The sequence below is a fragment of the Lampetra fluviatilis genome, chromosome 28, assembly GCF_964198595.1.
Source record: "Lampetra fluviatilis chromosome 28, kcLamFluv1.1, whole genome shotgun sequence".
Classification (NCBI taxonomy): domain Eukaryota; kingdom Metazoa; phylum Chordata; class Hyperoartia; order Petromyzontiformes; family Petromyzontidae; genus Lampetra; species Lampetra fluviatilis.
The window spans coordinates 835853-980031 of NC_136302.1; the positions used below are offsets into that span (position 1 = coordinate 835853).

At 50.8% G+C, this 144179-nt stretch overlaps 1 protein-coding gene across 2 annotated transcripts; it reads right to left on the reverse strand.

Moving 5' to 3' along the window:
- Positions 1–32434: 32434 nt before the first annotated feature.
- LOC144942678 (transient receptor potential cation channel subfamily V member 5-like) lies at positions 32435–108242 on the reverse strand. 2 transcript variants are annotated; one of them, XM_078869483.1, is made up of 15 exons: positions 107633–108242; positions 83543–83640; positions 72868–72990; positions 71083–71220; positions 67961–68059; positions 55353–55525; positions 54072–54218; positions 48762–48962; positions 46220–46306; positions 44411–44487; positions 41863–42028; positions 39515–39581; positions 37807–38075; positions 36956–37065; positions 32435–33978 (listed from the first exon to the last, which is right to left on the reverse strand). In XM_078869483.1, the coding sequence occupies exons 1-15, from the start codon at positions 107740–107742 to the stop codon at positions 33774–33776; spliced, it is 2070 nt and encodes a 689-aa protein (XP_078725609.1). In that variant the 5' UTR covers positions 107743–108242; the 3' UTR covers positions 32435–33773. The 2 variants fall into 2 exon arrangements, with proteins under 2 accessions (XP_078725609.1, XP_078725610.1); XM_078869484.1 differs by lacking the exon at positions 48762–48962.
- Positions 108243–144179: the final 35937 nt, after the last annotated feature.

Consider the following 144179-nt stretch of genomic DNA (forward strand, 5'->3'; position numbering starts at 1 on the left):
CTTCTATCTTCTTGGTTCTTTCGGTAAAGTCACGTAGAAGGGAAGTAATAAAATAATAAAAATAAAACATAATAAAACAATTCTCACGACGTTTCGGCCACAACGCAAGCAGCCATCCTCAGGCGAAGAATGAAACACCCCAAGCTTGGAGCGTATATTTAAGCTGGGTTAGAGGGGGGGGAGGTGGGAAGAAGAGCGCCTAAACAAAATAATTTGCATATCAAGAGGAATTCAGCATATGGAAAATGCGTAGGAGGTGGGCGGGGGGGGTTCCAAATCAATACTATGCCCGTGCATTATGCAGGATTAGCAGCATCAAAGGGGGGGGGGGGGAAGGGGGGGAGCATTAACAAAGGAAAGGAATGTTAATAGTATGTAGCTGTAGTTACTAAACAACCACGTAAAAAACTACAGTATAAACTGCATGACAAACTAAAGTATAAACTACATAGCATCATCAGTAAACTTACTATACTCTACAATAAGCTGAGTTACTAACAGTAAGTAATACATGAAAATTCTACGTTGTAAAAAATTATATAATATGCTTCCATCTAAACTTTATTCTCTTACATCACACGCGTCTATACCGTACTATATACTTCCATAGGCAAAACCAACATTAAATTACATACTGTATTGCTATAAACCACCCTATACCTTATACATTTTTAATATAACACTATGTATTATTCTACCCACCCTAATGTGTATCAAAATGGTTTATTACGTCCTTCCAGTGATTGCTAAGCCAGAATCCATCTTCTCGGTTAAAATTGTCTCTGTGTTTGTAAATGTGGATCGCCTCATGTACGAATCTCTCATGATAGCCAGATGGCTTGCAGAGAACCTCTGTCTTGGAGAAGTCAATGTCATGTGAGCCCACTGAGTTGTAACAGTGATCTGCCACGGCTGAGGTGTTTGTCCTACAGTGTTTCAGGTCAGCTTTATGTTCACGGATGCGGTCCGAGACATGTCGTTTGGTTTCCCCAATGTAACTGCTACCACAGAGGCAACTTAGTTTGTAGACACCAGGGTACTGTATGTCTGGAACCACATCTTTTACAGACGGTACCAGATCACGGATTTTATGTACTGTGTTGAATCGGACCTGGATCTTGTGTTTAATCAGGATTTTGGAGATCTTTTTTGTGACCCCAGCAATGTAGGGTAAGGTGATGGTCTTGAAAGGCTCCTCAACAGGATCCTTCTTGGTGGTTGGAGTGATGGCTTTGCGGATTGTGTAGTCGGAGTAACCATTAGCCTTAAGAGCTTGGCGTACGTGTTTGAGTTCACTGGAAATGTGTTCATGGTCGGAGATGCATTGGGCTCTATGATATAGAGTCTTGATGAGGGAATTCTTCTGGGATGGATGGTGGTGGGAATCCGGTTTTAGATAAGCATCCGTGTGGGTGGCTTTCCTGTAGACAGAGTGGCTCATTGAACCATCAGGTCTCCTTTTGATTAGGACATCCAAAAAGGGTAGCATGCCATCATTTTCGACTTCCATGGTGAATCTGATGGCTGGGTGTATGGAATTGATATGGTCGAGAAATTGGTCTAGAGCAGGCCGGCCATGTGGCCAGATGACAAAAGTGTCGTCTACGTACCTCTTCCATAAGGTCGGGCGTAGAGTGGCAGTCTGGATGGCGTCCGTCTCAAATTTCTCCATGAAGATGTTGGCTACAACCGGAGATAAGGGGGAGCCCATTGGGGTGCCCTCAATTTGCTTGTAGAAGGTTCCATTCCAGGTGAAGTATGTATTGGTTAAGCAGTGTCTCACCAGGGGGGGTACCCCAGCATTCAGTCCTTGATGAACCAAGTCTTCAATGATTGCGATGGTGTCAGGCACAGGCACCTTGGTGAACAAGGAAACCACATCAAAACTGACAAGCAGGTCGTCTGGGGACAGGGCAATCCCCTTGATTGTTGATACCAGGTCAGTAGAGTTTAGTACTGCAGAGGTGGTTTTTCCCGTGAAAGGCCGTAGGATTTCGGACAAAAAACGAGCCAGTTTGTAAGTCGGGGAGTTGATAGTAGAGACAATGGGACGAAGAGGTGTATCTTCTTTATGTATCTTTGGCAAGCCGTACAATCTTGGTGGCCTGGCTGCAGAAGGTTTCAACGAGAACTGTTTGGTCTGATCAATTAATGCGGTTGAAGCAGAAATGATGTTGTTGGTTTTGGAGACGAGGCTGTTGGTGGGGTCTCTTTTTATTTTTGTATAGCTGCCATCGGTGAGTAGTTCTTGAATTTTGTTGTTGTATTCTATTTTGTCCATGATGACAGTGGCATTGCCTTTGTCGGCTGAGAGGATGACAATGTCATCCCTCTTTTTTAATTGAGCTAATTCAAAACGCTCATCTTTGCTGATGTTGCTAGCTGGCATCTTAGCGTTTTTGAGGGTTACAGAGATTTCCGATCTTGCTACGTCTGCAGCGATGTGACTCAAGCCCTTGAGAGCTACATCTACTCGAGCAATTATATCATTAACTGGTATGTGTCTAGGTGTGACTGCAAAGTTTAGTCCTTTAGCTAAAACGGATTTCAAACCTTCAGAAATAGGACTGTTACTGCGATTAATTACGACTTTGTTAACATCTAGCTTTTCAATGTGTGGGTCCGGTTTCTTGTTTGAGAGGCGGTTGAATTTGGAAATCAAGTTGTCCTTACATTTAGTCGACATAGCGGCAGCTGAAGAGGCAGTCATTTTTTCCACATGTTCCCAATCCGATGTGGACATTGTTGCACTCAAGGATAAGTGTGATTTGTAGAGTGTCTTGTCTAACTGATCTAGTTCGGTGCGCGTAAGTCTGATTTTCTCTGAGATAAGAGCTAAGCTAGTTCTAGACAGAATTCGTTTCGCATTAGAAGAAGTTACAGCAGCAGATGTTAGTGTAAATGCGTTCGGTATTACCTTAGAGTCGCGGCATCTCTTCAGAAAGGTGAGAGACTCGATTAGCTGAGCCTTCTTGTCCCGGAGCTTGTTGAAGGATCTCAAAGTTATGTGGAAACCCTCCCCGTAGAGGCGGTTAAATTTCGATTTAAAGCTTCCTCTTGATATGCAAATTATTTTGTTTAGGCGCTCTTCTTCCCACCTCCCCCCCCTCTAACCCAGCTTAAATATACGCTCCAAGCTTGGGGTGTTTCATTCTTCGCCTGAGGATGGCTGCTTGCGTTGTGGCCGAAACGTCGTGAGAATTGTTTTATTATGTTTTATTTTTATTATTTTATTACTTCCCTTCTACGTGACTTTACCGAAAGAACCAAGAAGATGAATCCCTGCAGTCACGAAAGCTTTAAATCGAAATCCACTCCTTCTAGTCAAGGTTTAGTGAAGCAAAGCCCCGCAGCCGCCTATGACAACGTGGTATGCACGATGGGCGCCCATCAAAGCACCACTGTCCAGGCTTAAGGGTCGCAATTGTCCACTGCATACCAAACCCGGAATTTGTTTCTGAGTGAGCACCAGGTTCTATTATCAACGCCGTGCCATTTACTGCTATAAAGTGCGACACAACACCGCTACCAGATCTCAGTACAAATCCATTCCTGCCACACGAATACCCAGATGCCAATTCCCCGATTTTTCAGGATCAAACCCGGCAGTAGCAACGCGCATGTAGGCTCCAACTATCCTAGCGTAGCTTCTAACGTCTGGTGAAATTGGGCACATTGGTCATAGGCCAGGCGACGATGATGATGACGACAACAGGGCAACACCATCATAATCGTTGAATGAGAAATATTCCTGAAATACATTTTCCACATCGTCATCAACCGTGGTCTATCCACTGCTGGATGAAGGCGTCCCCATGTGATCACATGCCCCGTAACGCTATGATGCCAGAATTCCTCTTTCTCGTGCACATAGACTCCACTCCTTCTAGTCAGGGAATCAACCCACACTCATCTCAATGTTGTCTAAAGAAAAACAAATCCCTCGCTTGCTCTGGTTAGGGGCCGTCCATAAATTACGTCACGCGATTTTGGCCGATTTTTGACCCCTCCTCCCCTCGTAACACGGCGTCACAAAAAGTCAGAGCCCCCCTCAAATATGACGTCACAAAGCTCTGTCCCCCCAAACCATATTTCCATTTTGAAAATAAAACATGCTTCAAATCACTTTAAACTATTGTCATTGTAGTGCGTATTTAATGTGGTGCTGCACTCTGATGTTGTAGGAGAAAACACGTGTAATATGAGAATATATCCGGCTAACTGACGTATCACACCTTGTCATGGTGATTGGCTCTGCCGGTCCTGGTTTACAGCCAATGGGGGGAAGCCTGGGGGCATGGGCCTGACGTGATGGAAGGGTGACAGCTATGGAGATTGGTTCTGCTGGCTTTGGCCTCAGCCAATGGGGAGATGAGTCAGGGGCGTGGTCCCGGGAGCTGACGAGGGAGCCTGGAAGATTCGATGCATGCTAACGAGGATTGGCTGAAGCGTACCACGTGACCCGGGGATTAAATAGGGGTAGAGAGGAACGACATGGGGTCAGAACGGGAACCAACGGAGGAAGGATCCACGCGAGAGCAGGGCTCCGAGTTGCCACGTGGCAGTGCGTCTCTCTCGGTCTATCTGTCTCTTCACGTTGTCTATCAGCAGCGTGAAGTAGATGTAACCCAAAGTGAATAAAAGACGGTTTCCAGAAGTCGTCTCAAAGAGTCGTATTACACACGCATTAAAAAGGAGCCGTTGGAAAGCTGAAATTGAGCATAAAATTCACTTGAAAATATTCAATGTCTAACTAAAACTGCAGATGTTCAGACTCAAAGCGACATGAACATCTGGCCATCTCATCAGATATCCCACCCGTTGAACACCCGGAACATCACATGGAAAGAGGTGGAAAACACAGTTCGACGGGCAAGAACAGCATCAGACCCGGGGCCAAATGGAGTCCCGTACAAAGTGTATAAGAACGCACCAGACGTCCTGAGGTTCCTCTGGAGGCTTATGAGAACAGCTTGGCAAAAGAAGATAATACCCAAAGTGTGGCGTAGGGCAGGCTGGGTCCTGATCCCTAAGGAGAAGGATGCAGTGAACATCAGCCAATTCCGCCCAATCTCCTAACTGAATGTCGAGGGTAATATCTTATTTAGGGTCATTGCCCAGAGGATGGCCGAGTACCTGCAAAGGAATGCGTACGTCGATACATCTGTACAGAAGGCAGAAATATCAGGGTTCTCTGGCTGCTTGGAACATTCCAGCATGATCTGGCACCAGATCCAAATGGCCAAGGTGGAGAAAAGGGACCTCCATTTAGTCTTCCTCGACCTAGCCAATGCATTTGGCTCTGTGCCCCATGAACTCCTGTGGTCTGCCTTCAGATTTTTCCACATACCGGACACCATCACAACCCTGGTGAAGTCGTACTTTCAGGATCTGCAGTTCTGCTTCACTACCTCAGAGTTCACCAACTCATGGCAGTGCCTGAATGTAGGTATAATGGCGGGATGTACCATTTCTCTGTTGGCATTCATAATGGCAATGGAGGTTATCATCAGATCCTCAAAATGGATTGCTGGTGGACAGCGAATCGACTCTGGTTTCCGCCTCCCTCCACTCAAAGCCTACATGGACGACATTACAACATTGACCACCACTGTCCCATGCACCAGGAGACTGTTCAGAAAACTCGAGGAGAACATCAGCTGGGCCCGTATGAAGATTAAACCATCCAAGTCACGCAGCATCTCGATTGTGAAGGGAGTACTCTCTGACCTGAAATTCTTCATCGGAGATGACCAAATCCCAACAGTGTCTGAGCAGCCGGTAAAAAGCCTTGGAAGGTGGTATGATGCAAGCCTGAAGGACAAAGACCAGGTGCAACAGCTGCGCAAAGACATCAGTAGTAGCCTACAGTCCATCGACAATACCCAGCTACATGTAAAGTTAAAGGCCTGGTGTCTGCAGTTTGGTCTCCTACCCCGGGTGTTGTGGCCCCTAGCAGTGTATGAGGTTCCAATCTCAACAGTGGAGAAGATGGAAAGAGGAGTCACAGGCTACTTAAAGAAGTGGCTCGGAGTTCCAAGATGCCTTACCACCATAGGCCTCTATGGAGATGGTGTCCTCAAGCTGCCCCTCACCAGTCTAACAGAGGAATTCAAGTGTGCAAAAACCAGGCTCCAGATGACACTGAATGAATCTCGAGACCCAGTGGTGAGCAACAACGCGCCGACCTTGGCAACTGGGCACAAATGGAGGCCAGGAAAAGCAGTCCAGGAGGCAACAGTAGCCCTCAGACATGCTGACATTGTGGGTGATGTTCAGCAAGGGAGAGGAGGCCTTGGGCTAACTACCCGTGCTGCTTGTAGTAAGGCCACTACACCAGAGCGGCGGAAGATGGTAGTGCAGGAAGTACGCCATCAGGAGGAGGCTGCAAGGTGGGCCAAGGCAGTCTCTCTTGCCAAATAGGGACAGTGGACTCGATGGGACAGTGTGGAGAAGAGGAAGATCAGCTGGAAGGATCTGTGGGCCATGGAAGCGAGGCGGTTGAGCTTTTCCATCAGAGCAACATATGACGTCCTTCCAACACCAGTTAATCTTCACCAATGGTATGGGGAAGATCCGGACTGTGCCCTCTGTTCCATGCCAGCCAACCTCAGGCACATTCTCACAGGATGTAAAACAAGCCTCATCCAAGGACGCTACACTTGGCGTCACAACCAAGTCCTTAAAAACCTTGCGTCCGCCATGGAGGACAAGCGAGCTGCCACCAATTCCCTACCACCCCCAGCAGCATCACACCCCTTACGGACGACCTTTGTCCGCGAAGGGGCTAAACCACCAAAGAGCGGCTCTACACCATTAGAACGAGACCAGCTGCGCTTGGCCCGCGACTGGAAAATGCTAGCTGACATTGGCCGGCAACTTGTGTTTTCTCCGGAGATCGCAACCACCCCCCTAAGACCTGACATGGTGCTCTGGTCCCGTTCGCTCAAAAAGGTCTTCATCATTGAGCTCACAGTACCCTGGGAGGACTCAGTAGATGAGGCTTATGAGCGAAAACATCTGCGCTATGCCGATCTAGCTGCCGAAGCACGGCATCATGGCTGGAACACAGAAGTCAGACCAGTGAAGTTGGGCTGCAGAGGTTTTGTGGCAACATCTACAACCAGACTGCTTAGAGACCTGGGAATTAAGGGCCAGAGCCAGCGTTCGGCAATCAGAGCTGTATCGGAGGCGGCAGAAGACAGCAGTCAGTGGCTCTGGATGAAGAGGAAAGACCCCAGCTGGGCCCCAAAGTGAGAGGGCCAGGAGGTATGCGGTCAACAATGCTTGACTCAGGGAGGAGGACGCCCCTGCCATGCATAGTCCCATGGGATGTTGGCTATCAACAACAAGGCAACTCCTATGACTAATTGGGAATGGGACGCAAGCGTAGGATTGATCACCCTGTCACTGGCCGCCTTTGGGGAGGGTGTATAGTGCGAAAGGCCGAAACACCCTAGGAACCAAAGGTACACTACTGACAATGCGCTCCCCAAATTTCACCAGGCTCACTGTTCATGAATTCTTGGAAGTGTTTGCACAAAGGATAGTAACATCTCATCCTGTGTTCTTGGAATCTATTGAAATTCTCTTATAATTATAAAATATTAAAAGCAATAATAACTATACATTAAAATTAAAATGTTTAATAACAATCATTCAAAAAATTTACAACATTTATGCTTCTCCATTCTCCCATGGAGAAGGAAAATGCTCCTTCATGGAATACATGAAAGGTGACCTTAGTAAATATAAATAATCAAATAGTTATAAATGAAAGTTATTCAAAATTTGTGTTGTTTTCACAATTCTATTGTTTATATTTATTTAAGGTTGCGCATTTTGATGTAACGTCACATTTTTCAAACCCCCCTCCCCCTCTCGTCACACATCGTCAAAAATGTCTGACCCCCTCCCCCCCTGGGTATGTGATGTAATTTATGGACGGCCCCTTAATGGTGACACAAGCACATCCGCAAGACTGGGAAACTGCATAGAGCCCATGCACACTTCTAAACATAAAATAAATAAAAGTCTAGTAATTAATTTGTATAGTATCGTTCATGTAAATTGCATCTCACAATAGCTGGGGTACACAAGTTGAAAGGCTGCCAGGCGATGAGCCGGAGCTAACAATTGCTCTGCAGTTCTCTATTTATTAAGATGTTTTCAGCGAATTAGCGAGTGGCTATACATGTGGGAGGAAACCGGAGCACCTGGAAAAAAACCCACGCATGCAAGGGGGCAACACTCTATCCCCGTACAGAAGTGACAAATGATATCAGTCCACACTTTGCTGTACTGCATTCTGCTGGCAATCCAGGGTATGGCACCTCAATGCCCGTGGGAAGGAAATACATTTTGTGATTTGTGAGGCGGCCACGGTGGCGGGATGTTAACTACCTCGCCTGGTATAGAGGAAGTCGTGGGTTCGATTCGGACCCTGACGCCTGTATATTTGGAGTTTGTATCTTCTCCCCTTAGTTCCCTCCACATTTAAAATCAACATGCGCTTAGAGTATTTGGCTCCTATAAATTTCCACACGATGATAAGCCACTTCGTTGAGCTATCATCTGTGTCCAGGTCGCTTTTGAAAAATAGCTGTATAGCTCAGTGGGCCTTACCTGTTAAAATTTAAATTATTCAATAATTAAATAGTTTTGAATTTGTCCGATCCACCAACCGTCGCCTCCACGGTGCTGGATTATAGGCCACGTGCAGAGCCACCACCGCAGGTGTGCTCGACCGTGAGAGAACTTGGGTTGCCAGATCCAAAACGTAAGAGACAACATGTGCTGACGTGCATGTTGGGGTTCTGCTGCATCTCCTGTGGTGGTTAAGTGTTCCCACATTGAGGGGGTGAGTTGCCTCCGCCGGTAAGGGGCAACACTGAGCCTGGCACTGGCAGTCCCAGCAGGCTCTGCAGTGTGGGGTTGCAGAGATGCGATCCGTGTTTTTATTAGCAACATTTAATTAACCCAGCCACACGATTTAATGTTGGCCGATTGAAATGTAACACGAAACAAGCTCATTACTATCCACACAATGGAACACGCGGCTGTGCTACTACACATCTTTCAGAATGCCGGCTCCACAGTCGTTTAGAAGCTGCGCACCCAAACACATCACACCAAAACTAACTGCCCTGAGACCCATTTACACCGTCTCATTCGGGAACTTTCGTCGTGCCCACCTTGCGAATAGCAGTGGCTGAATCCGACATCTGTAAATAAGCTTTACTTGTCCCTATACGCAATGGGTGGCACAGCGGTGACGTGCCTCGTAGCGAGAAGGACCTGGGTTCGTATTCCCAACTCGGGCTCCTACCAGTGCGTATTGTGTCTTCCCCCTGTTCTACGTGGATTCTTTTGAGTTCCACGGCTAATGCCCAGGCATGCAAATGTAGCTGGCATAAGCCAAACATCCCAATTCTTGATGATTACCTGCAGATTAATCACACAGCAAACATCGCCCTCGACCGCGAAAACTTGGCTGGACCCTTCTGAAACAGTCTCAAGACTCGGCGAGTTTTTCTGCGGTAAATAAGCATACCGTATTCGTAAAAATGTTTTTTATCGCATTCCCCAGAATTCGGAACGATTGAAATGCCAATGTAAGAGCTCATTAGCCGCATATATGTTATCTGATTTTTTGGGTTTCATTGGTTCCCCCAACTTCCTATCTTCTTTCCCTTTCTCCCCCCCCCTTCCTCTCTTCCCTTTGTCTTCCCATGTTGGTTATACCCCCACCACCCCTCCCCATTTTTTAGGTCCTCACTTGGGTTGGGGTAGCGGGGCCCCATCACTCCCCTCCTTGCCTCTCCCTTTCGTGTGTTTCCCGCAGCGCCGGGACAGCAGGTTGTGGATTTTCTATACCCTGCCGTTGAAACTTCTCGGCGTGTTGCATTGAGGCTCGTGTTTTGGTTGTCATAAAAAAAAAACATTTAATAAAAAAAAATCGCATTCCCCTACCCGAAAACGTATGGGGTGTATAATATACGTGTTGCTTTAGCATACCTCTGCATACGATTTCCACACTCGTCTTTTGATTCTGTCTCTGGGCTTGGGCAGGAAGGATGCTTTGTGCCAAATCACGATTCCGTTCTTTCTCGCTTCTGGCCCCCTTTAAACTGGAATAAGTTGCCCCTACACGTCAAACAATAATCCTCACGGTCTATTGATCGTTCTTCCCTTAAAACACACTCACTGATTTCCCTGGCTTACTCAAACTCCCTCACGCCCCTTCCCCATCGCTAACTCCATCCCTCTTGCCAATCTCCCCACCCATTCATCATCCTCACTCATCATTAACTGCTCATTGTCACTTTCATCTTAGTTCGTTTCACTCATGCACTACTGTCCTCATCAACTCATCTCATCACACTTCTGCTGTACAAATAGTTAATTCTTTTCTCAGCGCCTTAGTCAAGGGCGCATTGTGAATTAAGATGATGTCAGATGGACGACGGCGATGATGGACTTGAAGCCAAAAGAGGGCGTACGTCCAAAGAAGTAGGCTCACCGAGCTACATAGCTATTTTTCAGAAGCGACCTGACCACAGTTGCGAGCTCAGTGAAGTGGCTTATTGCATAGATATGTACCGCAGCCAAATACTCTATACGCATGTTGACTCTAAATGCATGATTCTAAATGTGGAGGGAAAAACCGGAGGACCCGGAGAAAAATCCACGCGACCACGGGTAGAACATGCAAACTCTAAATATACAGCAGGCATCAGGGTCGGGATCGAACACACGACCTCCTGCATACCAGGCGAGGTAGTTAACATCTAGCCACCGTGGCGCCCCACGTGCATGAGTGAGGTGGATTACAAGGATGAGGGCCTGGAGAGGGCTTCATTCGACACGGTGACGATAATGGTGATGTAATTAATAATCAAGTAGCTAATAGAATTGTGATGTCGCTTGTATTAATGAAGCAGAACAATGTCAGTCCAGCCAATTCCCTGGGTAAGCTGAAAGTCATTTTAGGAAAGTAATTTTAGTATGTTTTACTCTCGTCCCATGATAGGTAGAACTAAATTTGAGAGAGAGACAAAACACAGACACGGAGATACACAGACAGACACACAAGCAGAAAGAGAGACAACAGAGAGACACACAACATAGACACACAGAGCTGAACACTGTCTAAAGAACACCTACTTCTTGTGGCAAGGTGACTTCTATGAACAAAAGGAGAAGAAATGGGCTCTCCTTTGTCTCCTGTGATAGCGCATTTGTACATGAAAGATTTTGAAACAAAAGCAATATCTTCAAGCACGCTAAAACCATCTGCTTGGTTTCGATATGTGGATGACACATTGGTGGTCTGGCTACTCAGCAAAGATACATTGAACGCATTTCTAAATCATCTCAACTTGCAAAACCCATCCATCCAGTTCACCATGGAAGTGGAAGCTGACAAAACTCTGCCATTTCTGGATATTCTGCTCAGACGGGGTAGAAATGGTAAAATACCGAAAGAAAACGCATACGGACGCCTATCTGAATGGAGAATCACACCATCACCCCGCACAGAAATCTGCTCTTATCAAGACGCTCATTCATCGAGCTAAGAAAGTGTTAGATGGTGACAGTCTGAGAAGGGAAATTCAACATGTTAAAGAAGCGCTGCAAATGAATGGTTACAATGATGCACAAATCAACAGGGCATTGAATACCAAAACCAAATCAAATAACAAAGGCATTGAAACTGCCCAGGTAATAAAAATGATCAAAATACCGTACATTGTGGGAGTAACTGATAAACTAGCCAGATGTTTGGAAAAACAAAACATCCTAGTCAGATTTGGCACGGTACTAAAAATACAGAATTTAATATCTGGTACAAAAGATGTATGACCGAAGCCATCAACAGAAGGTGTCCACAGGATTAAATGTTATGTTGGGCAAACAGGACGAATGATCAGCACGAGACTAAAAGAACATCAGAGAAATATTAAATTCTCCCAAATGCAACTGTCAGCAGTAGCAAAACACGCGTGCCAACATGGACACTCAATTGATTTTGATAATGTTGAAGTTTTGTGCAAATCTAGCTACGACTGATCAAGACTAATTAGAGAATCTATCAAAATTTAAAGTAATCAAAATAACTTTAACCGTTCGGATAGCTACCGTCTTAGTGCTGCATGGAAGCGAATCATCAAATGATACATTATTTAAATGCATGCCTACAAAGGGCAGCGTCGTTCAATAGGGATTACCTTTGGTGGGGCTATTTTAATACACAATTGACAGGAAGGACAAGTTCAAAGGGCTTGCATAATGCACATACATAGTGTAATATACGTTGCCTCAAAAATCCAACCCCCATTGCGCAAAAGCGCAGAAGGGTGGTCAACACATCTACGCCTCTATATAAGGAACGAAACAGTTAGACTCCTCCATAAATCTGGCTGTCGCCTGATGAAGCTAGTTGTAATTACTGGCGAAACGTCGTACTCAGTTTGTAAATGGTGTGGCGTGGCTCTCCAACGCACCGGGGTGTTTTACCAGTGACCAATTGGCATGTTCTGTTTACGTGACAACCCTTACTAGTTGGCTGTGTCGGGTGGTGGCGGTTTTTAACGACACATTTATATATTTACGCGATCTAACCTAAAAACCTCTATTATGGATGATATTGGTCGCGAAGGCCTACGTGTTAAACTGACCTTTAAAACAGTCTGCCTGAGCAGCTTTACTCTTTTCTCCTCCTGATGACGATCGCTTGTGTTGTGATCGAAACGTGGTAGTTTTTTGTTATTTTCTTTCAACCTATCTACGTGACATCACAGAAAGACCCAAAGAATATTAATTCCTGCGGTCGCGCTAGCTTTAATTCAACATTTAAACACCTTTGTGTGTTGTTAAATCAGTTTTTTGCCCTCCACGCGTGTTTCTGTTGTGACGGGCCTTTCTCGTCATTTGAATGATTGCATCACACTGCCCTCCGCTCCCTCCTGCGAGTGTGGGGGCTCAGTTGTCACAGGGGATGTGGTGTGCGTACCGTGGTTGGGCCCGGGTACTCTTGGTGTCATTTCAGAAATCTAAAATCACGACCAAAATCATCTGCAATGCCACACGACTCTTTGTGCTGTTCATTGTTTAAATCGCCTTCGAATGAGAGTCGCCAGGTCAAAAGACAACCCTGACCATGCAGCATCTCTCGGCGTGTCAGCTCCTGCAGGAGCCGTACACGCAGACGACCTCGCCAGGGCTAGAGACTGGGCCACGGCATCATCATGAGCCGTGGCCTATCCACGGGGCGCCACGGTGGCGAGATGTTAACTACCTCGCCTGGTATACAGGAGGGCGTGTGTTCGCTCCTGACCCTGACGCCTGTTGTATATGTAATGCAAGCAAGGATTGAGGGGGGCGGAGTCTGGGTCACGTGAGGAGAGGGAGGAGTTAGGGTCACGTGGGGGAGAGGATTTAGGGAGAGAACCGGAAGGGATCGGGGAGTTAAGACGGAGTGAAACGGGAGGAGGCCACGTTGGGCAGTACTGGGAGGGTGGCGCGATCGCCATGTGTTAGGAGACCTCGGCACCGTCGGCCATCGGTGTCCGGGCGCAGGGGGGCTAGCGGGCTGTGGAAGGCTGGCCGTGAGCGAGGAGGAGCGGAGCAGCAGTGTGGCTGCAGAGCGGAGCAGCAGGGTGGCTGCAGAGCGGAGCAGCAGTGTGGCTGCAGAGCGGAGCAGCAGTGTGGCTGCAGAGCGGAGCAGCAGGGTGGCTGCAGGGCGGAGCAGCAGTGTGTCTGCCAGGTGCTCAACGGAGGAGACGCGGGCCTGAACAAGGACGCCGTGGGAGCGAGATTTACACGAACCCAAATAAAGGACAACGGAGATCGACACTGTGGAAGAGTCCTTTATTACACTGGTGTCAGAAGTGACACGGCATGTCAAAACAGCTCAGAAGAAAGAACGTCCTTGCACCATCTTCTGAAGACGACCTCCTTCCAGCGGTGGCGCTACCGACGATGGAGGGGGGAAGCGACGCAGGGACGAGCGACGGTCCGGGGGTGCAGGACGTTGCCGCTTCGGTGGGTCCATCCGCGCAAGTGGACGCCGACGAAGGATGGCGACAGGTGGCGCCCAACTGGAGGCACTGAAGGCGGTGTTGACGCAGTTGTGAGACCTGGTGACGCCGGCGACGACTTCGGGGAGGCCCAGCGGGGAACAGCGGGCCGGGGCCTTGCCGACGCCGTCAGCCCTCTCCACCATGCGGCACGAAGCCGCCATCTTGGGCGTGATCTTCTTGGTTCTTTCGGTAAAGTCACGTAGAAGGGAAGTAATAAAATAATAAAAATAAAACATTATAAAATAATTCTCACGACGTTTCGGCCACAACACAAGCAGTCGTCCTCAGGTGAAGAACAGGTCTGTCGAGAAGACAGTCTGAATGACAACCCCAGGCTTGGAGCGTCTTTTTAAGCTGGGTTGGAGGGGGGGAAGAGCGCCTTGACAAAATAATTTGCATATCAAGAGGCATTTAGCATATATATAAGCTGGGTTGGAGGTGGAAAAAGAGCGCCTTGACAAAATAATCTGCATATCAAGAGGAATTTAGCATATTTATGGGAAATGCGTAGGAGGTGGGCTGGGGGGTTACAAAGTCATATTATGCCCATGCATTATGCAGGATTAGCAGCATCAAAGGGAGGGGGTAGGGGGTAGCATTAACAAAGGGAGGGAATGTTAATAGTATGTAGAAGCAGGAGACCCGCAGCGGAGCAAATAATGCATTTCCTGTGGAGAACACAAGATACACAGTCAATGCCAGTGAGTGGACTGCGGTCTGAAAGTCATCGTAAACGTGAACAACAATCAGTTAAGATCCGAAATGGTTTATTACGTCCTTCCAATGATTGCTGAGCCAGAATCCATCTTCTCGGTTGAAATTGTCTCTGTGTTTGTATATGTGGATCGCCTCATGAACGAATCTCTCATGGTAGCCAGATGGCTTGCAGAGAACCTCTGTCTTGGAGAAGTCAATGTCATGTGAGCCCACTGAATTGTAACAGTGATCTGCCACTGCTGAGGTGTTTGTCGTACCGTGTTTCAGGTCTGCTTTTTGTTCACGGATGCGGTCCGAGACATGCCGTCTGGTTTCTCCAATGTAACTGCTACCACAGAGGCAACTTAGTTTGTAGACGCCAGGGTACTGTATGTCTGGAACCACGTCTTTTACAGACGGGACCAGATCACGGATTTTATGTACTGTGTTGAATCGGACCTGGATCTTGTGTTTAATCAGGATTTTGGAGATCTTTTTTGTGACCCCAGCAATGTAGGGTAAGGAGATGGTTTTGATAGGCTCCTCAACAGGATCCTTCTTGATGGTTGGAGTGATGGCCTTGCGGATTGTGTAGTCGGAGTAACCATTAGCCTTAAGAGCTTGGCGTACATCTTTGAGTTCACTGGCAATGTGTTCCTGGTCGGAGATGCATTGGGCTCTATGGTATAGAGTCTTGATGAGGGAGTTCTGCTGGGATGGATGGTGGTGGGAATCCGGTTTTAGGTAAGCATCCGGGTGGGTGGCTTTCTTGTAGACAGAATGGCTCATTGAACCATCAGGTCTCCTTTTAATTAGGACATCCAAAAAGGGTAGCTTGCCATCTTTTTCGACTTCCATGGTGAATCTGATGGCTGGGTGTATGGAATTGATGTGGTCGAGGAATTGGTCTAGAGCAGGCCGGCCATGTGGCCAGATGACAAAAGTGTCATCTACGTACCTCTTCTATAAGGTCGGGCATAGAGTGGCAGTCTGGATGGCGTAAGTCTCAAATTTCTCCATGAAAACATTGGCTACAATCCGAGATAGGGGGGAGCCCATTGGGGTACCCTCAGTTTGTTTGTAGAAAGTTCCATTCCAGGTGAAGTATGTATTGGTTAAGCAGTGTCTCACCAGGGGGGGGTACCCCAGCATTCAGTCCTTGATGAACCAAGTCTTCAATGATTGCGATGGTGTCAGGTACATACTTCACCTGGAATAGACTTTCTACAAACAAACTGAGGGTACCCCAATGGGCTCCCCCCTATCTTCGGTTGTAGCCAATGTTTTCATGGAGAAATTTGAGACTGACGCCATCCAGACTGCCACTCTACGCCCGACCTTATGGAATAGGTACGTAGATGACACTTTTGTCATCTGGCCACATGGCCGGCCTGCTCTAGACCAATTCCTCGACCACATCAATTCCATCCACCCAGCCATCAGATTCACCATGGGAGTCGAAAAAGATGGCAAGCTACCCTTTTTGGATGTCCTAATTAAAAGGAGACCTGATGGTTCAATGAGCCATTCTGTCTACAGGAAAGCCACCCAGACGGAAGCTTACCTAAAACCGGATTCCCACCACCATCCATCCCAGAAGAACTCCCTCACCAAGACTCTATACCATAGAGCCCAATGCATCTCCGACCAGGAAAACATTGCCAGTGAACTCAAACACGTACGCCAAGCTCTTAAGGCTAATGGTTACCCCGACTACACAATCCGCAAGGCCATCACTCCAACCATCAAGAAGGATCCTGTTGAGGAGCCTATCAAAACCATCTCCTTACCCTACATTGCTGGGGTCACAAAAAAGATCTCCAAAATCCTGATTAAACACAAGATCCAGGTCCGATTCAACACAGTACATAAAATCCATGATCTGGTCCCGTCTGTAAAAGACGTGGTTCCAGACATACAGTACCCTGGCGTCTACAAACTAAGTTGCCTCTGTGGTAGCAGTTACATTGTAGAAACCAAACGACATGTCTCGGACCGCATCCGTGAACATAAAGCAGACCTGAAACACGGTAGGACAAACACCTCAGCCGTGGCAGATCACTGTTACAATTCAGTGGGCTCACATGACATTGACTTCTCCAAGACGGAGGTTCTCTGCAAGCCATCTGGCTACCATGAGAGATTCGTTCATGAGGCGATCCACATATACAAACACAGAGACAATTTCAACCGAGAAGATGGATTCTGGCTCAGCAATCATTGGAAGGACGTAATAAACCATTTCGGATCTTAACTGATTGTTGTTCACGTTTACGGTGACTTTCAGACCACAGTCCACTCACTGGCATTGACTGTGTATCTTGTGTTCTCCACAGGAAATGCATTATTTGCTCCGCTGCGGGTCTCCTGCTTCTACATACTATTAACATTCCCTCCCTTTGTTAATGCTACCCCCTACCCCCTACCCCCTCCCTTTGATGCTGCTAATCCTGCATAATGCATGGGCATAATATGACTTTGAAACCCCCCAGCCCACCTCCTACGCATTTCCCATAAATATGCTAAATTCCTCGTAATATGCAAATTATTTTGTCAAGGCGCTCTTCTTCCACCTCCAACCCAGCTTATATATATGCTAAATGCCTCTTGATATGCAAATTATTTTGTCAAGGCGCTCTTCTCCCCCTCCAACCCAGCTTAAAAAGACGCTCCAAGCCTGGGATTGTCATTCAGACTGTCTTCTCGACAGACCTGTTCTTCACCTGAGGACGGCTGCTTGTGTTGTGGCCGAAACGTCGTGAGAATTATTTTATAATGTTTTATTTTTATTATTTGATTACTTCCCTTCTACGTGACTTTACCGAACGAACCAAGAAGATGAATCCCTGCAGTCACGAAAGCTTTAAATCGAAATCTTGGGCCTGGCTGAGGAGGAACGGCGGGAAGCCGCCATTTTACGCCCTCCACCGCGGGCAGCCGCCATCTTGAACACGTTGCGGAGTGACGCCATCTTGTCGCTGCCACACGAGTCACCATCGACGGAGGACGGCCGAGCAAGGACCCGCAGCTGTCATCTAACAACTGTTAAAGAGTTCTCCATCGGCGGAGATTGGAGCGCGTTCGCCTGCCGTTTTCAAGCGGCTGTACGATCCGCCAAATGGACGGATGCGGAGGCCCTGGAAGTCCTGCCTGACGGACTCGACGACGAGTCCGTCAGGTTCTTCCGCTCCATCAAGGCCGAAAAGAAGAGGACGTTACAGGGGGTCTTTGAGGAAATGGCGGACGGGTATGAGCCTCCGGACGATGCTCATCGCAGATTCGTACAGCGGCAACGGGCGCCGGAAGAATCGCCGGTGGCATTCCGAGGCGCCGTTCTGGAACTAGCTATGGCTGCGTATCCTGAAACGGAGCCTGATTTGTTGGAACCCTACATATTGGGCAAGATGCTGGAGTTATCTAGGGACTTGGGGATTCCCATGCCGGTGTGCGGCCATGAGAAGTTGACGTCCCATGTTGCGGCTAGGTGCTTGGATGCCCAATTTAACCTTCGACGGTGGAAACAGGTGTCGGCTTGGACGGGGGGCCCCATCGTCGAAGGCGGTGCTACAGTGTGGGACCCCAAGAAGGCTGTCTACGTTCCTGACGACAGGGGTCCGCAGGAGTTGACGGCCGCATCCGCCCAGTGGCCTGCTCGAGGGGGAGCGGGGGTGCGCTCCGGGCCGCCGACGCGGGAGCGTCGCGACAGAGGGGGTTGCTGCGCGCCGAAACGACTTGGAGTGTTTCCGCTGCGGCCATAAGGGCCACTCCGCCAGGGATTGTTGGGCTCGCATCCCGGGGCCGCCTCAGCAGGAGGCCTCTGCCACGGACGTGACGCGAAAGGACCATCCAGGACAAGCAAGTCGGTGCGCATCAGACACCCGGCAAGGCCTGTCACCTCATGCATCACCATCGCCGCGGGGTCCGTGTGTCATTAACAACGGGGGGCCGCTGATTGACCCGTGTCGCTCGCTGACGCAGTGGTGGAAATTGGCACGGAGGGTGGTTGCAGCCGCTACTGGGGCGTCCACTGTGCCTGGTTCTATTCAGGGGGTCGAGGTGCGCATTTTGGTGGACTCAGGTGTGTCCGCGTCCATTATCTCAGACGTCATTTTTCATCTCATAGGCATTCCGCCGGGAAGGGTGCGACCGGTTTATGACTCTTGCATAGCGGCGAACGGGGGAAGTATGGGCATTGTGGGCCAGGTGGACGCCAACATTTCGATCGGGGGGGTGTCGGCTTCAGGGACCGTGTTGATTTGCAGGTCCCTCGCGGTGGCCTGTTTGTTGGGGACCGATTTCCTGGCAAAAATGCCCATTCAAATAAGGGTGAATCAAAATTGCATTGAATTGCCGGGGGGTCAGAAAATGTCGTTCTTGCCGTCGCCCTGGGCCCAGTCTGCCCCTGTCTGCCAGGTGCAGGCGCTGTCCAAGGTATTTGTTGATATTCCACCTGGTTCGCAGATGCTTATTCTGTTGAGGTATCGGAAACCAGTGCCTGGCGTTGAGGGAGCGGCGGGTGTTTTGTTATCGCCGTCCACGGCTATAACGGCCGGCTCGGCGCTAGTCGGGGCACAGATGATTGTCTGGCCGGGTCAGCCTCCGTTTTTACAAGTGCTGAATGGGAGTGCAGATAATGTTAGCGTACCGGCCGGAACGGTTTTGGCTCACGCCACAACTGTTTTCACGGCCCATGACGACCGGGGCCGCCGGGACCTGGTAGGGGGGGTTTCGGGCCCCACGGGGCAGGATGATCGCTGGGTTGCCGAGTTATGCGGGGAAAATTCATCCCTGACTGGGGAACAACGGTCCGCGCTTCGCGCGCTGTTGCTAAGCTATTCCGACGTTTTCAGCTCGGATGATTTTGACTTGGGACGCACCTCCTTGCTTTCCCACCACATTGATACGGGGGATGCCGCTCCGATTCGGATGAACCCGCATCGGTTGAGCCCGATGGAGCGGAATCATGTTCGTGGCGCAGTGGAGGACATGCTGGCTGCTAACATAATTTCCCTGTCTAACAGTCCGTGGGGTGCACCGATGGTCCTTGTGAAGAAAAAGGATGGGAAATTGCGGTTTTGTGTCGATTTTCGCAAATTAAATAAAGTGTCCGTGGCAGATGCGTACCCCCTGCCACGTATGGATGATTCCCTCGATGCCTTGTCCGGGGCGAAATTTTTTTTCTACGCTTGATCTCTCCTCGGGATTCTGGCAGCTTCCCCTGGATGAGTCCTCAAGGGAAAAGACGGCTTTCCGTATGCCGCAGGGCTTATTTCAGTTTAATTGTCTTCCTATGGGCTTGAATGCTGCCCCCGCCACTTTTCAGCGGTTGATGGAGCTGGTGTTAACTGGTCTGCAGTGGGAGACATGTTTGATATATTTAGACGATGTTATCGTCTTTAGCCGCACGTTTGATGAACATCTACTGAGATTGGAAGCGGTGTTTGCTAGGATGCGCTCCGCCAATTTGAAATTTAAACCCAAAAAGTGTCACCTACTGCAACGATCCGTGCGCTATTTTGGACACATAGTCAGTGCGGACGGGGTGGCCACGGACCCAGAGAAGACGGCGTGCGTTCGCAACTGGCCAACCCCGGCCTCAGTAGGGGACGTACGTTGCTTCTTTGGGTTCGCTTCATATTATCGCAGGTTCGTTCCGAACTTTGCTACGATCGCTAGGCCCCTGAACCTCCTTACGGGGAAGGGCCGGAGGTTCAGTTGGGGCCCGCCGGAGGAAGCGGCATTTGAAGGCCTATGCGATCGTTTGGCGACGGCGCCGACATTGGCTATCCGGATTTTAATTGCCCATTTATTCTGGATACGGACGCTAATGATACTGGGATCGGGGCCGTTCTGTCACAGTCCAAGGGCGGCGTGGAACGCGTGGTAGCCTCAGGTAGCCGTGTGCTGTCTCCGGCAGAGACCCGCTACTGCGTTACTCGCCGCGAACTACTGGCTATTGTCTACGGACCATGCGGCTTTGCAATATGCCCTGAGAGTTGACCAACCATCTGGCCAACTGGCACGATGGTTGGAAACCCTGCAAGAATTTTCCTTCGAAATTCAGTATCGGAAGGGGTCACGTCACGTGAACGCCGACGCGCTCTCCAGATTGCCGCGGGGGTCCCCTTGCGCTTGCGCTTCGGGTACGAATAGGTATACGCCGGTTCTGCAACCCCCTCGGCCTGTCGTGTCAGCTGTCGAGGGGCCCGAGGCTCCCGTGTGCCCAGGACCGGCCGATGGGGTTCTGAACCTGCCGCGCTCGGTATGGATTCGCGAGCAATTGCTTGATGACTCGCTGGGGGCTTTGCGGAGTCGGGCTGTGAAGGGTACGGGGGGACTGCTGTCTGGTGGGACGCCGGGAGCTGCTCTCCAGGATGGGTTGCTGATGTGGAGGGAGGGGTTGCACGATCGCTGGCGTCTGGTTGTACCATCGTCGTTACGGTACGAATTGGTTCGGACTCTGCACTCCGACACTCTATTACATCTCGGGGTGCAGAAGACCTTGTTGACGTTGCAGCAAGACTACTTCTGGCACGGCATGACGACGGATGTCGTCGGACACATTCGGGCGTGTCCCGAGTGTGCCCAGCGGAAGCCGCCTAAACACCCATATGTGATTGCAACACAAGCAATCATCATCAGGTATAAAAGAAATAGAAACACAAATCTAGTATACTTAGAAATGTAATGTAATACAACAGAGAGTCGGATAACATAACAGTCAACACCCTACCTGGTTGATTACGTTCTTCCTGAGAATGCTAAATTTGAGAGAGAGATAAAACACAGAACCAGAGACATATAGACAGACATATAAGCAGACAGATATCACAGAGATACATAGAGAGATAACAAACATAGGCACACAGAGAAACCACGCCTCTGTGTCGAGGCCTTAAATAGAGAGGGGGCGGGGGCGTGACCAGTAAGTCACGATGTTAGATTTACAGTGAACCACGCGGGCTTCGGCCATCTTAATCATAATTCAAGATGGCGGCGCGCGTCGCATCTCAGTGAGACCACAGCCGCACTTGTCCATTGTGGGAGCTTAAGAAGCATTGTCTGTAAGTTGTTTATATTCATATAATATTGGCAATGTTGTTGTAATGTTGGAATGACCGTTATAGTGATGTAAATGCCTTTATGGTGCCGTTAAGTTGTTGTAGTAAATACGAGGCCTAGTTAGTAACGAAGCCTGCGACTTTCCTCATTGTGGATGTTACTTGTGATTTAGTAGGTCGAGTCAGACTTGTGCCTATGTTGCAATCCTGAGAGTAAAGATGACGAAGTATCTCATCCACAATTTAGTGTTATGTGTAATGCTGTACATTTGAGGTGCAGTGGGATGAATATACGATGTGCCTGTATGCAACGCACCGGCTTGTGCTTTTGTCTAGTTGTTCAGTGGTAATGTAGGGGCCTGGTCGGTCCAGGATCTATTGTTATCTAAGACAATGTTCTGATGCTGTGGTGTTCATTGTGTTGGTGTTTCCGGATTATATCTGTGTTTTCTCACCAGTGTTACCTTGTTACAATCAATAAATGACGATTGGAGTTGGACGTTCATCCTGGCTCCGAGGGTTTATTGAACGCAAGTTTATTTACTGGACTAGCGGTGCAACGCAGCGCACAGCGAGGCCGAGATAGTAAAAAGACAGTCTTCTTGAAGCTCCCAACCGGTGCTGCAGCAAGCAAGGAGCTCTCAAGCAGTCAGCCTGCAGCAAACAACCAGCTCTCAAGCAGTCAGCCTGCAGCAAGCAACCAGCTCTCACACAGTCAGCCTGCAGCAAGCAAAGGAGCTATCAAGCAGTCAGCCTGCAGCAAGCAACCAGCTCTCAAGCAGTCAGCCTGCAGCAAGCAAAGGTGCTCTCAAGCAGTCAGCCTGCAGCAAGCAAAGGCGCTCTCAAGCAGTCAGCCTGCAGCAAGCAAAGGCACTCTCAAGCAGTCAGCCTGCAGCAAGCAACCAGCTCGGCAAAGAGTCTACATTAAAATCGTGCTGCAACCACGCAGCATGGAAAGCCACAGTTCAGCAGGGAGAGATGCTGAAAGTGAACCAAGCAATCCAGGACCTCCCATCCTGCCTCAAGAGGACCAAGGAAGTTCAAGGCCCCAGAGGGAGGTCAGGTTGACACAAAGGGCCTTGGAAAGCTATGATGCTGAGAAACAGGACCTTGATGCCAGGATACAACGGGCATGGGACCGGGTTGAAGCAGATTTATCTGAAGCTTCAAACGCCTCAGACACAGTGGCCTCAATTCAGCGGGCCATCCAGCGAGTGAAGGTGAGCAGCTCAAGCTACAAGCTCCTGGCAAATAAATACATTTCCCTCCCGATGAAGGTGAAAACAGATGAGGGCATTGAGGGAGTGCGCAGACAAGAGCACTTCCTCGAACTGCTCGATGATAATGTGCAGGCAGTGATACAAGATGCAATGGACTGTGTGGAGGGCTTAAGAGAGACACGATCTCAGCACTCTGTCTCATCCAGGTCCACCACAAGATCTAAAGCCTCAGCACACTCACATATATCATCTACTAGTATTACAGCAGCTCAGGCACGCGCCGCAGCAGAAGCAGCAAACGCCCGTATCGCCTACATGGCTGAAGAGGAAGCCATGCTAATTGAAAAGGCTCGCATACAAAAAGAAGCAACCATAGCAACTGCTGCCGCACGGAGGAAAGCAGAGCTTGAAGAGCAAGCGAGTACATTAGCGGCTACTGCCGCACGGAGGAAAGCAGAGCTTGACGAGCAAGCGAGTACATTAGCGGCTACTGCCGCACGGAGGAAAGCAGAGCTTGAAGAGCAAGAGAGTATATTAGTGGCTACCGCCACGCGGAAGAAAATTGAGCTGAATGCTAAGTTAAGCACCCTACAACTCAAAAGGGAAGCAGCTGCTGCAATGGCCCAGGCAGAGGTGCTCGAGGCAGCAGCCAACCTGGATAAGGAAGAGAATTGGAGTGAGTTTGGCACTCAGATACCTGTCAAGGACCGTGATCAACTCACCAGAAAAAATATTTTGGACTGGTCTGAACAATGCCTCAATGCTCCTCCACCAAACGATACTGAACAAAGGGTGGACGTTCAGGCATCGTCATCTCCACACCGAATGAACATGAATGCTGTCTACAGGAATGGTGGAAATGCATATCCTGCCCTGGCAGTTAGTCGCCAACTCAGCGTCGCGCACGTGGGGTCAGACGTGGATGCACCAAGTCAGACCCACATTCCAGACAGTCACATAAGGGGATCCAGCCAACGTGATCGAAACCCTTTGGGCCCACAGTCCAACGCCATCGCAAATGACGGCATGCTAGGCAATACAGCCAATAATGCCACCTCACAAGCGCCAGTATGGACACACCCTGGATCAGCAGGACTAGGGAACTTTGCTAGGTACCTGGCTCACCGCGAACTAATCAACACAGGACTCGTTAAGTTTGATGACCACTCTGAGAACTATCGAGCCTGGAGATCTACCTTCAGGAATGCAATCCGAAATGCAGACATCTCTGCAAGTGAAGAACTCGCCCTTTTGGTGAAATGGTTAGGAAATGAATCTGCAGAGTACGCAAAGAGGATCCGGTCAGCAAACATTGACGACCCCACCTCAAGCCTGCATGTGGTGTGGGAGAGGCTCGAGGAGTGCTATGGTAGCCCAGAAACTATTGAGAAGGCTCTCTTCAAGAAGTTGCAGAACCTTCCAAAAATCTCTGGTAGGGACAATAAAAGGTTACGAGAGCTTGGAGATCTTTTGATGGAGCTTGAATCAGCCCAGGCTGATCCCTACTTACCAGGTCTCATTTTCTTGAATACCTACCATGGCGTGAACCCCATCGTAGAGAAATTGCCATTTGACGTGCAGGAAAAATGGAGAACAGCGGGTTCAAGATACAAGTCAGAGCATCAGGTTGCATTCCCCCCATTCTCTTTTTTCTCAAAGTTTATTCGCAACCTGGCTAAGACTAGAAATGACCCGAGTTTCATGTTTGGCACCACGGGGATTTCCAGTCCAGATCTCCCAAAAATGGAAAGAGCAATGGCGAAACGAGGAACAGCGAGAGTGCCAATTTCCGTACACAAGACTGAGGTCTCTCCTGCGACATTCGCAAACTCCGTCCAGGCAACCACAAGAAAGAAAAAGATAAAGGATCCAGAGAAGCAATGCCCATTGCATGATAAACCTCACTCCCTCCAGAAATGCCGTGAGTTCAGGAGGAAGCCATTGGAAGAGCGGAAGAACATGCTGAAAGAATTTGGAGTGTGCTTCAAATGCTGTGCTTCTACAAACCACCTTGCAAGGAATTGCAAGGCAGATATCAAGTGCGAGGAATGTGGCAGCGACAAACACGCAACTGCTCTGCACACATTTTACTCGAAACCCAGTGGCACTAAGGCTTCCGATCCCGAAGCAGAGCACGGCGGGGAGCAAGGCGAGACCGCCGCACTCACTTTGTCAATCACAACCAAATGCACAGAAGTCTGTGGAGAAGGCTTCAAAGGAAGATCTTGCTCAAAGATATGCCTCGTCCGAGTCTATCCCAAAGGACATCCTGAAAGGGCAGTAAGGATGTACGCCATAATGGACCACCAGAGCAACAGGTCTTTGGCAAGGTCAGAGTTCTTTGATCAGCTAAGTGTAGGTGGGAATTCCTTTCCATACACGCTCAGAACATGCTCAGGACTGATGGAGACAGCGGGAAGAAGAGCGAGCGGCCTCATGGTGGAAACCATAGATAGCACCATGAAGCTAGCCCTTCCTACGGTGACAGAGTGCAACGAGATACCGGACGACAGGAGTGAGATTCCCACGCCCGAAGTTGCATGTCACCACCCATACCTGAAACCCATAGCAGAGTTCATCCCGCCATTGGATCACGCGGCACAGATTTTACTTCTGCTCGGCAGGGACATGCTGAGAGTCCACAAGGTTCGCGACCAACGCAACGGACCTCACGACGCTCCCTACGCCCAGAGACTCGATCTAGGATGGGTCATCCTGGGTGACGTGTGTCTCGATGGAACACACAAACCAGACCACATTAGCACATTCAGAACGAGTGTGCTCCTAAATGGACGCACGTCGCTCTTCAAACCGTGCCCCAACCACTTCACGCTGAAAGAGAAACTCGGCAAGAAAAGTCAAGGCTGTACCGTGCAGACTTACGAAGACACCACCACGACTTCGCTTGTACATCCACCGTCTTCGCTGGAGTTTGTTCCTCCACGTTTCTCCAAGCCAGTCCTGACTGACGGGAAGAAGACTAAGACGAAGCCGCTGCTCGTCGCTCTGCTGGTGGTCGTGGCAGTGGTCGCTGTGACCGTGGCCTCTCCGTTCCTTGACTCGGAGCTGTCGTCCGAGTGGGAATCCTGGAAGGAGTTCCAAGGCAAGGCCCCACAACCGGAACATAGCATCTCAAGGCTCGAGCTGTGTGGAGCCGTTCTTGCTACAGAGGTGGCGGAACTGATCTTAGACGAATTGGACGTCAAACTGGACGTGGTCAAGTTCTACACGGACAGTAAGGTCGTACTAGGCTACATAAACAACTAAACCAAAAGGTTCTACACCTACATCAGCAACCGGGTGGAACGCATCAGGAGATCGACGCAGCCGGAGCAATGGAATTACGTTCCAACTGACCAGAATCCAGCATATCTCGCAACTAGGTCCGTCCCTGCATCTCTGCTGAATCAAACCATCTGGCTGACGGGTCCAGCGTTCCTGTTATGACGTGACGGTGGCCCATGTACTCATAGAGCCCGAGTCCGACAAGGAGATTCGTCCTCAAGTGACAACTTTCGTGACAAATGTGCGACCAAGAAGTCCACTGAGTCCACACCATTTTGAACATTTCTCGAAATGGACGACGCTCGTGCAAGCGATAGCACATTTAACGCATATCGCAGACTGCTTCCATCGCCCGATGAGAGGCACCACTGGTAGCTGCAATGGACGGCATCACTGCACAGTGCCACGCACTGAAGACGAGCTTTCCAGAGCAAGGAAATCAATCTTCCGCTGTGTGCAACAGGCAGCTTATGCAAGTGAGATCAAGGTCATCAACAAGGGAGAAGACCTTCCTAGGGTCAGCACCCTCAGGAAGCTAAACCCCAGGATGGACAAAGACGACTTGCTCAGGATCGGTGGTCGGCTAGGGAATGCAAAATTAGATGAGAATGAACGAAACCCCCTCATAATCCCAAGCCAGAGCCACATCGCAATCTTACTTGTGCGCCACTACCATGAGAAGGTCAAGCACCAAGGTCGGCACTTCACAGAAGGAGCAATCCGATCTGCAGGGCTGTGGATCGTTGGAGCAAAGAGGTGCATCGCCAGCACAATCCACAAGTGTATCCGGTGTCACAAGCTACGTGGAAAACAGGAAGAACAGAAAATGGCAGACCTCCCAGCGGATCGACTCAGTGTGGAACCTCCCTTCACCTCTGTAGGGATCGACGTGTTCGGACCATGGACAGTCATCTCCCGCCGCACCAGAGGAGGGCTCGCGAACAGCAAACATTGGGCAGTGCTGTTCACCTGTATGAGTACACGAGCAGTGCACATCGAAGTCATCGAGTCCATGGACTCTTCGAGCTTTATAAATGCACTCCGAAGATTCTTCGCCATCAGAGGGCCAGCCAAGCAACTCCGTTCTGATTGTGGAACCAATTTCATAGGAGCATGTGAAGAGCTTAAGATCAATACGGAGAATGTCGAAGATGATTCTGTCAGGAAATACCTTAGTGACCAAGGCTGCACATGGTTCTTCAATCCTCCCCACTCTTCGCATATGGGTGGAGCTTGGGAACGCATGATCGGGATTGCTCGACGCATTCTCGACTCCATGCTATGTGATGTCGGGTCCACACGGCTCTCTCACGAGGTCTTAACCACTCTCATGGCCGAGGTCTCAGCCATAATTAACTCAAGACCCCTGATCCCCGTCTCAACCGACCCGGAGTCACCATTCATCTTGACTCCTGCTACAATTCTTACCCAGAAGACAGATGTGCTCACAGCACCTACCGAGGAGGCTAGCACTGCAGACCTCTACAGACGTCAATGGAGACAAGTGCAGAGCTTCGCGAACACGTTCTGGCGTCGCTGAAAAAACGAGTACCTTACGACACTCCAAGTGCGCAATAAGTGGCATTCTAACAGACCAGACATCCAAGAAGGTGATCTTGTCCTACTGAAGGACAACCAAGCCAAACGAAATGAGTGGCCAATGGGCCGCATCCTCAAGTCGATTCCAAGTGCCGATGGAAAAGTTTGAAAGGTCGAGGTTATGATTGCGAAACAAGGTGTCACAAGAACTTTCATCAGGCCCATAGTCGAGATAGTACTACTTCTCTCTCGCAAAGATATGGACAAATAAGTTGACCCGTTGAAGTTGTTATACACTTGTTTATGAGATAGGAAATAAATGGTGGTATCTCCTAGATACCAGACGGGGAGTGTCTTGCCTCACGGCAGATGTGGAGCGTACGCTCACAGGAAGTTCCTGTTTTTTTATGCTAATTTTGGTCACGTGACCAGGAAGTCACGATGTTAGATTTACAGTGAACCACGCGGGCTTCGGCCATCTTACTCATAATTCAAGATGGCGGCACGCATCGCATCTCAGTGAGACCACAGCCGCATTTGTCCATTGTGGGAGTCTGTAAGTTGTTTATATTCCTATAATATTGCCAATGTTGTTGTAATGTTGGAATGACCGTTATAGTGATGTAAATGTCTTTATGGTGCCGTTAAGTTGTTGTAGTAAATACGAGGCCTAGTTAGTAACGAAGCCTGCGACTTTCCTTATTGTGGATATTACTTGTGATTTAGTAGGTCGAGTCAGACTTGTGCCTATGTTGCAATCCTGAGAGTAAAGATGACGAAGTATCTCATCCACAGTTTAGTGTTATTTGTAATGCTGTACATTTGGGGTGCAGTGGGATGAATACACTATGTGCCTGTATGCAACGCACCGGCTTGTGCTTTTGTCTAGTTGTTCAGTGGTAATGTAGGGGCCTGGTCCGTCCAGGATCTATTGTTATCTAAGACAATGTTCTGATGCTGTGGTGTTCATTGTGTTGGTGTTTCCGGATTATAACAGATGCTGTATCTGTGTTTTCTCACCGGTGTTACATTGTTACAATCAATAAATGACGATTGGAGTTGGACATTCATCCTGGCTCCGAGGGTTTATTGAACGTAAGGTTATCTACTCGACTAGCGGTGCAACGCAGCGCACAGCGAGGCCGAGATAATGTCCATGAGTGGCACGGTGAGTGGTAAGGTGCAAAAGCTTGAGAAAGGGGGCGGGGACGGAGAGAGAGGGAGGGGTTAGAGAAATTAGCATGTCAATGAGTAGCACAGTGAGTGGTATGGTGCGAAAGCTTGAAAAAATTAGGAGACAGGGAGAGAGACACACTAAATTTCATTTATACCTGATGATGACTGCTTGTGTTGCAATCGAAACGTCGTATGCTAGTATTTAATTTATTATTTTATCTTTATACGTCACTTTACCGAAAGAACCAAATAATAATTCCTGCAGTCACGATAGCTCCAAATTAAGTTTATGCGTTTAGAGTATTTGGCTGTAATACATTTCGATGTGATAAGCTACTTCGTTGAGCTATCATTTGTGGCCAGGTCGCTTCTGAAAAAGAGCTACATAGTGCCTTACCTGCTAAAGTAAAAATGTTTACATAGTTTTTAGTTTTTACCCACTGCTGGCCACATCACCATGTGCCAGATGCCGTATAAACATACGACTGTGGTGACAGCAGCAGTGCATGCGACGATGGAGGTTTGTGCTCTGCGGTGAACAAATATTATCTGCGACTAATCACAATCGCCTCTGCGGGCTCGGTTAAGTGACTCGACATGAGTGAAATGTGGTCTGCTATGGGAGCTGGGGATGGCGTTTAGGGCTGAGATTTGACCGCGGAAATTTGTAGAGCAGCCGTAAACATCAACCGAGCCTGGTGACCCCAGGCTGATGGTAAATGCCATCGCAGCAGCAGCAGAAGCAGCAGCACGGTAGTCCTCGCGTGCTGCTCGGTGAGAGCTGCAAGCAATGAAGTCGCAAAGACTCCTTCAGGTTGCACGCGGCCTGCAAGGGGAAGCGTTTCGGGGAACGCTGCCGACGGGGATTGCAGCCATAAGCCGGTGGCGACGGCCCACCTGCCGTGCGGCAAGAAGACGGCCACGCGAGTTTATCTGTGCGCCATGCTACTGCTGTAGCTGGACAGCAAGTGCTGGTCGCGAGTAGCACCTATCAAGGCCGGTACGGCACACGAGGGGGTGGGTGGCCAACGCCACGCCCGGCCACCTTTGTCTACCTAGTGGAAATGTTTTACACACCTCATTTGTGACCGAGTCGACCTAGGGGAAGCCTGTTCAGATAATCGTCACTCTTTTTGGCCGTGATCGGGAATCGAACTGGGTTCGCTCGGTTCGTAGTGCAGCGCACTCCCTGCTACGCGACCGCTATCACGCACATACACAACCGCAAAGGTAAAAAGCCTCGTTTGGGTAAACGTTTCTTCCCAGCATGTCCATTGTTTATTGCGTAAAAACCACGTGTAACATTCATTTTCATGCATGTGTAGTGGTGGTATTGACGTGCGCCGACTGTGACAGTGATGGATCACGGGGCGGCGCGGGGTGCGGGGTTGGGCACGCGTTGTGGGCGTGGTGTGGACGCGCGCGCCGGGAGTGACAGATGACGAGGCGGCGCGGCGTGGGTGGTGAGGCACGATGAGATGTGGGAAAAGAGGATCGTAGCCAGCGCCCAGCGATTGGTCGAATAAGTGGGTGCTCGCAGCGACGTCCGCAGGTGGGGTATAAAGGGGGACGCGCGAGAGCACTCGGGGAGAGTTACCCAGTTGAAGACCCGAAGACGGAGCTGAAGACCTAGTGCCCCGAGACCCCTAGTCCCGCCGTCCTTGTGGGGACCGGGGCCCTGTGTGGCTCGGAGGCGAGGCTGTGGGACCCGGGGTCCGACGCCCCCGTGGGTCGGGCTGGGGACCCACAGTCGAGACGGATACCCCGGGCAGGGAGTGTCCCGAGTAGCTCAGTGGCGTTAGTCGCCGAGTAGCTAAGTGGATGTTGGTCATCCGAGTAGCTCAGTGGCGTTAGTCGCCGAGTAGCTAAGTGGGTGTTTGTCACCCGAGATACTAAGTGGATGTTGGTCATCCGAGTAGCTCAGTGGGCGTTAGTCGCCAAGTAGCTAAGTGGGTGTTTGTCACCCGAGATACTAAGTGGGTGTTTGTCACCCGAGATACTAAGTGGGTGTTTGTCACCCGAGATACAAAGTAGGTGTTAGTCACCTGTGAACGAGTTTGATAAAATAAAGAGTGTGTTACCCGTGAAGTCGTCTCCCGCCGAGTTACTACATTACACATGCAAAGAGTTAACAAAAGTGGCAAACGTAGCATTTCCGGTCGTCACGACAGCACGTGATCCAGAGCTATTGCTTATTTAATTGAGTATTTTTCTGAGTACAGTGGGGATACTCGGTTAACGATATTGGTTCCACGAAAATCATCCTTAAGTGAAATTATCGTGAATCGAGAGCATTTTCGTGATTTTCAATAATTTCCTGATTAATTTGCACACTAATTGTTTTCTTCACTTTCTTGTCATTTCAGTAAAACAACACTCAGTATTTAAGAGAGCTGTTTCCATAAGCAACGCACGTAAAATATTGAAAAGCTAGCAGCCAGTTGCTATCAAAACGCACATAAAAGGGCAGGTCGCTGATTGGCTGAGGTCTGCTGCCTATTCCACTTAGGAGCGTTCCGATTGGCCGAAACTGGAAGGAACCGCGTGATATCGTAAACATATCGTTAATGGAAAATGTATCGTTAATAGAAACAATGGGGGCACCCTATGGGAGGCGGATCAATAATCAAAACATCGTTAATCAATGGCATCGTAACCTGAGGGACCACCCCGCTTGTTTTCCCAGGAAACTCTTGCCGAGTCTCAAGGCTCTTGCATCTGTCGGGGTCCTGCCAAGGTTCCGCAGCAGGCCAGCGACGTTGCTGTTACTCCAATCGAGCCATTTGCCGGTAATATTTCAGCCTTAGAATGTTTGGCCAATACCGGTGACAAATTGTGTGTACTTTTTTATATTTTTTTGCTATGGGAGGAAACTGGAAAACTCGGCGGAGGAAACCCACGCAGAGCAGGGGGAGAGACAGAAACGCCACGCAGAGAGGCGATGAGTGTTCACCACTGCGACACCCTGCCTGCCTGCCGCCCTGGTTACTCGTTGGGAACCCAGCGCAGCGGAATACGCAACAACGAGACGATTCCCTTGAGGACCGTGCGTTGTGTTTTTGAATTGTATTAGCCTTGCTGGGGTGCAGCAGTCGTGGTGGTTTAGGGCGCCGTGCGATGAACCCAGAAACTCGAGTCTGAATTCTGCCTCGTGCTAACATCAGTGGCGAGTTCATCTGCTGCCTGTGTGAGTTCCATGATGGACAGTAAACGTTTTGCTCAGTAAGTACCTTAAGCGCAAGAGCAGTGAGGTTGGACGTCTGAAAAAAGTGCTTCACAGCTCATCGAATTCCTCGAGTATGAATACATATTCTAATTCTGTTGTCTTGATGTTGCTATCCGATTTCCTATGTGAAAAATTATGACTTCATAATTTGTGATTTTACTTCTAATATATTGCATTTAAATATTGCATTATTTCATTAAAACCTTAAATTACAAAAAAAGTTAGAAATAGTAAGCTTATCACAACCACATATTTAAAGTGTCTGTCAACAACAAAACATTGCAAGCATTTTTCATATAAAGGTATTACAAGTGTAACTTGGGATCTGGTTTAAATAATATCAGAACCATGCAGCGGGGAGCAGTTCACTGCACTACGAACCCAGGAAATCCAAGTTCTACTCCAGGTCACGACTGACCTCCACGGCGAGTTATAACTGATCTGGTCTTTTAACGCCCCCACCCCCACCAGTTTACCAACCCGCACTGACCGGCATGGTGAAGTATGGTCAAAAACCCCCATGACTGACACTGCATGGGAAGTTCGGCCTTCCAGCAGTGGATTGACAAAGGGCTGTAAATTGGAATTCCTTTGGAGGCACCACGATAAGTTTTGTGACAAAGTCAAAAGTAGTTTCACTCTTCAAGGAGCATTGGGGTGGCATTCGTCTCCATTTGTAGCTCTGAACCACTGGTGGGAATTCCACATTCCCGTGGTTGAAGACTGGTCTATCCAGAGAACAACCACTGTAGACTTCCAACAGAGTCATAATAAATCGTCTACGGTGTGATGATGGACTAAACATTTATAGAATATGCAACTTAATGCAAAATGGTAAAAAAAATGTTACTTAACACAAAACAGGATTGCAAACGGGTGGAAAGTGAAGCGCAGCCGAGAGGTAACGAGCGATACGTTAGCACCCGAGACGCAGTTTTGAAGCGAAATGCTGCCGCCTGTCCCCCTGCCAAGCCAGACGTGTAACCCAGGGAAACTGCAGTAAGTCCTCGCGTTATGCGTGGCGGTGTTCATACTATCATGCGTTTTCGCGATGACGCGGTTCCTTTCATCGGGAACACTTCGCGGAATGGAAAACGCACACCGTCGTTATAACAGGGAAGGCTCCTGTCATTATAATGGGGACCGGTCCTGTTGTAATGGGGAACGCTCCCATCGTTATAACGGAGGACGCGCCTGTCATTATAACGGGGAATGTGCCTGTCGTTATAATGTGGAACATATCCGTCGTTATAATGGGGAACACACCATTGTAATAACGGAGAACATACACCATTGTAATAACGGGGAACGCACACCGTCGTTATAGCGGGGAACGCACACCGTCGTTATAACTCGGTTTCTGAGCGGTTGATGATGAACTACTTTCTTGAGCTGCGCCACTGAGCGGTGGCAATACAGTACGCGGAGTGATACCCAACAGGGGGCAGGGGGGGTGCGGCTGCTGGGGACCTGCATCCCGGCCGATCTAGTCCATGCTCCCACTGTACTTGGCCTCAGCCGGCTGGTTTTGCATTTTGTGAAGCTGGCTGAACTTGTTGGCGAAGTTCTTGTGCACGATGTTCCAGTTCTTGGTCGTCGACGACATCCTGCGCTTGGCCGGAGACTCGTCTCTCCTGTCGTCGTTCCGCGCGAAATGCCTCTTGGGCGACATTTCGTTCCTCTCCTCAATTCTGCAACGGAGAGATCACCCGGCCGTCAGTCCGCACGTCGCGACATCAAGCGATCGTTCCCATTGCACCACATCGCAGTGGGTGATATGATGTTCAGGCCCTTAACCCATATATTTAATTCGCCTGTCAAGAAGCCACCATACCAGTTCAATGGAAAACTGCTTTGGTTCGCCCCCTCGGCCGATATCACCACCGATTAAACTATTTGAAAAATCATTAAATACCCAAATAAGTACATACATTTCAGAAAAAAAGCTGTTGCATCCCAAACAATCAGACTTCTGTAAAAAAAACCCAGCACAATTACTGCTGTCAGACTCCTTAGACTTTGTTTTCAATAATCTAGAGAGCAAACAATACCGTGCCTGTCTACTCCTGGATTGATCTAAAGCATCTGACAACATAGACCACAGCATCTTACTAAATAGACTTAGAAGCGTGTGCGATTCACCAAGCACCTCACTTCAAAAAATCAGATAGCATCCACTGGTAACCTGGTGTCAAACACAATGGGAATCACTCAGGGTCTACCTCAAGGTTCCATTCTTAGATCTATCTTGTTCTCCATTTATCTGAACGACTTGGGTACACAATTGGAACATTCTACTATTAACACCTTTGCGGATGACACCATTTGATGGTTGTTGCCCACTCCCCTGAAGATGTGTACAGGAAATTTCAAAGCGAGTTTAATAAAATTAATCATCAACAAATCGCACTAAAGCTGGTTCTGAATGTCAATAAATCAAAAGTTATATATTTCTCTCTAGGAAAAATAAAACCAGCATTTTTCCCCAAAACTATGCACACTGGACAACAAACAAATTGATAGACACTAAACTCACTTTCCAGGAACACATTGAACACACTGGGAGGAATTAAAATTTTAAAACTAGCTTTCTTTACAGACATAAACGTTGCTTACCAGCTAAGATTCGGTTGAGTTGGTAAGGCCTACCTTACTACCATTATTTGGTTACTGTGATGTGTACCAATCTGCCTTCAATACCACAATGAATACGCTCATTCCCACTTATCATTCTGCTCTAAGATTTGCTCTGGATGCCGCTTACAATATCCATCATTGCGACTTGTGCGAAAAAACTAAATTAACATCACTCCACGATCGCAGACCGATTCACCAGGCTTTGTTTATCAATAATATCCTTAGCGGTAATTCGGCAGAATATTTGTTGGATCAATTGGCACGACTCGAGGGCAGACCTCTTAACCTTCGGAGTTCAACATTACAACATTACTTCTGTTGAACGTTCCCTGATATAAATCAAGTTTTGGTGAACGAGCGTTTTCGGTGGCTGCCCCCTGGACTGCGGAACATTGCCACAAAACTTGGTCTGCAGTGACTGCCGCCCATCGCTCACTTCAAATCACTAATTTCAAGTGAATTTCGTCCTCGCCGCAAATATACAAAGAGTTAGACAACATACAAATATTAATTGCTTGTAAGCTACCACTGTATGTGCGTTGCTTGCACTACGTTTGTTAGATGGATGCTGTGCTTTTATTCCTACATTAGGCCGTATCAGCATTACAATTAATATGGCCGATTTAAATTAGTATTTTTTTTTTTATAGATAAGTGTGCTATTTGATAACAACCAATATTTAATATATATTTTTAAAGACGATAATTTTTATATTGCGTTGATGATTTGCTATCTATTTTTTATTTCCCTTATCTGCTATTGTTTATTATCGATGTATTTTTACTGTGACCTTGTTGCATTTGTCGGAAAAGTGGCAGTGTTGTTCTTTGCTGATGAAACCGGTTTACGGGCTTCTTGGCTCGCAGGGTAATTCAAAATAAGCTACTACGACTGTCTGTGCCACGTCGGCTCAAAGGGCGTGGGGGTCATTTGTGTTTTCGTTTGTTTGTCCATCCCCCCCGCACCTCCGATTAAGCACGGTTGGCTACGTACGGTGCGGAAGAAGTTAAATAACATACAACATACATACAGCCAAAATTGTGAAACTTCTGTGGAGGGAGGCAGAACTATTTAGCTCTTCTTCTTGGTTTTTTCGGTAAAGTCACGTAGAAGGGAAGTAATAAAATAATAAAAATAAAACATAATAAAATAATTCTCACGACGTTTCGGCCACAATGCAAGCAGCCGTCCTCAGGTGAAGAAACAGGTCTGTCGAGAAGACGCTGTCTTCTCGACAGACCTGACTTTACCGAAAGAACCAAGAAGATGAATCCCTGCAGTCACGAAAGCTTTAAATCGAAACTATTTAACTATTAAACTATTCTCTTTTTCAGAAGCGACTTGGCAATCACAAATGATTGCTCAACGATGTGGGTTATCACGTGGATATTTATAGCAGCCAAATATTCCCAACGCATGTTGATTCTAAATGTGGAGGGAAAAACCGGAAGACCCAGAGACAACTTCACGAGACCACGGGGAGAGAAAGAGAGAGACATGCAACCTTAAAATACACAGCAGCAGGCGTCAGGGTCGGGATCGAACCCACGGCCTCCTGTATACCAGGCTAGGTAGTTAACATCTCCTAGACGCCGAAATAAACTTCCCTGCGCCATGAACCCGCTGACACAAGTTCGATTCCTGGCCATGGCTAACGTCGGTGGTGAGTGATATCTGAACCGGTCTTGGCCCCTTAACTGGGGCTTCACCGATCTGCAATGACGAGGGCGGTGATGTGTGGGCCAAAGCACACCCCACAGCCCACACAGCATGGTGAAGCCTTCGTTAGCAATTAGTTATTTTATGTTTTAAACAACGATAAGACTAAAAAGGGCAAGACAAAATTATCGGGAGGCAGCCCACCTAGATCACAGCAACACCGACATCGCAGGTCAGGAGTGCCGATAGCTAACAATGGTTGCTGTATCTTAGGGTAATGATTCACAATTGTAGTCATACTTAACAATTAATTTATCTGCCTTCCTGTGTGTTTTTAATTTCTTCACACTCCCTTAAGGAGAGGGATCTCACCGGATGTACCACCGATCCCCGTCCAGACCCAGCTCCCGGCCCGGTATCCCCGATCGCATCCACAGCCACCGTGGCACCCGAGACTCCAGCAGCACGGTCGTAGCAGCGATCTAAGTCACAACAGAGGATCCGTTCGTTTCGCATCGATCAACGCCGACTCAGATTGATGAACGACTGTGGGCACAGGCCCGCGTGCGCTCGGTAGTGGTGCCTTTAATCGGGTAAGTTATGATTCCCTCCGACGAGATTGCACGTGTGTTACGAGCTGGCAACACTTGACGATTCTGGAAACCTTCACTCGGCAAACCACCAGCAGCGTAGTAGATCAGAGGAGGGCAACCTACAGCCCGTGGGCCCGTGGCCTACACCACGTTTAAGTGGTCCTTAATAACGACATTTATCTCTCACTGCGAGCATTCTATCGTATACCAGATGTCAACGTCTGCGACCTGGCGGCACTGCGTTCCTCACGCTCGCTCATTCGCTCACTTGAGCCACTGCCAGGGCCCTCTTCCCCCCCCCGCTCCTCCACTACAGCCGGCGACATTGGACGACTCTTAAGGGCTGCGCAGTTGAGTAGTTAAACTCTCGCGTGCTTTGGCCAGCACACCACGACTGCTGCTGCTGTAGGCACCTTCATGAGTTTCGTGGTGGCTTAACGCTCCTCTGTGATTGTGTGACTATGTTGCTGTGTGACCCAGGACGCGCTCTTGTTTGGCCCTCTGTTGGTTGGGGGAAAGACAAAATGTGCTACATCCTCCCACCCCCCCCCCGTGCCGCGAGACATGGCCCCCTCATAACAGTCCCCCCCCACCTCACAGGAGCCCCCCGCGGATGAACGTGCGAGTGACCTGTGCCTTCCACAGCTCCACGCGCTCATTGGCGACGCGGAAGTGCGTGTCGCCCATCATGGCGATGAGCAGGTTGAGCAGCAGCAGGTACGCGAACACCATGTAGGCCAGGTAGAGCACGATGATGATGGCGGGGAGGTTCATGTTGTTGGGGATTGGCAGGTCCTTGAGGCCCATCATGAGCTGGCTGAGCGTGAAGAGCGTCGTCGGGTAGTTGCGAAAGTAGATGAAGATGTTTGAGTCGAGGGAGTCAAAGGCCACATGGAACGCTGCCGAGGGGCGACAAGCGGGAGGGAAGAGAGGCGCGCCAGCCACGAACGCCGCCATCCAAAGGGGGGGCTTTCGACTCGGCCGGGCATCGGAGCCGGCGCTTATCCCCTTGAGCCAGCGGTGGAAGATCCGTTTAACACATAGTAGGAGTAGGCTTTCGCGACCAATATTATCCATAATAGAGGTTTTTTGTGTTGCATCTTGTAAATATAAATGTGTCGTTAAACCCACCACCACTCGACACAGCCAATTAGTAAGGTTTGTCACGTAAACAAAACATGCTAATTAGTTACTAGTTCAGCACATTGGAGAGTTGGAGAGTAAACCCACAACAATTTCAATATTTACGCAATCTAACCCCCCCCCCCACCCTCCGCACGGAGGGTGGGAGGGGTGAGTTTATCCATAGAACACCTGCTGCCAACTTCGCCACAAAGTGGTCCTTATTTTATCGACCCCCAGAAGGGGGATAGGTTGAGCTTACCCCTAACCAGGATTTGAAATCGCAACCTTTCGATTGCGAGCCTCTCGCTCTGCCGCTGAGCCGCATGGCCGCGTGTTACGTGGAGCTCTATTATGACCGGTGCAAACTCCTCTAGGTGTTACGGACATAATGCACAATACTCGCAATAGGGCTTGCATGCAGTCACGCTTGATATCTTATACAGGACACATTCCTGTGTGCCGAGAAAAACAAGCCCTCGGTAAGGGCTTTGTTTATATTTTTGAAACAACGTTTGAAATGGCCCAGCATTACCCCGGAGCTAAGCATGGTTGAGTCTCGACAGTGCTTGGATGAGCGACCACCACATACAACACGCGTCACGGGCTGTGGTCCTACACTACGGGCAGAAAACAAATACATCGCACTGTCCCTATGCTACAATGCCTACACTCCCCGCCAACCCACACTGGCTTATGGCTGGCCATCGAACAAAGACAGTCGCCGCATCGCGTGCATTCTATTGCGCTTCTGTGGCCGTCTGGAACGCTCTTCCTTCCAATATTGGGAAGCCACTGGAGCTATGCACTTTTTAATCTAGATTGAAAAGTAATTTCTTTAGAACTGTTTTTTGTATTTAGTTTTTTGTCCTTGCCCCGTACCTGCAATTAGCGCAGTTTGCAACGTACGGTGCGAAATAAATTCAACATACGGTACATACATACAACCCGTGGTGAAGTACGCTCAAATAACCCCTCAGAGCCGCACGGCATGGGGAGGCCGCTCATCCAGCACTGGAGTGATGAACACCTGCACGTGTGTCCACGTGCGAGCCACATTCCCATATCCGCGTGCAACCTTTGGTTTTGGTGTTCAAGCGGCCGGTGGAACACGACTCACAAGAGCCTTGTGCACGGGAAGGAAACCGATGCCGTCTGGCAGAGGTACTGGGTGCTCGAACAAACGCCGCCTCGCAACAGAAATCACGCCACCTACCGGCGGAGAATCCAAGCAGGACGATGATGAGGAACATGATGAAGCGAAGGAGATCGCCGAAGAGCATCTGTCGTGGTGAAGCACAGCAAGGTTTGGGGTTCAACAAACATGCATCACGGTGAAGCACGGTGGGGATTTATGTAGTGCCTACGTGAGGTCGCAACCTCAAGGTACTGCGTCTGAATGTATGTAGAACTTATTTCACACCGTACGTAGCCAACTATGCTAATCGGAGGAATGGGGGAAGGACAAGATGTAGTTATAGACAGAGAGGCTGTCAATCACAGGCCGAGGAGGAGATGGCGAATGTCTCGAGCCTGGACTTGACAGGGGCAGGCTGCTGACAGCAAGACGGGATTATGGACTGGGCCAGTGGGACCAGTGCATCCGGGGCCTCGGACTGCCAGGGGGCCTCCAAGCCTTAGGCCGCACACGGTGCGCGGCCCAAGACTTCCGAAGGAAGTTGAACGCCAGTGTGCAAGTGAACTATTTGTCTTTTGTCAACGTGACACATTTTTTACTGATTGGCCGTGTCGGGTGGTGGAGGGTTGCGACACGTTTATAAATAACGCGATCTAACCCAAAAAACTGTAATATCAATAATACTGGTCGCGAAAGCCTACGTGTTAAAGTGATGTCATAGTGGAAAAGGTAAATGCACTCTCCGCTGCATATCCATCAGACTGGGACATGAACTTTGCCAACGAACTCATCCAATTCAAGTCTTTTATGTATAACTCTGAGGGTGCCCAACTAAATTGCTTGAGACTTTTCAGGCACTTAATCTGCAGTCAGTGTTCCCCAATGTTTTCGTGGCACTTCGGATTTTTCTAACTTTGCCAGGGTGAGCGGACATTTTCCCTTTTAGGCAGAAAAAAAAATTAACTGCGGTGTAGCATGTTGCCAAACATGTCTCAGCTCATTGTCACTTTTGTCAATAATCAGGCCTTGTCAGACAGCTAGAGTTTGACGATCGAGTGGATGATTTTGCGAGGAGGAAGGCAAGAAAGACACCAATATAGGAAAGTGGGGGGGGGGGGCCTCCAAAAGACATGTGCCCAGGGGCCTCACGGGACCATGATCCGGCCCTGGCCAACAGCACGGGTGGCTGGGGGGAGTTCCAGAACACGGTGGGGGGGAGGGGAGCAGCATAAGACAATGAGTGACCTTCCCATGAGTGAAGATCGCCTCAATACAGGGAGGTGCGAGGAGGGGTAAAGCCTATATGGAGGGAGGTTTTGATGGCCTACTCATGCATACAGAGGTCAACTCTCCTGGTAATAGCTTATCAGAGTTGTGTCTGTGCTAACATGCTAATGTGTAGGGGAGTGAAGCGGTTAGCCCGCTGTGTTACAAACCCGGTGACCCGAGTTCGATTCCCGCTCATGGCCTACACCAGTAACGAATATGTGAACTTGTCCTGGGGCTCCCCTTGGTCGACTCGGTCTCAAATGACGATCTGATACAGAGTGTAAACATTGCCACTAGGGAGACAAAGGCGCCCTGGCGTGGTGTTGACCACCCACCCCTCGTGTGCCGTGCTAGCCTTCATAAGTGCTACTCACTAACAGTACTTGCCCCATCATTCTGTTAAGGCTATACAGGGGATCTTTGTTTTGTTTTAGTTTGAACCAAATTAACATAGCAACTAGACTAGAAGAGTGTGGTCTTTGGGACAAGGCAATGTTCCCCTCTGCCGATCCGAAAGCTACCTAGAATGCACCGTATCATGCCAGACCTCACAAACTAAGCAGGTATCGAGCCTGGCTAGTGCTTGGATGGGCGCCCCACCGCGCGTAGCTAGCGCCATACGTTAAAGACCACAGGGCTGAGTGGTGGACAGTGGGAACTTGTGAAACAAAAGCCATTGTTGCACTGCAATAGGTTTTACCCTTTCAAACAATAAAACAGGAGGTTTTAAGATGTTCAAACAACAATTAAGGAATCAAGTCTGCATTAACCACACGTACTTGTGGTGAACATGCAAACAAACATGCTCCGATAATATATGCATTGTCTTTGAAACTGATTGGCCTACACCTTTTTTTGGCCTTGTCTCACCACCAGTGTTAGACCAGAGAACGCCAAAAGGTGAACAGTACAATGGTAACACTCTGGCAATAGGTTTTGCCACAAGTACGTGTGGTTAATGCAGACTTAATGACTTGCAGAAGGTATCTATTTGGTGTTTCAAAATCTTAACACCTGTTTTTTGCCAGAAAGGGAAAAATCTATTCTTATTTTTCATACTTTGTTACTGCCAAGAAGGTCCCATGATAGAGGACCTCTGACACAACACTCGCCTCCTGTTTGGTGACCGAGCGAATGGGAAGCAACGTTCCACCGACCTTCTGGATCATGATGGTGAAGGGGCCCAGCATGGAGAAGCCGCGGGCAAAGTACATGATGTTGCACCAGCCCAGAATGAGCGCAATCGACATGAAGATCACCTCCACGTCGTTGGTTAGCACCCGCAGCACCACGATCACCAGCACCAGGACGCTGTAGCACATCCTGCTCACAGCGAGGAGTAGAAACTCTCCAGTAGCAGTGTGTGACTGCGGTCATCCAGAACAGACCATACAACGTATAACGACGCAATGCCCCAATCCACAAAATATGAAGGAGATATCACGGCGATAATACACTCCACTGCTCCTGATGCGGTTGTTTGGCTTGACCACCTGAATGTGAAATTGTAGGATCCGGAGAAATATCCACGTGACCATGGGGAGAGACACACAAACTACAAATATACAGGAGGCGTCAGGGTCGGGATCAAACCCACGACCTCCTGCATAACAGGCGAGGCAATTAACATCTCGCTACCGCAGCACCCTAAATTGGCTCGCGTGCAGGAGCCAGGCGCGTTGCTCCATCGTGGGATGGTGCAGCGAACAGCTGGCAGAGGCCTCTATCCTGCAGTGTTTCTTGTCACGATTTACTAAGCACAGGGCTAAAGACTCAAAGTGCCTAGTGGCCAGCAAACAAACAGCACCACCACGGAATGTTTTGTTCACAGCTAACGCTGACGCTGACACATTTGCGCGTGTGTGCCAGCTACAGAGTGATTAACTCTGCCACGGGGGTCCGCGATCTGGTGGATATCTGAGCCAGTCTGGATATAAAGGAGGAGGGTTTGAGCAAAATGGTGCTTATACTTCGGCCGTGAATAAAATAAGATTAACGTAATCAAATGCACATGACGACGTAAGAGATTGGTGCCGGAGAGATGTGGCACTTCTACTTGAGCATATTGGCACTACGAGACAGAGAAGAAAGTGGAAACAAATGACGAAATGTGCAGTGGACACACTACGGGGCTATCTGCCCATGGATGGTGATAATGAAAGAGCGATTAAGTTAGACATCTTTAATTTGCTAGAGACGCTGGGAGAGATATCTACGGGAATTTCCTGGAAATTAAAGTAGTTGTTTTGTGCCACAGACTACTTTACCCAACATCACAGTCCTAAGCCACAAGGATACAGGGCCTCGCCGAACGTGCAACATAAGGGACGAGATCGAGGACGTGGCATATGTTGGACCGAGGCTTGGGGGCGTCTGTCATGGTGGGGGGTTGGCCATACTTCACCACGCTAGTCAGTGCGGGTTGTACGTATGTATGCACGTTGAACTTCTTTCGCACCGTGCGTAGCCAATCACACTTATCAGAGGTGCGGGGGAAGGACAGCAGACTAAACACAAAAACAGCAGCTTTTAAAGAAATGCGTTTTCAATCGATATGATTTAAAAGTGCATAGGTCCCAGTGGCTTCCTGATGTGGGCAAGTAGATTTACTACCACAGGTGGCGGGGGCCCTGTGTGTGTCTGTAAACAGCCGGGGCCAATTCAGAACGTTCTGCAGCAGCTGATCACATTGCTTTCACGGAGAGTGCCGCTGTCGAGAGGGACAAAGTGGATTTTACACCAACAAATCAGATGACAAAGAATCCAAAACTGTCAGTGACGTTAAAAACCCTCATCACAGCACAGAAGCTGGAGTAATTTTTGAGCCGGTCCAAGCCTGAGCAAAGAGAACCAAACAGAAATCCCAGCAAAGACAACCGCATTGCAGATTAAATGAGAAATATTCCATGAGTATGCTGTATAATCTTTTAAATTAATCAGCTGCAACGAAAATGTCGGTTTGGACAAATTCCGTTTTAAAAACTTTATGGTAATTCACATTCTTGGTTCTTTCGGTAAAGTCACGTAGAAGGGAAATAATAAAATAATACACATAAAACAATAAAATTATCCGGACGTTTCCATTGCAACACAAGCAATCATCATCAGGTGTGAAAACGATAGCTTTCTTGCTGTGGTTTGTGAGAATTTATAGTTACATTTTTATTATTTTATTATTTCCCTTCTACGTAACTTTACCGAAAGAACCAAGAATATGAATCCCTGCAGTCACGAAAGCTTTAAATCTAAACTTGATGGTAAGTTTAAGGTTGGGATGGCTACATTTTCTGTTTGAGTTGGTGGACTCAAAGGCAACGTGGCCACGCATTCAGTTTTTTTTAGCAGCTGGTCTGGACAAGGCTGTGAGTCTTTGTACATGCCAATGCTGCACACCTCCGTGTGTTGTTACAATCGATCTGGTGGAAGTGAATTGGGCTCGTTCAAGCGAATCTCGCACAGCTAAAGTACGTATGTCAAGGTTACTATGACAGATTTGAGACCCGAGTAAAAAGTCCACTTTTATGTGTGATCAGTCGACCAGTATGGAATCATATACACGACTGATACAGGACAGAGGCGCTGCTCACACACACTGACGTTACGTGATGCAGAGTAGCTGCTGTGCGTCAAGTCCGCGAGCATGTTTTGTGTGGAGATGGGGCCCTGGTGCGCAGGCCTACACCACGCAAAAACCAAAGCACTCACATGATTGCGTGGAAGGGCCCTCCTGTCACTGTATTCCCAAAGTATTTTTTCGGGCCGTTTTTCATCAGGTAAAGGATCTGGAATATACAAAGCAACAAGCGTACCAAAAACATCACGTTCATGCACATCGATGTGTAGTGTAATAGCGCTAGCTGGTGGACGGCAGTGGCAACTGTGGTGGACAGACAGTGCACACGCCGGTGAGGGTGTGCACGGTGTGTTAGCAGAGTGGAGAAACTAGGGCACGGGTCACAGAGGACCCCATCTGGAGGCCCCTGTAACCGGCCAGTAGGTTCGAGAAGGGAGGTGTGGCCAGGACGGAGCCAGGCCATGCTGGTAGCATAAAAGGAGCCGAGAGAGGGAGCTCGAGGCGGCCGGTTCTGGGAGTGGACTCGTCTCGTCGTTGCTGTCATTGCTGTCGTCTCGTCGCCGTCGCCGCTCACGTCTTTTATTGCGCTACGAAGGATAGTAGTTGGCTATCTCAGTCAGCGCCGTCAGATTTAGACGACCTAGTGTTGTGTACAGGCTAGGCTAAGCTACTGTGCAGAGTTCGTGGACGAGACCATGGAAGTGGCTAATAAAGAAGGTGCCTCCTATAAACTCTGTCTCTGAATCGTTGACACTACAGATGCATATATACACAGGTATTTGATATTTTAGCGGATAGACAACTTATGAGCACAAATAGCATATTTCCACATCTTATGCCAGATTATTAATGAATTAATTCACACTTTTGTCCTGAATGTGCTAATGATTTGTCACGTGACCTCTGACGCGCACAGTAAGGGGCAGCACTCTCTCACCCGCCCACCCTACTACAGTGAGTGATGCTCGTCACCCCACAGCTTAGAGCTGCCATTGATTGGCACACATTACAATCATTTTGGCCATAGGTCATTTACGACCGAGTTGAGAACATCACCTCGCGGCACCTGAGAACCTGGTCTAAGAATCGCAGGCTGCTAAAACTGCCCGGATTTCAACCCCACCGGGATGTCGGCGATGCTGCCTCAGCGCTCTTGACTTTTGAGCCGCTCGGCCACCTCGTTTTGCATGAATATTTATGTTGAGAGTGGACATCGCACTTTCGCCGATTTTCACCGGAGCAGTCTAATTCACCGGAGCAGTCTAATTCTGTTATCGTGTGCTCACTCAATGTTAAAATGGAATTGAAAAAAAATAATGTAATCTACCCGTGTGTTCATCATTTCTCCAGACTGAAGGAACTAATGAAAATAGTTTATCCAAGTTTTTCCTCAGTGTGTGTCTCTCTCTCTTGGAGGTGCAGAGGAAAGACAACAAACTAAACACACAGCAGTTCAAACAAATGAGCTCTTAATCTAGATTTAAACATCTGGAATTGCATGCAAACCTTGGGATGGAAAGTGGAACACGTGGATTTTTTTACGTACGCAGGTAAATACATCATCAAAACTGCTCCGGAACGTATGTGGGCTTGGTCAAGACGTGCCATCACTGCTAGAGAGGGGCAGTGGCTGATGGCCGAGACTAATAATGGAGCGGCAGCCCATGGACGGAACGCGTCTGAAAGAGGACGTCCACCGTGGAGATGGATGGATGTCGTATTTGCAGGATGATGAGAGGAGGTGGCATGTTGGGGAGATTTTCATCCAGCAGTGGATTATTCATGGCTGATGATGATGAAGATAACATGAGGCAGGATGATGCAGTACGTTGCAGAGTGGAGGGGAAGAGGTGGAGCGGCCGTGCTCGTGTAAGCGACGACAGCAACAAGGTGGAAGAAGCAGTGATTGTTAAACCAACCTCCATGATGGAGATACCAACCTCCGTAATGAAGATGGCGATGGCTCCCAGCACCGTGATGATCTCCCCCATGAGACGAACGTAGTCCCATTCGCTCTCGTAGGAATCCTGAGAGGCAGACCAGATGGCAAACACGGTCGAGCGAGTGAGTGCTGTGAACACCTGCGAACAATGTTACGATAGCCCTGCTGATGAGCAAAGGTCACTTGAGGTTTATGGAACTCTCAATAACTCTATATATCTCTATATAACTCTATGGTTCTCTATGCAATTCTATGGATCTCTATGTAAGTCTATTAATTTCTACATAACTCTATGTAACTCTATGGATCTCTATGTAACTCTATGGATCTCTAAGTAACTCTATGGATCTCTAAGTAACTCTATGGATCTCTAAGTAACTCTGTGGATCTCTAAGTAACTCTATTGATCTGTATATAACTTTAGGGATCTCTACGTAACTCTATAGATATCCATGTAACTATGGATATCTACCCAATTCTATGGCTCTGTATGTAACTCTATGGATCTTTATCTAACTCTATGTAAATGTCACCAGTGCCAACGCTCTGGGCTATGGTTCTCCCTATAACAGAGCCGTTTAGTCCACTGGGGGCCTTTCCAGTCTGAGTCTAAGCTGTCTTCATCATTAGCTATGAGCTATCCACTGCCGGATGAAGGCCTCCCTATTCCGTCGACATCCCTCATGGTCATGTGATGCATTCTTAAACGTTAGCTGTATGTATGTTGAACCTCTTTCGCACCGTACATATCCAACTGTGCAATTCCGGGATGTGTGGAAAGGGCAACAAACTAAACACAAAAGCAGTTGTAAAGATATGAGTTTTCAATCTAGATTTAAAAGTGTATAGCGCCAGTAGCTTTCTAATCTCAGAAGGAAGCACATTCCAAACGGCCGCAGAAGTGCATCTGAAAGTGTGCGTTGCAGTGACCATCTTTATTTAATGGCTAGCCAAAAGCCACTGCGAAGATGACTGGATTTTGCGTAATGGTTCATGTTCCTTGACGAGATCACCAATGGTAGTGTTTCATTTGTGGCAAGCACTTTGTGTGTAGAGATCTTAAAATGCATTCGTTCGGCAACCGGAAGCCAATGCAGCTTGGCGAGCACTGTACAGACGCAGTCGGATCTTGCAGTTCCCATCACAGCACGTTCCACAATAGTTATTTGTACAACGCTGCAGCTTGCAGTTTGAGCTGATGTCATCGCTTCAAACTCGACGTCTTGCTGAGCACGTTCCCATCTCGTGCTGCCGCTCCGTCGTTCGTCTCGACCACCGGCTATCGTCCAGGCCTGGATACGACGCGTCCTGCCCAAGGTCCACTCACTGAGGCTGACGTTCAATGCGGCATCCCTGAGCCGCCCGTCTTCCCCATTCCACGTATTGGGAGACTCGGGCGGCACCGGGGGCAGCATCATAACCTGGAGCAAAAGCCCCTGGATGGGGATTAAGTAGGGAACTCAAATACGCTTGGCCAGTTAATCACAATGTGAGACTAAGCCCTGGACAATGAGTGACTGGCAAGCAATGTGGACCGGGGGTATGAGAGCAGAGAGCAAAGAGAGGAGGAGGGAGTTGTGGATGCAGTGCTGAAGCGTGGCATGTTATCTGCCATATGACTGGGGACGTTACCTTGTGAGGTTGTCTAATATAGACACCTCGCTGAACATGGCGTGGGCTCGATTCCTTTCACGTGCATTCCTTTCTGCGTCTCTGAATGCAATTACACGCACGCACATCCCCGTGCTTCTCTGCGCACTTTTGAGCTTTTGTTCGATTTTCTTGGTGAACCATTCATATTTGGGTGCCACGGTGACAAGATGTTAACTACCTATGTCCGGTATACAGGAGGTTGTGGGTTCGATCTAGACCCTGACGCCTGCTGTATATTTGGAGTTTGCAAGTCTCTCTCTTCCCGTGGTCATGCGGATTTTTCTCAGGGTCCTCCGGGTTTTCCCTCCAAGTTTAGAATCAACGTCACGTGTTTAGAGTATTTGACTGCTATAAATTTCCACGTGATAAACCACTTCGTTGAGCTATCATTTGTGGCCAGGTCACTTCGGAAAAAGAGCTACATAGCTCAGTGGGGAACTTACCTGGTAAAATAAAAACCGTAATAAGAAATAGTTCAATATTAGCCGTGCTTGTAATAAACATAAACAACGGCTTCACCGTGCGCCTTATAACCGTATTATTTCTAACATTGACTCTCTGACGTGAATGCCGTCGGCGTGTGATTTAATTAGGGTGAGATTAAAATACACAGGTGAAATTTGACTGAGGCACTCTTGTGACCTTGCGGCTTGTTGGAGCAGTTTGTGGTTAAGACCCCAGTGGGCCGTGCCCTGATTAATCCTGCGCACGTGTTGCTGACGAACACTGAACGCCGTCTGCATGGAAGTGGACTCCAAAGGGTCCCCGTGTCGTTATTCGGAGCACAGCGTGGGCATCATGGTACCAATTCCCAAACGCTACTTTTGAGTTGCCAAAGCATTTGAAAGCACCCTATGGGATGTGAATCCTCACATGCGGCGACGTACCCTTATTTGCTTGGAACCCATTATGGTGGCGTTGTCGAGCCTGTTCACGTGCTGCAGAGGACGCATGATGCAGCAGACGGTGAAGATGAGGATGTAGAAGATGTAGAGAACGGTCCAGATGAGGAAGTACTTGAAACCGTACACTTTCCACTTGTGGTGGAGGAGCTCTTTGATGGGCGTCATCCCGATCAGGTTGCGGGCCTTGTGTGCAGGCAGTGAGACACGGGCAGAGCGAGCAGTGAGACAAGGGGTGAGATACAGTGCGAGCAGTGAGACACGGGCGCGTTTGACCGTGGGGTTCTGCAGAACAGCCTCCATTTACAGAGGCACAATTGTGCTTCGGATTGACGTGAAGTTGCTCTGATTCCATAAAAACAAAAAAAGTACTCAATATTAAATTCCTCTAGGGAAATAGACACATGTTTGCAAAAGGCGAGGCACTCAGCCTTGCAGCAAAATGCTGAAAAAGGTTTTTGAACTGTTACTGCAAATCACTCTTCCTCTTTTTTGACGTCACTCAAACGGATCCGAGTGTGTGGGTAGTCCCCGTGGCTGGGCGATATGTGGGGGGCATCTCTCCGGGGCTCAGCTCGTGACGTCGCGACAGTGGCCGTGGGTGGCACGTGGCGTGGGCCTGATAGACGAAACGAGCCCGGACCGCTTTATCGTCGTCGTCGTTCGTGCAAATTTTACATCTCTCACGCTAGCCGAGGAACCACAGGATGAGCTGGCAGGCAGCAGCAGCCACGTGGTGAGCTGGCGTTACTAGCAATTGTCCGAACTTTGAGTTCCTCTACATGTTAAGTGGTTTTCTGCCAATTAATGAGTGTTTTTTATGCATGTACGTTGAATTTCTTTCACACCACCATACATAGCCAACCGTGGTAATCGGAGGTGTAGGGCGGGGGAGGTGCGTTCATATGTATGGGAGAAAACCCCCGCGCACGAGGGGGCAACGCTCTATCCCCGTACAGAAGGGACAGATGACATCGGTCTGCACTTTGTTGTACTGCCTTCTCCTGGCGAGCCAGGGTATGGCTCCTTCTGGACGCCTATGGGAAAGGGGATTTCACAACATCTGTGCGGTGATCGACCAAACCCCGCTGCTGCTGCCTCCATAGCGCTGGAATGCAGGACATAGTGCTGGACTTCAGGCCACAGTGCTGGCTTTCAGGCCACAGCGCTGGACTACAGACCATAACGCTGGCTTGCAGGCCACAGTGCTAGACCACAGACCACAGCGCTGGACTGCAGGCCACAGCTCTGGACTGCAGGCCACAGTGCTGGCCTGCAGGCCACGCTCAGTGCAGCTGCGGCATGGCCACGAGAGCTTGCAGGTTCAAACTCACTCCCAGTGAATCAATTCACGCACGCGTCTGTAGTAATGTGCATTTTCAAACCTGAGCAATTATCTAATTTATATAGTAATGAAATAACTATGAGCGCAGTTATTATGTCACAAGCCTCACGAGACTGTTGCGGCAAGTGCTGTTAGTGATCACCTATGAAGGCCGGCATGGTACACGAGGGGGTGGGTGACCAACACCATGCTCCGCCGCCTTTGTTTCCCAAGTGGCGATGTTTAAACACACCACACCAGGTACTCAATTGAGCCTGAGTCGACCTAGGGGAGGCCCAGTTCAGATAAATTATCACTGGTGTTGGCCATGAGCTGGAATAGAACTGGGCTGTCGAGTTTGCAGTGCAGTGTGTTAACCGCTACTCTTCCGTTTCCCCTCTACCCGACCGCTCGTGCTTACACACACGCATACACTCACGTGTTTGATGTTGGGCATGCCGCATGGCCCAGCGGAGTGACCGTCATGTGCCATGGATCCACCGCATACGTCGGTAGTTTGTTCATTTGGATGAAATGGGATCGCCAGGAAATCAAAACGAGGAGTGAAATACTTGTATGCAAGTCTAGTAGAGCGCCACATGGATCTCGAGGAGCCCATGCCTCCAGCTTGGCCGGTGGCGGATTAGCTTCCTTGATTAGCTTCACCTATCAGTGTATCGAAGCATGGAGGCTCATGCTGTTGTATATATAGTCCTTTTTCCAAAAATATATATTAATCATAATTCTGCCAATATTTTTAAAAATAATAATCGATCGAGGGTTGGAGGACTGGAAGGACGCACTTGGGGGCAATTTGGAGCATCTGCTTCCATTGATGGCGGGTGGCTTGAGGAAGGGGACAAGAACCAGGCCTTGATGAGACTTTTATTACTAAAATAAAATTAGAACACATACACCGGACAAACAGCTGTTCCCACAGGCTGAGAGCAAAATCAAAGGAATTTCGGTCCTTTGTGAGAAGGCGAGCCGAGGGGAAAGAATTTCAGATATAAGCAGGGACACAACACACACAATTTAGTCTTGCAAGGGGCAGGCTCCGGGGCATGGCCTCGAGATCAACCATGGGTGTCGTGTCTCGCAGAGAGAATGGACGGTGTATTGTGAAGAGCTGAGTTCGCCATGGACCGACAGAGTATCACTGAAAGTTTTATTCTACATTCAACCTTATGTTTTGAGTCGCTTGCAGAATCGAGGATTGCGATAAGTTGTATTGTACTAAGCTATCAGAGTTGTGTAAGAGGTGTGCTAATACAATTTACAAGTTTTGAGAGTGAGTGATCCAGCCAGCGACGAGCAGCTCACAGCAAGAACCCTCTTGGAAGAAGGGCGGAGAGCACGAAAGTTGAGCAACGACAAGGCGAAGCCCTGAAGGAAGGGTGGGAGAGGCAACACTGAATGCCAGCGTGAAACTGGCAGCTGCCCGCCAAAGGAGAGAGAACGGAGCAGTGGAAAGAGCCTGAGCCAGTGCAGCCCTGAAGTAAGAGAGGGAGAGGCACCAGCGGGTGCCCGAGTGAAGCTGGCAGCTGCACGCCAAGGGCGAAAGCAAGGAAAGAGCAAGGGGAGAGAACGGTGCAGTGGAAAGAGCCTGAGCCAGCGCAGCCCTGAAGTAAGGGTGGGAGAGGCACCACCGGGTGCCCGTGTGAAGCTGGCAGCTGCACGATAAAGGAGAGAGCACGGAGCAGGGGAAAGAGCCTGACCAGCCGCCCGTGAGGAAGAGTGTCAGCGCCGGCAAGAGCGCCGTGGGTTCGACCCACACATACACCGACAAGCACCAGCTGGGTACCAAGACAAGAGTGAGGAACGGCGACCAGTGGACGAGCTGCGAGCGCTATCTGACGACGGAATCATCGCGCCAACTCAACCAACCAGCAGTGGAGAGAGCTGGCAACGCCAAGAGGAAGAGTGTTGGCGCATGCAAGAGTGCCGTCTGTTCAATACACACACAAACACACCGTCCCAGCGGCCCTGCTGGGAACCCGAGGTATTTTCAGCACAAGGAACGCCGTATCGCGTAAGCCGCCAAGTCAACAAGTGGCAAAGAAGACACACACACACACAACACGCATATCGGGGCTAATAGATTGTTCCAAAAAGTTATCTTTGTGTTTCAAGAAGGGTTGCCATTCCAAGGTGGTGCGTTAAATATCAGCTGATCGTGAAAAGCATTGCTGCCCGTCGAGTTACATGAATACGATTGTTTAGAAGTATTTTAGTCATTCGTTTTCGTGAATTGCATAATCTAACCAATGAATTAATTGAGGTCTACTTTTGCTTTCGGGACATGTTTCTTTATTACTGTTCGTATGAATATTGTCACATTAATTTTTAAGGACTTTTTCCCATCGCCGTGTATGCTCGCTTTACTCTGAGGAATTAACCAATTGTTATGTTACCCAGTTAACAAACGTAACCATTGAGGGTTATCAATGACATTCCTAGCATAAGAGTTCGCATATTAGAGTGTTATGTTTTTGTTTAGAGATTAAAGTTGCTTAACACAGAAGAGTCTGAGTGGTGCCTTCCTAAGTTCATGCATAATAATCTTAATTATAAGAACGGTATCCTGCAGTGAGATCTAAATTTTGAGACCTGACATAAAAACACTAAAACACAATCAGTAAAAGTTAAAGCGATAATCATTGTATTATCCTGATTGATAAGACAACCCTAGACAACGAAGCCGAGTTTAATCAGCATACTTACATCACACTTGCTTAACTTAATGCAATTACACCTTCTTTATTGTATTATCCCGATTGATAATACAACCCTAGACAACGAGGCAGAACCTAATTACCATAATTGCAAACATTAGCATACTAGCATCACTTGCATAACTTCATACAATTACACTTTCCTAAGTAGCATATGATAATTTGCATAATTACATAAGTAGCATAATTTAGGATAATTACACATTTTTTTATTTTCATTTAATTTGTCTTATTTTGATAAATTTTCAAGACCCAATATATACAACAATGCCCTATTGTATAGTACATGTTGCCAATCTGCCCTTGAGGAAAATGTCCGTCATAAACTTATATTAACTACATCATGGGACCTCATTTGCCAGCACCAAAATATGATCATCGGTTTTCCCCTTTTTTCTGGCAACAAAATAGGTGTTAAGATGTTAAAACACCAAACTGAAACCTTTTACAAGGAATCATGTCCGCATTAACCACAATACTTGTGGTCAGAATGCAAACAAAAAACATACTCTGATAATATATGCATTGCAGTCCCTTCATCCTGATCACGACTGCAATGGCTTCATCTGCTATGTGTCGTGGTGCGGTGGTGCCAGTGGACAGCTTCCATCCCGGCTAGCAGGCGGTCAGACTGTGTGTGATGACCGACTGGGGTGTCGTCGTGGTGTCTCCGGCCCAACCTCTACATGGCACTTTCCCAATATTCTGCACAGGCCACCACCACTTGTGTGGCGTTGGCATGGCCAAATCTGGAGGTAGTGCATTGTGGATGCTGCAGGGCATCTCAGGAGATGATCCACGGTTTTTCTTTTTCTGACAATCACACTTGGTCGCTTGTTGTGTAGGAGCCCCCCCCCCCCCCCAGGATTTCATGAGAGAGTTGCAGCATCTGCAGAGACTCACTCTCTTCAGTCTGTATAGGCTCCGCCACGTGGGTTATTTGGAATCGGGAGCCAGATGCGAACTCCTCACTGGGGGGTAATTCCTCGCCTGTGCCCCACCACCCACTGGAGTGGTGGGTAAGCTCTGAAAAAGCTCATCGGATTTCCTGGGTTCGTAGAGCAGTGCCACTGCTCCCCTCCGCATGGTTCCAATATTTTTGAAAACAGATCCCAAGTTTGTAAGGACGTTCTATGAAAAATGCTACGCACAGATGCCTGTGCCCCAGGCGTCTGTGGAGGTAAAATAATAACAGTCTGACGGTGATTTAGCGCCGTGTCTAAACTGGGCACTCACCTCTTTGTTTTTGCTGGAGGTGATAATTTCCAAGATCGAGTTTTTGTCTCCCCACGTGTCGATGTCCGTGAGGTCGTAAATGGCTGATCTGACGGGGCCGCAGTTCCAGTAGATGTTTTTCCTCTTCTGCATGAGGTGGTTGAACATCTGAGGGAAACGCAGAAACCGTCTCCTCTCAGCGCCATTGGGGGAAGGGGTGGGGAGGCATCGTCGAGGCTCAATCCGAGCACAGGAGCTGCAGCGGCCACAGCTGGCACCACGAGACCGCGGGCCGCGGCCTGTGCGCGGACAAATGTGCGACCACCACCCCACCCCGCACGTAACCAGCGGGGGGATATGTAAAAGCATTTTTTTGGAAGACAACAAACGGTGGATGAGCAGCCACCCCCTCGATTCGATCTGACCCGCATGCCCGGCGGCCAACGTCGCGAGCAAGAAAGGCGTTGACGTCGCACCTCGCGCAACATTGACTAGTGCCGCGTGTTGCCGGCCCCTCATGACGATTTGGGCCTTTGGGCTGGTAGCACTCAGGAAAGTTGTAAAAAAAAACAGAAAGTCCCGCTTAAAAAAATCAGAATCAGAATATATATATTTGTTCTGGAGGAATCCGATGAGCTATAAAGCTGTTTTTCCCGTCTTTATAGAACCTGGGTTACCTGGATTCGTAGTGCAGTGCCACTGCTCCCCTCCGCATTGCTCCAATATTTCTTAAAGTAGATGTTAAACTTGTAATGCCTTTATATTAAAAATTCTTGCAAAAAATGTAGTTGACAAACACTTTAAATATGTGGTTCTGATAAGTTTAATATACATAATAGTTTTTTTGGTAATTTAAGGTGTTAATGAAAAGTATGAAGTCATATAAAAGTATGAAGTCATACTTTTGTATGAAGTCATACTTTTCAGTAATTAATTTCAAGTTCTTCCAGCACATAGGCAATCTGAGAGCAATATCAAGACAACATCATCATAATATTTATTCATACTGGAGGAATCCGATTAGCTGGGAAGCTATTTTTTATCACAAACGTCAAACCTCACTGCTCATGCGCTGAAGGTATTTACTTAAGAAAACGTTTACTCTCCATCATGGAACTCAAACAGGCAGCATAATAATTCGCCACTGATGTTAGCAGCAGGCAGAATTTGGACTCACGGGCCTCAGAACGTTACAGCAGCTTCCAATGCAAAACACACAAACAGGAGTGCAAAGCTTTGTAAAGGTAAGAAAATCACGGCAACAAAAAATACACAAAATTTGAAATAAAACGAAAAACTCACAGCCAGATTCCCCTCGGCGGCCGCGAGCTTGAGCGGAGAGAACCCTTGGGCGTTCTGGATGGCCTCGAGCGAGCGCCGCTGGCCCTCGTGCACCAGCGAGATGAGGAAGTCGTACATGTGCACGGCGAGCACCCGGTCGGGGTGCAGCACCAGCACGTGCAGCACCGTGTTGCCTGCATGCGGGAAACAGGGTGCCAGCATCATAGGGGCGGTGGGCGAGGGTGGCGTGTGCGACAACAAGCTTCAAGTCTTGTTTTGTGTGACCAGGTGAGCACATCATTAACCAGCTGAACTATTTGTGTTTTACCTGGTAAGAAGGCCCACTGGGCTACATATTTCGTTTTCAGAAGCGACCTGGCCATCACAAATGATAGCTCAACGAAGTGGCTTATCGCGTGGAAATTTATAGCAGCAGCCAAATACTCGAAACGCGTGATGTTGATTCAATATGTGGAGGGAAAAAAACGAAGGACCCGGAGAAAAATACACGCTACCACGGGGAGAGCAAGAGACGCGCAAACTTCAAATATTCTGGTGTCAGAGTCGAGATTGAACTCATGACCTCCTGCATACGAGGCGATGTAGTTAACATCTCGCCACCGTGGAGCCCTCATGAACCAGGATACTCGTCTTATCTATTAAAACTGACTTGGGTCACCACAATTACAAAAGAAATATTGTTCGAAAAACAAGTGCAGTAATGAAGCAAATAGAAATCAGCGCAAAAATAACCAAATAAGAAATTGCAGCAAGGATCAAACTAACAATCAGAGCAACGACAAAATAGAAATTGGAGCAAAGAAAAGTCGGTAAACTTATACCCCAAAACGTTGCGCATCGTGGGGATTAAGTTCTTAAAAGTTCTTAAAAATTGGCACAATCGGAAAATGTGCAATCCGAAAACTGGAATCGGAAGCGTCGGGTTTGGTTCATGGTTCGTAATACGACACCACTCTACATCAACCCAAAACATGAAACAGGAAGTATGTTTGATGTAAAATATTTCTACGGTGTTAAATATAACTTGTACAGTCAATGCCTCACTGAACGCTGGCAAAACGTGACCTCTTCTTGGTTCTTTCGGTAAAGTCACGTAGAAGGGAAATAATAAAATAATAAAAATAAAACATCATAAAATAATTCTCACGACGTTTCGGCCACAACGCAAGCAGCCGTCCTCAGGTGAAGAACAGGTCTGTCGGAAAGACAGCGTCTGAATGAAACACCACCAGGCTAAGAACCAAAGATGAATCCCTGCAGTCACGAAAGCTTTAAATCGAAATTTAACACGTGACCTGTGATCAACGATAGGCTGTGTGGGAGACAGAATGGATAAATGACGGAGACAGGATGGATCGAGATGGAGACAGGTTAGAGACGAGATGGAGTCGAGATGGAGACAGGATGGAGACAGGACGGCGTGCATGTTCTTCCATAGCAGCATCATTGTGAGCAGTACAGTTAGAGTAAAGTGCTTCTCTACGATGCGTACAGGAATCCCGCGAGTGGTCGAACCACAGGGGACACGATTGGTGAACTATGCCTCAATACATTTGGCACGTACTGCATAGTCAAATCCGTGATGTAAAATCCCGCAATAGGCAATGTTTTTTGGGCTGCCAAGGGGGCCAGATGTTAACTACCTCGCCTGGTATACAGGAGGTCATGGGTTCGATCCCGACCCTGATGCCTGTATTTTTGGAGTTTGCATGTCTCTCTCCCTGTGGCCACATAGATGTTTCTCCGGGTCCTCCGGATTTTCCCTCCACATTTAGAAACACACGTTTCGATTATTTGGCTGCTACTATACATTTCCATATTATATGGTTCTTTCGGTAAAGTCACATACATAGAAACAAAAGTGATAAAAAAAATATCACGACGTTTCGATCGCAACACAAGTGATCGTCATCAGGAACAGGGAGGTTCGCCTCTGAAGGCAAGCTGTTTATAAAGGTTTAGAGATGGGCAGGGCAGCTAATGTTAATGTAGGAGAAAGCCCAGACACCAGCAGTAGGTCTACACCAATAAAAGCATTGCACCTCGCTCCACACACCCACACAGATGACGGTGGAGGTTGACAAGAAAACACAAATCAAGTAATGACCCAAAGTGGTTGATGACATCTTGTATAACCATCATCTCGGTTGAAATTGTGTCTGTAAATAGGGATGGCTTCATGAACGAATCTTTGTTGATAGCCAGTAGGCTTGAAAAGTACCATCGTCTTAGAGAAATCACATTCGTGTGAGCCAGCTGTATTAAAATAATGATCCGCCACGGCAGAAGTATTGGTCCTACCGTGTTTCAAACCTGCCTTATGCTCACGAACACAGACCGAGACATGTTGCTTAGTTTCCCCAATGCAACTACTGCCGCAGATACAGCTTAGTTTGTAGATGCCGGGATATTGCATGTCAGGAATCTTGTCCTTTACAGATGGGATCAGATCACACATTTTATGCACTGTGTTAAATCGGACTTGGATCTTGTGTTTGTTCATGATTTAGGAAATGTTTTTGGTTACCTATGCTATGTATGGCAATGTGATGGTTTTGATTGGATCCTCAGATGTCTCCTTTCTCACGGTTGGGGTGATGGCTTTGTGGATTGTGTAGTCAGAGTATCTGTAATGTAGTAACTCCACGGGAGACGACTTCACGGGTAACACACTCTTTATTTTCTCAAACTTGGTTACAGGTGACTAACACCTACTTTGTATCTCGGGTGACAAACACCCACTTAGCTACTTGGCGACTAACGCCCACTGAGCTACTCGGATGACCAACATCCACTTAGTACTCGGGTGACAAACACCCACTTAGCTACTTGGCGACTAACGCCCACTGAGTTACTCGGATGACCAACATCCACTTAGTACTCGGGTGACAAACACCCACTTAGCTACTTGGCGACTAACGCCCACTGAGCTACTCGGATGACCAACATCCTCTTAGCTACTTGGCGACTAACGCCACTGAGCTACTCGGATGACCAACATCCACTTAGTACTCGGGTGACAAACACCCACTTAGCTACTTGGCGACTAACGCCCACTGAGCTACTCGGATGACCAACATCCACTTAGCTACTCGGCGACTAACGCCACTGAGCTACTCGGATGACCAACATCCACTTAGCTACTCGGCGACTAACGCCACTGAGCTACTCGGCTTCACTAGGTCTTCAGCTCCGTCTTCGGGTCTTCAACTGGGTAACTCTCCCCGAGTGCTCTCGCGCGTCCCCCTTTATACCCCACCTGCGGACGTCGCTGCGAGCACCCACTTATTCGACCAATCGCCGGGTGCTGGCTACGATCCTCTTTTCCCACATCTCATCGTGCCTCACCACTCACTCCGCGCCGCCTCGTCATCTGTCACTCCCGGCGCGCGCGTCCACACCACGCCCACAACGCGTGCCCAACCCCGCACCCCGCGCCGCCCCGTGATCCATCACTGTCACAGTCGGCGCACGTCAATACCACCACTACATCACCCCCTACCACATAGCTCGCAGCCGCCCCGGCTGCTACAAAAATTACAAACCCTCCCTGTGTGCCCCGTAACACAACACAACAACAAGAACAACAACTAAGCTAACAACACAACACGACGCGAACACCACCATCCGCAACCCTCAAGCAATGCCACCGCGACAACAGAACAATATATACAAACCGGCGAGTGACAATAGCAATGTGTATACAAAAAAAAATAAATGGAAATTTTTTTTTTTTCTTTCGACTCGTGCAGTGTCCCCTTTTCTTCCGAGCGTCCCTACAACGGGACATTATCCCGGCAGAGGGGAACACCGGGCGAGCTCGGTGTAGAGCACAAAAAAAAACCCGTCCTCATGAAAATTGTTGAGACCTAGCCCGAGTCCGCCTTGCCGGTCCGTCGTACGGCACCAGACGCGGTTGAACGTCCGGTGGTGCCGGCGGTTCAGGAAGACATCGGCCAGGCATCGAGGACTCGTGCGTGCCCCGGGGTTCAGGCTCTCGACGGTCAGCGGCCGTCAAGCCCGAGGCACCTGGGGGTGGGTCAGGTGGAGACACGTGAGGAGCAGCCTGCGACACCTCCCTCCCCGAGTCGACGGTCACATCACACGCCCGGTCGTCACGGCACAGAACGGGGTCACACGGTGCCGCATAGGGCTTCAGTCGGGAGGGGTGCACATACCAACGGCGTTTCCCCCATTTAATCTGTATACTCTGGGGTCGTGCAACCCGCACAATTTCCACCGGTCCCCTCCAAGGTCTCAACAACTTGGGGGACGTAGCCAACGGTGCATGTGGACAATGCAGCCAGGCCTTATCGCCTGGTTTCCAATCATGCGTATGCACCCTCCGCTCATGCAATTTCTCGTTTGCAATTTGCCGCGACCGCGAATTCAACCTTGCCGCCTCTCGCGCTTCAGTCAATTTGGCGATATTAAATTTGATGTGGTCTGCCAATTTAGATTTTGCACGTGGCTGGGAAATCCCCAGTTGGACGTCCATGGCCGGATCGGCCTCCCGCCCATACATAAGAAAAAATGGGGAAAACCCCGTCGCCGCATGAGGGGCCATTCGATAGGCCGCGAGTACCCCCGGCACCTGTAAGTCCCAATCAACCTGATCGTCGCAGACCTGTTGGCACAACATAGACGTAATCGTCCTGTTCAGACGCTCAACCATCCCGTCAGTCTGCGGGTGGTAGGGGGAAGTACGCACTTTCTTTGTACCCAACAGGTCGCACACCTCGCGCAACAAAACGCTCGAAAAATTCTTCCCTTGATCCGTCAGCAAGCGTTCGGGGGCGCCCTTGTCCAACACATAACCCTGGACAAAGGCGTCCGCCACCGCCGCAGCCGACTGGTTGGCGAGCGGCCATGCCATAGGCCATCGGGTGAAGTATTCCACGCCAACCAGCAGGAACCTATTTCCCCTTGGTGTAACCGGAAAGGGCCCCAAGATGTCCAACGCTACCAATTCGTTTATACGCGAAACCTGAATGGATTGCAGCGGTGGATTAGCTGCCAATGGTGGCGGTTTCCTTTTTGCGCACCCTACGCATCCCTTAAGAATATTCGCCACGTCGTTACCCATCCCCGGCCAATAATAGTCTCGCTGGATTAGGGCGAGCGTTTTGTGAAAACCCAGATGCATGAGCCGTTCATGAGCTGCCAGAACAACCCTACCCCGCATAGCAACAGGCACAACGAGCACGTGACGCCGGGACATGTTGTCCCACCTCATCAAAAGGCCCTGTCTGCACACCCAGGAACCGACCCGCGCCTCCCCTTCTTCGGGAGCGCCAACTTTCCGACGCAGCGTAAGTAGGGAGCTGTCGGACATCTGGAGGCGGCCCCACTCAATGAGGGGCAACGACAACAGCGAATCCCTCCCCGTGGGGGCGTCCTCTCCCGGGGTGTCAGTGGCGGCGAGCGCAACTCCCGGGGTGCCGGCGACCGGGGGTTTGCACCGCGCTGATCCCAACAAACATGTGCAGTCCGTGCACGGCGGCAACCGCGACAAGGCGTCCGCGTTTGAGTGCCGCAACCCCTTGCGGTAAATCGTCGTGAATTGGTAGTCTTGAAGGACCTCCAACCATCGGGACAATTGGCCCGATGGCTGCGCCACGCGCATAGCGTATTGTAGAGCCGCATGGTCCGTCCGGACCGTAAAATGACGGCCGTAAAGATACGGCCTGAATTGCTGTGTAAAAAACACAATGGCTAACAATTCACGACGAGTTACGCAATAGCGTTGTTCAGCGGGGGAAAGAACCCTACTACCGTAGGCGACCACCCGTTCAACCCCCCCGACCAACTGTGAGAGCACCCCCCCGATACCCGTATTGCTGGCATCCGTGTCAAGCAAAAACGGTTGTGTGAAATCGGGGTAACACAAGGGGGGAGCCTGCACCAAAGCGTCACGGAGGGAGCAGAACGCATCCTCCTCCTCTGCCCCCCAGTGAAACCTCACACCCTTAGCCGTCAAAGCGTGCAGGGGCTTGGCTATGGTGGCAAATTGCTTGACAAAACGACGGTAATAGGAGGCAAAACCAATGAAACTACGAACCTCCGTGACCGAGGTTGGCGTTGGCCATGAGCTGACGCAATGCGTCTTAGCAGGGTCCGTCGAGATCCCTGAACGACTCACGATATGGCCCAAATACCTGACCGATTCCCGAAGCAGAAAACATTTAGCCGGTTTAAATTTTAGCTTAGCGGAACGCATCCTGAGGAACACCGCTCTCAGTCGCTGGAGGTGCTCCTCGAAAGTCCGACTAAAGACGATAATATCGTCAAGATAAATCAAACAGGTATCCCATTGGAGGACCGACAAAACCAATTCCATGAGTCTCTGGAACGTGGCGGGAGCGGAATGTAAGCCCATGGGCAAACGGTTGAATTCAAAAAGGCCCCCAGGTGTCCGGAAAGCAGTTTTAGGTTTAGACTCGTTATCGAGTGGCAATTGCCAAAATCCAGAAAGCAGATCGAGTGTGGAAAAAAACTGCGCTCCCGCCAAGGCATCCAGCGACTCATCCATCCTGGGGAGCGGATACGCATCCGCCATCGAGATTTTGTTTAAGCGGCGGAAATCGACACAAAACCGCAAGGACCCGTCCTGTTTCTTTACTAGGACAATAGGAGCACCCCACGGACTAGAAGAGGGCGAAATGATATCGGCCGCCAACATATCATTAACCGCCGATTGCACATGTTCCTTCTCGGCCGGGCTGAGCCGGAAGGGATTCTGACGAATAGGGGCCGCGTCCCCTGTAGCTATGTGGTGGCGCAACAGGTCAGTGCAGCCGATATCGTACTTATGTTTGCTGAACACGTCAGCAAACTCGATGAGCAAACCCCTCAATGCTCCCAATTGCACCCCGGACAAGTTATCAGAACCCGCACACAGCGAGTCCAACCACTCAGTCCCCTCATCACTTTGAGGATGCGACTCGACAGTAAAATCTGCTTGAGCCACGAGCCGTTCCTCAACGGGCAGCGGCGCGGCGTGAGCCAGCACAGTTCCCTGCGCAATTACGGCCGGCCGCGACCCCGTATTCAGGACCATTACGAACGGCTCACTGTCCCCTCTCACCACGGTTTGAGCAACCGCTAAGTCGAGGCCCTTACTGGCTCTGTTTGACGGCCCCAACAGCACCCCCTGTGCCTCCGCACCCACCTCGAGTGGCTTCCTGAACCGAAGGGGTACTAACATTTGCGATCCCGGGGGTACCCGTACAGTGTGAGTCGCCAGCGCCTGCACCGTCGCACAAACCGTGCGCACTTTGATAGGGCCCGACAAGAAGGCAACCCGCCGACCTGACGGAAGCTCTATGCAGGCCTGATCAATAAGAATTTTGATGGGCATTTTTGACAAAAAGTCCGTACCTAGCAAACAGGGAACGGCCAGCGATGATGATACAAAAATAGGGCCCGCTAATTTAATGTCCCCAATGCAAATAGTCGCCCGAATCTGGCCGATGATCCCCAGGGATCCCCCATTCGCCGCATAAAATGGCACGTCTACCGGCAGAAGGGGTCTACTTTGGACGGGAAGAATGTTATAAATAAGGTCCGAGATGATGGTGGCCGACGCACCCGTGTCAACAAGCACCCGGACCTCAACCCCGTCAATGAAGCCCGTTACCACGGACGACCCGGCTGACGCAGCCACGATCCTGTGGGCCAATTCGGACCACTTGACTGCTTGCGGGCCGCGTACGGACCCCCCTCGCCGAATTGAACCCCCGGCACCCAGCCGCGAACCCCCCACCGCGAAGCGGCGACCCGAATGTGCCGTGTTTGTGGACCGAACGTGTGAGGTGCCGCGACTTGCCGGGTTTTGTTGGGATGACTTGTGGCCCTGGTCGTCGTCCCGACGTGGTCCTGCGGCGCGCGGACGCGGGGCCCGGCACCCGGCTGCGACGTGACCCCGAAGGCCGCAGTTGTAGCAGACGACGGAAGTCGTAGGTTTCGGTTGCTCCAGCTTGCGGGGCGAACGTGTGGGCGAACGACCTCCCGTTCTCCACTCCCCCGGACACGATGCAGCGAAGCCCCGCTCCTGCACCGCAGCTGGCTGAGGTTCGGCGATCGTGGCGGCCAGTGCCACATTCCCCGGCCATTTGCAGACGACCCCCGGCTTGCGTTTGAGGACCTCGTACGCGTGAATGCTCGTGGCGATCGCCAGGGAGCAGATCTCCATCTCGTCTGCCACGTTGATGGGGACCCCCAACTCGTGGGCCAACACCAGCAGCTGCTCCGTCACCATGGCGTCCTTCCCCTCCTTATCCATGCGGGGAAAAGCCGCGTCCGCCAAGGCGAGCAGTGCCGTGCGGTAGGCTAGCGTCGTTTCCCCAGCCACCTTCCGCCGATCGTAGAACTGGTGGCGGCACGTGGAGGGCGGCCCGAACACCTTCGCCATCAGGTGTAGTGCGGCCTGGAGCGTAGAGCGGGACGACCTTGCAGCAGATGTGAAGGCTGCAAGCGCGTCGTCGTCAAGCATCGCTGGCAACGCACGCAGGGCAGTGGTGTCGGACCACCCCGACATCTCCTGATGAGCGAGGAACCTTCGTTGGAAGGCTCCCCAGTCGCCCCCATCCGCCTTGAACGCCGACAGCGCGGGCAATCTTTGCTGGAGGACCCGATCGTCGTCGACGTCGGAGAGATTTTCCCGCGCTCCGCTGGAGTTGTGTAAAATGTCGGCTCGGTTGTCAGGCGCAAAATGGAGGGCTCCGGCGCGCGCTGATGACGTGGGCTGCGCTGCGCGGAGGTGTCCGGCCACGTGGCGTCCGTCTTTCCCGCCAATCAATGGCGGCCCCTCAAAAACGGCGGGAACTTCCAGGCTTTCGGCGCGAAGCGCCGTTTGGCGGGATCCCGCCAGCCTCGCTCCTTCCTCCAACCCCGCAGCCGTTTTCCCGCCCGCTGGAACGGAGATCTCGGCCAAGATTGCAGCGGCGGCGAGCAGCAACTCCGCCAACCGGGAGTGTGCGTCTTGGAGGCTGGTGTCGGAGGCAAGCAGAGCGTCGGCCATCACCGCGAGGTGCTGCATCGGCGGCCACTCCTCGTCCTCTCCTCCCGAGGTTGGTGTCCCCGGTACGCCGTCGTCATCCCGACCTCGCTCGTGGGTACGGGTAGTCTTCCTTGTGTCCATACTTCTTGAAGACAGGTTTACTTCTGACGCCAGTTGTAATGTAGTAACTCCACGGGAGACGACTTCACGGGTAACACACTCTTTATTTTCTCAAACTTGGTTACAGGTGACTAACACCTACTTTGTATCTCGGGTGACAAACACCCACTTAGCTACTTGGCGACTAACGCCCACTGAGCTACTCGGATGACCAACATCCACTTAGTACTCGGGTGACAAATACCCACTTAGCTACTTGGCGACTAACGCCCACTGAGTTACTCGGATGACCAACATCCACTTAGTACTCGGGTGACAAACACCCACTTAGCTACTTGGCGACTAACGCCCACTGAGCTACTCGGATGACCAACATCCTCTTAGCTACTTGGCGACTAACGCCACTGAGCTACTCGGATGACCAACATCCACTTAGTACTCGGGTGACAAACACCCACTTAGCTACTTGGCGACTAACGCCCACTGAGCTACTCGGATGACCAACATCCACTTAGCTACTCGGCGACTAACGCCACTGAGCTACTCGGATGACCAACATCCACTTAGCTACTCGGCGACTAACGCCACTGAGCTACTCGGCTTCACTAGGTCTTCAGCTCCGTCTTCGGGTCTTCAACTGGGTAACTCTCCCCGAGTGCTCTCGCGCGTCCCCCTTTATACCCCACCTGCGGACGTCGCTGCGAGCACCCACTTATTCGACCAATCGCCGGGTGCTGGCTACGATCCTCTTTTCCCACATCTCATCGTGCCTCACCACTCACTCCGCGCCGCCTCGTCATCTGTCACTCCCGGCGCGCGCGTCCACACCACGCCCACAACGCGTGCCCAACCCCGCACCCCGCGCCGCCCCGTGATCCATCACTGTCACAGTCGGCGCACGTCAATACCACCACTACATATCCATTCGCCTTGAGTGCTTGGTGTACGTGGATGAGTTCACTGGTTAGGTGTTCATGGTCAGAGATACATTGAGGTCTATGGTGTAGAGTTTTCATGAGGGAATTCTTCTGGGATGGGTGGTGGTGGGAATCAGGTTTTAGGTAGGTGTCCGTATGGGTTACTTTCCTGTAGACAGAATGGCTCAATGAGCCATCAGGTCTCTTTTTGATTAGGGCATCCAAGAAAGGTAGCATGCCATCCTTTTCTACCTCCATGGTGAATTTGATGGCTGGGTGTATGTGTAGTGGTGGTATTGACGTGCGCCGACTGTGACAGTGATGGATCACGGGGCGGCGCGGGGTGCGGGGTTGGGCACGCGTTGTGGGCGTGGTGTGGACGCGCGCGCCAGGAGTGACAGATGACGGGGCGGCGCGGCGTGGGTGGTGAGGCACGATGAGATGTGGGAAAAGAGGATCGTAGCCAGCGCCCGGCGATTGGTCGAATAAGTGGGTGCTCGCAGCGACGTCCGCAGGTGGGGTATAAAGGGGGACGCGCGAGAGCACTCGGGGAGAGTTACCCAGTTGAAGACCCGAAGACGGAGCTGAAGACCTAGTGCCCCGAGACCCCTAGTCCCGCCGTCCTGGTGGGGACCGGGGCCCTGTGTGGCTCGGAGGCGAGGCTGTGGGACCCGGGGTCCGACGCCCCCGTGGGTCGGGCTGGGGACCCACAGTCGAGACGGATACCCCGGGCAGGGAGTGTCCCGAGTAGCTCAGTGGCGTTAGTCGCCGAGTAGCTAAGTGGATGTTGGTCATCCGAGTAGCTCAGTGGCGTTAGTCGCCGAGTAGCTAAGTGGGTGGTTGTCACCCGAGATACTAAGTGGATGTTGGTCATCCGAGTAGCTCAGTGGGCGTTAGTCGCCAAGTAGCTAAGTGGGTGTTTGTCACCCGAGATACTAAGTGGGTGTTTGTCACCCGAGATACTAAGTGGGTGTTTGTCACCCAAGATACAAAGTAGGTGTTAGTCACCTGTGAACGAGTTTGATAAAATAAAGAGTGTGTTACCTGTGAAGTCGTCTCCCGCCGAGTTACTACATTACATATGGAATTGATGTGATTGAAAAATTGGTTCAGAGCCGGTCGGCCATGTGGCCAGATGACAAATGTATCATCCACGTACCTCTTCCACAAGGACGGGCGTAGAGTGGATGCCTGGATGGTATCCGTCTCAAATTTGTCAATGAAAATATTGGCTACAAGTGGAGATAAGGGAGAAGCCATTAGGGTGCCTTCAGTTTGTTTGTAGAATGTTTTATTCCAAGTGAAGTATGTATTGGTGAGGCGGTGTCTCATCAGGGCCGGTACATCAGCATGCAATCCTTGTTGGACCAATTCTTCAATGATCGCAATGGTATCGTGCACAGGAACTTTGGTGAACAAAGAAACTACATGGAAACTAACGAGCAAATCACCTGGGGACAGTGAAATGTCTTTCATAGACGATACCAGGTGAGCTGAGTTAACTACAGAAGAGGTGGTCTTACCAGTGAATGGCTGCAAGGTCACAGACAGATATCGGGCCAATGGTGGAGACGATGGGACGGTATTTGAAAAATTAAGTTTCCAGAAACTTCAAAATAGATTCAGGACGATAATTGCTTGCGTGTGGAAACAGCCGAGGAAAGACGCCAAACAACAACTGCAAAAGCAATGATGATCCACTACATTTCTCGGTCATTGTCAATGCCTTCTGTTTGCTTTCTAACCTTTCCCTCTCTCACCAATTTCACCGCACTATCCTAGTTAATGCATGAGGCTCAGCATCATCATCGTCATCATCGGCTGTGATGTGCCCACTGCTGGATGAAGTCCTCCACAAGACGTTGACATTTCTTCTTGTTTCGCCATCTATCCCAGCTCGTTTAATTTCTCCATCTCCACGGTGGACGTCCTCTCAGATGTGTTCCCTCCTCTTTGTCATGAGTCTGGACCAGGGGCCATCATTCGCTTCCAGCGAGCGACGTGTCCTGCCCTAGCCCACGCACACAGTCTGTTGTTCTCCTATAGCACAGTGGTAGTTGCGTTCCTGAAGAACACCGCGTTATCGAAAAATTTAGTTTTATAAATCATATAATATAGGGTTAAGCACAGTCAACGATAACACGATAGATGCGTACACAGGCTGAACGAAGACTAAAGCCGCGTGGGTAGTATCTAGAAGCATCCAGCAGCATCCCAATGCCTTACGTGATGCTACGCCGAGGCAGCTGTAAAACCGCTTATTCTTACTCGCGCGACGTAGTTCTGTTCACTAAATCGCGTTATATCCAATTCGCGTGATCAAAACACGCAGTGTTATAGGAGAACGGACTGTACTTGAGATTATCTGACCATGAACCCAGCAACAGCCAGCGGTCAGCGCGTGTCGGTGCATGCGGAAAGCTTAGACGCAGGCACAGGAAAAGAACCACGCCGCGACAATTTGATTTTGCAGTTTGCTGCCGTCTGCTGCCCGCTAAGCGGCACTAACAGTGGGGCGCTACGGTGGTGCCAATAGCGACGGGGTGGAGCGCCAAGGGAGGGGCGCTGACCGAGGGAGTCCTGCGTGATGAGGGAGGCTCCGTGGTCCATGAGCAGCTTGACGATCATCTCGTTCCCTGTGCAGGCCGCGAATGACAGCGTGTACTCGCCTGTCAGCACAGTCACACGCACGGCCAGCGATCACTCTCGGGTGACAACGGTGGTTATGGTAATGATGACGGTGGTTATGATGATGATGGTGGTTATGGTGATGATGACGGTGGTTATGGTGATGATGGTGGTTATGGTGATGATGACGGTGGTTATGGTGATGCTTATTATGATGACAGTGGTTATGATGATGATTGTGGTTATGGTAGTGGTGATAATGATGATAGCGATTCTGATGGTGGTGACGACAATGGCGATGATGATGATAATGATGGTGGTGATGATGATAGTGATGATGATAATGATGGTGGTGGTGGAGATGATGATGATAGTGATGATGGTGAGTGATGGTGGTCGTGGAGATGATGATTGTGATAGTGATGCCACTCACTAAGTAATCGTCACCCACGGCCAGCATCTTCCTAACCTAACGAGACGAGTCCTGCCCAGGCCCAGCCTGCTCTTAACCTGGTTTGAGTGAAGTAATTGCCCTGCGTGTCTTCCCTTTTGAGAGATAGAATGATTACCCTGCGTGTGTTCCCTACTGTGCGAGACTTCATCTCTCACGCTGCATATTTTCCAGAACGTTGCGAGGCTGTCCTTGCAGTTTGGCACTCCCATCAGAGTGCAAGGTACCCCTACAGTGAGGGAAAAAAGTATTTGATCCCCTGCTGATTTTGTACGTTTGCCCACTGACAAAGAAATGATCAGTCTATAATTTTAATGGTAGGTTAATTTGAACAGTGAGAGACAGAATAGCAACAACAAAATACAGAAAAACGCATGTCAAAAATGTTATGAATTGATTTGCATTTTAATGAGGGAAATAAGTATTTGACCCCTCTGCAAAACATGACTTAGTACATGATGAAAAAACCCTTGTTGGTAATCAGAGGTCAGACGTTTCTTGTAGTTGACCACCAGGTTTGCACACATCTCAGGAGGGATTTTGTCCCACTCCTTTTTTGCAGATCTTCTCCAAATCATTAAAGTTTCGAGGCTGACGTTTGACAACTCGAACCTTCAGCTCCCTCCACAGATTTTCTATAGGATTAAGGTCTGGAGACTGGCTAGGCCACTCCAGGACCTTAATGTGCTTCTTCTTGAGCCACTCCTTTGTTGCCTTGGCCGTGTGTTTTGGGTCATTGTCATTTTGGAATACCCATCCACGACCCATTTTCAATGCCCTGGCTGAGGGAAGGAGATTCTCACCCAAGATTTGACGGTACATGGCCCCGTCCATCGTCCCTTTTATGCGGTGAAGTTGTCCTGTCCCCTTAGCAGAAAAACACCCCCAAAGTATAATGTTTCCACCTCCATGTTTGACGGTGGGGATGGTGTTCTTGGGGTCATAGGCAGCATTCCTCCTCCGCCAAACACGGCGAGTTGAGTTGATGCCAAAGAGCTCCATTTTGTTCTCATCTGACCACAACACTTTCACCCAGTTGTCCTCTGAATCATTCAGATGTTCATTGGCAAACTTTAAACGGGCATGTATATGTGCTTTCTTGAGCAGGTGGACCTTGCGGGCACTGCACAATTTCAGTCCCTCACGGCGTAGTGTGTTACCAACTGTTTTCTTGGTGACTATGGTCCCAGCTGCCTTGAGCTCATTGACAAGATCCTCCCGTTTAGTTCTGGGCTGATTCCTCACCGTTCTCATGATCATTGCAACTCCACGAGGTGAGATCTTACATGGAGCCCCAGGCCGAGGGAGATTGACAGTTATTTTGTGTTTCTTCCATTTGCGAATAATCGCACCAACTGTTGTCACCTTCTCACCAAGCTGCTTGGCGATGGTCTTGTAGCCCATTCCAGCCTTGTGCAGGTCTACAATCTTGTCCCTGACATCCTTGGAGAGCTCTTTGGTCTTGGCCATGGTGGAGAGTTTGGAATCTGATTGATTGATTGCTTCTGTGAAAAGGTGTCTTTTATACAGGTAACAAGCTGAGATTAGGAGCACTCCCTTTAAGAGTGTGCTCCTAATCTCAGCTCGTTACCTGTATAAAAGACACCTGGGAGCCAGAAATCTTTCTGATTGAGAGGGGGTCAAATACTTATTTCCCTCATTAAAATACAAATCAATTTATAACATTTTTGACATGCGTTTTTCTGGATCTGTTGCTGTTATTCTGTCTCTCACTGTTCAAATAAACCTACCATTAAAATTATAGACTGATCATTTCTTTGTCAGTGGGCAAACGTACAAAATCAGCAGGGGATCAAATACTTTTTTTCCTCACTGTATCTATAATAATGCTATACTATTGTACCTTGTATGAGTTGAAGTACCTGGTCACGACGGTCACCCCCCCCCCCACCATTCCCATCTCTGCAATCCCCTCCCTCGTACGTGACAACCCCCAGATTTGCCCTTGCCATACGAACGTGTAATGCCCACCAATGACTCAAGTTTGTAATTAGGATAAGGGTGCTACGGTGGCGAGATGTTAATTACCTCGCCTGGTATACAGGAGGTTGTGGGTTCAAGCCTGACCCTGGCGCCTGCTGCTGTATATTTGGAGTTTGCGTGTCTCTCCTCCCGTGGTCGCGTGGATTTTTCTCGAGGCCCTCTGGTGTTTCCCTCCATATTTACAATAAAAACACGCGCTTTGAGTATTTTCTCCTTTAAACACTCCGAGGGAATCGACTCCTGGACAATGGCATACATCCGCGGATCGACTCGTCCACGTGAGTCCACGCCTCATCGCCAACACGTGGCTCGTTACAACAGTGACGACAACAAAGGCGCGTCATGGATGCCAACATATTTATAATTTACGTTGTAAACTGTATCGCACTAGTTGCAAAAAGGAAAGCTCTTGCGAAGATCTCATTCCTAGGATGGATCTTTTCAATACTTCATCGCTGATCTCTTACATCTCTAGAATGCATCTCACTGTTCAGCTCTTAGATTCAACAATGTGCGAAGGTGTCCTCACAAACTAAACCTTTTTATTTCACCAGGCAAGGCCCACTGAGCGATGCCCCCCCTCTTCCCCTCGCCCCCTCCCCGGCTCACCGTAGTAGCACTGGCAGCGCTTGCCGGGCAGGAAGAAGGAACCGCAGGCCCGCGCGGTGATGTCGGCTCCGCGGTGCAGCAGCTCCTTCACCATCACCACGTTCTCGTTGGCGATGGCGATGTGGATGGCCGTTTCCCCTGCGTGTGTGTGAGCGAGAGAGAGAGATGGGAGCGGCGCGTGTGGGCACGGTCAGAGACAGGCACCGGACACGCGCGCTCTCGACTTCCCGGGAGAAGGAGGAGGAGGCGCCGTGACCACCACCGCCAGGGGCTGTGGTAGCCTGAGTCGGCAGTTGGTGAGAAAATATTCCACGAGAGTTGAATCCCTGACCGGCAATCATCGTCTGTTGTCTTCTGCCTGCTGCTCTCTATCACTTGTGTCCAGGTCGTTTCTGAAAGAGAGCGATATAGCTCAGTGGGCCTTGCCTGGTGATTTTTTTTAAAGTTTAGTTTACGGGCACACCTTTGCACGTTGTTGAATCTCGGAGAGAGCTGATAAGAGAGATGCATTCAAGAGATGTAAGAGATCAGGGATGAAGTATCCAAAAGATCCATCTTCTCACAAGAACTTTACTTTTTGTAATGAGTGGAATACATTTTACAACGTAAATTATAAATATTTTGGCGTTGATTTACGGACAAGTGATACATTTGAGCCAAATGGTCGTCGAATGAATTAATGATCATGATTTGTGTTTTATAGAGCCACCATCATGCCAGTAGCGTCACAGTGCTTTACACGTAATCAGCAACTGGCATATTACATTTCACGTGTGTAGTTGTCCTTCTCCGCACCTCTGATTAGCATGGTTGGCTACATATGGTGCAAAAGAAGTTCAACATACATACAATACATTGGGAATTGATACCCCCTGTGGTAGCTGGCTGTGTGCGACACAATGATGACTCATCCCCTGGCCTGCAAGTGGGCATTAGTCTGCCAGTAGGGGGAGTGAAGGTTGCTGCCGTGTGGTCTAGCTGAGGGCACCCCGGTGGCATCCGTCTCTGTGCGGCACGAGGGGACAGCACCCGGCCTGCAAGTGGGGATCGTCTAACACGTAGGAGGCTTTCACGACCAATATCATCCATAATAGAGGTTTTTGGGTTAGATCGCGTAAATATATAAATGTGTCGTTAAAACACACCACCACCCAACACAGCCAACTAGTAAGGGTCGTCACGTAAACTAGTCAGGGTTGTCACGTAAGAGTTGTAACGGATAGCTATTGCCTTAGTGCTGCGTGGAAGCGAATCATCAAATAATACATTATTTAAATGCATGCCTACATAGGGCAGCGTACTTCAATAGGGATTACCGTTGGTAGGGCTATTTTAATACACAATAGACAGGGCTCGCATAATGCACATGCATAATGTACGTTGCCTCAGTAATCACCCCACCCCCCCCACATTGTGCAGGAGCGCAGAAGCATGGTCAACACATCTACGCCTCTATATAAGGAACGAAACAGTAAGACCTCTCCACATATCTGGCTGTCGCCTGATGAAGCTAGTTGTAATTTCTGGCGAAACGTCGTGCACAGATTGTAAATATTGTGGCTTGGCTCTCCAACACACCGGTGTGCTGTACTTGTGACGAATTGGCATGTTCTGTTTACGTGACAACCCTTACTAGTTGGATGTGTCGGGTGGTGGCGGGTTTTAACGACACATTTATATATTTACGCTACCCAAAAAGCTCTATTATGGAAGTGGGAATCGGCCTGTGTGTAATCCCAATGAAGATTGGCGACATTGTAGTAAACACCACGGGTGGCTGCTCACCGCGATAAAGCTCGCAGGTCATGGGAATGTTGATGATGGCCGGTACGGCGTCCAGCAGCCTCAGAGCAAGCGTGCGGTGGCGGAACAGCAGCGCCACGTGCAGCAGCGTCTCGCCGTCAGGGCCTGCGGCGGCATCGTCAGCGCGGACACAAGAGACGCACGGCCGCAGATGCACGTGGCGTGTTATTGCTGCCTCGGCGGTGGTGGCGGGGTTGTTGCTGTGACGCTTTATTTACCCGGGAAATTCTCGCCGAGTCTCGATAATCGCGGCAAGTCCTCGCTTATAGCGGGAAGGAGACGGCAACCTTCACGTGATCTTCCTGTTAAAGCATTTTTTTCCCAATTGGAAAACCTGGCAAACTGACGCTGTTAAGAAGGCGATCGAACCCCCGGCGCCTCCTGGCTCCTGGTCAAAGCAGTAAATACCCACTGGGCGACGGAATGAACACATCAGGGACAACAAAGCTGAGAAATAGGACGAGCGACGACACTCATAGTTGAATGCCTGTCCTGGGGCAAAACGCGAGCTACTCAGAGATGTGGACGTAGTCACCCTGCAAGAAACTCGCCTCGCGGACCGCGCCAGCCGTCGAGTCCACATCCACGGGTACCAACTCAATGCAAGCAGGAATAACAAAGACATACCGGCCTAGCCACCTACATCAAGGAAAACCTCGCCAAAGACACAGAAAGACGTACAAGAATACGACCCTTACTCCATAAATGTCAGTTTAACACGTAGCTTGCATTCATTCACACCTGATGACGGTTGCTTGTGTTGCAATCGAAACGTCATATTCTATTATATATTTTCTTTTCTTTCGACGCGACTTTACCGAAAGAACCAAAAAGTCATTACAAATTTCTAAAAGCCACCAAATGACCTCTGGCCCAACATTGCAATGCAGCCTTCAGCGCACCCAACCATCTACACCGGGGACTTTAATAGCCGCCAGCACGTGTGGGGATATTCCAGCAACAACAACAACACTGGGGGAAAACAACTGTCAGATTGGTCCTCCATGCACCACCTAAAACTTGTGCCTGATGCAAAGCTGCCAGGCATACAGTGAGGGAAAAAAGTATTTGATCCCCTGCTAATTTTGTACGTTTACCCACTGACAAAGAAATGATCAGTCTATAATTTTAATGGTAGGTTTATTTGAACAGTGAGAGACAGAATAACAACAACAAAAATCCGGAAAAACGCATGTCAAAAATGTTATAAATTGATTTGCATTTTAATGAGGGAAATAAGTATTTGACCCCTCTGCAAAACATCACTTAGTACTTGGTGGCAAAACCCTTGTTGGCAATCACAGAGGTCAGACGTTTCTTGTAGTTGGCCACCAGGTTTGCACACATCTCAGGAGGGATTTGGTCCCACTCCTCTTTGCAGATCTTCTCCAAGTCATTAAGGTTTCGAGGCTGACGTTTGGCAACTCGAACCTTCAGCTCCCTCCACATATTTTCTACGGGATTAAGGTCTGGAGACTGGCTAGGCCACTCCAGGACCTAAATGTGCTTCTTCTTGAGCCACTCCTTTGTTGCCTTGGCCATGTGTTTTGGGTCATTGTCATGCTGGAATACCCATCCACGACCCATTTTCAATGCCCTGGCTGAGGGAAGGAGGTTCTCACCCAAGATTTGATGGTACATGGCCCCGTCCATCGTCCCTTTGATGCGGTGAAGTTGTCCTGTCCCCTTAGCAGAAAAACACCCCCAAAGCATAATGTTTCCACCTCCATGTTTGATGGTGGGGATGGTGTTCTTGGGGTCATAGGCAGCATTCCTCCTCCAAACATGGCGAGTTGAGTTGATGACAAAGAGCTCCATTTTCCCTCAGCAGGCAGGTTTCCCCATAGGCCGCAAATGCGCTGGGCAGGTTCATGACACTGACCTATCACATCGAGGCCGGATTCCAGGAAGGCCTGACGTCGAGAGCTGCCTTTGTGGACCTCTCCTGTGCCAATGACACAGTGTGGCTCAAAGGGCATGCTGCTAATACTCTCCAAAATCATCCGTTGCGCAAAAACCATGCAGCTAATAAGCTCTATGTCCAGCCAATGACATTTCCGTGTGTACCATGGAGAACAAATCAGTCGCCTAGACACAATCAAAAATGGGCTCCCACGGGGATCAGTCCTCGCACCGGCCCTCTGCAACATGTACACCAGTGACCTCCCTCCCACAAAGCCACTGGCTATTGGTATATGCTGAAGATATGGCCCTGTATTGCCAGGTTAAAGAACTCCGGGACTTTACCGAAAGAACCAAGAAGATGAACTCCGGGACGTTGAGAGGACACTCACTGCAGAACGAAATAGATTTTGCCAAGACGAAGGTACTCTTCAAACCCACTGGCTATCAGCAAAGATTCGTTCATGAAGCCATCCAGATATATAAACACAGACACAAATTCAACCGAGAAGATGGGTACAAACTCAGCAATCATTGGATGGACGTTATTAACCACTTTAAGTCATAATAGGCTGTGATGTTCCCAACACCTTCCGATGTTAGTTGTTATTTTCGGCTCTCTGATTTTTTACATTAACAGATTAAAATTTCTCACTAACACAGCTACCTCGCGTGCCATCCTTGAGGCTGCTTCACGATCTCCCATTAACATGCTAATCTCTCACATTAACATAGACACCTTGGTGCACTCGCCGTGTAGAAGTCTCGGCAATCTTGCATTGACATGCTATTTTTGCCTGGCAGCCCTCTGATTGGTGGAGAGCCTACCACCGCCGTGGTCGCTGCCCACCACTTGCATTGGCATTGGCTGCTGACATTTGGGCTACGCCCATTTCAAACCCTTATTAAGCAGTTTGTCTTTATAAGCAAACCCCCCTTTTCCTGATGACGACCGCTTGTATTGTGATCAAAACGTCATGATATTGTTGTTATTTTTTCTTTCTATCTATCTACGTGGCTTTGCTGAAAAGACCCAAAGAATATGAATTCCTGTAGTCACGAAAGCTTTAAGTCAAGATTTTAGGTCCAAATTGGTCTGTATTAAGGTAGGCACCGATAAGGGGTTGACAGGTATGCAACACAGTGGCTTCCTGCACTAGCCCACAATTGAACTTACAGACGCGTGCAGTGAAAACATTCTCCGAGAAGAACACCACCGGCTGTCAGCCAACGAAGCACTCCCACTTACAAAGGCCCTCAACCCCCCCCCACTCAAGCGCGTCTGAGCTCCCGCAGCCCCTGCTGGAATCCACTCCAACCCCTACACACCGACGACAGCCCTGCCTCTCGATGGCACAACTCCTGGTTGACTGCAAACGTCACCAATGACTAATCCACTGCTCGATGAAGGCCTGCCCAAGCTGCTGGGAACTTCAAGAAACGTCGGACATCGTGCCGAGCGACACGCAGCACGATCAGACAGCACTACAGAGTCGCACAACTCACCACACTGCTCACCCACACTGCTCACCACACCACACTGCTCACCACACTGCTCACCACACAGCTCACCACACTGCTCACCACACTGCTCACCACACTGCTCACCACACAGCTCACCACACTGCTCACCCACACTGCTCACCAAACTGCTCACCCACACTGCTCACCACACTGCTCACCACACTGCTCACCCACACAGCTCACCACACTGCTCACCACACAGCTCACTCACACAGCTCACCACACTGCTCACTCACACAGCTCACCACACTGCTCACCACACTGCTCACCCACACAACTCAACACACAGCTCACCAAACTGCTCACCCACACTGCTCACCACACTGCTCACCACACTGCTCACCCACACAGCTCACCATACTGCTCACCACACTGCTCACCCACACAGCTCACCACACTGCTCACCACACTGCTCACCACACTGCTCACCACACAGCTCACCACACTGCTCACCACACTGCTCACCACACTGCTCACCCACACAGCTCACCACACTGCTCACCACACAGCTCACTCACATAGCTCACCACACTGCTCACCACACAGCTCACTCACACAGCTCACCACACTGCTCACCACACTGCTCACCCACACAACTCAACACACAGCTCACCAAACTGCTCACCCACACTGCTCACCACACTGCTCACCACGGAGCTCACCACACAGCTCATTCACACTGCTCACCACCCTGCTCACCACACTGCTCACCCACACAGCTCACCACACTGCTCACCACACTGCTCACCACACAGCTCACCCACACTGCTCACCACACAGCTCACCACACTGCTCACCACGGAGCTCACCACACAGCTCACTCACACTGCTCACCACACTGCTCACCACACTGCTCACCCACACAGCTCACCACACTGCTCACCACACTGCTCACCCACACAGCTCACCACACTGCTCACCACACTGCTCACCACACAGCTCACCACACTGCTCACCACACTGCTCACCACACTGCTCACCCACACTGCTCACCACACTGCTCACTACACTGCTCACCCACACAACTCACCACACAGCTCACCACACTGCTCACCACACTGCTCACCACACAGCTCAATACACTGCTCACCACACTGCTCACCCACACGGCTCACCCACACTGCTCAACACACTGCTCACCACACAGCTCACCACACTGCTCACCACTGCTCACCACACTGCTCACTCACACTGCTCACCCACACTGCTCACCACACTGCTCACCACACTGCTCACCCACACAGCTCACCACACTGCTCACCACACAGCTCACTCACACAGCTCACTCACACAGCTCACCCACACTGCTCACCACACTGCTCACCCACTTCTCACCTCACAGCTCCCCCACACTGCTCACCACACAGCTCACCCACACAGCTCACTCACACAGCTCACTCAAACAGTTCACCCACACTGCTCACTACACTGCTCACCCACTCTGCTCACCACACTGCTCACCCACACTGCTCACCACACTGCTCACCATACTGCTCACCACACAGCTCACCACACTGCTCACCACACTGCTCACTCACACTGCTCACCCACACTGCTCACCACACTGCTCACCACACTGCTCACCCACACAGCTCACCACACTGCTGACCACACAGCTCACTCACACAGCTCACTCACACAGCTCACCCACACTGCTCACCACACTGCTCACCCACTTCTCACCACACTGCTCACCACACTGCTAACCACACCACACTGCTCACCACACTGCTCACCCACACAGCTCACCACACTGCTCACCACACTGCTCACCACACAGCTCAACACACAGCTCACCACACTGCTCACCACACTGCTCACCCACACAGCTCACTCACACCACACTGCTCACCCACACAGCTCACCCACACTGCTCACCACGCAGCTCACCACACTGCTCACCCACACTGCTCACCACACAGCTCACCCACACTGCTCACCCACACAACTCACCACACAGCTCACCACACTGCTCACCACACTGCTCACCACACTGCTCACCCACACAGCTCACCACACTGCTCACCACACTGCTCACCACACTGCTCACCACACAGCTCACCAAACTGCTCACCACACTGCTCACCACACAGCTCACCACACTGCTCACCACACTGCTCACCACACTGCTCACCACACAGCTCACCCACACTGCTCACCCACACTGCTCACCACACTGCTCACCACACAGCTCACCACACTGCTCACCACTGCTCACCACACTGCTCACTCACACTGCTCACCCACACTGCTCACCACACTGCTCACCACACTGCTCACCCACACAGCTCACCACACTGCTCACCACACAGCTCACTCACACAGCTCACTCACACAGCTCACCCACACTGCTCACCACACTGCTCACCCACTTCTCACCACACAGCTCACCCACACTGCTCACCACACAGCTCACCCACACAGCTCACTCACACAGCTCACTCACACAGCTCACCCACACTGCTCACCACACTGCTCACCCACTTCTCACCACACAGCTCACCCACACTGCTCACCACACAGCTCACCCACACAGCTCACTCACACAGCTCACTCACACAGCTCACCCACACTGCTCACCACACTGCTCACCCACACTGCTCACCACACAGCTCACCCACACTGCTCACCCACACAACTCACCACACAGCTCACCACACTGCTCACCACACTGCTCACCACACTGCTCACCCACACAGCTCACCACACTGCTCACCACACTGCTCACCACACTGCTCACCACACAGCTCACCAAACTGCTCACCACACTGCTCACCACACAGCTCACCACACTGCTCATCACACTGCTCACCACACTGCTCACCACACTGCTCACCACACAGCTCACCCACACTGCTCACCCACACTGCTCACCACACTGCTCACCACACAGCTCACCACACTGCTCACCACTGCTCACCACACTGCTCACTCACACTGCTCACCCACACTGCTCACCACACTGCTCACCACACTGCTCACCCACACAGCTCACCACACTGCTCACCACACAGCTCACTCACACAGCTCACTCACACAGCTCACCCACACTGCTCACCACACTGCTCACCCACTTCTCATCACACAGCTCACCCACACTGCTCACCACACAGCTCACCCACACAGCTCACTCACACAGCTCACTCACACAGTTCACCCACACTGCTCACCACACTGCTCATCCACACTGCTCTCCACACTGCTCACCAACATTGCTCACCACACTGCTCACCACACTGCTCACCACAGCTCACCACACTGCTCACCACACTGCTCACCCACACCACACTGCTCACCACACTGGTCACCCACACAGCTCACCACAGTGCTCACCACACTGCTGACCCACACTGCTCACCACACTGCTCACCACACCACACTGCTCACCACACTGCTCACCCACACTGCTCACCACACTGCTCACCACACAGCTCACCCACACTGCTCACCACACAGCTCACCCACACAGCTCACTCACACAGCTCACTCACACAGCTCACCCACACTGCTCACCACACTGCTAACCCACTCTGCTCACCACACTGCTCATCCACACTGCTCTCCACACTGCTCACCACACAGCTCACCCACACTGCTCACCACACAGCTCACCACACTGCTCACCACGGAGCTCACCACACAGCTCACTCACACTGCTCACCACACTGCTCACCACACTGCTCACCCACACAGCTCACCACACTGCTCACCACACTGCTCACCCACACAGCTCACCACACTGCTCACCACACTGCTCACCACACAGCTCACCACACTGCTCACCACACTGCTCACCACACTGCTCACCCACACTGCTCACCACACTGCTCACTACACTGCTCACCCACACAACTCACCACACAGCTCACCACACTGCTCACCACACTGCTCACCACACAGCTCAATACACTGCTCACCACACTGCTCACCCACACGGCTCACCCACACTGCTCAACACACTGCTCACCACACAGCTCACCACACTGCTCACCACTGCTCACCACACTGCTCACTCACACTGCTCACCCACACTGCTCACCACACTGCTCACCACACTGCTCACCCACACAGCTCACCACACTGCTCACCACACAGCTCACTCACACAGCTCACTCACACAGCTCACCCACACTGCTCACCACACTGCTCACCCACTTCTCACCTCACAGCTCCCCCACACTGCTCACCACACAGCTCACCCACACAGCTCACTCACACAGCTCACTCAAACAGTTCACCCACACTGCTCACTACACTGCTCACCCACTCTGCTCACCACACTGCTCACCCACACTGCTCACCACACTGCTCACCATACTGCTCACCACACAGCTCACCACACTGCTCACCACACTGCTCACTCACACTGCTCACCCACACTGCTCACCACACTGCTCACCACACTGCTCACCCACACAGCTCACCACACTGCTGACCACACAGCTCACTCACACAGCTCACTCACACAGCTCACCCACACTGCTCACCACATTGCTCACCCACTTCTCACCACACTGCTCACCACACTGCTAACCACACCACACTGCTCACCACACTGCTCACCCACACAGCTCACCACACTGCTCACCACACTGCTCACCACACAGCTCAACACACAGCTCACCACACTGCTCACCACACTGCTCACCCACACAGCTCACTCACACCACACTGCTCACCCACACAGCTCACCCACACTGCTCACCACGCAGCTCACCACACTGCTCACCCACACTGCTCACCACACAGCTCACCCACACTGCTCACCCACACAACTCACCACACAGCTCACCACACTGCTCACCACACTGCTCACCACACTGCTCACCCACACAGCTCACCACACTGCTCACCACACTGCTCACCACACTGCTCACCACACAGCTCACCAAACTGCTCACCACACTGCTCACCACACAGCTCACCACACTGCTCACCACACTGCTCACCACACTGCTCACCACACAGCTCACCCACACTGCTCACCCACACTGCTCACCACACTGCTCACCACACAGCTCACCACACTGCTCACCACTGCTCACCACACTGCTCACTCACACTGCTCACCCACACTGCTCACCACACTGCTCACCACACTGCTCACCCACACAGCTCACCACACTGCTCACCACACAGCTCACTCACACAGCTCACTCACACAGCTCACCCACACTGCTCACCACACTGCTCACCCACTTCTCACCACACAGCTCACCCACACTGCTCACCACACAGCTCACCCACACAGCTCACTCACACAGCTCACTCACACAGCTCACCCACACTGCTCACCACACTGCTCACCCACTTCTCACCACACAGCTCACCCACACTGCTCACCACACAGCTCACCCACACAGCTCACTCACACAGCTCACTCACACAGCTCACCCACACTGCTCACCACACTGCTCACCCACACTGCTCACCACACAGCTCACCCACACTGCTCACCCACACAACTCACCACACAGCTCACCACACTGCTCACCACACTGCTCACCACACTGCTCACCCACACAGCTCACCACACTGCTCACCACACTGCTCACCACACTGCTCACCACACAGCTCACCAAACTGCTCACCACACTGCTCACCACACAGCTCACCACACTGCTCATCACACTGCTCACCACACTGCTCACCACACTGCTCACCACACAGCTCACCCACACTGCTCACCCACACTGCTCACCACACTGCTCACCACACAGCTCACCACACTGCTCACCACTGCTCACCACACTGCTCACTCACACTGCTCACCCACACTGCTCACCACACTGCTCACCACACTGCTCACCCACACAGCTCACCACACTGCTCACCACACAGCTCACTCACACAGCTCACTCACACAGCTCACCCACACTGCTCACCACACTGCTCACCCACTTCTCATCACACAGCTCACCCACACTGCTCACCACACAGCTCACCCACACAGCTCACTCACACAGCTCACTCACACAGTTCACCCACACTGCTCACCACACTGCTCATCCACACTGCTCTCCACACTGCTCACCAACATTGCTCACCACACTGCTCACCACACTGCTCACCACAGCTCACCACACTGCTCACCACACTGCTCACCCACACCACACTGCTCACCACACTGGTCACCCACACAGCTCACCACAGTGCTCACCACACTGCTGACCCACACTGCTCACCACACTGCTCACCACACCACACTGCTCACCACACTGCTCACCCACACTGCTCACCACACTGCTCACCACACAGCTCACCCACACTGCTCACCCACACTGCTCACCACACTGCTCACCACACAGCTCACCACACTGCTCACCACTGCTCACCACACTGCTCACTCACACTGCTCACCCACACTGCTCACCACACTGCTCACCACACTGCTCACCCACACAGCTCACCACACTGCTCACCACACAGCTCACTCACACAGCTCACTCACACAGCTCACCCACACTGCTCACCACACTGCTCACCCACTTCTCACCACACAGCTCACCCACACTGCTCACCACACAGCTCACCCACACAGCTCACTCACACAGCTCACTCACACAGCTCACCCACACTGCTCACCACACTGCTAACCCACTCTGCTCACCACACTGCTCATCCACACTGCTCTCCACACTGTTCACCCACATTGCTCACCACACTGCTCACCCACACTGCTCACCACACAGCTCACCACACTGCTCACCACACTGCTCACCCACACCACACTGCTCACCACACTGGTCACCCACACAGCTCACCACAGTGCTCACCACACTGCTCACCCACACTGCTCACCACACTGCTCACCACACCACACTGCTCAGCACACTGCTCACCCACACAACTCACCACACTGCTCACCACACTGCTCACCACACTGTTCACCCACACTGCTCACCACACAGCTCACCACACTGCTCACCCACACTGTTCACCACACCACACTGCTCACCACACTGCTCACCCACACAGCTCACCACACTGCTCACCACACTGCTCACCACACTGCTCACCACACTGCTCACCACACCACACTGCTCACCACACTGCTCACCCACACTGCTCACCACGCAGCTCACCACACTGCTCACCCACACTGCTCACCACACAACTCACCCACACTGCTCACCACACTGCTCCCCACACAGCTCACCACACTGTACCATGGAAGCCGCCTCGGGAGGGTGAGGAATGCGCTCTTTGTTGATGGGTGGGTTGCTGTCACCTGTGATGAGTGGATCAACATCTTTGGCAGCGAGCAGCACCTCCAGCATCTCCATGTCGTTCTGCTTAACGGCCTTGAACAAAGGGTTCTCCTTGGCGCTGCACGCACCCACGAGGAGACAGACCGAGAGCCCCTGTAGCCTTACGAGCCAACATCACCCTCTCTGAGATCCGCCATGGACTCGCTGCCATACATTTCCACGTGGTGATGATGATGACGAGCCACTTCGTTGAGCTGTCATTTGTGGCCAGGTCCCTTCTGAAAAGAAGCGAATAGCTCAGTGGGCCTTGCCTGGTACAATAAAAATAGTCAAACATTTTTAGTGATTTGTTTACTTATACTTTGCACGCCTATCGTGTTTTTGTACTGTTGTAATTTTCTGACCCACCCCTTCTGGACATTTGTGCAAAAGAGCTTTGTAGCTAATTGGATTCCTCCAGTAAAAATTAAGAATCTGGTTATGTCTACCTCTCCCCTCTCATTGCACTCGATTCCCCTCGTGCACAAATGCAGTTATCCCACAATTACCTCTGCACCAACAACAAAGATCCCCCGTATAGCCTCACCATACTGTTGGGGCAAGTGCTGTTCGCAAGCGACGATGCAGGCCAAAACGTCACACTAGGGGTGTGGTATGGCCAGCACCACGCCCAGCCGCATTTGTCGCCCAAGTAGTGATGTTTACACACCGCACAAGGTACTCATTTGAGGCTGAGTCGACCAAGAGGGAGGCCTAGGACCCGTTAACATGATTGCCGCTAATGAGCGGAAATCGAATTCTGGTTGTTGGGTTCAGAAACAGAACATTTATTTTCCTGGAGGAATCCTATGAGCTATACAGATGTTTTCACAGATGTCCAGTCGGGGTGGGTTAGAATATTACAGCAACAAACAGTACAAAAACACGAGAGTATCATGCAACTTACAAGAAAGTTAAACAAATCACCCAAACACAAAAAATAAAACTAGACCATCCCCCATCCTACCAGGCAAAGCCTATTGAGGTATTAATTTATTTTTTACAGAAGTGACCTGGCCACAAATGATGCCTCAACAAAGTGGCCCATTATTTGAACATTTGTAGCACCAAAATAATAAAAATGAATCTATATAACCTCAATGCCCTAACCACCACACTACCGCTGCCCACACATAGGCCCGCACACGTATGTATATATGTTGACCTTCTTTCGCACCGTACATAGCCAACCGTGCTAATCGGAGGTGCACACAGCAACAGCATGCAGTCTTCTTGCACAGCGACAGCAACTTACCACTGCTGCTATTGCGTTGCACTCAGCAATGCCGACCTTGCCATGCTCTTGGAGGTTGACAAAAACTTGGCTGATCTGGCCTGAGTTCCGGTCAGAAACACTGACTTTACGAGCTCTAAAGGAAATGGCTGGAACATTCGGTGCGGTTGGCTTTAGAAGATGTTACATTCTTTTTTCTTCTCTCCGGTTGTGAGCTCAGCCCGCCAAGGTTGCAAGTGATCTCGCATGACGTCACTCCCTCTCCCTGTACCCAATCTCGTGCTGAGTCCTTCTCCCTCCTTGCACCCCTCCACTGGAGTCAATTGCCCCTGTACATTGAGCAGCACTGCCCATTTATTCAACACTGCACCATAGACTCAACACTGCACCATAGACTCAATATTCCCCATAGACTCAATACTGCCCATAGACTCAACACTGCACATAGACTCAACACTGCACATAGACTCAACACTGCCCATAGAATCGACACTGCCCATAGACACAACACTGCACATAGACTCAACACTGCACATAGACTCAACACTTCCCATAGACTCAACACTGCCCATAGACTCAACACTGCCCATAGACTCAACACTGCACATAGACTCAACACTGCCCATAGACACAACACTCCCCATAGACTCAACACTGCACCATAGACTCAACACTGCCCATAGACTCAACACTGCACAATACTCAACACTGCACCATAGACTCAACACTGCCCAGAGACTCAACACTGCCCATAGACTCAACACTGCCCATAGACTCAACGCTGCCCATAGACTCAACGCTGCCCATAGAATCAACGCTGCCCATAGACTCAACACAGCCCATAGACTCAACGCTACCTATAGACTCAACGCGGCCCATAGACTCAACACTGACCATAGACTCAACGCGGCCCATAGACTCAACACTGCACATCGACTCAACGCGACCCATAGACTCAACACTGCCCATAGACTCAACACTGCACCATAGACTCAACACTGCCCAGAGACTCAACACTGCCCATAGACTCAACACTTCCCATAGACTCAACGTTGCCCATAGACTCAACGCTGCCCATAGAATCAACGCTGCCCATAGACTCAACACAGCCCATAGACTCAACGCTACCCATAGACTCAACGCGGCCCATAGACTCAACACTGACCATAGACTCAACACTACACATATTCTCAACACTGCCCATAGACTCAACGTGGCCCATAGACTCAACACTGACCATAGACTCAACACTGCACATAGACTCAACACTGCACATCGACTCAACGCGACCCATAGACTCAACACTGCCCATAGACTCAACACTGCACATTGACTCAACACTGCACCATAAATTCAACACTGCACATAGACTCAACGCTGCCCATAGACTCAACGCTGCCCATAGACTCAACGCTGCCCATAGACTCAACACAGCCCATAGACTCAACGCTGCCCATAGACTCAACGCGGCCCATAGACTCAACACTGCCCCTAGACTCAACACTGCATATAAACTCAACACTGCCAATAGACTCAACACTGTACATAGACTCAACGCTGCACATAGACTCAACACTGCCGATAGACTCAACACTGCACATAGACTCAACACTGCACATAGACTCAACACTGCACATAGACTCAACACTGCCCATAGACTCAACACTGCACATCGACTAAACGCGACCCATAGACTTAACACTGCCCATAGACTCAACACTGCATATAGACTCAACACTGCACCATAAATTCAACACTGTGTAATGCGGGCGAAAGCGACCTTCCGGATGTGACGTCACGAGGAGGCGGAGCCAGGTGACGTGGGTGAAAGGTAGGGGGTCCTTAAGCGGGTAAACCGGAAGGAGAAGGGAGTCGGGGTGTGAATGGAAAGGTGTGGGGCCACGCGGGCGTACGAGCCGAGGGGGCACCGTCAGAAGCGGGAGCCAACCCTGGGAACAGTAGGGAGCTACTGGGAGGTGTAAAGCTGCAGATAGAGATAGGCAGTAAGGCTGTGTGTGAGGAGCAGCGGGGTGGCTGCCAAGAGTCGCAGGAGCGACGAGAAGGCGAGACAGCACGAGGCTGTCAGAGCTGCAGCAGGAACAGCCAAGGGAGCTGTGTGAGAGTACAGCAGCGGAGCTGCTATGGGAGGCTGTCAGAGCTGCAGCAGGAACAGCCAAGGGAGCTGTGTGAGAGTACAGCAGCGGAGCTGCTGTGGGGCTGCAAGAGCGACAGGAACAGCAGCGGGGCTGCTGATGTGGACTGGAGTGACATCGGAACCAGCACAGAGAGAATAAGAGAGACAGCCGTGTGGGAACGCAGTACGGACCGAATAAAGGACACTGAGCCAGAGATCGTGGTCAAGTCTTTTATTACACTGGGGTCAGAAGTGAAACGGCATGTCTAAGCAAGTAAGGAAGAAAATTCCCCCGGCGCCAGCATCGGCTTCCTCGTCCGACGACGACGAATTCCCTCCGACCACGGATTCTGCTGGGGTGGTGGAGGAGAGCCCTGCTGAGGCGAGCACGGGGACGGGCGTGGAAGATGTCGGCGCGATGGCGGGTCCGTCAACAACATCGGACGCTCACCAAAGATGGCAACAGGTGGCAGAACAACTGGAGACACTCAAGGACGTCCTGGCGCATCTATGTCACCTCGTTACGCCAAGGACGACGATGGAACGAGAAGGTGCTCCACGGGCCGCCACGTTGCCTGCCCTGCCGCCGCCATTGGCCACGCGGCAAGAAGACGCCATCTTGCGCGCTCCGCGGCGCCAAACCGCCATCTTGGCCACGCCGCGGGCCGACGCCATTTTGAATTTGCCTCCAGAACAACCATCATTGGAAGACGGCGTAAAGAGGAGTCGGAGTCGCCACCTTACTACAGTTAAGGAATTCTCTATCGGGGGCGATTGGAGCGCTTTCGCCTGCCGATTTTTGGTGGCGGTTCGTTCAGCAAGATGGACCGATGCGGAGGCCTTGGAAGTGTTGCCGACTCTACTGGACGACGAATCTGTTCGATTTTTCCGTTCCATAACGGCCGATAAGAAGAAGACTTTATGTGGAGTTTTTGAGGAAATGGCCGACGCCTATGAGCCACCTGACGACGCGCATCGGCGATTCGCTCAACGACAACGAGCACCCGAAGAATCGCCCGTGGCGTTCAGGGGTGCGGTGTTGGAGCTGGCCATGGCAGCATATCCTGACACGCCACAGGATCTGCTCGAGCCTCTCATATTGGGAAAAATGCTGGAGCTGTCTCGGGATCTGGGGATCCCCATGCCTGTGTGTGGGCATGAGAAGCTCACGTCCCGGGCGGCAGCAAAGTGTCTGGATGCGCAGTTTAATCTCCGTCGCTGGAAGCAAGTGGCGGCATGGACGGGTGGGCCCGTCAAGGATGGAGGCGCGATGGGGTGGGACCCCACAAGGGCGATCTATGTGCCGGATGAGCGGGGTCCACAGGAGCTGACGGCTGCCTCCTCTCCATGGTCGGGACGCGGAAGGCCGGGGCCGCGCGCTACGCCATCGGGACGGGGCCGCCGGGATGCAAGACCTGCGCTTCGGCGCAACGAGGCCGATTGCTTCCGCTGCGGCCGTAGGGGCCATTACGCCAAAGATTGCTGGGCCCGCTTCCCGGGTCCGCCGCAGCAGGAGCCCACAACACCGGACAAGCCGACCAAGGAACCTCCGAAACAGGCATGTCGGCACGCACCAGACACTCGGCAAGGCTTTACACCTCACCCACCACCCTTGTTGCGCGATCCTATTGTTGTTGTTAAAGAAAGGCCATCGACGGGGCCTTGTCATTCAGTTACGCAGTGGCGCAAATTGGCACGGAGAGTTGTCGCGGCCGCTACGGGTTCGTCCACTGTGCCGGGGTCCATACAAGGTGTGGACGTGCGCATTTTGGTCGACTCGGGAGCGTCTGCGACTATTATATCGGATGTCATTTTCCATCTGTTGGGCATTCCGCCGGGGGCTGTGCGTCCGGTTTATGGGTCTTGCGTCGCTGCGAACGGGGGTAGTATGGGTATCGTGGGCCAGGTGGATGCTAAGATATCTATAGGGGATGTGTCGGCTTCGGGCGTTGTGTTAATATCGAGATCTTTGGCGGTTCCTTGCTTACTAGGCACGGATTTTTTGGCTAAGATGCCCATTTTGATTAAAATTAATGAGAATTGTATTGAATTGCCGGGGGGCCGTCGAATCTCGTTTCTGCCGTCGCCCTGGGGGCGACCTGCTTCGGCCGTACAGGTGCAGGCGCTGTCCGTCGCATCTGTGGACATCCCACCTGGTTCACAGATGCTTATACCCTTGCGGTATCGGAAGCCCCTGCCCAATCGGCTAGGAGCACAAGGGGTCTTGTTGTCACCATCCGCCACGATAACAACGGGATTGGCGTTAGTTGGGGCACAGACCATCGTCCGGCCGGATCAATTACCGGTTTTACAGGTGCTTAATGCGGGGGTGGAAAACATCCGTGTTCCGGCCGGTACGGTTGTGGCACATGCCACTACGGCGTTTGCGACGCGCGATTATCCGCATCGCCGAGGAGTGGTCGCTGGTGTTTCCGAGCCAAGGGGTTCGGATAATCGTTGGATCGCTACCTTATGTGATTAAAATTCTTCCCTGTCCGTGGGGCAACGTGATGCGCTGCGTAAATTGTTGCTGACGTATTCGGATGTGTTCAGCTCCGACGATTTGGATTTGGGACGCACATCGTTACTTTCCCATCACATTGAGACGGGCGACGCTGCCCCTATTCGGTTAAATTCGCATCGGATGAGTCCAGCGGAGCGAGAACACGTTCGGGGGGCGGTGGAAGACATGTTGGCTGCGGACATTATATCGCCATCTAACAGCCCATGGGGCGCTCCTGTGGTCTTGGTTAAGAAAAAGGATGGCAACTTGCGATTTTGTGTCGATTTCCGGAAATTGAATAAGATATCGGTGGCAGATGCGTACCCCCTGCCGCGTATGGACGACTCCCTTGACGCATTGTCGGGGGCTAAGTTCTTTTCCACACTGGACCTCTCTTCGGGATTTTGGCAGCTTCCCCTTGACGAGTCCTCACGGGAGAAAACCGCATTCCGTACGCCGCAGGGGTTATTTCAATTCAACTGCCTCCCGATGGGATTGAATGCGGCCCCTGCTACATTTCAAAGATTGATGGAGCTCGTTTTGACGGGGTTGCAGTGGGAGACGTGTCTTATATATTTGGACGATATTATTGTGTTCAGCCGCACATTTGAGGAACATTTAACGCGGCTGGAGACAGTGTTCACGAGGATGCGCTCTGCCAATTTGAAATTCAAACCAAAGAAATGCCACCTACTGCAACGGTCCGTCCGTTATTTGGGGCACATTGTGAGTGCAGAGGGGGTGTCCACGGATCCGGAAAAGACGGCGTGTGTCCGGGATTGGCCGACTCCGGCCTCTGTGGGGGATGTTCGGCGCTTTTTGGGATTTGCCTCGTATTACCGAAGATTTGTGCCGGGGTTTGCGACGATTGCGAGGCCCTTGCATCTCCTTACGGGTAAAGGACGGAAATTTGTTTGGGGAGAGCCGGAAGAGGCGGCCTTTCGGAGTCTGCGTGATCTATTGGCTACGGCCCCGACTTTGGATTATCCCGATTTTGATCGCCCTTTCATTCTTGATACGGACGCGAGTGACACAGGTATTGGGGCGGTATTATCACAGTCTAAAGGGGGTGTAGAGCGCGTCGTGGCGTATGGTAGCCGAGTCTTGTCGCCTGCGGAAACACGCTACTGTGTCACTCGTAGAGAACTTTTGGCGGTTGTTTTTTTCCTACGGCAATTTCGACCGTACCTTTACGGTCGTTCTTTTATTGTGCGTACGGATCATGCGGCCTTGCAATATGCACTTAAAATGGACCAGCCATCGGGACAGTGGGCACGTTGGTTGGACACGCTGCAGGAATTTTCCTTCCAAATTCAACATCGGAAGGGAGTGCGCCATGCGAACGCTGACGCACTTTCCAGATTACCAGGGCGCGACCCTTGTAAATGTGCGTCGGGGACGCATAGGTGTTCGCCGATTCTGAACCCCCCTCAGCCGCTTACGTTGGCCGTCGGGAAGTCGGATACTCCGATGGAACCGGGACCGACTGATGGGGTTTTGAATCTGCCGCGGTCTGTCTGGATTCGGGAACAGATGATGGACGAGTCGTTGTTGTCCATGCGGAAGCGGTCTATGAGGGACAATGGGAGTCCGAGTTCGGCTGTGGGGCCGCGAACCGCTCTCCGAGATGGTCTGCTTATGTGGCAAGAAAGGTTCCAGGAAAGCTGGCGTGTGGTGGTACCAACGTCCTTGCGATTTGAGTTGATTAGAACTCTCCATTGTGACACACTATTGCATTTAGGGGTGCAGAAGACCTTGTTGACGTTACAACGTCATTATTTTTGGCACGGCATGGCGACAGATGTCGTAGGGCACGTGCGCGCGTGCCCTGAATGCGCCCGGCGTAAGCCGCCTAAACATCCTTACGTGCCGCCTCTCCAGTCGATTCAGGTGTCTCGAGTCAATGAATTGGTGGCACTGGACATATTGGGACCCTTCCCACCATCGGCGAGGGGAAATAAATATTTGCTGGTAGGGGTTGAGTATCTCTCCCGTTGGCCGATGGCCTTGCCGTTGCCCGATCAGTCGGCCGCGGCCATCACCGACGCCTTTTTGTTTGGGTACATTATGGACAAGGGGGCGCCGGAGAGACTCCTCACGGACCAGGGCAGAAATTTCTCTTCTAAATTATTGGCTGAAGTGTGCGCAGGCCTTGGGACTAAGAAGATACGGACATCTCCATACCATCCGCAGACGGATGGTATGGTTGAGCGGCTGAACAGGACATTGTCTGCCATGCTTTGCCATACTGTGAGTGAACAGCAATCGGATTGGGATCTGCACATCCCCGGAGTGCTTTCGGCGTACAGGATGACGCCCCATGCGGCTACAGGGTATTCGCCGTTTTACCTTATGTATGGTCGGGAAAACGTGCCTCCGGTGGATGTGCAATTGGGTACTGGGGTGAAGGGACCTCGTAAACCACTCCCTGAATACATTCAGGACACGGTTCGCCGGGTTACGGAGGCGCGGGAAAACGCCCGCGTGGCTACGGCCAAAGCCCAGGCCCGGAACGAGCGGTATGCTCGGCGGTCTGAGGGGGAGTGCCCCTGGAAGGTGGGAGACCTGGCCTGGCTCCATTGCCCGCAGGTGCGGCCGGGGACCTCTCCTAAATTGCACAAACCTTGGCATGGTCCTGTGCGCCTCATTGAGGTTCCCAATCCACAGTCGGCGCGCGTTCAGTTTGGTTCTCGCCGTTGGGTTGTTCATACGTCGCGGTTGAAACCATATGTTGCTCCCCTACGTGATGCGTCATCTCCCAATGTTGCCTTGCCGGGGTCTGTTGCTGCTGACTCTGACTCTTCCCCGCCTGCGTCCATTGATCTTGCTGGAGCGCCTGTCGTACCTGTTCCAGACAGGCCGACCGTGACACCGCGGGGGAGGAGTGGGCCTGTTCGGAGGGCGCCTGCCAGGGCTGCGGGACCTTCAAGCCCGGCGACCCTTCCGACCCCGCTGCAGGCGCATTCGCGGAATACGACCAAGACTGATTCGTCAGGGACACGAGATGTCGGTGGACTTCCAATCGCAGCAGGGAAATTACCCCCTGTCATTTCTCGTGTTCCATCGCGTCCCCGTTCTACAAGTGGGCCGCCGACCGTCCGGGACGGGCCGGCGACCCGCACTCGTTCCAAATCGCTTACGTTTCGTTGATTGTATGTTGTTATTGTTCTTGTTCTTGCCGTCGTATTTATCGCATGCTTTCGTACGTTCGTCGATGTTACTTGTGTGTTGTTCTTGTTGTTATATTGCATGCTTAGTGTCCTTTAAGGGGGAAGGTCGGTTCACCGCATTACGCTTTGGTGTTGTTCAGCCGAGGTCGGCTGGGTTTTTTCTATGGGGGAGGGTGGTGTAATGCGGGCGAAAGCGACCTTCCGGATGTGACGTCACGAGGAGGCGGAGCCAGGTGACGTGGGTGAAAGGTAGGGGGTCCTTAAGCGGGTAAACCGGAAGGAGAAGGGAGTCGGGGTGTGAATGGAAAGGTGTGGGGCCACGCGGGCGTACGAGCCGAGGGGGCACCGTCAGAAGCGGGAGCCAACCCTGGGAACAGTAGGGAGCTACTGGGAGGTGTAAAGCTGCAGATAGAGATAGGCAGTAAGGCTGTGTGTGAGGAGCAGCGGGGTGGCTGCCAAGAGTCGCAGGAGCGACGAGAAGGCGAGACAGCACGAGGCTGTCAGAGCTGCAGCAGGAACAGCCAAGGGAGCTGTGTGAGAGTACAGCAGCGGAGCTGCTGTGGGAGGCTGTCAGAGCTGCAGCAGGAACAGCCAAGGGAGCTGTGTGAGAGTACAGCAGCGGAGCTGCTGTGGGGCTGCAAGAGCGACAGGAACAGCAGCGGGGCTGCTGATGTGGACTGGAGTGACATCGGAACCAGCACAGAGAGAATAAGAGAGACAGCCGTGTGGGAACGCAGTACGGACCGAATAAAGGACACTGAGCCAGAGATCGTGGTCAAGTCTTTTATTACAACTGCATAAATACTCATCGCTGCCCATAGACTCAATGCTGCCCATAGACTCAATGCTGCCCATAGACTCAACACTGCACATAGACTCAACACTGCACATAGACTCAACACTGCCCATAGACGCAACACTGCACATAGACTCAACACTGCACATAGACTCAACACTTCCCATAGACTCAACACTGCCCATAGACTCAACACTGCCCATAGACTCAACACTGCACATAGACTCAACACTGCCCATAGACACAACACTCCCCATAGACTCAACACTGCACCATAGACTCAACACTGCCCATAGACTCAACACTGCACAATACTCAACACTGCACCATAGACTCAACACTGCCCAGAGACTCAACACTGCCCATAGACTCCACACTGCCCATAGACTCAACGCTGCCCATAGACTCAACGCTGCCCATAGAATCAACGCTGCCCATAGACTCAACACAGCCCATAGACTCAACGCTACCTATAGACTCAACGCGGCCCATAGACTCAACACTGACCATAGACTCAACGCGGCCCATAGACTCAACACTGACCATCGACTCAACACTGCACATAGACTCAACACTGCACATCGACTCAACGCGACCCATAGACTCAACACTGCCCATAGACTCAACACTGCACCATAGACTCAACACTGCCCAGAGACTCAACACTGCCCATAGACTCAACACTTCCCATAGACTCAACGCTGCCCATAGACTCAACGCTGCCCATAGAATCAACGCTGCCCATAGACTCAACACAGCCCATAGACTCAACGCTACCCATAGACTCAACGCGGCCCATAGACTCAACACTGACCATAGACTCAACACTACACATATTCTCAACACTGCCCATAGACTTAACGTGGCCCATAGACTCAACACTGACCATAGACTCAACACTGCACATAGACTCAACACTGCACATCGACTCAACGCGACCCATAGACTCAACACTGCCCATAGACTCAACACTGCACATTGACTCAACACTGCACCATAAATTCAACACTGCACATAGACTCAACGCTGCCCATAGACTCAACGCTGCCCATAGACTCAACGCTGCCCATAGACTCAACACAGCCCATAGACTCAACGCTGCCCATAGACTCAACGAGGCCCATAGACTCAACACTGCCCCTAGACTCAACACTGCATATAAACTCAACACTGCCAATAGACTCAAAACTGCACATAGACTCAACGCTGCACATAGACTCAACACTGCCGATAGACTCAACACTGCACATAGACTCAACACTGCACATAGACTCAACACTGCACATAGACTCAACACTGCCCATAGACTCAACACTGCACATCGACTAAACGCGACCCATAGACTCAACATTGCCCATAGACTCAACACTGCATATAGACTCAACACTGCACCATAAATTCAACACTGCATAAATACTCATCGCTGCCCATAGACTCAATGCTGCCCATAGACTCAATGCTGCCCATAGACTCAACACTGCACATAGACTCAACACTGCACATAGACTCAACACTGCCCATAGACTCAACACTGCACATAGACTCAACACTGCACATAGACTCAACACTTCCCATAGACTCAACACTGCCCATAGACTCAACACTGCCCATAGACTCAACACTGCACATAGACTCAACACTGCCCATAGACACAACACTCCCCATAGACTCAACACTGCACCATAGACTCAACACTGCCCATAGACTCAACACTACACAATACTCAACACTGCCCATAGACTCAACACTGCCCATAGACTCAACGCTGCCCATAGACTCAACGCTGCCCATAGAATCAACGCTGCCCATAGACTCAACACAGCCCATAGACTCAACGCTACCTATAGACTCAACGCGGCCCATAGACTCAACACTGACCATATACTCAACGCGGCCCATAGACTCAACACTGACCATCGACTCAACACTGCACATAGACTCAACACTGCACATCGACTCAACGCGACCCATAGACTCAACACTGCCCATAGACTCAACACTGCACCATAGACTCAACACTACCCAGAGACTCAACACTGCCCATAGACTCAACACTGCCCATAGACTCAACGCTGCCCATAGATTCAACGCTGCCCATAGAATCAACGCTGCCCATAGACTCAACACAGCCCATAGACTCAACGCTACCCATAGACTCAACGCGGCCCATAGACTCAACACTGACCATAGACTCAACACTACACATATTCTCAACACTGCCCATAGACTCAACGTGGCCCATAGACTCAACACTGACCATAGACTCAACACTGCACATAGACTCAACACTGCACATCGACTCAACGCGACCCATAGACTCAACACTGCCCATAGACTCAACACTGCACATTGACTCAACACTGCACCATAAATTCAACACTGCACATAGACTCAACGCTGCCCATAGACTCAACTCTGCCCATAGACTCAACGCTGCCCATAGACTCAACACAGCCCATAGACTCAACGCTGCCCATAGACTCAACGCGGCCCATAGACTCAACACTGCCCCTAGACTCAACACTGCATATAAACTCAACACTGCCAATAGACTCAACACTGCACATAGACACAACACTCCCCATAGACTCAACACTGCACCATAGACTCAACACTGCCCATAGACTCAACACTACACAATACTCAACACTGCACCATAGACTCAACACTGCCCAGAGACTCAACACTGCCCATAGACTCAACACTGCCCATAGACTCAACGCTGCCCATAGACTCAACGCTGCCCATAGAATCAACGCTGCCCATAGACTCAACACAGCCCATAGACTCAACGCTACCTATAGACTCAACGCGGCCCATAGACTCAACACTGACCATAGACTCAACGCGGCCCATAGACTCAACACTGACCATCGACTCAACACTGCACATAGACTCAATACTGCACATCGACTCAACGCGACCCATAGACTCAACACTGCCCATAGACTCAACACTGCACCATAGACTCAACACTACCCAGAGACTCAACACTGCCCATAGACTCAACACTGCCCATAGACTCAACGCTGCCCATAGATTCAACGCTGCCCATAGAATCAACGCTGCCCATAGACTCAACACAGCCCATAGACTCAACGCTACCCATAGACTCAACGCGGCCCATAGACTCAACACTGACCATAGACTCAACACTACACATATTCTCAACACTGCCCATAGACTCAACGTGGCCCATAGACTCAACACTGACCATAGACTCAACACTGCACATAGACTCAACACTGCACATCGACTCAACGCGACCCATAGACTCAACACTGCCCATAGACTCAACACTGCACATTGACTCAACACTGCACCATAAATTCAACACTGCACATAGACTCAACGCTGCCCATAGACTCAACGCTGCCCATAGACTCAACGCTGCCCATAGACTCAACACAGCCCATAGACTCAACGCTGCCCATAGACTCAACGCGGCCCATAGACTCAACACTGCCCCTAGACTCAGCACTGCATATAAACTCAACACTGCCAATAGACTCAACACTGCACATAGACTCAACGCTGCACATAGACTCAACACTGCCGATAGACTCAACACTGCACATAGACTCAACACTGCACATAGACTCAACACTGCACATAGACTCAACACTGCCCATAGACTCAACACTGCACATCGACTAAACGCGACCCATAGACTCAACACTGCCCATAGACTCAACACTGCATATAGACTCAACACTGCACCATAAATTCAACACTGCATATATACTCATCGCTGCCCATAGACTCAATGCTGACCATAGACTCAATGCTGCCCATAGACTCAACACTGCACATAGACTCAACACTGCACATAGACTCAACACTGCCCATAGACGCAACACTGCACATAGACTCAATGCTGCCCATAGACTCAACACAGCCCATAGACTCAACACTGCACCATAGACTCAACACTGCACCATAAATTCAACACTGCACATATACTCAACGCTGCCCATAGACTCAATGCTGCCCATAGACTCAACACTGCACATAGACTCAACACTGCACATAGACTCAACACTGCCCATAGACTCAACACTGCACATAGACTCAATGCTGCCCATAGACTCAACACAGCCCATAGACTCAACACTGCACCATAGACTCAACACTGCACGATAGACTCAATATTCCCCATAGACTCAATGCTGCCCATAGACTCAACACTGCACAAATACTCAACACTGCATCATAGACTCAACACTGCCCAGAGACTCAACACTGCCCATAGACTCAACACTGCTCATAGACTCAACACTGCATAAAGACTCAACACTGCCAAGAGACTCAACACTGCCCATAGACTCAACACTGCCCATAGACTCAACACAGCCCATAGACTCAACGCTACCCATAGACTCAACGCGGCCCATAGACTCAACACTGACCATAGACTCAACACTGCACATAGACTCAACACTGCCCATAGACTCAACGCGGCCCATAGACTCAACACTGACCATAGACTCAACACTGCACATAGACTCAACACTGCACATCGACTCAACGCGACCCATAGACTCAACACTGCCCATAGACTCAACACTGCACCCTAGACTCAACACTGCCCAGAGACTCAACACTGCCCATAGACTCAACACTGCCCATAGACTCAACGCTGCCCATAGACTCAACGCTGCCCATAGAATCAACGCTGCCCATAGACTCAACACAGCCCATAGACTCAACGCTACCCATAGACTCAACGCGGCCGATAGACTCAACACTGACCATAGACTCAACACTGCACATATACTCAACACTGCCCATAGACTCAACGTGGCCCATAGACTCAACACTGACCATAGACTCAACACTGCACATAGACTCAACACTGCACATCGACTCAACGCGACCCATAGACTCAACACTGCCCATAGACTCAACACTGCACATTGATTCAACACTGCACCATAAATTCAACACTGCACATAGACTCAACGCTGCCCATAGACTCAACGCTGCCCATAGACTCAACGCTGCCCATAGACTCAACACAGCCCATAGACTCAACGCTGCCCATAGACTCAACGCGGCCCATAGACTCAACACTGCCCCTAGACTCAACACTGCATATAAACTCAACACTGACAATAGACTCAACACTGCACATAGACTCAACGCTGCACATAGACTCAACACTGCCGATAGACTCAACACTGCACATAGACTCAACACTGCACATAGACTCAACACTGCACATAGACTCAACACTGCCCATAGACTCAACACTGCACATCGACTAAACGCGACCCATAGACTCAACACTGCCCATAGACTCAACACTGCATATAGACTCAACACTGCACCATAAATTCAACAATGCATATATACTCATCGCTGCCCATAGACTCAATGCTGCCCATAGACTCAATGCTGCCCATAGACTCAACACTGCACATAGACTCAACACTGCACATAGACTCAACACTGCCCATAGACGCAACACTGCACATAGACTCAATGCTGCCCATAGACTCAACACAGCCCATAGACTCAACACTGCACCATATACTCAACACTGCACCATAAATTCAACACTGCACATATACTCAACGCTGCCCATAGACTCAATGCTGCCCATAGACTCAACACTGCACATAGACTCAACACTGCACATAGACTCAACACTGCACATAGACTCAACACTGCCCATAGACTCAACACTGCACATAGACTCAATGCTGCCCATAGACTCAACACTGCACAAATACTCAACACTGCACCATAGACTCAACACTGCCCAGAGACTCAACACTGCCCATAGACTCAACACTGCTCATAGACTCAACACTGCATATAGACTCAACACTGCCAATAGACTCAACACTGCACATAGACTCAACGCTGCACATATACTCAACGCTGCCCATAGACTCAATGCTGCCCATAGACTCAACACTGCACATAGACACAACACTGCACCATAAATTCAACACTGCACATATACTCAACGCTGCCCATAGACCCAATGCTGCCCATAGACTCAACACTGCACATAGACTCAATGCTGCCCATAGACTCAACACAGCCCATAGACTCAACACTGCACCATAGACTCAATATTCCCCATAGACTCAATGCTGCCCATAGACTCAACACCGCACAAATTCTCAACACTGCACCATAGACTCAACACTGCCCAGAGACTCAACACTGCCCATAGACTCAACACTGCCCATAGACTCAACACTGCATATATACTCAACACTGCCAATAGACTCAACAGTGCACATAGACTGAACGCTGCACATAGACTCAACACTGCCCATAGACTCAACACTGCACATAGACTCAACACTGCACATAGACTCAACACTGCACATAGACTCAACACTGCACCATAAATTCAACACTGCACATATACTCAACGCTGCCCATAGACTCAACGCTGCCCATAGACTCAACGCTGCCCATAGACTCAACGCTGCCCATAGACTCAACACAGCCCATAGACTCAACGCTGCCCATAGACTCAACGCGGCCCATAGACTCAACACTGCCCCTAGACTCAACACTGCATATAAACTCAACACTGCCAATAGATTCAACACTGCACATAGACTCAACGCTGCACATAGACTCAACACTGCCGATAGACTCAACACTGCACATAGACTCAACACTGCACATAGACTCAACACTGCACATAGACTCAACACTGCCCATAGACTCAACACTGCACATCGACTAAACGCGACCCATAGACTCAACACTGCCCATAGACTCAACACTGCATATAGACTCAACACTGCACCATAAATTCAACAATGCATATATACTCATCGCTGCCCATAGACTCAACACTGCACATAGACTCAATGCTGCCCATAGACTCAACACAGCCCATAGACTCAACACTGCACCATAGACTCAATATTCCCCATAGACTCAATGCTGCCCATAGACTCAACACCGCACAAATTCTCAACACTGCACCATAGACTCAACACTGCCCAGAGACTCAACACTGCCCATAGACTCAACACTGCCCATAGACTCAACACTGCATATAGACTCAACACTGCCAATAGACTCAACACTGCACATAGACTGAACGCTGCACATAGACTCAACACTGCCCATAGACTCAACACTGCACATAGACTCAACACTGCACATAGACTCAACACTGCCCATAGACGCAACACTGCACATAGACTCAATGCTGCCCATAGACTCAACACAGCCCATAGACTCAACACTGCACCATATACTCAACACTGCACCATAAATTCAACACTGCACATATACTCAACGCTGCCCATAGACTCAATGCTGCCCATAGACTCAACACTGCACATAGACTCAACACTGCACATAGACTCAACACTGCACATAGACTCAACACTGCCCATAGACTCAACACTGCACATAGACTCAATGCTGCCCATAGACTCAACACTGCACAAATACTCAACACTGCACCATAGACTCAACACTGCCCAGGGAAATAATAAAATAATAAAAATAAAACATAATAAAATAAATTCTCACGACGTTTCGGCCACAACGCAAGCAGCCGTCGTCAGGTGGAGAATAGGTCTGTCGAGAAGACAGAGTCTGAATGACAAGCCCCAGGCTTGGAGCGACTATTTAAGCTGGGATGGAGGGGCGAAGAGCGCCTTGACAAAGAATTTGCATATCAAGAGGAATTTAGCATATTTATGGGAAATGCAGATATGCGATTAGTACTACTTGTGAAATGCGTAGGAGGTTTGGAGAGGGGTTTAAAGTCATTATGCCCGTGCATTATGCAGGATTAGCAGCATCAAAGGGAGGGGATAGGGGTATCATTAATAAAGGGACGGAGTGTTAATAGTATGTAGCTGCAGTAACTAAACCACCACGTAAACAACTAAAGTATAAAACTACATAGTATATTCATTATACTAAATATACTCTACAATAAGCTGAGTTACTAACAGTAAGTAATACATTACAATTCTATGAGCCCACTGAATTGTAACAGTGATCTGCCACACTGTTATTGACTTCTCCAAGACAGTGGTTCTCTGCAAGCCATCTGGCTACAATGAGAGATTCGTTCATGAGGCGATCCACATATACAAACACAGAGACAATTTCAACCGAGAAGATGGATTCTGGCTCAGCAATCATTGGAAGGAGGTAATAAATCATTTCGGATCTTAACTTATTGTGTTCACGTTTACGGTGACTTTTAGACCGCGTTCCACTCACTGGCATTGTATTCTCCGCAGAGAATGGATTCTTTGCTCCGCTGCAAGTCTCCCAGCCATACTCTCCCATTGATATATTTCGTTGCTTCCTCTTAGTATCTTTCACACGACGGTCAATGGTACAGTGTATAGCGGAATGTATAATAATAAATAGTATAAAATTGTGATGCTTAATACAATGTACAAAGTAATACATAGTATCGTAATTGTATAGTGAATATGCAGCAGTGTGATATACATAAGGGTGGGTAGAATAATACATAGTGTAATATTACAATGTATAAGGTATAGTGGTGTATTATAATAATACAGTATATAATTTGATGTTGGGTTTGTCTATGGCAGTATATAGTACGGTGTAGACCCGTGTGATGTAAGAAAATAAAGTTTAGCTGGAAGCATATTATATTTTTTGCGACATAGAATTGTAATGTATTACTTTCTGTTAGTAACTTAGCTTATTGTAGAGTATATTTAGTATACTGAATATACTATGTAGTTTATACTTTAGTTGTTTACGTGGTGGTTTAGTTACTGCAGCTACATACTATTAACACTCCTTCCCTTTATTAATGTTACCCCTATCCCCTCCCTTTGATGCTGCTAATCCTGCATAATGCACGGGCATAATGACTTTAAACCCCTCTCCAAACCTCCTACGCATTTCACAAGTAGTACTAATCGCATATCTGCATTTCCCATAAATATGCTCAATTCATCTTGATATGCAAATTCTTTTGTCAAGGCGCTCTTCGCCCCTCCATCCAGGCTTAAATAGTCGCTCCAAGCCTGGGGCTTGTCATTCAGACTCTGTCTTCTCGAAAGACCTGTTCTCCACCTGAGGACGGCTGCTTGCGTTGTGGCCGAAACGTCGTGAGAATTTATTTTATTATGTTTTATTTTTATTATTTTATTATTTCCATTCTACGTGACTTTACCGAAAGAACCAAGAAGATGAATCCCTGCAGTCACGAAAGCTTTAAATGGAAAAAGGATGGAGATGGTTTAGTTGTATTTGTGTGTGTTTGGGTGATCTGTTTACCTTTCTTGTACTTTGCACTCCCATCGTGTGTTTATGTGCTGTTTGTTGTTGTAACGTTCTTACCCGCCCCAAACTTTATAGCTCACCGGATTCCTTCTCTGGTATAAATCAATATTCTGATTCTGATATATTTGTAAAGCATCTTGGGCAGGACCTTTGGCTCGACGGAACGGTGGCCGATCGATCCCAAAAAGACGAATAGCGAAGTGGAAAGCCAAGGGATGTGACGCGTCTGGGAGGATTACCACCCGAGGGAGACGGAACGGTGAACTCAGATCGTGTGCAGGCTGCTGGGTAGATTTTATGGAATCGCACAATTGAGAGAGTGGGGGCGGCAGCTTGGGGGGGAGCTTAATTCAGCAGTGGATTGACCATGGCTGATGAAAATACAGCAACCAGGAATACCTCGATTTACGAGGTAGATGCGTTCCTGGAGCTTCGTTCGTATATCGAAACATCGTATATTAAACAACTTATCACATAGGACTATGCGGGTGCGTTCTCAGCCTTCGTAATTTCATTTCATACTATAAATACTTCGTAAGTTACTATTCATATATTTCAATAAAGCTAATTTATACTTAGAATAATATATGTTATACTGTACAGTATTAAAATAAACAAAACTGATATAAAAAAATAAACAATTGTATTCTTAATTGTATAGTATGTACTGTAGATTGACGAATTTCTTTATTATTCATGTAAGTATTATTTATTATTACATTTATTTTTGGCTTTCTATGTAAGATAACGGTTTAAAAATCAAAAGTTCGTTCTACCGAAACTTCGTTGATCGAATATACCTTGCGCATATCGAATATATTGTACGCATATTGAATATACTGTACACATATCGAGGTGTTTATGGCTGTATACGAAAATAAGTCACCGCGTTCATGGCTTAGTCGCTTGCCACGGTTCCCTTCCATGTGACGACTGCTGCTTCTACTGCTACAGCTGCTGCTTCTGCTCCTGCTGCATCTGCTGCTCCTGCTGCAGCAGCAGCTACTTCTGCTGCTACTGCCACGCGCAGCACGCTGCAGACCCTGGTGCGTCTGCACCTCGGGGTCGGCGACCTGCGGCTCCAGAGACGTATGCGGTGGCTCTCTAAGGACTGTAGTGGCAGCTCTTGAAATTCCCCAACAAATGTCTCTTCTTGTCATTTTGGTTGCCGTTGACCCCTGACCATGGAAATCCAGTTTACCACGGGAGTCCAGTTTATCACGGAAGTCCACTTCACTATGGAAGTGCAGTTCCCCATGGAAGTCCAGTTTACCATGGGAGTCCAGTTTACCATGGAAGTGCAGGCGAGGCACAGCGGCACTTTTGTGGTTTTCCTTCGCGGCAGGCGTTTCCACAGCGATGCAAGATCGCGCAGCCGAGTCTCAGAATCAGAATGTTTAATTTAGACCGCGGGAAGGAGGAATCTGATGAGCCGTGAAGCTCTTTCTTTCCACAGATGACCAGTAGGGGCATGGGGTCAGCAAGTTCTGCCTAGACCCGCGTGGGGTGTCCAGCGGCAGGATCTTCGTGTGGCGGCACACATTTGTATTGGTGTCAAATCGACGAGTGCGTGTGCTCGAGTGTTTGTGATTAAACAGAGGCTGGATTTGCCGCACGACTCCGCGGCTCACGGCATAACACGGCGCTGTCACGTTTCGCGTATAGGTACGCGAAGCGACGATGTGGGTACGTACGTTGAACTTCTTTCACACCACCGGGCATAGCCAACCGTTGGTAATCGGAGGTGTGTGGGAAGGACGAAAAACTAAGATAAGAGTATTAGATTTTAAAGTGCATAGCTTCAGCGGCTGTTTAGCCAACATCATTCCGGGGCAATGCGCTTCTGCTGCTGCCGTGTTCACACATACACACTCATGGCTGCGTGGGGTTTATCTTCAAGATGCTCACCACGAAACATGTTTAGACTTATTCTTTGGGTCTTTCGGTAAAGTCACGTAGATAGAGTAAGAGAAGATAAAAATGAAAACGACGACGTTTTGATTACAACACAAGCGATCGTCATCAGGAGGCAAAAAAGAGGGGGGAAACAGCTAAAATGTGTGTAGCCCAAGGGTCATCAACGAAGTGGGAGGGGCTAGTGATGTTAATGTGAAAAATTAGCATGTTAATGTGAGAGATTAGCGTGTTAATGTGAGAGATTAGCGTGTTAATGTGAGAGATTAGCATGTTAATGTGAAAGATTAGCGTGTTAATGTGAGAGATTAGCGTGTTAATGTGAGAGATTAGCATGTTAATGTGAGAGATGAGCGTGTTAATGTGAGAAATTAGCGTGTTAATGTGAGAGATTAGCATGTTAATGTGAGAGATGAGCGTGTTAATGTGAGAGATTAGCGTGTTAATGTGAGAGATTAGCGTGTTAATGTGAGAGATTAGCGTGTTAATGTGAAAAATTAGCATGTTAATGTGAGAGATTAGCGTGTTAATGTGAGAGATTAGCGTGTTAATGTGAGAGATTAGCATGTTAATGTGAGAGATGAGCATGTTAATGTGAGAGATTAGCATGTTAATGTGAGAGATGAGCATGCTAATGTGAGAGATGAGCGTGTTAATGTGAGAGATTAGCGTGTTAATGTGAGAGATTAGCGTGTTAATGTGAGAGGTTAGCATGTTAATGTGAGAGATTAGCGTGTTAATGTGAGAGATGAGCATGTTAATGTGAGAGATTAGCATGTTAATGTGAGAGATTAGCGTGTTCATGTGAGAGATTAGCGTGTTAATGTGAGAGATTAGCGGTTCATGTGAGATATTAGCGTGTTAATGTGAGAGATTAGCGTGTTAATGTGAGAGATTAGCGTGTTAATGTGAGAGATTAGCATGTTAATGTGAGAGATGAGCGTGTTATTGTGAGAGATGAGCGTGTTATTGTGAGAAATTAGCGTGTTAATGTGAGAGATTAGCGTGTTAATGTGAGAGATGAGCGTGTTAATGTGAGAGATTAGCGTGTTAATGTGAGAGATTAGCATGTTAATGTTAGAGATTAGCAGGTTAATGTGAGAGATGAGCGTGTTAATGTGAGAGATTAGCATGTTAATGTGAGAGATTAGCATGTTAATGTGAGAAATTAGCATGCTAATGTGAGAGATTAGCATGTTAATGTGAGAGATTAGCATGTTAATGTGAGAGATTAGCATGTTAATGTGAGAGATTAGCGTGTTAATGTGAGAGATTAGCGTGTTAATGTGAGAGATTAGCGTGTTAATTTGAGAGGTTAGCGTGTTAATGTGAGAGGTTAGCATGTTAATGTGAGAGATTAGCGTGTTAATTTGAGAGATTAGCGTGTTAATGTGAGAGATTAGCATGTTAATGTGAGAGATTAGCGTGTTAATGTGAGAGATTAGCGTGTTAATGTGAGAGATTAGCGTGTTAATGTGAGAAGTTAGCATGTTAATGTGAGAGATTAGCGTGTTAATGTGAGAGATTAGCGTGTTAATGTGAGAGATGAGCGTGTTAATGTGAGAGATTAGAATGTTAATGTGAGAGATTAGCGTGTTAATGTGAGAGATTAGCGTGTTAATGTGAGAGATGAGCGTGTTAATGTGAGAGATTAGCGTGTTAATGTGAGAGATTAGCGTGTTAATGTGAGAAGTTAGCATGTTAATGTGAGAGATTAGCGTGTTAATGTGAGAGATTAGCGTGTTAATGTGAGAGATGAGCGTGTTAATGTGAGAGATTAGAATGTTAATGTGAGAGATTAGCGTGTTAATGTGAGAGATTAGCATGTTAATGTGAGAGATGAGCGTGTTAATGTGAGAGATGAGCGTTTTACTGTGAGAGATTAGCGTGTTAATGTGAGAGATGAGCGTGTTAATGTGAGAGATGAGCGTGTTAATGGGAGATCGCAGAGCAGCAACGTCGAGCTCGGCGAGCGAGGTGCTGTGTTAGTGTGGGAAATGTAACCCGTGAATGTAAAATCAAAGACCATAGAGACTTGGAGAGAGATAGAGACACGGAGAGAGGTGGGGGAGAGGTAGCGACACAGAGAGAGACACCGAGACAGAAGTGGAGACACGGAGACCTGGCTAGAGATTGAACACAAAGAGATCATCATCATCATCACCATCAGCCGTCGCCACCTATCACACGACTCACGGCGACTCCGGTGACGAGGGCGGCCTCAGACAGCGACGTCGTCTTCAGACTCCGCCCGTGGTTACATTGAGCTCCAGATACATCGACGTCGATTCGTTGTGACTGTGCTTGGGTGCTGCGCATGCTGTGTGTGATGTGCGTGCTGTGTGTGTGCTGTGGGTGCTGTGTGTGTGCTGTGTGTGCTGCGTGTGCTGCGTGTGATGCGTGTGATGTGTGCACTTCGTGTGCTGCGCATGCTGCGTGTGATGTGCGTGCTGTGTGTGCTGTGTGTGTGCTGCGTGTGTGCTGTGTGTGTGCTGCGCATGCTGCGTGTGCTGCGTGTGTGCTGTGTGTCTGCTGCGCATGCTGCGTGTGCTGCGTGTGTGCTGCGTGTGATGTGCGTGCTGCACGTGCTGCACGTGCTCTGTGTACTGTGTGTATGCTGTGTGTGATGTGTGCTGTGTGTGATATGTGTGTGCTGTGTCATGTGTGTGCTGTGTGTGATGTGTGTGTGCTGTGTGTGCTGCGTGTGTGCTGCGTGTGTGCTGCGTGTGCGCTGTGTGTTGTGTGTGCTGTGTGTGTGCTGTGTGTGCTGTGTGTGTATTGCGTGTGTGCTGCGTGTGTGCTGCGTGTGCGCTGCGTGTGCTGCGTGTGTGCTGTGTGTGCTATGTGCTGTATGTGTGCTGTGTGTGTGCTGTGTGTGTGCTGTGTGTGTGCTGTGTGCTGCGTGTGTGCTGCGTGTGTGCTGTGTGTGCTGTGTGCGGTGTGTGTGCTGTGTTGTGCGGTGTGTGTGCTGTGTGTGTGCTGCGTGTGTGCTGCGTGTGCTGTGCGTGCTGTACGTTGCTGCTCCGAGCCGTACGCGCTGCGTCACTCACCAGCTCTCTTCGGATTGCTTCATGCTGACCGCGTACTCCACGCTGCGATGGCGCAGGCGGTGAAATAAGCTCTGGAGGTTGTTGCTGCCCATAGCCAGCAGTGTGCTCATCTGGAACCTCGCCGTGCTGCCGCGGTTTGTCGCTCCTCACGCGGACGGAGCAGGACCCGTCCGAGGTGTGTTTCAGTAAATAATAATAATAAAACGACGATCGCCCGCAACACGTGTGACACCGATGGGTCAGCGGAACCGAGGGACCCGCCACGAAGTCAACTCTCAGGCGGGTCGAGTGTTGCGTCTCTTTAAAACACACACAGGAACACCCCTCTCAGCGGAACGGTTAAAAGTCTCGGGAGAACTCAGCACGAGGCGCGTCCCGCTGGTTCTGCGATGCCGCGGTGTCCAAGCGACACCGCCGAACGCGAATTCTCTCGTCGCTGCGCACGGGGCCGAGAAGTGCGTCTCGCCTATACACTCGGCTCGGGTAGGAGGGCGCTCCGGTGCAAGGTGCACGAGAGGAGCGCGAAGCCGAGTCGGTCGCTCCAGGTCACGAGCATCGGTAGCCCGCAGGAGAAGAACCCAAAAAAACCAAAAAATTAGAGCGGTGACGGAGCGGCCGCAGCCGACGGACGGAGCGGCAGGCGGAGTTGTGTGGGGCGGGTTACTGGGCCGCGAGGGCAGTAGAGGCGGCACTGTCCCACGTGGGTGTGTGTCACTGTGGGTGTCGCTGTGGGTGTCACTGTGTGTGTCGCTGTGGGTGTCACTGTGGGTGTTGCTGTGGGTGTCACTGTGGGTGTCATTGTGGGTGGGTGTCGCTGTGTGTGTCACTGTGGGTGTCGCTGTGGGTGTCACTGTTGGTGGGTGTCGCTGTGTGTGTCATTGTGGGTGTCACTGTGAGTGTCACTGTGGGTGGGTGTCACTGTGTGTCTCACTGTGGGTGTCGCTGTTGGTGTCTCTGTGTGTCACTGTGTCACTGTGTGTGTGTGTCACTGTGTGTGTCACTGTGAGTGTCACTGTGGGTGGGTGTCACTGTGGGTGGGTGTCACTGTGGGTGTCTCTGTGTGTGTCACTGTGAGTGTCACTGTGGGTGTCGCTGTGGGTGTCACTGTGGGTGTCACTGTGTGTGTGTCACTGTGAGTGTCACTGTGGGTGTCGCTGTGGGTGTCACTGTGGGTGTCACTGTGGGTGGGTGTCGCTGTGGGTGTCACTGTGGGTGTCACTGTGAGTGGGTGTCACTGTGGGTGTCACTGTGGGTGTCACTGTGAGTGGGTGTGACTGTGGGTCGGTGTCGCTGTGGGTGTCACTGTGAGTGTCACCGTGGGTGGGTGTCACTGTGGGTGTCGCTGTGGGTGTCGCTGTGGGTGTCATTGTGGGTGGGTGTCGCTGTGTGTGTCACTGTGGGTGTCGCTGTGGGTGTCACTGTGGGTGGGTGTCGCTGTTAACTCCATCAAAAAAGTAACCTGCAGCGCCACACCTATTACCATCATTAGGGGAAAAAACGGTGATCCAATCTCCGACCCCCAGGAACAGGTTTGCAGATTTGCTGAGCATTTCTGTGAGGTCCTGGGGGAGGGAAAATCTCTCAGCCAGGAAAACATCATGGCACAAAGTGGAGATAACCCTGCTGAGGATGCCGTGCCTCAAATATTGGAAGAGGTCACCCCCTGTGAGTGGCTGGCTGAGGTGCCATCTGTTGAGGAAGTACTTAAGGCGATCCGGAGTCTGAGACCAGGAAAGGCACCGGGCAGAGATGATCTCCCAAGCGAAATGCTGAGGGAGGGTGGCGTTTGTGCACAGACTGCCCTATATGACATCATAACAACAGTCTGGACCGCTGGACGGGTACCGCAGGATTGGAAGGATGCCCTGGTGGTCCCCCTCTTTAAGAAGGGGGACCGCACAGACTGTAACAACTACAGGGGCATCTCACTCCTCAGTGTGCCGGGAAAGGTCCTGGCAAGGATTATTCAACATCGCCTTGCTAGGCACGCTGAGGAGAGACTTGCGGAACCCCAATGCGGTTTCAGGAAAGGGCGGTCCTGCACAGATGCCATATTTTCTGTCCGTCTGCTACAGCAGAGGTGTAGGGAATTCCAACAAGACCTACATCTCTGCTTTATTGACCTGGTCAAGGCCTATGATACCATCAAGAGGCCTGGGCTCTGGGTTGTTCTTCGTGCTTTCGGAGTCCCTGACCCTCTGCTCACGATCATTAAGGACCTTCATGATGGTGAGCGGGCCCGGGTAGAACTACGTGGCCGGGAGTCGGAGCCTTTCTCCATACACCTTGGGGTGCGACAGGGATGTCCTCTGGTTCCCGCATTAATTAACATCTATTTCGACTGCGTAGTTCGTGAAGCCTTCAATTGCTGTACCGGGGGAATTTCCATTTGGTACAGATATAATGGGAGGCTGATCGACGCCCGGGTGCGATCAAGGGATGGCTCCCTATTGGTCAACAACGTTATGTATGCCGATGATTTGGTAATAGCTGCTCATTCAGAAGAGGAGTTGGAGACGCTGCTGCTGAGACTGGAGCGTGCCACTAAGAGATGGGGCCTTACCATCAGCCCCACCAAAACTAAGCACCTGCCTGGGTATTTTGTACCATCGGACACTCCACCCCCACAACTCCCAATCGGTGATGGGGAAGTTGTGGAGAGAGTGGAGAGTTTCCCATACCTGGGCAGTGTGCTTATGACCGGCTCCAGTTTATCAGCAGAGGTCTCACTCCGAATCAGTCGAGCGGCAATATCTTTTCATCGGTTGCGTAACGCTGTGTGGAAGCTACCTGGTCTGTCGCTCCGCACGAAGCTTCAGGTCTTCTCGGCCACGGTCATTCCCTCCCTTCTCTACGCTTGCGAAACGTGGACCCCCCTAGTGGAGCATCTTCGCCGGTTGGAAACATTTAGGCTGGCCTGCCTACGATCCATCCTGGGTTTAACCAGGCTGGATTGTGTGAGGAGCTCACAAGTCCTTGAAAGATCTGGGCAAAGTCCCATCAGTGAGCTCCTCCGGCAGGCAAGGCTGCGTTGGCTGGGTCATGTAGCCCGCATGCCCAGCCACCGCATGCCTAAACAGCTTTTGTTCGGCCGGATCGAGGGGGCTAAACGGGCGCGGCACGGGCTAGAGAAGAGATGGAGTGATGTGGTACAGGAGGACGTGGAGCTGAGTGGACTTGCCGATGACTGGTACCAGCGGTGTCAAGATCGGCCTCAGTGGAGGAGGCTCGTGAAGGACGCTACTGGGCAGTTGGAGGCAGTCGCCCTCCAACAACAACGGAGGGCGGAGGAGCGACGCTCACAACAACGAGCGGAGCGCCGGGTGGCTAAAGCACAGCAAGTTGGCACAGTATGGGGCACAGGTGGTGCATCAGCCAGTCATCTCGGTCATCTCGGTCAGTCGACCCGTGGCACCTGGGTCTGCCCCGTGACCTCCTGCCAGCGGGCGTTCGACACTTCACGTGGCCTCAGGGTGCACATGGCCTGGCACAAGCGTCGTGGTGACGTCACCGCCACTTAGTGGCGAATGGCGGTTGTTGTTGTTGTTGCTGTTGTCACTGTGTGTGTGTGTCACTGTGTGTGTGTGTCACTGTGTGTGGGTGTTACTGTGTGTGGGTGTTACTGTGTGTGTGTGTCACTGTGTGTGGGTGTTACTGTGTGTGGGTGTTACTGTGTGTGTGTGTCACTGTGGCTACTCACGTGCGGTCCCCGTGGGAGTCGCGAGGATTCGGAAGGCGCCCTGACGTAGAGCGCAAACACCCAACCGTGGCCACTGCGCAAACGCCTTCGTTAGAGAGAGAGAAAGGCGCCTTTGGTTACAGCACATGTGGAGATAAAACTACAAAGTTGGCACACACACACAAGGGTAGAGCACGCTCGTGAAATAATATAAAGTTGACAAAGAGAAAGGGGGGCGACATATAAAATAATAATGTGATGTCAGAATATAAATCAGAAAGCTAAATGATAAAAAATAGGTATATCGGCCTTAATTTTAAGGCAGGGGTTGTCACCTCTGAGATCAGTAAGAAAAAACCCTGGACGTGTCGTGAGAAGAATAAATAGAATATCAAACAATAGCAGACGATGAGAGAACTGCATGGACATCTGTGAAAAAAGCTTGATAGCTCATCGGATTCCCCCCGTATAAGCAAATATTCTGACTCTGACATGGGTGTAATGGATTGTCATGAGTGGTTGACTTCAGATGTCCCAAGAATACTTCCTCTACATGATCCCAGGGCAGTAGCGGCCTGCTCAGCAAGAGGACGATCCTGGGAAGCGAGGACAGGTGGCAACCCTCACCCACCAGGGAAGTTCCAAAACATTGTGACGAACCAGTTGGGAAAAACCTCTCCACACCAACCATTCCTCCATTTCATCATCCATGACCCCTTTTGGCCTGTGTGCTGTGCAGAAGGGACATTTCCCGAAACGTCGCCTACGAAACGTTGATTTAATTATTTCCCAAGGCCACGGTGTCATTGACGAATCCGTTTGCTTCATTGCCAGACTGCGCACTCCGGGACTTGTGCGCCCCACTCCCTCTCGCGCGGCAATGAGTTTAAATGTCACAGTCTGTACTCAAGATTGTAAATGTTGGGGATTTTCTCTCCAACACGCCGGCGTGCCGTACTAGTAACGAAATCGACGTGTTCCGTTTACGTGACAAACCTTGCTAATTGGCTGTGACGGGTGGTGGCGGGTTTAATGACACGTTAATATTTACAACAAACCGATATTATGGGTCACGGTCTGGTCGCTATGAAATGAGTCGCCGCTTGGCTGATGTTAAAACGAAGTCGCCATTCACGATGAGCATCATGAGTCACGATCATGGAGTCGGAAACCGAAGTAACAAGAAGAGCCATTTCTCTCTTTTTTTTAATTCGGTACAAAATGCAATATTTCAAGAGCCCCAATGAATGTCAATACGTAACACACGTGGACATTACGTAACGAAGCTGTTCGAAAAGAGCCGAATGAGGATCCTGAGCCGCAGATTACCTAGCCCTGGTCACGACCAATCCACTGCTGGATGAAATACTCACTTCCTTACACAAAGACAAAAATCCCCTTATCGCCTGAACAGACAATTGGGGCAAGTGCCGTATGTGAGCACCTACGAAGGCCGGCACGGCACACGAGGGGGTGGGTGGCCAGCACCACGCCCGACCGCCTTTGTCTCCCCAGTTGCGATGTTTACCGCACCAGGTACTCATTTGAGGCTGAGTCGACCTAGGGGAGGCCCAAGACCGGTTCAAATATTCGTCACTGGCGTTGGCCGCGAGCGAGAGTTGACGGGTTCGTAGCGCTAGCCGCTACACTACTGCTCCCCATGCATAATACAGACACACACCACCCCGAACCTTCGGTGGTCATCAGCGCAACAACAATCGGTGCCCACTGACCAGATGATGGCCTTGTCGAGGACAGGGTTAAACGTTCGGTTACAGATCACAAGGACGCCGTGACGAGTCCACCGCGTGCGTCTTTTGACACGGGTCATCGTATCACTTGGTGGCAACATTTTTTGGAAAAAGAATTACAGCTGAAGGCTGACATTGTAACCAGTGAATGAGTCACACAAACACGCAGTCGCCACCGGAGACGGAGTTACATTTCAAACAGCGGCATCCGTTGTTGATGTCGTCCTGTCCTCGCGGCCCAGGGGTAACCGTGCGAGCGATGTTTTGGGTTGACACATCCTGCGCCGTGGAGTCAAAGCCGTCTCACTTTGCCAGTTTTATTTTCTGTCAAAATATCGCGAGCCCCCGCGAGTTTGCCCTTGACCCTTTGAAACCGCAGCGACACCGCGAGGCACCTATCTGCATGCCGATATAAGACAAAGACCCCCCGTGTAGCCTTAACAGACTGTTGAGGCAAGTGTTGTTAGTGAGCGCGGCACACAGAGGGCGTGGGTGGCCACCAGCCCCACGCCCGGCCGCCTTTGTCTCCCCAGTGGCGATGTTGTTTTACACATCGCACCAGGTGCTCATTTGTGGCCGAGTCGACCTAGGGTAGGACCGGGACCGGTTCAGATAATCGTCACCGGTATTGGTGTCCGTGAGCGGGAATCGAACTCGGGTCTCTGCCGTGTTCGGGGTACGGCTGTGGCGCGCTCGCCGCTCCACCAGCCGCTCCCCGCTGAATGCCGATGTCTGGATCCTGCGCGCCTGCACGTGTTTACCCGCAGCAGTCTTACCATGAAGAATCAGAAGCAGAGGAAGACGAAGCTCGGATGCGAGAACGGATTTGGCTGCGAACTTCTGCGGACACCACGCTGGGGTCCTCGACTCACGTCCTTACCAAAGAAACCAAATCCGGACCCGTCATTCTTTTAATAACTATCGGCCTTTATCAAGACTAAAAGCAAACTCGTTGAAGAAAAAAAAATACATCCTGCTGTGCGGCTAAAGGAGCATTTGTCGTCAGGCAGACTTCTTCACTAAAAAATTAACCCGTAAAAACAAAGTTTTTCACTCTAAATCCTTTATATGCGTGGCGGCTAGAGTCCTCTCGTCCTCTGGCTTGAGATGGCTGCCACCTATGGGTCAGATGATTGTCTGCCAGCATTAAGCAATTGGTAATGAAATATTTTAAAAAATTTCCCTAAACAGTGTAAAATTTTGGAAAAAATTTTTTCACGAAAAGTAATTGTCACGCACAACGAGTCTGTGTGGAATATGTCAGCTCGATTGGATCACGGGAAGTGGGTTAAAAAACGACCGAAAGATTTGCACGGTCGTAAGCAAGCAAGCACGCAAGCACGCAAGCAAGCAAGCAAGCGAACTTAATATAAAGGATTTAAAAAAATTACCCGTAAAAACAAAGTTTTTCACTATAAATCCTTTATATGCGTGGCAGCGAACTTAATATAAAGGATTTTAAAATATATTCGCCTGTGGAGGATGCGGGGATCGATCCCGCGACCTTTGGCATGGGAAGCGTGGGCGCTACTAACTGCGCTACTCCGCCACGGCCTGTGGAGGGGTTACGCTCTGGGCTCTTACACTGTGACGTTCAGCCAAAGCCATGAATGAGTTCTATTTGAATATATGTGTAATGCGGGCGTAAGCGACCTTCCGGATGTGACGTCACGGGGGGTGGAGTCATGTGACGTGGGTGGAAGGTTCGGGTCCTTAAGCGGGAAAACCGGAAGGGGAAGTCAGTCGGGGTGTGAGCGGAAAAGAGTGAGGCCACGGGGGCGAGTGAGAAGAGGGGGGGCGCCGACGGCGATCGGGAGCCAACCCCGGAGGACAAGAGGAAGCTGCGGAGTGGTGTGCAGCTGCAGAGGAGACAGCCAGAAGGGCTGCGTGTTAGAGGCAGCGGTGTGGCTGCCAGGAGGAGCTGCGGAGAGAGAGAGAGACAGCACGAGGCTGCCAGGAGGTGGAGAGAGAGGAGTTGCAGCGAGTACAGCCAAGGGGGGCTGTGTGAGAGAAACAGCAGCGGGGCTGCTGTTGTGGATCGGGCCGACATTGGAGTCAGCACCGTGGAGAAGCTACAGAGTAAAGACAGCCGTGTGGGTGTACAGCACGAACCGAATAAAGGACACTGAGCCAGACATCGTGGTCCAGTCGTTTATTACACTGGTGTCGGAAGTGCAACGGCATGTCGAAACAAGTGAGGAAGAAAGTTAATCCGGCGCCTGCATCGGCTTCTTCGTCCGACGACGACGAACTCCCTCCAACCACGGATCCTGTTGGGGTGGTGGAGGAGAGCCCGGCTGAGGCGACCACGGGAACGGGAGTGGAGGATGTTGGCGCGGTGGCGGGTCCGTCGACATCATCAGACGCGGATCAACGATGGCAAGCGATGGCGGTACAACTGGAGGCACTTAAGGACGTCCTGGCGCATCTATGCCATCTCGTCGCGCCAGGGACGATGGATGATGCAATTGGTGCTCCGCGGGCCGCCACGTTGCCTGTCTTGCCGCCGCCATTGCCCACGCGGCAAGAGGCCGCCATTTTGCGCGCTCCGTGGCGCCAAACCGCCATCTTGGCCACGCCGCGGGCCGACGCCATTTTGAATTTGCCATCACAACCACCACCATTGGAAGACGGCGGGAAGAGGAGTCGGAGTCGCCACCTTACAACGGTTAAAGAATTTTCCGTCGGTGGGGACTGGAGCGCGTTCGCCTGCCGCTTCTTGGCGGCGGTACGCACAGCAAGATGGACCGATGCGGAGGCTTTGGAGGTGTTGCCGACTCTCCTGGACGACGAATCTGTCCGATTCTTCCGTTCCATAACGACCGATAAGAAGGCAACTTTATGTGGTGTTTTTCAAGAAATGGCCGATGCTTATGAGCCACCAGATGATGCGCATCGGCGATTCGCTCAACGACAACGAGCACCAGAGGAGTCGCCCGTGGCGTTCAGGGGTGCGGTGCTGGAGCTGGCCATGGCAGCTTATCCTGAGACGCCACAGGACCTGCTCGAGCCTCTCATATTAGGGAAAATGTTGGAGCTGTCTCGGGATCTAGGGATCCCCATGCCTGTGTGTGGGCATGAGAAGCTAACTTCCCGGACGGCTGCTAAGTGTCTCGATGCGCAATTCAACCTCCGTCGCTGGAAACAAGTGACGGCGTGGACGGGGGGGCCCGTCAAAGAAGGGGATGCGCTGGGGTGGAACCCTGCGCAGGCTGTCTATGTTCCGGATGACCGGGGCCCTCAACAACTGACGGCCGCCTCCGCTCCATGGACGGGACGCGGCGGGCCGAGACCGCGCGCGGCGCTACCAGAACGGGGCCGTCAGGAGGCGAGGCCTGCGCTTCGGCGCAACGAGGCCGAATGTTTCCGCTGCGGGCGTAGGGGCCACTACGCCAGAGACTGCTGGGCCCGCTTCCCGGCTCCGCCGCAGCAGGAGGCCTCGGCACCGGTCAAGTCGGCTAAAGATCCTCCGAAACAGGCATGTCGGCACGCACCAGACACTCGGCAAGGCTTTACACCTCACCCATCACCGTCGTTGCGCCATCCTAACGTTGTGGTTAAAGCATGCCCTTCGACGGGGCCTTGTCGCTCGGTCACGCAGTGGCGCAAGTTGGCACGGAGAGTCGTCGCGGCCGCTACGGGCTCGTCCACTGTACCGGGGTCTATACAAGGGGTGGACGTACGCATTTTGGTCGACTCCGGCGCGTCTGCGACTATTATTTCGGATGTCATTTTCCATCTGTTGGGCATCCCGCCGGGGGCTGTGCGTCCGGTTTATGGGTCGTGCGTCGCTGCGAACGGGGGTAGCATGGGTATCGTGGGTCAGGTGGATGCTAAGATATCTATTGGGGATGTGTCGGCCTCGGGTGTTGTGTTGATATCGAGATCTTTGGCGGTTCCTTGTTTGTTAGGCACCGATTTTTTGGCTAAGATGCCCATTTTGATCAAAATCAATGAGAATTGTATTGAACTGCCGGGGGGCCGTCAAATCTCGTTTCTGCCGTCGCCCTGGGGGCGACCTGCTTCGGCCGTACAAGTGCAGGCGCTGTCCGTCGCATCTGTGGACATCCCACCTGGTACACAGATGCTTATACCCTTGCGGTATCGGAAGCCCCTGCCTGATCGGCTAGGAGCAGTAGGGGTCTTGTTGTCACCGTCCGCCACGATAACAACCGGGTTGGCGTTAGTGGGGGCACAGACCATCGTCCGGCCGGATCAATTACCGTTTTTACAGGTGCTTAATGCGGGGGGAGAAAACGTCCGTGTCCCGGCCGGTACGGTTGTGGCACATGCCACTACGGCGTTTGCGACCCATGATTGTCCACATAGCCGGGGAGTTGTTGCTGGGGTTTCCGAGCCAAGGAGTTCGGATGATCGTTGGGTTGCTCATTTATGTGACGGAAATTCTTCCCTGTCCATGGAGCAACGTGGTGCGCTGCGTAAATTGTTGTTGACATATTCCGATGTGTTCAGCTCCGATGATTTGGATTTGGGCCGCACTTCGTTGCTTTACCATCACATTGAGACGGGCGATGCTGCCCCTATTCGATTAAATTCGCATCGGATGAGTCCTGCGGAGCGAGAACACGTACGGGGGGCAGTAGAAGACATGTTGGCTGCGGACATTATATCGCCATCTAACAGCCCATGGGGCGCTCCAGTCGTCTTGGTTAAGAAGAAGGATGGCAAATTGCGATTTTGTGTTGATTTCCGCAAATTGAATAAGATATCGGTGGCAGATGCGTACCCCCTGCCGCGTATGGATGACTCCCTCGACGCATTGTCGGGGGCTAAGTTCTTTTCCACACTGGACCTCTCTTCGGGATTTTGACAGCTTCCCCTTGACGAGTCCTCACGGGAGAAAACCGCATTCCGTACGCCGCAGGGGTTATTTCAATTCAACTGTCTCCCGATGGGATTGAATGCGGCCCCTGCTACATTTCAAAGATTGATGGAGCTCGTTTTGACGGGGTTGCAGTGGGAGACGTGTCTTATATATTTGGACGATATTATTGTCTTCAGCCGCACATTTGATGAACATTTGACGCGGCTGGAGACAGTGTTCACGAGGATGCGTTCTGCCAAATTGAAATTCAAACCAAAGAAATGTCACCTACTGCAACGGTCCGTCCGCTATTTGGGGCACATTGTGAGTGCTGAGGGAGTGTCCACGGATCCGGAAAAGACGGCGTGCGTCCGGGATTGGCCGACTCCGGCCACCGTGGGGGATGTTCGGCGGTTTTTGGGATTTGCCTCGTATTACCGAAGATTTGTGCCGGGTTTTGCGACGATTGCGAGGCCCTTGCATCTCCTTACGGGTAAAGGACGGAAGTTTGTTTGGGGACAGCCGGAGGAGGCGGCCTTTCGGAGTCTGCGTGATCTATTGGCCACGGCCCCAACATTGGATTATCCCGATTTCGATCACCCATTCATTCTTGATACGGACGCGAGTGACACAGGTATTGGGGCGGTGTTATCACAGTCTAAAGGGGGTGTAGAGCGTGTCGTGGCGTATGGTAGCCGAGTCTTGTCTCCTGCGGAAACCCGCTACTGTGTCACTCGCAGAGAACTATTGGCGGTTGTTTTTTTCCTACGGCAATTTCGACCATACCTCTACGGTCGTTCTTTTATTGTGCGTACGGATCATGCGGCCTTGCAATATGCCCTTAAAATTGACCAGCCATCCGGACAGTTGGCACGTTGGTTGGACACGCTACAGGAATTTTCCTTCCAAATTCAACATCGGAAGGGAGTGCGCCATGCGAACGCTGACGCACTTTCCAGATTACCGCGGCGTGCCCCTTGTAAATGTGAGTCGGGGACGCATAGGTGTTCGCCGATTCCAAACCCCCCTCAGCCGCTTACGTTGGCCGTCGAGAAGTCGGACACTCCGATGGAACCGGGACCGGCTGACGGGGTTTTGAATCTGCCGCGGTCTGTCTGGATCCGGGAACAGATGATGGATGAGTCATTGGTGTCCTTGCGGAAGCGGTCTGCTAGGGACAATGGGAGTCCGAGTACGGCTATGGGGCCGCAAACCGCTCTCCGAGATGGTCTGCTTATGTGGCGGGAGGGGTTCCAGGAACGTTGGCGCCTGGTGGTACCAACGTCCTTGCGATTCGAGTTGATTAGAACCCTCCATTGTGACACTCTCTTACATTTAGGGGTGCAGAAGACCTTGTTGACGTTGCAACGTCATTATTTTTGGCACGGCATGGCGACAGATGTCGTAGGGCACGTGCGCGCGTGCCCTGCGTGTGCACGACGTAAGCCGCCGAAACATCCTTACGTGCCGCCTCTCCAGTCGATTCAGGTGTCTCGAGTCAATGAATTGGTGGCACTGGACATATTGGGACCTTTTCCACCATCGGCGAGGGGTAATAAATATTTGCTGGTAGGGGTTGAGTACCTCTCCCGTTGGCCGATGGCCTGGCCGTTGCCCGATCAGTCGGCCGCGGCCATTACCGACGCCTTTTTGTTTGGGTATATTATGGATAAGGGGGCGCCTGAGAGACTCCTCACGGACCAGGGCAGGAATTTCTCTTCTAAATTATTGGCGGAAGTGTGCGCGGGCCTTGGGACTAAGAAAGTACGGACATCCCCATACCATCCGCAGACGGATGGTATGGTTGAACGGCTGAACAGGACATTGTCTGCCATGCTTTGCCATACCGTGAGTGAACAACAATCAGATTGGGATCTGCACATCCCCGGGGTGCTTTCGGCGTACAGGATGACGCCTCATGCGGCTACAGGATATTCGCCGTTTTACCTTATGTATGGTCGGGAAAACGTGCCGCCGGTGGATGTGCAATTGGGAACTGGGGTGAAGGGACCTCGTAAACCACTTCCTGAATACATTCAGGACACGGTTCGCCGAGTCACGGAGGCGCGGGAGAATGCCCGCGTGGCTACGGCCAAAGCCCAGGCCCGGAACGAGCGATATGCGCGACGGTCTGAGGGGGAGTGCCCTTGGAAGGTTGGGGACCTAGCCTGGCTTCATTGTCCACAGGTACGTCCGGGGACCTCGCCGAAATTGCACAAACCCTGGCATGGTCCCGTACGCCTCATTGCGGTTCTCAACCAACAGTCAGCACGCGTCCAGATTGGGTCTCGTCGCTGGGTTGTGCATACGTCGCGCTTGAAACCATATGTTGCTCCCTTACATGATGCGTCATCCCCCAATGTTGCCTTGCCGGGGTCTGTTGCTGCTGACTCTCCCCTGCCTGCGTCCATTGATCTTGCTAGAGCGCCTGTCGTACCTGTTCCAGACAAGCCGGCAGTGACAATGCGGGGGACGAGGGGCCCTGCTCGGAGGACGCCTGCCAGGTCTGCGGGACCTTCGAGCCCTGCAGCCCTTCCGACCCAGCTGCGGGCACGGTCACAGGACAAGCCCAAGACTAACTCTTTAGGGACACGGGACGTCGGTGGACTTCCAGCTGCGACAGGGGGATTACCCCCTGTCATTCCTCGACTTTCATCGCGTTCCCGTTCTGCGAGTGGGCCGCCGACCGTCCGGGACGGGCCGGCGACCCGCACACGTTCCAAATCGCTTACGTTTCGTTGATTGTTGCTGTCTTGTTATTTTTTTTCTTACAGTTGTATTTATTGCATGCTTTTTGTACGTTCGTTGATGTTAATTGCGTTGTTGTTGTTGTTCTTGCTGTTACATTGTATGCTTAGTGTCCTTTAGGGGGGGAAGCTCGGTTCGCCGCATTACGATTTGCTATTGGTCAGCCGAGGTCGGCTGGGATTTTTCTACGGGGGAGGGTGGTGTAATGCGGGCGTAAGCGACCTTCCGGATGTGACGTCACGGGGGGTGGAGTCATGTGACGTGGGTGGAAGGTTCGGGTCCTTAAGCGGGAAAACCGGAAGGGGAAGTCAGTCGGGGTGTGAGCGGAAAAGAGTGAGGCCACGGGGGCGAGTGAGAAGAGGGGGGGCGCCGACGGCGATCGGGAGCCAACCCCGGAGGACAAGAGGAAGCTGCGGAGTGGTGTGCAGCTGCAGAGGAGACAGCCAGAAGGGCTGCGTGTTAGAGGCAGCGGTGTGGCTGCCAGGAGGAGCTGCGGAGAGAGAGAGAGACAGCACGAGGCTGCCAGGAGGTGGAGAGAGAGGAGTTGCAGCGAGTACAGCCAAGGGGGGCTGTGTGAGAGAAACAGCAGCGGGGCTGCTGTTGTGGATCGGGCCGACATTGGAGTCAGCACCGTGGAGAAGCTACAGAGTAAAGACAGCCGTGTGGGTGTACAGCACGAACCGAATAAAGGACACTGAGCCAGACATCGTGGTCCAGTCGTTTATTACATATGTAAAATATATATTTTTTGCCTAAAAAGTGTAAAATTTTGGGAATTTTTTTTCACGAACATTAATTGTCTCGCACAACGAGTCTGTGTGGAAAATGTCAGCTCGATTGGATCACGGGAAGTGGGTTAAAAAACGACCGAAAGATTTGCACGGTCGTAAGCAAGCAAGCACGCAAGCAAGCAAGCAAGCGAACTTAATATAAAGGATTTAAAAATGTAACTTTTATATTTTACCAAGTAAGACTGACTGAGCTGTGTAGCTCTTTTTAAATCCTTTATATTAAGTTCACTTGCTTGCTTGCTTGCACGCTTACGACCGTGCAAATCTTTCGGTCGTTTTTTAACCCACTTCCCGTGATCCAATCAAGCTGACATTTTGCACACAGACTCGTTGTGCATGACAATTTATTTTCGTAAAAAATTTTTTTCAAAAATTTTACACTTTTTAGGAAAAAATAAATTATATTTAATTACCAATTGCTTAATGGTGGCAGGCAATCATCTGACCCATAGGTGGCAGCCATCTCAAGCCAGAGGACGAGAGGACTCTAGCCGCCACGTATATAAAGGATTTATAGTGAAAAACTTTGTTTTTACGGGTTAATTTTTTCAGAAGCCACCTGGCTACCATCAATGCTAGCTCAACGAAGTGGCTTATCATCACGTGGGAATTTCTCGTAGCAGCCAAATACTCTAAACGCACGCTTCTAAATGTGGAGGGAAAGGACCCAGAGAAACATCCACGGGACCACGGGGAGAGAGACACGCAAACTACAAACATACAGGCGTGAGGCTCGGGATCGAACCCACGACCTCCTGTGTACAAGGCGAGGTAGTTAACATCTATACACTGCAGCGCCCAGATTGCGACATCAACCGGTCTAGGGTTTCGATCCTTTCAGAGCACTGCTAGACAAAAGTAGGATCGGCTATGTCAGTCCTGGTAGACCTCTCAGCGGCGTTTGGCCCAATAGACCCCACTCTATTTGATTGCAGAGGGTAGATCAGAACAATGGGTTCTCGCTCACATTCACCCCAGCCAGTCCCGTGCGGAGTCCCACAGGCGTCGATATTATCACCCCTACTGTTCAACATTTACATCAAGCCACTGGTAGATCTGATCGGAGCGCATTGCCGTTTACACTCAGATATACCTTGAGATCTGGGACAAGCAGGACTTTACTACCCTGTCCACTTGTATGTCGGACATCAACAGATGGATGCCTGCCACCTGGCTGAAATTCAATCGGGACAAAACAGAATAGTTGCTGGGTGACTCGGAGTGTCAACTCGTTGACCTGAAGCTCAATGGCAGCGGTCTTAAATGTCAATGGAATGGCGCCCCGACTAGTAAATAGCACTAAGAGTCTTGGCGTGACATTGACTTCTCCAAGACAGAGGTTCTCTGCAAGCCATCTGGCTACCATGAGAGATTCGTTCATGAGGCGATCCACATATACAAACACAGAGACAATTTCAACCGAGAAGATGGATTCTGGCTCAGCAATCATTGGAAGGACGTAATAAACCATTTCGGATCTTAACTGATTGTTGTTCACGTTTACGGTGACTTTCAGACCGCAGCCCACTCACTGGCATTAACTGTGTATCTTGTGTTCTCCACAGGGAATGCATTATTTGCTCCGCTGCGAGTCTCCTGCCACCGTTCTCCCGCCACCGTTCTCCCATTGACATGTTTCATTGCTTCTACATACTATTAACATTCCCTCCCTTTGTTAATGCTACCCCCTGCCCCCTCCCTTTGGTGCTGCTGATCCTGCATAATGCATGGACATAATATGACTTTGAAACCCCCCCGCCCACCTCCTACGCATTTCCCATGAATATGCTAAATTCCTCTTGATATGCACATTCTTTTGTTAAGGCGCTCTTCTTCCACCTCCAACCCAGCTTATATATAAGCTCCAAGCTTGGCAGTGTCTCATTCTTCACCTGAAGACGGCTGCTTGCGTTGTAGCCGAAACGTCGTGAGAATTATTTTATTATGTTTTATTTTTATTATTTTATTACTTCCCTTCTACGTGACTTTACCGAAAGAACCAAGAAGATGAGTCTTGGCGTGGTTTTGGATAATTCATTGTCGTTTCTGCCCCAGATAAAACAAGTAGTAAAAACGTTTGTGTTCCACCTACGCACAATCAAGAAGATCAAAGCATGCTGAATGGATGCCACGGTGGCGAGATGTTAACTACCTTGCTTCGTATGCAGGAGATCGTGGATTCGATCCCGACTCTGACACCTGCTGCATATTTGGAGTTTGCGTATCTCTCTCTCTCGTCATCCGGGTTTTCCCTCCACATTTATACACGGTGCGTTTCGAGTATTTGGCTGCTATACATTTCCAGGTGATGATAAGCCACTTCTTTGAGCAATCAGTTGTCAAGGCCAGGTCGCTTCTGAAACACGAGCTACGTAGCTCAGTGGGAGCCTTACTTGGTAAATTCCCTTGTAACATCTCGTTTCGACTCTGGCAATGCCCTTGTGCGTGGTTCTACCACGGTGTCGAGTTGGACCACTACAGGGCATCCAAAACGCCTCTGGTGCGGTTTTTGACTGATGAATTCTCGTGCGGGATGCAATCTCCCAAACTTTTTCGGGACCTACAACTGGCTTTAAAATCGAGGTTTGTGCACGATTTAAATCACCGCGCTTAGTTAACGAAGCACTCTCTGGACAATTGCCTCAACAATTGATGCAATAAAATGCGATACGTTACATTCCTTTGGGCAGTTTGAGGCACGATTTTGGGCAAAACGTTCGGCGCTCGCGATTTATTTTTGGTCCTCGGCCCTCAGATTTGGAATGTTCTGCTTATGAAGAACTGCGCCCGACTGCTTGAGATTCTCCCATTCAGAATCACTCCCACTATTGAGCCCCACCGAAGGATCACAACCTTATCGTAGTGGTGGGGTTTGTGTGTTCCAATGACCCTCAGAGCTATGTCGCCTGGAGTCTTGTACTCATGGTAGGGTCTCCCTTAGCAAACAGGTCTGGGGGCAGGTTCCAGACAACTAATGGTCCAAACAAAAGCCCCTCGTGAATGGACTTGAAATATAAAAATCAGAGAACCTCGCTTGAACAAGTCGATCTACGTTCCCACCCTCACCTATGGTCATTGGCTTTGGGTAATCACCGAAAAGATGAAATCACGGGTACAAGAGGCCGAAATGAGGTTTCTCTGCAGCATTGCTGGGCTCACTCTCCGTGATTGGGTGAGGATCTTGGTAGTCTGGGAGAGCCTCAGAGTCGAGCCGCTGCTCCTCCAGATCTAGAGGAGCCCGAACTCCCTCTGGAACTCTACCAGCTATGTCCCACAGGGCGAAGACCCTGGGGCCGGCCCAGGCCATGCTGGCAGGACCATGTCGCTCAGCTGGCCTGAGAACGCTTGAAAATTTCCCAGGAATAACTAGAGTCCGTTGCCAGGGAAATGGAGGTCTGGACCGCCCTACTCAACATGCTGCTGACGTGACTTCCCCCAGGACAAGTGGATTGAGAAACGAACGAATAAACGAATTATCGAGGCCATCACTCACTACCACTATTGAGGCCACCACTACCACTTTTGAGACCATCATTAGGGACCGTCCATAAATGACGTCACGCAATTTTGGACGATTTTTGCTCCCCCCCCCCATCGTCACACGGCGTCACAAAAAGTCAGACATCCCCCCTCAAATATGACGTCACAAAGCTCTGCCCCCCCCCCCCCCCAAAATAAAATATGCTTCAAATCACTTTAAACAATTGTCATTGTAGTGCATATTTAATGTGGCGCTGCACTCTGATGTTGTAGGTGAAAACATGTATTAAAAAGTCCGTTTAATTAAGTAGAACGTGTTGTCTATATTTATTTAAAGTTATGAATTTTGATGTGACGTCACATTTTTCACCCCTCCCCCCCCCCGTCACATCGTCACAATTGTCTGACCCACCCCCCCTAGGTGCGTGACGTCATTTATGGAGGGCCCCTTACCACTATTCAGACCATTACTACCACCATCTTAAATATTAGGTCCACCGCTCATACCATTGGAACAACTACCAGGACCATGGTGACGACCCACTGTTGCAACCATCGCTGAGGCCACCGGGACTGCTTTGGCGCAATTCTCTCGCTTCCTGCGCCACAAACACCATGACCCCAGTTCGATTCCCAGGACGGGCCCCTTCAACCCATGGCTGGACGAAGGCCTCCCCCGAACCGTTGCGATCTATCCAGCAATCCATCACAATCCATCACATCATCGTCTACTACAGCTGCATGGCAATGACCTTGAGTGGGAGCCACTTGTGTTGTCAATATTTGGGCGGGGGCGCGACGCGCCGAGACCACCCGTCCGTGGAAGCGCGCGTCCTCGCCGAATGTGAACATCTGCAGCAGCAGCAACAGCTGTGTTGCCAATGTTCCCCGTCGCGTGTTTGTGGACGGCCGCACGCGTGCCGACAGCGAGACTTGTTGACTGTAAACCAACCTAAATAAACACTGAGTTGCAGGAGACACCGCAAGCAGACAGCGGTGACTGTATGTTTCGTGAAGAACGCTCTCGTGTTCGCTATCACGGCCGCTCGATCCATCGCCACTTGAGGTGCCGCCACCCCACGCGCGTACTGGTGGACATTGCGCTCTCGTTTGTGTGTATCGGCGTCGCTGTTATATTCACAGGTTAGGGTCCCATCGAGTTGCAAGTACAAGAAGCCTTGGTGGCTGCTGATGCCACCACACCTCGCCAAGGCAGACGATACTGCTCCTGCTGTGGTGGGCAGCAGAGGTCTGTACCGTACTTCATCATCGCTAGACTCCCCCCTGCCGTCACCAACCCGCGATGACCAGTGTGGCGAAGTATGGTCAAATATCCCTCCAATCCCCCCCCCCATCATCCCCTCCACCCCGAGTTGTACGCCAGATGCATTGCCTGTTGGCACACAGGGGATGTTGGGGCACAGGGGATGTTGGGGCACAGGGGATGTTGGGGCACAGGGGATGTTGGGGCACAGGGGATGTTGGCACACAGGGGATGTTGGGGCACAGGGGATGTTGGGGCACAGGGGATGTTGGCACACAGGGGATGTTGGGGCACAGGGGATGTTGGGGCACAAGGGATGTTGGGGCACAGGGGATGTTGGCGCACAGGGGATGTTGGGGCACAGGGGATGTTGGCACACAGGGGATGTTGGGGCACAGGGGATGTTGGGGCACAGGGGATGTTGGCACACAGGGGATGTTGGCACACAGGGGATGTTGGGGCACAGGGGATGTTGGGGCACAGGGGAAGTTGGAACACAGGGGATGTTGGCGCACAGGGGATGTTGGGGCACAGGGGATGTTGGGGCACAGGGGATGTTGGGGCACAGGGGATGTTGGGGCACAGGGGATGTTGGGGCACAGGGGATGTTGGGGCACAGGGGATGCTGGGGCACAGGGGATGTTGGGGCACAGGGGATGTTGGGGCACAGGGGATGTTGGCACACAGGGGATGTTGGGGCACAGGGGATGTTGGGGCACAGGGGATGTTGGGGCACAGGGGATGTTGGCGCACAGGGGATGTTGGGGCACAGGGGATGTTGGGGCACAGGGGATGTTGGGGCACAGGGGATGTTGGGGCACAGGGGATGATGGGGCACAGGGGATGTTGGGGCACAGGGGATGTTGGGGCACAGGGGATGTTGGCGCACAGGGGATGTTGGGGCACAGGGGATGTTGAGCACAGGGGATGTTGGGGCACAGGGGGTGTTGGGGCACAGGGGATGTTGGGGCACAGGGGATGTTGGGGCACAGGGGCTGTTGGGGCACAGGGGCTGTTGGGGCACAGGGGATGTTGGGGCACAGGGGATGTTGGGGCACAGGGGTTGTTGGGGCACAGGGGCTGTACTGGGGCACAGGGGATGCTGGGGCACAGGGGATGTTGGGGCACAGGGGATGTTGGTGCACAGGGGATGTTGGGGCACAGGGGCTGTACTGGGGCACAGGGGATGCTGGGGCACAGGGGATGTTGGGGCACAGGGGCTGTACTGGGGCACAGGGGATGCTGGGGCACAGGGGATGCTGGGGCACAGGGGCTGTTGGGGCACAGGGGATGTTGGGGCACAGGGGATGTTGGGGCACAGGGGATGTTGGCGCACAGGGGATGCTGGGGCACAGGGGATGTTGGGGCACAGGGGATGTTGGGACAAAGGGGATGTTGGGGCACAGGGGCTGTTGGGGCACAGGGGATGTTGGGGCACAGGGGATGTTGGGGCACAGGGGCTGTTGGGGCACAGGGGATGTTGGGGCACAGGGGATGTTGGGGCACAGGGGATGTTGGGGCACAGGGGATGTTGGGGCACAGGGGATGTTGGCACACAAGGGATGTTGGGGCACAGGGGATGTTGGGGCACAGGGGATGTTGGGGCACAGGGGATGTTGGGGCACAGGGGCTGTTGGGGCACAGGGGATGTTGGGGCACAGGGGATGTTGGGGCACAGGGGCTGTTGGGGCACAGGGGATGTTGGGGCACAGGGGATGTTGGGGCACAGGGGATGTTGGGGCACAGGGGATGCTGGGGCACAGGGGATGTTGGGGCACAGGGGATGTTGGGGCACAGGGGATGTTGGGGCACAGGGGATGTTGGGGCACAGGGGCTGTTGGGGCACAGGGGATGTTGGGGCACAGGGGATGTTGGGGCACAGGGGATGTTGGGGCACAGGGGATGTTGGGGCACAGGGGATGTTGGGGCACAGGGGATGTTGGGGCACAGGGGATGTTGGGGCACAGGGGATGTTGGGGCACAGGGGATGCTGGGGCACAGGGGATGTTGGGGCACAGGGGATGTTGGGGCACAGGGGCTGTTGGGGCACAGGGGATGTTGGGGCACAGGGGATGTTGGGGCACAGGGGATGTTGGGGCACAGGGGATGCTGGGGCACAGGGGATGTTGGGGCACAGGGGATGTTGGGGCACAGGGGATGTTGGGGCACAGGGGCTGTTGGGGCACAGGGGATGTTGGGGCACAGGGGATGTTGGGGCACAGGGGATGTTGGGGCACAGGGGATGTTGGGGCACAGGGGATGTTGGGGCACAGGGGCTGTTGGGGCACAGGGGATGTTGGGGCACAGGGGATGTTGGGGCACAGGGGATGTTGGGGCACAGGGGATGTTGGGGCACAGGGGATGTTGGGGCACAGGGGATGTTGGGGCACAGGGGATGTTGGGGCACAAGGGATGTTGGGGCACAGGGGATGTTGGGGCACAGGGGATGTTGGGGCACAGGGGCTGTTGGGGCACAGGGGATGTTGGGGCACAGGGGATGTTGGGGCACAGGGGATGTTGGGGCACAGGGGATGCTGGGGCACAGGGGATGTTGGGGCACAGGGGATGTTGGGGCACAGGGGATGTTGGGGCACAGGGGATGTTGGCGCACAGGGGATGTTGGGGCACAGGGGATGTTGGGGCACAGGGGATGTTGAGCACAGGGGATGTTGGGGCACAGGGGGTGTTGGGGCACAGCGGATGTTGGGGCACGGGGGCTGTTGGGGCACGGGGGATGTTGGGGCACAGGGGATGTTGGGGCAGAGGGGATGTTGGGGCACAGGGGATGTTGGCGGACAGGGGATGTTGGGGCACAGGGGCTGTTGGGGCACGGGGGATGTTGGGGCACAGGGGATGTTGGGGCACAGGGGATGTTGGGGCACAGGGGATGTTGGCGCACAGGGGATGTTGGGGCACAGGGGCTGTTGGGGCACGGGGGATGTTGGGGCACAGGGGATGTTGGGGCACAGGGGATGTTGGGGAACAGGGGATGTTGGGGCACAGGGGATGTTGGGGCACAGGGGATGTTGGGGCACAGGGGATGTTGGGGCACAGGGGATGTCGGGGCACAGGGGATGTTGGGGCACAGGGGATGTTGGGGCACAGGGGCTGTTTCCCTGGTGGACTCAATGCGCGCCTCCCTCTAGAGCGGTGGTTCTTAACCTTTACAATTGTATAAAAAAGGATGTAATGTTAATAAATACGTATGGATTGATGAATCAAGGTAGTTGCAGTTATGTGCCCGTGCTTAATTTGTGTTTTGATAATTTACCTTCGAACAAAAAATCTGGCCATGTGTCGCACCCCCAGAAAGGGCATCTCGCACCCCCAGCGGGTGGGTGCAACCAGGTTAAGAACACTGCTCTGGAGCTCTGGAGCAGTGTTCTTTACTAATTTTCAGAGGGGGGGCACTTTCGCCGATAGGACATTATCAGTGTGAGAGCCGCTACACATTTGAAACCATTGGGGGTTTGACAGCAGCACAATGGTGATGATGATGGGGGTGGTGGGGAGTGTCACCATTTGTGTATTGTCAGGGGCCGCACTAAAGTCCACCAGGGGCTGCCAGTGGCCTGCGGGCCTTGCAATGAAGAACACTGCTCTTGAGTCACCGCACAGAGTTGACTCTCCATCCTGGCGCGTCGCGAGCGATTCACACTCCAAACAGCTCTGATCGCCTTGCTCTAAATTACCTTTGCTGCCCGATGAGTCTCAGTCATCTGAAAGCCGTGGAGTTCTTTCCCTCCTCAACAGACGCCTGGCCCAGTTGCGTCGACCTCCCCACGGTCTCCCGCCATGCCATTGCTGTGGTTACCTGGTGCCGATTACGCTCGCACAGCAAAGCATCACGGCTCGTTTTCGGCAGGGTCCTGCCAAGCGTCCGCAGTTGGCGGGGAGCGGGGGTGGGGGTGATGATTGATGCTGTGCAGAATTTTTATAATTTGGTCAAATTGGACCGTGGACTCTGACACACGACGATGGCCTTCTTCTTGTCAATCTGTCATAATATATATTGGGGGGGACACATCCCCCCCCAATATTCAAATATGCTCAAAATGTCCCTCCCAATATATTGCTATAAAATAAAATTTTTTTATAATTGCCATGCTATGTAAATAAAAATAACTATTTGCTAAACCTTGGCCATAATATCTGGACTTGTCTTCATATAACAATGCATAGATTTCTGTTCATATGATTGTGGTTATGGTTGCACTTTATGAATCCCTAATCTCTGCCATTACATACAATGAAACAAGAAAAGGTAAAAATAAATAAAAACAGCAATGTAATACAATACACTATTAGACATTATTGTAAAAAAGAAAAATCCATCCCATGTGTTAGTTTTTTTTTTATATTTTAGGTAGGACATGGCAGGAAATTAGTTTTCAAATTTAGTTCTTTTTCTGGGGGGGGGACCCCAGACCTCCTGGAAGATTTGGTCCCTCCCAATGTTGACTCCATGGCTACGGCCTTGCGTCACGGGATCTCTTCGCGTTCGCTGGGTAGCTTTTTGTGTCATTAATGCAGCCGCTGTGTTAATGATGGCGGCCGCTGGGCTCGAACCTTGGACCGCTGCAACAAGCCGTGTCACCGCTATAAACACATCCTCATGTACGTGTGTTGAACTTCTTTCGCACTGTACGTAGCCAACCGTGCTAATCGGGCGTGCGGGTGAAATACAACAAACTAAACACAAAAGGCAGTTCTAAAGACATGAGTTTTCGATCTAGATTATTTAAAAGTGCGTTGCTCAAGTGGCTTCCTAATATCAGAAGAAAGAGCATTCCAGACGGCCGCAGAAGCGCATCTGAAAGTGCGCGATGCAGTGACCTGGCCGCAAATAATAGATCAGCGAAGTGGATGTGTATTGAACTTCTTTCGCACCGTACGTAGCCAACCGTGCTAATCGGAGGTGCAGGGGAAGGACAACAATCTAAACACAAAACGCAGTTTTGAAGAAATTAGTTGTCGATTTAGGTGTAAAAGTGCATCGCTCCATTGGCTTCCTAATATCGGAAGGAAGAGCGTTCCAGACGATCTTCCTCTTGCCGCAAAGTGAGATCAACTTGTTCCTCCCTCCGTTCATGAGCACCGCAACACTTTTTCCGCAGCTGTCTGTGCTGATAAACCAACACTGAGCCCCAGCCCGAGCAGAGAAATTGATCGATCGCGACTACTCGTGAAGTATGGTGAACACGGAAAGCTGCCATCGTACGACTTGGGCAAGATATATTAATTATCCAATCAATCAAAGTTCACGGGCAGAAAGCCCGTAGGTGTCCACTACAATTTTTGTCACTTTTTTCCACTTCCCTCTACCCTGTGCCACCATGCTGAGGCCATGCCACATCTCTCTGGCACCAATCTCTTATGCCATCCAGCCATTCTCTACACGCTCGTCCTCTTCTTCCAGTTCCTTCCATTATTTCCATCATTAGTTTTGATTTTCCTGTTGTTCTCCATCCTGCATGTTTGTGGCCCAAATAAGCTCAGTTTCTTTCTCATGGCCACTTCTGTTACCTTCAGCGTTTTTTCTTACTTCTACATTTGTCACTCTCTGTGTCCAACTAAGATGCAGTGTCCTCCGACAGCAGTACATTTCAAATGCCAGTATGTTGTCCTGTCAGTCTCTTTTAGTGTCCAAGTTTCGCAGACATACACAGCCTTGCTAAAAACGCATGTTTTAAGATGCTCAGCGTATTATTCTAATACACATTGCAAAATCTATTTAGACGTGCCAATACAGTACAACGCTAAAAATGTGTCTCTGCAAAGATTCCAACGATTGTGTGCGCTCCGCGTCATCAGATTTGTATCAGTGGCGGAGCAGCGGCACCCACAGTGTGTCTGAGAGAGTGGCCCATAGAAGCGGATATCAGAGAACTACTTTTGAGATCCTCTAAAGTGACCTCGAATCCATGCGGTAGTAGGAGACAACACATCTCCACCTGTTCTGCTACAATCATGAGAGGCAATCCGATATTTTAAAAAATTCTCAGAGATGGAATTATTCACATTAAGTGCAGAATCAAACATTAATGTAACAGTGTTTGTGTAGTAATCAGTGACCGGGCTACAAACCATCGAACAAAACGTGAAGACTCAGACTAAACCCAGGATCTCAACGAAACCGCCTCAGCGCTCTGACCTCTGACCTCTGAGCCACCCAGCCGCGTGGTTCACATGGCTGAGTGAGTGATATGACGGCGCCGCACGCAACAGATGAATGGCTCGCTGGGATATGAATAACTGGAGACTGCACTACAATGTGTACGTGTCGATTATTGTATCAGTGGAATTTTGCAAACAGTGTTTAAAACCTTCAAATAATTAAGTTGATGACAGTGTTCAAAATATGAATCGCTTGGCCGTGTTTCTTACAGAGGTCACCTGAGCTCCAATCTCAAGCGAAGATTGTTTATTGCTCTGAACCAGTGGTGGAAATTACACATTCCCATGGACGAGAGCAGTCTCTCTCCGGAGCACAATGGCCGTTGACTTCCTGCAAGCTAGTCCTTGGTTTTACCAACCATGTCGCAATTGTGGCGTCAGCTAAACTCGGACCCCGCAATTTACCGCCAAACATCGGCACGAGCAGCACTTGGCCAAACGCATACGGAGTGAAACCGGGCAGCAGCTCCGCTCCTCCTCGCCGATGAACCACGGCGTCTGGGGATCGTGCGTTGTCCCTGCAGTGATGCATCACCGCCACCTACAGTCCACTCCGTCCATGTGCGTGAGATGCCATTTGCCACTGCCATCATCTTCATCATCACCATCATCATTCATCGCCGTCCTAATTTAATCATCACTTTTATGTCATCATCATCTAATGCTACAATTTACTATTATAGCATCATCATCAATACCACCATCATCTTCATCATCATCATTCATCACCACTATAATGTCATCATCATCTAATGCTATAAATTACGATGACAGTATCATCATCATCATTACCACCATCTTCTACTACCATCGTTATCCATCAACCGAGACCTCAACAATGCATATGGCTGCCGACTCGGTCCGTCGGTTGGGATCTCGCTGGTGTCACCATCCTACACTCTCACTCGGACACGGAAGAACGCTGGCGAACAGAGCGGAACAACGTAGATAAAGACCTCATTCGAGACCCAAGCATCGCACCTCCTGGCTTTGACATTCCTCCTCGAAGACACTGGTGGAGCCATTCACCCACGCACTCACCCACCCACTCACCACTGGTGTAACCATCAACTCACTCACCCACTCATTTACGCACCCACTCATTCACACATCCACTCATTCACCCACCCACTCACCACCGGCGGATTCATCAACCGCATCAGAACATCAAGAGGCCGATGCGCATATCTCCTTCATCAATGTAAAATTTTATACTGTGGCCATCCAACCCAAACTATGGCCCTTATTGTACAGCACTGTAGTCTGCGCACATTCAGTAGTGGAGGGAAATTAATAACTGCACGAACTCTCCCCTGAAGCCCTCTCATGGCTAGCAGCAGCCTTCGACAGGTTAATTTAGGTCCAGCACACAGTGCAACACACAAGAATATCATCATTCAACAATATCACCATCATAATTTACCATGACAGTACCATTGTCACGAGTGCCATCAGTATCTTTTATCATGAACATCATCATCTGACTTAAAGCTTTCGTGACTGCAGGAATTCATATTCTTGGGTTTTTCGGTAAAGTCACGTAGATAGGGTCAAAGAAAATAACAAAAAATAACAAAAAAATACTACGACGTTTCTTTCGCAACACAAGCGGTCGTCTTCAGGAAAAGGGGGGTTAGCTCCCAAGGCAAACTGTTTATAAGGGTTTGAAATGGGCGTAGCCCAAATGTCACCAGCCAATGAAAATGTAAGTGGTGGGCAGCCAACCCGATGGTGGTTGGTTTTCCACCAATCAAAGGGCTGCCAGGTGAAAATTAGCATGTTAAAGATAGATTAGCATATTAATGGCAGATCGCAGAACTGCAACCGAGGGGTCGGCGTGCAAAGTGGCTATGCTAGTGTGAATCCAGTGAAAGCGCAAGTTTGAAATGGGCGTAAAGCACAACTAACATCGGAAGGTGGTAGGATGGGAACATCATAGCCAATTATGACTTAAACTGGTTGATAACGTCCTTCCAATGAGTGCTCAGTTTGTACCCATCTTCTCAGTTGAAATTGTGACTGTGTCTAAATATATGGATGGCTTCATTAACGAAACTAATATTTGTTGATAGCCAGTGGGCTTAAAAAGTACCTTCGTCTTAGAGAAATCAATTTCGTGTGAGCCCATCGCATTAAAACAATGGTCCTACCGTGTTTCAGATCTGCCTTATGTTCACGAACACGGTCCGAGACATGTCCTTTAGTTTCCCCAATGTAACTACTGCCGCAGACACAGCTTCGTTTGTAAATGCTGGGGTATTGCATGTCAGGGCTCACTTCCTTCACATAAGTGATCAGATCACGAATTTTATGCACTGTGCTAAATCGAACGTGGATCATGATTTTGGAAATGCCTTGGAAGCTAACCCCCCATTTTCCGGAAGACGACCGATTGTGTTGCAATCGAAACGTCGTAATTTTTGTTTGTTTGTTAGTTTTTGCTATTTTATTTGAACCTATCTACGTGACTTTACCGAAAGACCCAAGAATATGAATTCCTGTAGTCACGAAAGCTTTAAGTCAAGATTTAACCGCCTTTACGGGGAGGGTTTCCACACAACTATTAGATCTTTTAACAAACTTCGAGACAAGAAGGCTCATCTGATCGAGTCGCTCACATTTCTGAAGCGATGCCGTGACACCAAGGAAATACCGATCGCCTTTACACTGACATCTGCTGCTGTCACTTCTCCCAATGCTAAACTGATCTTGTTCAGGGCTGGCCTAGCCCTGATCTCAGAGAGAATAAGATTGCTCCGATTTGAACTAGACAATTTAGACAAGACTCTCTTACAATCACACTTAGCATTGACAGAACAAATGTCTACATCCGATTGGGAACATGTAGATAACATGACAGCCTCTTTAGCCGCCTCAATGTCAGCTAAAGTTCAACCTCCTTTCCAAGAAGAAGCCAGATCCACACGTCAAAAAGTAAGACGTTGACAAGATTGTTATTAATCAGAGTAACAGTACAATTTCAGACAGCCTAAAATCGGTTCTAGTCAAAGGGTTGAATTTCGGAATCACCCCTAAACACATCCCAGTTGATGATAGCATTGCCCAGGTGGACGTAGCCCTTAAGGGTTTGGGGCACATTACTGCAGACGTGGCAAGATCGGAAATCCCTGCAATTCTCAAAAACGCTAAGACACCTATTAACTACATCAGTAAAGATGAGCGCTTTGAGCTTTCTCAATTTAAAAAAAGAGGTGACATCGTCATCCTCTCAGCCGACAAGGGCAATGCCACAGTCATCATGGACAAAACCACATACAATAACACTTAATGATGGCAGCTATACCAAAATTAAAAGAGATCCCACCAACTGCCTCGTTACGAAAACCAACAATATCATCACTTATTCGACATCTTTGATCGAACCAACCAAGCGGGTTTCCTTAAAACCCTCTGCTGCTAGACCACCCAGATTGTATGGCTCACCAAAAATCCATAAAGAAGGGACGCCCCTTCGTCCTATCGTCTCCACCATTGACTCACCTACCAACAAACTGGCCCAATTTCTGTCTGAGACCTTACAACCATTCACTTGTAAGACCACATCAGCTGTACTCAACTCAGCTCACTTGGTATCGTTATCTAATTAAGGACATCTCACTATCTCCAGGTGATTTGCTTGTTAGTTTCGATGCAGTCTCTTTGTTTACCAAAGTTCCTGTACTTGACACCATTGCAATTGTAGTGAGTCCAACTGAGTCGCAGACATTGTTCTTTAGAGGCAACACTTTTATTATAACATCAACCGGCTAACACAAAGGGGTAACCGCCCCTTCACCAGATACAGCCTAAGGTGGTGACCACCCAGCTAACTACCCTATACAGAGGAGTTACAGCTACAAAGGGTCTGACCCTCACTCGGGTCCCGGCCACGTGTTGATGCCTGCTTGTAGGACATAGAGCTTCCAGCTTGTAGAATGCAGCGACCCCGGTCCCTCTCAGGGACCCACCTCATATCCTCCTGGGCCGGGGCCACTCTGCCCTTGAGCGTTCTAGCTCCTTCTCGATCCCTCTCGAGGGCTCTCCCCAGACACGTGATCACCCCCTAGACCCCCCCCCCCCCCCACTTGGGGCCCTCTCTGTGGACACTCCGGATCACGTGTCTACGGGGTCAACCAGAGTGCCATGGCCTGGGGCAACCCTGCCCCTGGGCTGACACTCTCCCACTTCCCCTGGTGGGAGCCTGCACTACACGCTAAGCGTGGTGCCCGCGCTACCCCAGTGCTCACCAAGCCCCGCTAGGGCTGGTACTACACCCACCTACGGGGTGTACGCCGTGCTGTGCTAGAGCCGGCCTCACACAGCAACCCACCCGGTGCTGTCCGCGATGTAGGGACATCACACGCCACGGCCCTCTCGGGCCGGCACCATACAGTGACATCCCCAATGTCACTACACAATCATTGAAGATTTGATCCAACAAGGACTGAATGCTGATGTACCGGCCCTGGTGAGACACTGCCTCACCAACACTTACTTCACCTGGAATGGAACATTCTACAAACAAGTTTAAATACGATAATTGGTTCTTTACCCTTCTATCTGGCAACAAAACTGACACCTTTTTACAAGGAGTCATGTTTGCATAGACCGCAATACCTGCAGTCATAATACAAACAAAAGAACATAACTCTGATAATGTGCACTGTCCCCAATGGGTTCTCCCTTATCTCCACTTGTAGCCAATGTTTTCATGGACAAATTTGAGACAGATGTCATCCAGGCATCCACTCTACGTCGATCCTTGTGGAAGAGGTACGTAGATGACACGTTCGTCATCTGGCTACATGGTTGATCAGCTCTGAACCAATTCCTCAACCAAATCAATTCCATACACCCAGCCATCAAATTCACCATGGAGGTGGAAAAGGATGGCAAGTTACCATTCTTGGATGTTTTAATCGAAAAAAGACCAGATGGCTCAATGGGACACTGTCTACAGGAAAGCCACCCATATGGATGCCTACCTAAAACCTGACTCCCACCACAATCCATCCCGGAAGAATTCCCTCATCAAAACTCTACACCATAGAGCTCGAATTATTTCCGACCGTCATCACCTAGCCAGTGAACTGGAACACCTACACCAAGCTCTCAAGCTGAATGGATATTCAGACTACACAATCCGTAAAGCTATCACCCTAACCATTGGGAAAGAACCATCTGAGGACCCAATCAAAATCATCACCTTGCCATACACTAAAAATATTTCCAAAATAATGAGTAAACACAAGATCCAGGTTCGATTTAACACAGTACATAAAATTCGTGATCTGATCCCATATGTGAAAAATGTGATCCTTGACATGCAATACCCCGGCGTCTACAAACTAAGCTGTGTCTGCGGCAGTAGTTTCATTGGGGAAACTAAGCGACATGTCTCGGACCGTGTTCGTGAAAATAAAGCAGATCTGAAACACGGTAGGACCTGTAGTGGTGATACGCGCTGGCAGGAGGGATCGTGAGGCAGCGGGTGGTGATTGGTTACATCGAGTGGGTGCTCACATCGCGGTCCGCATAGGCTCCGTCCCCTCGGGAGCGGAGGGCTATGTATGGCGATGCGCGCGGGCACTCGGGGAGTTGGTAACCGGTGAAGACAGAAGATGGAGGAAGAGATAGGCCCTGGGACCCCTAGTCCCGCTGCCCTTGTAAGGGCCGGGGTTCTGAGAGGCTCAGAGGCGAGGCCTTGGGATTCACGGTCCGACGCCCTTGTAAGGGCTTGGGCTGTGTAGCCCAGTGGTCGAGACCCGTAGTCTGACAAGAGGGGTCTGATAGCTCCCCGTGGGGAGAGCGTAGCCGGAGAGCCTGAGTCAAGGCAGAGATAGGCACGCGTACCCTACAGGAGAGACGGAGTGCGGCCCGATCCGAGTGCACGTAGGGGTCTGATAGCTCCCCGTGGGGATAGCATAGCCGGAGAGCCTGAGTCAAGGCAGAGTTAGGTGCGCGTACCCCACGGGGAAGACGGAGTGCGTGGCCGAGTCAGGCACGTGTGACATAGGTGTTATCTCGGTTGGGACTGTTACGTGTGCAACCGTTGTGAATAAAGAGTGCTGCCCCGTCAACTCGTCTCCCGCCATTATTGAAGATATTACAACTGGCGTTAGAAGTGAACCTGTCTTCAAGTCATGGATACAAGAAAGACTCATCGGACTCACGAGCGTGACCGGGAGGACGACCACGACGATTCGGGACAGCGAGCATCGGGAGGAGAGGAGGAGGAGATGCCGACGCCGCAGGACCCTTCACGGGCGCCCGACGATCCGCTGGGGTCCGACACCGGACTCCGCGACGCACACTCTCGTCTGGCGGAACTGCTACTTGCTGCGGCGTCCATCCTGGCGGAGATCACCGCGTCAGGAGGAGGGAGGACGTCGACGGACGTCGAGAGGGGTCGCGTGGGAGATTCCCGCCAAAATGTGCTGCGCGCCAAGGACTTTGAAAATGGCGCCATTTTTACCGAGCGGTCGTCATTTGGCGGTAATCGCGAGCAACACGTGACCGGGGACCTCCACTCTCTGCCGCTCACGTCATCAGCGTGCGCTGCGGGCGGCCATCAACCGCCCGTGATAGGGGCCGCCATTTCCCTTACCGACGGCGTGGCGCGGGAAAATCACCTGTCGGAAGACGACATGGTTTTTCAGCAGCGACTTCCCGCGCTGACGGCCTTCAAAGCCGAAGGGAGTGACTGGGGCGCCTTCCAGCGGAGATTCCTCGCCCATCAGGAAATGTCGGGGTGGTCCGACGCTACAGCGCTACGGGCACTGCCTGCGATGCTGGACGACAACGCGCTCGCGGCCTTCAAGTCCGCTCCGAGGTCGGCCCGCTCCACGCTCAAGGACGCGCTGGGCCTCATGGCCAAGGTGTATGGTCCACCCTCCGCCTGCCGCCACCAATTCTACGGGCGACTGAAGGGGGACACGGAGACAGCGCTCGCATACCGCACAGCGCTGCTGGCTCTTGCGGATGCCGCCTTCCCTCACATGGACGAGGAGGGGCAGGACGCCATGGTATTGGAACAGCTGCTGACGCTGGCTGAGGACCTGGGGGTCCCCATCAACACGGCGGACGAGGTGGACATTTGTTTGTTGCGAGTTGCAACGAGCATCCAGGCGCATGAGGTCCTAAAACGGAAACAGCTGGTCGTCTGCGCTTCTGCCGCGGTCTCAGCTCCTGCCCCGGTGGACACCGAACCTCAAGTCAGCCGCCCACGGGAGAAGGCATTCGCTACAGCGCGACCGGGGGATTGGAGGTCGGGGGGTCGTTCGCCTCTGCGATCGACCCGCAACCCGGAGCAACCGAGACCTGCGACGTCCCTCGTCACGTGCTACAACTGCGGCCTTCGCGGCCACGTGGCGTCCGGGTGCCGCGCTCCACGTCAGCGCACCGCGGGACCTCGACTGGACGACGACCAAGGCCCCAAGTCGTCCTAACTACCCCCGGCAAGTCGCGGCACTACACATGCTCAGTCCGCATACACGTCACACGTAGGCCGCCGCTTCGCAGCTGAGGAGGTGCGCATGGGGGCCGGGGGTTCGGTTCGGAAAGGGGGGTTCGTACGCGGGCCGGGAGAAATTGAATGGTCCGAGTTGGGCCACAGGATGGTGGCCGCGTCGGCCGGGGCGTCTGTGGTTACGGGTTTTATAGATGGTATCGAAGTCAGGGTGTTGGTGGACACGGGCGCGTCAGCAACTATCATCTCTGACCTTATTTACAACATTCTCCCCGTCCAATGTCGGCCTCTGCTCCCGGTAGACGTGCCATGTTACGCGGCGAATGGGGGCTCGTTGGGCATTGTCGGCCAGATTCGGGCGAGCATTTGCATAGGGGATATTAAATTATCGGGAACTGTTTTGGTCTCTTCTTCCCTAGCAGTTCCATGTCTGTTAGGTACGGACTTTTTGGCTAAGATGCCCATTAAAATTCTTGTGGATCAGGGTTGTATCGAGCTGCCATCGGGTCGCCGTATTTCATTTTTGTCTAACCCTACTAAATTGCGGACAGCTTGTGCGACGGTCCAAGCGCTAGCAACCCATACGGTGCACGTACCCCCGGGTTCGCAGATGTTGGTACCCCTCCGGTTGCGGAAGCCGTTGGGTGGGGAAACTGCGGGGCAGGGCGTGCTTTTGGGTCCGTCGAACAGAGCTGTGGGGGGGTCTGGACTTGGCGGTGGCTCAGACGTTGGTACGGGCTGACGGGGACCCGTTTGTCATGGTTTTGAACGCGGGTTCGCGGCCGGCCGTTATTCCGCAGGGCACCGTGCTTGCTCACGCGGCACCGCTCCCTACGGAAGAGCAGCTTATTGCGCACGTTGATCCCGTCCCGGTGCAGAAACTTCAATCAGGGGATGACCTGCAGTGCTTAGACTCGCTGTGTGCGGGCTCCAGTCATTTGTCGAGTGTGCAATTGGGTGCACTGCGCGCTCTGCTGATCGAATTCTCAGATGTGTTCAGCAGGCACAAATATGATATTGGGTGCACGGACCTGTTACGCCACCACATTGAAACGGGTAACGCGGCATCAGTTCGGCAGAATCCGTTCCGGTTGAGCCCTACTGAGAAGGAACACGTTCAATCGGCCGTCAATGACATGCTAACCGCCGACATCATTTCGCCCTCATCCAGTCCGTGGGGAGCACCCATCGTTCTGGTTAAAAAACAAGACGGGTCCTTGCGGCTTTGAATTGATTTCCATCGCCTTAATAAGATCTCCGTGGCTGATGCGTATCCGCTCCCCAGAATGGATGAGTCTCTGGATGCGTTAGCTGGGGCGCGGTATTTTTCGACGCTAGACTTACTGATAATTGTTTTTTTACCCTTCTATCTGGCAACAAAACTGACACCTTTTTACAAGGGGTCATGTTTGCATAGACCGCAATACCTGCAGTCATAATACAAACAAAAGACATAACTCTGCTAATGTGCACTGTCCTTGAAGTTGATTGGTCCACACCCAAGACAGCTTTCCTTAGAGCCTAGTCTCACATGGGTTGGACCAGATGACGCCAAAAGGCGCACAACTCAAAGACAATGCACCATCAGAGTATGAGAGCTCGGGGCAAGCATCTACACTATGGGAACCTCATTTGCCAGTAAAAATATGATAATTGGTTTTTTACCCTTCTATCTGGCAACAAAACTGACACCTTTTTACAAGGAGTCATGTTTGCATAGACCGCAATACCTGCAGTCATAATACAAACAAAAGACTTAACTCTGTATTATGACTGCAGGTATTGCGGTCTATGCAAACATGACTCCTTGTAAAAAGGTGTCAGTTTTGTTGCCAGATAGAAGGGTAAAAAACCAATTATCATATTTTTACTGGCAAATGAGGTTCCCATAGTGTAGATGCTTGCCCCAAGCTCTCATACTCTGATGGTGCATTGTCTTTGAGTTGCGCGCCTTTTGGCGTCATTTGGTCCAACCCATGTGAGACTAGGCTCTAAGGAAAGCTGTCTTGGGTGTGGACCAATCAACTTCAAGGACAGTGCACATTATCAGAGTTATGTCTTTTGTTTGTATTATGACTGCAGGTATTGCGGTCTATGCAAACATGACCCCTTGTAAAAAGGTGTCAGTTTTGTTGCCAGATAGAAGGGTAAAAAACCAATTATCATATTTTTACTGGCAAATGAGGTTCCCATAGTTAGACTTACTGTCGGGATTCTGGCAATTACCACTTGACGATGAGTCAAAACCTAAGACCGCATTCCGGACTCCTGTGGGCCTGTTCCAGTTTAACCGGTTGCCCATGGGACTCCATTCTGCTCCCGCGACGTTTCAGCGCCTTATGGAATTGGTTCTGTCAGGCCTGCAATGGGATACCTGCTTAATTTACCTTGACGACGTCATCATTTTCAGTAGGACTTTCGAGGAACACCTCCAACGATTAAGGGGGGTGTTTCTGAGGATGCGGTCGGCTAAGTTAAAGTTTAAACCGGCTAAATGCCACCTGCTTCGGGAATCCATACGGTACTTAGGCCACATTGTCGACTCTTCGGGGATCTCCACCGATCCCACAAAGACGAACTGCATCGGTTCATGGCCGACGCCCACGTCGGTTACCGAGGTCCGCAGTTTCATTGGGTTAGCTTCCTACTACCGTCGATTCGCTGAGCATTTTGCCACCATAGCCAAACCCTTGCATGCTCTGACGGCCAAAGGGGTCAGGTTTCGCTGGGGGCCAGAGGAGGAGGCCGCGTTCTGCTCCCTTCGGGACGCCTTGGTGGGTGCCCCGCCCTTGTGTTACCCTGATTTTACGAGACCCTTCCTGCTGGATATGGATGCCAGTAACACAGGCATTGGGGGGGTGCTCTCACAGGTGGTCAGGGGAGTTGAACGGGTGGTCGCCTACGGTAGCAGGGTTTTATCGCCAGCCGAACATCGCTACTGTGTGACCTGTCGCGAGTTGCTGGCTATTGTTTTTTTTGTACAGCAATTTAGACCGTATCTCTACGGCCGTCATTTTACGGTCTGTACTGACCATGCGGCACTTCAGTACGCATTGCAGGTCGCCCAACCCTCGGGCCAATTGTCACGGTGGTTGGAGGTCCTCCAGGACTATCAATTTACGACCACTTACCGTAAGGGGTTGCGCCACACCAACGTGGATGCCCTGTCGCGATTGTCGCCTCGTTACGAATGTGCATGTTTTATGGGGTCGGCGCGCTGTAAACCGCATGTCGCTGTCCCCGAGGGGGAGTTGGTCGCGGCCGCGAATGCACCGCTGGTCGATGTTCCCGCTACTCTTGCGGGCGGGGACTCGCTACTTTCACTGTCTCTCGTTGAGTGGGGCCGACTCCAGATGGCTGACAGCTCCCTACTTGCGTTGCGTCGTAGGGTGGGGGGTCCCGAGGAAGGTCAGAAGAGAGCCGGCTCCTGGCTGCTTAAACAGGGCCTGCTAATGAGATGGGACAATATGTCCCGGCGGCACGCACTCGTCGTGCCCTCCGCTATGCGGGGCAAAGTTGTTCTGGCCGCACACGAACGCCTCTTGCATCTGGGGGTAAACAAAACGCTCGCTCTGCTCAAGCGAGATTATTATTGGCCGGGGATGGGGAGCGATGTGGTCAACATACTGAAGGGGTGTGTGGGCTGCGCTCAACGGAAACCACCGCCCGTTGCGCATTATCCGCCGCTACAGTCCATTCAGGTCTCGCGCACGAACGAGCTCGTTGCGCTGGATATCTTGGGGCCTTTTCCGGTGACGCCTAGGGGTAACAAGTACCTGCTGGTTGGGGTGGAATACTTCACTCGATGGCCTATGGCATGGCCACTTGCCAACCAGTCGGCGGCGGCCGTGGCGGACGCCTTTGTCCAGGGCTACGTCTTGGACAAGGGTGCTCCCGAATGCTTGCTGACCGACCAGGGGAAGAATTTTTCGAGCAAATTGCTGCATGAGGTGTGCGACCTTTTGGGTACAAAAAAGGTGCGTACCTCCCCGTACCACCCACAGACTGATGGGATGGTGGAGCGACTCCACAGAACTATAACTTCCATGTTGTGCCAGCAGGTGTGCGAGGCACAGGTTGACTGGGACTTGCAGGTCCCGGGTGTCCTCGCCGCGTACAGGATGGCCCCCCATGCAGCTACGGGATTTTCCCCATTTTATCTGATGTACGGTCGGGAGGCCGATCCGCCCATGGAGACCCAGCTGGGGCTTTCCGTGCCGCGGCCTAATTCCAAGTTGGCCGACTATATTAAATTTAACATTGCGAAACTGGCCGAGTCATGGGAGGCTGCACGGCTGAATTCGAGGTCTCGCCAAATCGCTAACGAGCGCTTGCGGGCACGGAAGGTGTACGTGCACGATTGG

Coding starts and splice junctions, on each gene's coding strand:
- LOC144942678 (XM_078869483.1), bottom strand. CDS start 107,742: ATGAGCACACTGCTGGCTATGGGCAGCAACAACCTCCAGAGCTTATTT. Junction 72,991..83,542: donor TGTTGATCCACTCATCACAG/GTGACAGCAACC, acceptor ATGCCGCCGCAG/GCCCTGACGGCGAGACGCTG. Junction 42,029..44,410: donor GGGCCCTTCCACGCAATCAT/GTGAGTGCTTTG, acceptor CGCTGTGAGCAG/GATGTGCTACAGCGTCCTGG.